Here is a 101,408-nt window from a genome sequence, read left to right as displayed (position 1 = left end):
CCACAGGTTTTATCACATGGATAAATATTAATTTTTTTTATAAAAATTAATCATTAATAAAATCATTAGATACTTCATACTAATGACATAATAAAAATAATAATAAGAAAATAAATTCAATCAATTTTTTTTTTTTAAAATATCAAAAGAAAACACAAACAAGATATCACCAAAGTGTAGTAGATCCTAGGACAATACCTTATTAATAATAATAATAATTATATGAAGTGGGTATATAAAAATATATTTAAATATTTGTTTACATATCTATTAACATATATTTATTAAAATTTAAATTAAATAATTAATAATATATAAAAGTTAAAATAATATAAAAATTTATTCATATAAATTATAAAATATGAATTTAATACTGTATAAGTCAGTGGAAACTAAGCCATTAAAAACTAACCGGAGGTTCAAAGCTATAAATGTAAATAAAAAATGTAATGTTTGTAATATTTTTTTATTAATACATATTAACTATTAATATTTTAGGTTAGTAAATAATCTCTTTATCACTATTAATAAACTTTTTTATTAATAAATATTAACTATTAATATTAATAGTTAATATTAACTATTTAAAAAATAATCACACATATTTTAAATATAAATAAATCTCAACTAGTTTTGTTTTTATATTATTTAATGTTATTATTTTTAAAATAATATTTATTTAATTAAATTTTTCTTTTCAGTGATTCTTTCTTTTTTTATATTAATCCATTGAAAGATAATTTAAAAAATAACTTTTAATTTAGATTGATGAAATTAAATATTATTAATTAACCTTTTAAATTAACAATATTTTTTTATTTAAAAATAAAGGAAGTATTTAATAATTTCACGGAGCCATTTAATTCTTCCGACAGTTCATTGTCTTATCAGAGAGTCCTTTCACGCTGGCTGTGGGGGTCGACAAGTGAAAAAGATGGAACAAGTTACTTAGCCCAACTTTACCTGCTAGAATAATTTCTGTTGCAGTATTTCTATCCTCATATTTTCTTACACCATTATTATATCATCAAATTCAAGTAAGTTATTGTAAAAAAAAAATATACGATATATAAATACAAGATACTTTTTTTTCTATAATAAAATAAAACATTTGTTCTTAAGAATAAAGTCGTTTGTCATTATTCTTTCTCAAGATACCTTATTTTATTATTATTGCTTAGTAATTATCTTTTTGTATTTTTAAAAATATTAATTCTTTGAATTCCAACTTTTTAAAATAATATTTAATGTTTTATGTTAAAAAATTTTTTCAATCTAATTCAACTAGCAAATTATTGTTTTAATTTGTTTTAACTTTATATTAATCATTCATATTCATTCATTAAAGTTACTAATTTGAGTTCAATTCCTTAAATAAAATTTCGGATTTAATATGAAAAAAATATGAATGAAAGTTAAGATTTTATTAAAAGTGATTAGTTAAATCTTTTCAATAAAAATTAGTCACTAATAAGACTGATGCATAATTCATACAAATGTGATTGTAAAGAAAGAAATTCATTCATTTACTTAAATTATAAAACACTTACAAAGCATGGAAAACTTTGTTGCTTAACTATTTTATCCTATTAGAAATTATATAAAGTGAGTTAAATTAAATTAAAATATCTTTTATTTTCACATTTGTTTTCTATGGAATAAATTACTCATAAAATTATTATTTATGAAAAATATTAGAGAGAAAAAATTATGCCCAAACAATTATCTAATCACAATTCATTATATATAATAAATTTATTAACTTTTAAAATAATTATTTTTAAATAATATAAAAGAGAATTTGTGATTATATAACATTTTAACTCTCAGTGCATATATATTAAACTAAAAGTATAAATGTACAATAAATTATGAAATTATAAAAAAAAAAGTTACACTAACATTATGTTGGAGTTCAAATATAAAGATAAAATTGAACACAGTGTATGAATAAAAAAGTTCATTAACATAGTAAAAAAAAAGCTCACGATTAATGCCTTAAAATTTTGAATTAAAATGTGATTTTAAGCTTATTTGTGTGATTAGTTAGAAACTTAGGTGAAGATTTTGCAAGTATTTTCTGCTCCTTGGTTGCACAACGTACACATTAGTTTCTCATTAATTAATTGATACTGTAAAAATTTTATAACTAATATAATTTCTATATATATATATGTGTGTGTGTGTGTGGCCGTGGATAAAAATGGAAGTGCTGTTAATTTATAATTCTATATTTGTATGTTTGAAAACTAAAATACACCTCTGGTGGTGTTAGTGGATACATATACAAGTTACCAAAACAGTTCTGTTGTGAGAGTGAGAGTCTGATGCTACTTTTGGATGTATCTTGAACTATCGTGATGCATTTTTCTGTGATTGTTGGTTCCCAGCTGTATCTCTGGACACTTGTGGTGTCTTCTCTCGTAGTCTCTTCTCTTCTCTTCCCCTCCTATAATTTTACTTCTCACCTTCCACGAATAATAATCAACCTTTAAAACGATCTCTCTTTCTCTCTCATACACTTTTTTATAATAAAAAAGCTTTTCAACTTATTTTCCCATGAAGTGATCCCAAAGTATATTAGAGCTTACTTTGTTTCTTGTCTCGGATTTCATAATTGATAATTAATTAATTTCACCAACTTGTTGGCTTTTTTAGTTCTATAAATTCCCCGCTTGAATCACACAGAGTCCTCTCTTCCACTCTCTCCCTCTTTCCTATCACACTTTCTAGATAGCTAGCCTGTAAGATATATATATAGATATTTCATATATATCCTATGGTCCGTGAGTGCCCTTGTTCTGTACCAACCCTTTCTTCCACATGTTGAGTTTCAGCATCGTCCTCTCTTGAGTCCCCATATCAAATACCCACCGAATTCAACCCCCCATATAACAAATCTCCTCCCATCCCATTTTTCAGCACCAAAGTTTGAAACTTTTCTCAATTGGGTTGAGGAGAGTTTGACTCAAATTTTTATTTTTCTAACGAAGCAGTAGCTATTAGAAGTGCAAAAATTAAATGTCCAACATCTTCTTGTTGATGTTTGAGATTCATGTATCCGATTCTCAGTGAAATCTTCTTTTCCGGGTGTATGATCAATTCCACTGTTAGGCGCAGGACCCATTTAGTTCAATCCTTCTCAGTTGCTTTCCTCTATTGGTTGTACTACGTTTCATGATTTCTAAACCTTCCTTAGTCTAATAATCATCTACTACTAGCTATTATTATTATTATTATTATTATCATCATCATCATATATAATAAAATCTATCTGCAATATTATTTTTCTGAGTTTGTGTCTAGTTAGTGTCTGGGTCCTGGTCCTGCCAATTGTGTCAATTAATTGTATTGAATCATAAAAGATGGCTTCCTCAAGTGGAACATCTTCAGGGTCATCTCTGCTTCAGAACTCTGGTTCTGAGGAGGATTTGCAGGCGGTGATGGATCAGAGAAAGAGGAAGAGAATGATATCAAACCGCGAATCTGCACGGCGATCTCGCATGAGGAAGCAGAAGCACTTGGACGATCTTGTTTCCCAAGTGGCTCAGCTCAGAAAAGAGAACCAACAAATACTCACAAGCGTCAACATCACCACGCAACAGTACCTGAGCGTTGAGGCTGAGAACTCGGTGCTTAGGGCTCAGGTGGGTGAGCTTAGTCACAGGTTAGAGTCTCTGAATGAGATCGTTGACGTGTTGAATGCCACCACTGTGGCGGGTTTTGGAGCAGCAGCAACATCGAGCACCTTCGTTGAGCCAATTAATAATAATAGCTTCTTCAACCCGTTGAATATGGGGTATCTGAACCACCCTATTATGGCTTCTGCGGATATATTGCAGTATTGAGATCCATGGTCTCTGAGTCTGAGATTTGATGAGGATTTCTTCTTCTTCTTCTAGGTTTGAGTCTGTTGAGAAATTGTAATCACTACCATATGGTGATAAGGAATAATAATAATGAATGTGTATCGTAAAACGGATGGGATTGTTGGGTGCTGGTTCTGTAAATGTGGCATGGGCCATTACTGTAATTTGTCACCCTCCTTTCCTATATTATTATAATAATAATATTGACCTACTTCTCTGTCTTGATATTCTTTTTATTTTTTGTTTTTTTATGAATAAATATTAATTTTTATTAGAAAGATTATTTGAAGAGATTTTAACTTGCATTTTTTCTCTTTTTTTTCTCTCTTTGTCATTTTTCAACTATAGGTTAATCTTACATTCTGGGTATGGTACAATCTTATTTACTTTAATTAGGATTATTCTGGATAATTAAATTTTTTAGTCTAACTTTTAATGTAGTTATTGAATTTAGGATTATTGATTGTTAATCTGATGTAATTAGTATGTTTTTTTTTTTTGACAAAATGTAATTAGTATGTTGAAATGGGTGTTTATTTGACTAAACTTTTTTGAGATGGTAGACAATTTTGCAATTGCTGTTGCATGGTTGTGGAAGTGGACAAAGTTGAATTCATTGCCAATAGTAATTTTTCCATTGAACCTGGACATATATGATTGGTGAAATCGTCTAATCACGGTTATGTCTCTTGGTATTGTGGTATTTTCCGAAGATGTTGTCTTTCGTCCCACTATAAGGTGCAAAACTAAACCGCTTCTGGAAGAGACTGATGATAATAAGCTGGCCAAGTTGAAACGCAACTTTCCGATGAAGTTGATTGTTATGTGAATTATTTGGTATTAGCATTAGGCCAACTTTACTCTTTCAGATACTTTACTCGGCAAACTTTTTATATAAAAAAATCAACTTCCAACTATTGGTTTAATTTTAATAATTATTATATTATTTTATAACGTGATTTTTATTTATCTAATTATTGAATTATATTTATATATTACTAAAATATTCTATATCAAATTTTATCAAAATTAAATAATAAAAAGTAATCAAATAATTCATATTTTAAAATATTTATATTACGTGGATTTTATGATTTTGAATTAATATAAAATTTTACAAATACATAATCTATGAAAGAAATTTTAAATCCAATAATAATTTTTTTAAAAAATATTATCTTATTGAAAGTTATATAATAATATAATAGTTATTAAAGTTAAACTAAATGTCCGGTAGGGATTCAATTTTTTTTTATTCAAACAATTGATCTTACGTATATTACTTTTGCAATAGTCGAGATAAGAAACTTTGAATTTTGATTCTCTTGGTATTGGGAGTGATTAGGATTGCTTGCATATATTTATAAAAGTGATTCATGATTTTATTATGAGAACTTTTTAAGTTATTAAAATAAATTCTTGTGAACAGTATAAATAACACATTTCTCTTTTCTAAAGAACTTAATTTCATTAAATCTTATAAATAAAGAAAAATATAATTAAAAAAGAAATTTTCATTAAAAATATCAATTAATTTTTTTAATTAAATTAAAAATCAAGTGAAATCTTGTATCAATGACATGTTTAAGGAAAAAAAAGGACATTTCTCAAAGAAAAGAAATTATTCATCCCTCTTGGGTAATCTAAAGAAAGAGAATAAAATAATTAATATGATTAATAATTATTATAAATATATATCTACTTTCTTTTTCATCTTACTTCCTTTCTAATTTTTTTATCTTTATCTTTTTTTCACTTATTTTATCTATCACTTTCTTTTTTATCTTATTTTTTCTATTTCTCTTTTCCTTTGTCTCAATTCATTCTAACCCCGACTAATTATTTTTAAAATATTTTTTCCTTCTAATTATGTTTTTTTCACTGATAAAATTTGAATTGAGACCTTATTAATTAAGATAACTAAGTTCAATTTTACTCAAATGAACACATTGGCTATCAAAATAGTCTCTACTCAAGTCAAGTTAATAATCTTTATTTACAATTAATTTGCTTTTTAGTTAACGAATTTAAGATAATAGTAAAAGCCGTAAATATAAACTCATAAAGATCACGCTAGTGTGAAGGGTTTAAGAGTGTAGGTGTCGTCATAATACTAGTACAACACAGGAAAAATAAAAGCTGTCAATACTAAGTAACATATTTTATGATTTCAAAAAGAGATTAATAGAAATGTGTTAGCATTTTCTAGAGGCCTCGTGTAATCTCCGGAAATACGTATCTTAATTGAAGAAAAAGTCCAAAAATTTCCAGCAAAAGAAAAGGACATGAATAGCATATTAAAGAGTTGGGCGATCGAGGTGCCCCTTGGTCACTTTTCTCCTCGTAATAGTAGCTGCAGTTTGGAAGGAATTCCTTTAAAACAGAAATGTACACAAAAACATTTTCGATCGGATATGGATAGTGAGTCTGCTCTATGTCTGGCTCCAACTGAGAGCCATTATTATTGTCCTAGCCACTGCTCTTAGGTTAAGTTTCATACACAAGACATTTCAGCTCTACCATTCTCAATATTTTCCTTTCGGTTTGTCTAAGGAAAGAAACACATATCAACTTAATATTAAAGAGGTAAAGTGACAACAAAAAATTAAAGTAATTAAAAGCTGGAACTTTGGTTTAAAAAGTTGCTCGGCCAAGCTATTGGAAGGTTATAAAGATGCATGTTTTGAGGAGAGAGCAAGATGGGTGCGCCCATGTTGCGAGGGTACAAGATCCACGTGCAAGGAGCAAAGTTTTCTGAGAAACTGATCAAGGAAGAATCTAAGGACATGGAGTTAATTGGAACCTCAGAATTTTGATCCTCCCAAAAATATGGCTCAGAACTGAAGACATGGTTTGCATATGTGTGACCCTTACCTGAATCTTATTAAGTTAATAGAAAGTGACATCAAGCATGTGACTACTCATATGCAGATTGCCAAAATTCAGTTCATACTTTCCGACATAACATCATAATATATCTTAAGATTTTTATACTATAAATTTGTTTATATATTATTAATCAAAAGTATTTTTGAATGTATAATTACTTTAAGAGTTTAATGATGACATATTAATCGTAACTATACACTACTTATTTAATCACACATTATTATTGATATTATTTTAAAATTAATTATTATAAAAATTAATAAATTTATTATATGTGATAGTTTCTAATTGAATGATAATTTAAAATCATTTTATATTTCATAACTTTTTTTCTTACTTAAAAGAAAAAATAGTTTAAACATTGATGATTGTAAGATTAGTTTTATATTATTATCTAATCATAATCTAACATGTGTAATAAATTTGTTAATTTTTATGATAATTATCTTAAAAATCATATAATTAATAGTAGTTTGTAGTTGATCACAATGTAAATTTACACTAATAATGTATAATTAATAAATTATAAATTTTAAATATACGGGAGTAAGACAAAATACATAGTGAGTAAAAAAAAGGAAGTAATGTAATATTGATGACATTTAATATTTTTCATTACATTTTCTTAACTTAAAACTGAACTTTTTAAAAGCAACCTATATGTTTGCTTTGAACTGAAAGTCAATTTAGTATCCAACATAGGTGAAAAAATTATTTGAGAGACAACCAAACTTATTAATAATCTAAGTTCACTAAAGTAAAAGTATGTTGGAGAAGGCCAAACAATTACCCAACCATAGCCTTAATTAGTTTTTAGTAGTTTCTTCATCTTAAAAGTGGGAAAAATTTGTAGCTGCAAAAAGTATTTTCGACATTTTGTTTCTTTGTTATAAATTTGATGATTTTTCTTTTTCCAAGTTTGCAACAGCTATGGTAATCTAGCAACCAACCAAAGTATTTATAATTTTGTATTGATATTTTTTTATGATTTTTACACACCGCAGAAAAAATGATGATCTTTAATTATGAAAACAACCTTTGAGACTAATTTATCTTGCAGAAATAAATCCTCTCGTACGTATTAAATTTTACATAACAGTATCATATGAAAAAGTATTTTGAATATTTCTCTCCTATAGAAATATTTACAAATTTTGATAAAACACATGTACGTTGCATATATAAATTTAAAATAAATAGCAGCAACATTTTAATTTTAGTCAATATTCATTGGATCATTACCATGTAATTGCAAGATGTAAATTGTAAGTAGACAATTTTGACTTTCCACAATGTATTTTGCCCAATTTTCATTTTCTTATTTTCTCTCTCCTCCTCTTTGTATACCATAGTTATTATGAGTGTCTCTTTTTAAAAATAGAGAGAGAGAGAGAGAGAGCTTCATGCAAAACATAGCAAAGGCTGCTTAGTGCTGGAGATTGGAGTTAATGCCTAGCTAAGAAAGGAAAAGTTAGCACGCCATCTTCTAGTTATGAAGTCGTTTTTGTTCAAAGCATATGAGAAATGTTTATCACACCTAGATATATCAATATAAAGCTTCTTGTTGTTGTTCTTTTTTAATTTTTTGGATACAGACTGAAGTTTTTATATACTTAAACTTGCTTTTACGTACACAAACTGTTTCTTATTTTCATATTGGCTCATAGTCATAGAAGATCACCTTTTTATAAGGAAAAGGTTGTAACAATTTTATAATTTTTGTTAAATTTCTGACAAAGATGGGATCCATATCCATTTTTTTTCTTCTTCTAAGAACGTACATAGAAATCATTAGAAATTAGAAAACTTCGTTAACTAAACCAGGTAGCCGAAAGACACTCTAATACGGAAAGGAAGAAATTAAGAGTGTGAAATGAGGGGCAAAAAATGCTTACACGCACACACACAAACAACACACATATGCATGACTGTTTTGTTTTCACAGATTTCATGTGCATGGTGATAGTCTCGTGTAAAGATCGAATTAACTTCCGTATGAAATTAAAAATGGTATGAAATTCATTTAAAAACAACGCAATTATCAGTTAAAACAGAAATTCTTAAGACGTATTCCATTTGCTTCTTAAAGGTTGAATTGTATTTTTATACTTCTATAATGATCAATACGTGATCCTTTAATATATATATATATATATATATATATATATATATATAGCTTCTTTTTTTTAGCCATTACAATAAATTCTATCATTTTTTTCTGCATAAAACTTTAGAATCTTTAGTTTTATTTTTAAATATTTGCGAGTTTAAGAAATATTAAAAGTATAAATTATTTGAAAGATTTAAAAATAAAAGTTAATATCTGAAGAATTTTTTAAACCATTAAACTTAACATATGTATTTGTTTCTTATAGTATTCTCGTATCCGAGATTAGTTAGATGGGTTAGACATTAAAATAATAAGTCTTTTACAAAGTTTTTTTTCCCATACATATAAAATCTCATGATTGAACTTAAGACTACATGGTCAAGGGTTCCAAACCTTTTTTCATTTGTATTCGCATACGCATATATATAGATTTAAAGAGAGAATATTACTTTAATTGTTTATGTTAAATTTTATCCCTATTCAACAAACATAAGTATATAATTAAAGAATTTTTATTTTATATATTTTTTAAAATATGTCAATTATATATATAATATTGAGTATTAAATAGTTTTAAAATAAAATAAATTATTAAATGATATAACACTTGATATATATTCCTATTTTTTGTTGGTCGGATGTGAAATTAATGTTCAGAGAGAGAGAGAATATTTGGATTTTTTATTTTAATAATTTAATTAGTAGATTTTTAGTGAAGTAGAATTTTAAAACAGTATTTACGGCGCTTAAGGATTAACTTGTAGTTATGATTATTTAATAATTTTTTGTAATTAAAAAGTATAGCTTCAATTTTGTAGTCAAACTAAACCACTAAAATAGAATTAATAAGAGAGAGTATTTTAATTTTTAATTTGTTGTAAACTAAACTAAATTGGATGTGAAATTAATGTTTGGGGAGAGATAATATTTGAATTTTTATTTTAATATTTTTAATAGTAGTCTAGTTTACATCAAATTAAAAATTATTAATTGTATTTTACTGCGCTTAGAACAAAAGAAGCGGGTAAGTAACATGCCAAAATGGCTCCAATTTGATTTTTAATACTTAAAAAATTGAGGCTCTAGTTTCCATAAGATTCCAATGCACTTCTCCGTCTTAAACAATGAAAAGAAACAAAACACAATAATTAAGAGATCTTTTTAAAAAAATTCAATCACTATCTTTGTCTTTGAATGCCCACATTTTTCTTCCACTAAAAACAAAAACATTGTAAGGGGTCGACTAGAGAGTTGTCAATGTTTTAGTCACCGATCATTGATAATTAAAAACTATGGTCTCGTGGCCACCTACACAAGTTTCCTTATTTATATAATCTTCTTTTAGAGAGTAACAATTACAGATTGTTCATTGTTGTCAACCCTCACGACTTCGAAACAGACCAAAGCATTACCCGCAATTAAGCATTTCTTTTGAAAATAGAAATGACAAATTGGCCATTGGAGGAATTTGAATGCCCTAATAAAACTAAAATAATTACACATGCGAACCAAGAAACAAACAATTAAGTTGTTCCTAGCATGCTTGAGTTCACACTTCTAACTCTACTTTCACTTTGTTCTGTCGAAGTATAGAAGTTGGTGGTCCGGATTTTTTGTGCCTGGTCCCGAAACTGTTTAGGTGTTTCCAAAAGTCTCATATTAATTGCATAAGAGTTGATATCAATGACAATTTATAAATACCTTTCTCATTTAACGGTGAGGCTCAAATTAATATCAAAGTGAGCAATACCTAGATGCAGTGATCCTAATGTTATAGAGTACTTGAGGTTAGAACATGAGTGATAATGTGATTACTTATAGAGGTATTTGGTTACTTAAGTAAGGAAAAACAAACTCCATAGAAAAACTCACAATAATAAATGTGTGTATGTGTAAGTGTAACATTTAATAGTAGCAGGTCTTAGATTAATTTGAGTTGGGCATTAGGCATAATCTATTCAAAAACCAGAAGGTGAGATGGGAAAGAATTTCGCTTGCTTGTAATAAAAAAAAATGTCAACAATGGAATTGGTGTTAGTTGGAGTGAAAAGGCATGCAAATTGCAAAGGAGTGCCAAGAAGTCACATTTTGCTAATAAAGGTCGGTTAAAGTGGTAGAATCTAAAAACGTGTGACAAAATTATACTATTAACTGTTTTTATTTTTTGTTATGAAGAATGGTGTAGCCTTGGATTGACTATCATGGTTGAGTGGCGGCCAAAGAATAGCAGTAGCCACCACTGAAGAAAGAAAAACAGTAATTATATCAAGGCAAAAAGTTTTTTTTTTTTTTTTTTGTAAAAAAAAGGAGACATTCCACACAGTAATTATCCACAATAGTTTAAAGGAGACATTCCACACAGTAATTATATCAAGGCAATTTTTTATTTTTTATTTGTAAAAAAAAGGTATGAGATATTTTTCTATTGTGGTTAGAGGAAGCTGCATATCTCTTAAGTTGCTTTTTTTTTCTCCAATGATCCATAAAGTTATCGAGCTAGAAGCTTAAGATATGTAGAAGGGACCCATAGTGTCTATAGTTAGATTGGCATATATTTCTCTGAATACAACAAGATTTCCAATGGAGGGTTGACAACAGATTTGGGAGAATAATTCGAAACTTTCAAAAGAAACATGGAACTATAATCTGTTGTTTGGAATTATCTGAAATTTTCAATTTGTAATAAAGAATAAAATCTCTTATCCATATTTCTTTTATAAGTGAGGATCCGTATATCTTTTTCTTTCTTTGATCGATTGAGAACTTGTACTCCTCCTCTTAACTGCATGCATTCAAATGGAAAGAATAATTCCCAAGATGCAAAAGGAAAATGAAAAGAATGGTGGGCATCAATTTCTTTTTGCGATGCTCTATGGTACTATATTAATTATTATGTGGGGGAGATGCAAGCTAGATTGCTCTCTAAGGAACGAAATGGAAACTACATACATGAAAGTGCTTGCAAAATAATACCTCATTAGATTTATAAAGCTTCTCTAGTTCTCAACTATCCAGCATTTGGAACCGTTCATATAAAAGAAAATATGAAGGCACTATGGTGAAAAATACATGATAATTAAGTTATGTTATTTTGCCACTTGTTTTTTATTTGTCTAGGTATTATTCCTTTCTAGAAGCGTAGACCTTAAGTTGTAAATCTGGAGAAAAATGATTGGCACATCTGCTTCTTTGTTTTTAAGTAAAAAAACGTAACCAATAAGAATCCCACACATGCAATATTTAGGCTAAGCACAAAAGTATCATGGGTCTAGCCGATTCTCATAATTTTCTCGACTGTAAACAACATATAAAAAGAAGACGTGAGATTGAGATCCCATGTTTATATTTCAAAATTTTGTCATGCTTAACAAGTTCAAAAGAACACAGATGAAATAACATTGAAAAAAGAGAGAGAAAATAATTTATGTATTAATAATGCAGGAAAATTTTATGTTGACATTTAATCATAACTTATTATTTATGATATGATAAATTTATTTACTTTTATAATAAATAGTTTAAAAATCGTACTTACCAGAATTTTTATGGATTGATAATATTTTTTTTACATTATTAGTGTATAAAAATTGAAATCTTAAAAATAATAAGGTTGGAAGTTGATTTATATTTTTCCCAAGTCTGGAAGAAAAAGTAAGTATGGAGCTTATATTATTAATATAGGTCGTCCAACATGTGAATAGAGGGGACAAGTATGAGGAAATCTCCCACGATGCCTTCTTCTTTTTGGTTTTCATTGCATGTTACAAAAGTTAATTTAGTACACTTATTTATGTCAAAGAGGGAGAGCATGTGGCCAGCCAGCATGTGATGATGGCCAACCATGTCAAAGAGTTTATTTTGTGGGAGATTCGTTTTTTGTTGGGAACAGATTGAAGTATGTTATACGGGTGGCATTAGCTAGAGTGATCTAGAATAGTTAATTTCTTAAAGATGAATGAGGTGCACTATTCCCCAAATAAAAAATGAAGAATAAAAGGAGACAAGAGTTATTATAAACAATGTATGATATATAGGTTAAATGAAAATGTTGTCGTGATATGTAATCAAATTAACACCTAACATTTCTAGAAGTGGGAGAGGGGACATCTGGAGTAGATAAATGGATGGCAAGTTTTCTAATTTAAAAATTATTAAAGAGCACGGGTGGCTTTGCGACCAAGTTTGGCCCACGTGGTTTGGTCTTTATAGCAACTATCTTTTTTTTATTTTGAGAAACTTGTTAAATTCTATTCATATATTTAAGTTTATTACCTAACCCATGAAAATGGAGAATATATGGGGAAGTAGGAACAATTTGCACTGAAACTAACATAAATCACAATAATCCCTAGCCCCGGAAGGCTCCAATTAAATTTAAAAACATTATTCTTTACCTCTGAAAAATTCTTCTGAATTTTGCATATTCATGATCACATACCATTATAACACTAAAGAGATAAAATAAACTTCTTATTGTTATATAAAGAAACATAGTATGTTTGGCATGATATTTTATTTTTCGTTTACTTTATTTTATGCTTTTAGATATTTACTTCTTTTTCTTTTTACAAAATGTTTCTAGATATTTACATAGGAAACACTTTTTTATACATGCTATAAATATCTTCTGCAACAAATAGTTACACTCAAAACTGACAAAATTCTTTCTTTTGATTATTTAACACAATCACACTCCCTCTCAAAACTTGAATTTGAGATAATATTAAAATAATTTTATTTCAATTGATCCACATCAGTAGAAATAATGAAACAAAAAAGAAAAATACTATTTTTATATTCCATATATAAATATTTTAAAACATAAAATAAAGAAGAAAAAAGTAACATTTTTGTTATTTATGAAAGTTTAATTTTTATACTCTTAATGTAAATAAATTATATTGCCAACTTATCATGCACATTAATATATGATTAGATGACAATGTATTTAACCTGCTGATTCATCTTAATTTTTTTTTATTTTATAAAAATAAAGGCATTTGATCAAATCAAAAGAGTAAATTGTTGTCACCTCCTATTCTACACCACGATGTTAAAATATAAACACTAACTTCTAATGGTATGTTTGTTTTGGGGTTTCGTCAAGATGATCTGTGTCCTTTAAATGTGTATTATTTTAACTTTTGTGTTATTTTGATGAATTTGACGTGATTATTATGTTAAACATGGTTACATGATGTTGTTCCAAACATGCACTAAGAGGTTTAAGGGGGTTATTTGTTTTTCTCGAAAAGAAAATCATTGGAAAAATTTTAATAAGGAAAAAAAACTTTTTTGAAGTGAGTTTATTTTTTTATGTAACAATATATTTACTCTAATTTTCAGTGAAATAAAATTATGATATGCTTTATCTAAAAAAATTATGATATACTTTAAACTAAATTAAGAATAAATATAGTCTTTATAGTTCACTTTTTTTAAGTCTTTATAGTTCATTTTAAACACCCTTATTTTATAAGGGTTTTATCCTTAATTATATCATTATGGCAGTCTCACCAGTTGTTCTCTCTCATCTTTTCTTAATTAACATGCTGGATTACATTAAAGCTATTAGAGATTATAATGTTTCACTTTTCTTACTCATGAAAGAGGGCAGATTTAAAAGCATTTTGATGTCATTGGTCGTCAATAAAGTTAACTTTTGGAGTGGATGCACATAGCGCGCGCAATAAAATGGGGATACAAATATGGAAATATGCATGTATCACGAAGTGAATTGAAGAATGGAAACCCAAAAATGGTTTCAGTTCCTAAGCAGGGTGCTTCAAAAGAAATAAGGAAAAATCCTAAGGAGAAAAAAAGGGTATCTTTTATTGCGAGTTGATTGAGTGTGAAATGAGGTTGTCCAAGTTTGTTCGTGGTTAAATTAGAAAAGAAAAAGCCTATAACCTTGTAGTCTAGTAGCGTCTCTTCTGGTTACTAGGAAGTTGTAGTGTCCAAATTCCAAAATAGGGTGTTTGATTTTGATCTCTCCACATTCTACTTTGTTCCACTTAGAGTTAGAGGACTCGTGCCATTAGAAAACAAACAGAGAAGATTATTTATAAAGTTGTTATAACCAGTGTCTTAATAACATTGGTTAATAAATTAATAAATGTTTTTATTAGAAATAACGTTAAAGTATATTAGAAACTATGCTAGAAATATATTAATAATTCTTTTTGATAAAAACTTTTTACTTTTATTCTTTAATCAGTATTTTTCAATATCTAACCAAAGAATTTAGGAAATTAGTAGAGGATTCCACTGTATGTGATCTATTCTACTTTTCTCTAATCTCCTTTTTCTTTAACTGTGCTTTTCTAGTTTTAGATGGTAGTTCTAATATGAGGATACGATACTTGAATAAAATTGTCAAAATAAATGCTAGTGACATACTGTACTATTTATTATCAAGTAAAATTTACATATACTTCATTAAATGAGGAATAAGACTTAAATGATTTAATTAAATTTTATATACATTTCATTCAATAAATAAAATGTGTTGCTACAAATTTCTATTGTTAAAAAAAAAAGAGAAAGAGAGAAAAGGATAATACCAATACTTAAGTTGAATTGCTCCATTTGGCGATTTATGTTTGGTGAGCTCCACCTATATTTCATAAATTTTCTTGTATTTCCGTTGTGTATAGTTCTTTCAAATAATAATTAAAAAAAAATACAACATAATGAACAAAAAATAAAAAACTAATATTAAATTTAAAATGTTAACTCCAAGAGAGTAAGTGTTACAAAATAAATAAATAAAATCAGTTTCCATACAATTGTTCTACTCAACCACCCATATAGTAAGTGTAAACATAATTTACGTGCACCCTGTTGTGTAGGAGTAACAAAGTAAGTTAAACCCAACAAATTCACTCATTTAACCCATAAAATAGTATAATTGAGTGGCTCAACACACTGATCCATTTTAACTCCTCATTTAACCTATCGGCCGATCGGTCATACAAATCTAAGGTAGGTTAAATTGACCCCTTTTTTTTCTTTTACTATAATTTTTTACTATAAATGAAAATCCTTAAATTAATCATTAGATAAATAATACTAATAAAAACTATGTTAATCCCTCTTCACTTAGTCTAACATCATTAAACATCAATATTTAATTTGAAAAGATGAATTAAATTTACAAGTGACTATCACATCATCCTAGTTGATGACATACCAAGTCACGGACTATCAATATAGCTACCACATTATTTGACTGTAAAAACTAAAACAAAAAAAGTAAAGAATAAAAACATTAAAATTTATATTTAGAGAATAAAAGTAAATTTTGTAAAATGTTGAGGGAGAGCATTAGATTTGCCTCGGTGATGCAGGAAAAGAGAACTTTTGTCTTCTTCAAGACTAGGCATAAAACATCACAATATCCATTCGGGGCTCTATACCTCCAAGCCACGAAACCCACGGTTCCCTTCTATTTCACTCACCCTTCGCATCAACTGTATCTTTAACTGTAGCGCCTTATTACTACACACAGTCGGTGGTGCAATAATCCTATTTGCGGTGTCGTATTCAGTTCATTTAATCATCATTAATCCCAATTCCCTTCCAAATAACAGCAACTAATATTCCAATCCCCAATTCAGCGAACGTGGATATGGGAAAGGCATATCCATCTATATGCTATGGAGTAAAAAGACAATTTAAGTTTCGCATTATGAAAAATCATACTTTGTACCGTGGTTGAAATGTAAAACCAAATTATGAATTCACGAATTTAATAAATGATGCAACATGGCAAAGAAAAGCCCTTTGATAAAAGAATCACAAATGTAAAGGCAAAACTGTCATAAAAGCTCAGTGTCAAGAGGAAAATCGATCACACAATTTGGTAGTTTTCTGTGATCAACTGTGTTCTCTGAGAATACTTGGGAGGATTACCACCATTTAGCGGTATGACATTGGTGACCTACAAAGAGAAGTGAAAATATAAGTTTAAGCTCCCATTAAATCAATTTTCAGATATGTCAATTATAATCTATATTATAGAAGATGATAGTAAACGAATTGAATGAAATGATACTCTATTTAGATATAAGATTTCTCAACCATAAAAGCTTCAGGCAAATAAAAGTGTCAGTTTTAAGTAGATCATTTTGACATATCATTTAAATAATAGCACTGTACATCCATGACCATAACTCTAAGCTGAATGCAGAGCAAGAAAATCCAAACATACCTTCAGGTCACTAAATGTTTCAGTTGCTATAAAACGAACTGAAATGGGGAAGAATGCTGATGGTTCGGCTTGTGGAACAACAAATTCCATTGACCCACTGGCAAATATATTTAGTCAGGCAAAACAAGTTCAAAAATACCATGACAATAATACTGCACATGTTAGCTCTTAAAAGCATCACACTATCACCCCAAATTTAGCATACCTGCGGTTTGAATTATCAATCAGAAGGACAGACCACTCCAAAAAGGAATTCCTTGAGTCATACCTGCAAAGCCAAATTATAGGAGATTATAAAGAGAGAAAGAAAGAAATGTGAAATAAAATGATTTCAAAATATATATGATAAAAGTCATCAAATGATGATCTTGGGAGTGGAGGGGAGGAAGGATTGGGGGAAGGGGAGCGGCATTAGTTTTGTAGAGCTTTCTAATTCATCCAAATCCAATCAGTATTTCAAAGATTGTTAACCATTAACATGCGTAACAAAGATCAATTTTAAGATAAACCAGATCACGTACAGCAAATTCCAACCCAAAAAAATCATGGCTGTCACTAACATTTATTGAAAGAAAAATAAAGGAACAAATCCCACACCTCCATTCCCCATCAATCTGCTTAACAGATGGTGCATCTCGAAGAGCAGGAAGAGGTACGGAGATCACAACATTCTGCAAATCAAACAATGACAAAGCCTCATACTCAATGCTGACGTAAGTTTCATTTCCAGAAGAAGAGGGCCAGCAGTTGACTGCAATAAGAGTTGTAAGTTATTAATGCATGAATACAAATACAAAGTAGCAGACCATATCAATTATACTTATAGACCCACTTGTCAGAGGCACCATTGACTCGTCAGTGCTTTGCATTCGCCACTTTAAAAGACCAACACCTTCAGAACCACCAGCTTGACCCGTGGGGAAAGGCCTATTGGGATCCTTTAGGCCTAGTATATTTTCATTGGCAAATAAATCTTTATTCATGTTAGGGTGTGTCTTGAAAATGATGGCTTGATTCTCCCCTGTCTGGACCTGCAAAAAGAAGGCACAATATGCAAGTGCCAATATTTTTAATTGTCCTCCTGAATTGATATTAGAATTCAAAACCAGTCTTAAGAAACAAAACCTAAGAGCACTTAAGAAAGATAGATGGTAGGAGTAAGAGTAAGAAACAAAACCTAAGAGCACTAAAGAATGATGAATGGTAGGAGTAGACACATATAGATGCAATGTTATTTACCGTAGAAAATATTTGAAAAACTGTAGGAAAAAACAAAACAAATAAAACTAAGCAATCAGAAAATAAATCAATTGAATATTGAAAGTTGAGAGACAAATATAAAAATAACTCTTTATTGATAATAGAAAATAATTATTCAGGCTAACCAAAATGATTATTTCAGTAAAACCATAACAACATATCAAAAGCACCAGAATACTTCATGGTCAATCAAACTAAAACCAGCCTTCCTTTTTTCTTCCTCCCCTTTATTTTCGTCCTTGTTGTCATGATGTCATCATGCTTCGTTTAGAACTCTCAGCTTTATTATGCAAGAAGACTAAAACTGACGCACACTCACACGCGCGCGCGCACACCCCCACACACATATTAACACAACTGTATTAGTTGATGGTTGTTCATGAAAAGATCTTGAGAGACTAAGGCACACCAAAAGCTGCTAAGTTCTAACATCTATGCCACAGCCCTCAAATAAAATGTCCGGCTAAAACATATAATTGACTTATTTGAGCCTTGAATCTTGAACACAAGCTGCTTTTTAAACATTATCCATTTGAAAATTAGTCCACAATATCACTAACGAGGATGCAAACTGTGACAAAGTGTAGGAGGAGAAAATAAAGAAAACATTAGGAAAAAAAATAAGTAGAGAAAAAAATCTGTTTATAGATCTAAATGGCCCCTCTAAGAAATTATTTTTAACATAACACAATGACGTCATTTAATCTATGCTACTGATTCCGCCTAGTGGGAAAGGCTTAGGTCATCGTTCTTGTAGGGAAATTTTTTTTTTCATACAAACCTCTTTCACCTAATGCTGCTGAGATTTAATGCAACAAGTATCATTGTTTTAAAAAAAGAAAAACCAATTATTCAAAAAACTACTCAGGTTATGCAAACCAGAAGCTCAGTGGACACACACATCAAGGTAGAGAGAGATAATGTGATACCTGAACTTGAATATGTCCATCCTCTTTGTCAAGAATTTGGAGAGACAATGTGCCTTGAACATCAAAATTACTGACTCCACCATCTCGTTTTAGTGTCACATTTAGTTTCTCTTCAACAGTTAAAGAAATGGGATCTGTTGATGGTAGGGCAGCTGCCTGAGGCAGGCCAAGTTTTGGCTGAACATGTTCAAGAATGACCTCACCTTCTGCTTTCAATGATTCCAAAAACTGATTTGTCCTTTGAGATTTACCAAGCTTCATTCCAATACCTTTTGGTGGAGCAGTGGCAGATGAAGTTGGACGACCTAGGGAAGAGAATACAGGAGTACATAAATGAAAAGGCCACTCTTCATTTAGCAATGGATTAATTTGGACATAGAATAAACCACAGCCAGGATACAGCACGTTTCAATGCCCTTTTAAGTTATTACATTTAGAAGCATTCTAGAAGAATTCACAAAAATCCATGAAAACCAACCTTTAGACTTGGTAGAAAAGGAATCAACATCAGAATTCAATCCAAAACCAGAGCCACTTGCAAAACCAGTTCCGCTGCTAGATATGCTCAAATCACTAAAGCTATTTTCAATTTTTCCAGAGCCTAGTGACTGTAAAGGACCAAATCCCCCTTTATCACCTCTGTTCTTTTCAATCTGTAGAACACATGCATTAATTTGAATAAATAATGCACACTCCCAGAATTTTGAATATAAAACAATGAAACACATAGTCCCTCCATTCATACCTTGCTTTTATCAATCTCACTAGCTTTCCGCTTCATAACATCCTTAGTATCATTGATTTTGCTCTGCATAACCAGCTTGTGCAGTTTCTCTTCATGACTTTCCATCTCACAGTATTGCTTAACTTGTGCAACAGTCACATTTTCCGTGTGCCCAAGAGAGATGACTTCATCAAATGCAAAAATCAACTCAAATGCATTTTGGCAAATATCCTCTTCATCAAGGGAGTAAGAATATTCGGGAACCTAAATGTATTAAGGAATGAACTAATTATAAATATAAGCACGGTATTTTAGTAAAAATTTTATTAAATGGCTCTAAAACTGACCAATAAAGCTAAAATAAGTTCCCAGTACAAACCAATTGATCAATCCTAAATCATCCTGAACCTTCCAATAAAAATCAATATATTAAATGCCATGTTTAAGAGAAACCTACATAGAATGATTGTATCGTTAAAACTCGGAAAAACCAAAATGACAGCAAAGTGAGTAGACAAAGGCACAGAACAAAATCTAGATTCAGGCCAGCAAGTCTCACCGAGTTAAAGACAAAACCAAGTAATTGAAAAGAAATTGAGTTAATAACATAATACATTAAACATAAAGCATAAAAAAAAGGATACAAGTTTGGAGAGAAGTCTCAGAGTTGCCAAGTCTTCCAGTATGTTGCTATGTTTGTTTGTTACAAGAAGCAGGTATAGAGCTTCCATTGGCTGGTAAACATAGCGCACATTCTCCATCTCAACATATGTGTGTTGCTTTCCAGTGCCTATTAACTTGGGAAATGCTGCTAGAAGTCCCTCAATTCTGATACGAGACATGTCCACAAACTGTCTAGAAACTAGAACTGGAAACAACACATAAGGTTTGTTGGTATAAGAGCATAGGTGTTGAATCCATTTGGCTTAGGTACCACCAAATTCAACATTAAGCGATTCAAGATTAAGCTTTTCTGTACAAACTAAAAATGAATTTTGAATTTAACAAAATTAAGTAATGGCAATTAATAAGATATCATATTAAGAATCATGCACAGCTAACAGATTGAGTTATTGAAGTAGGAAAAGGATTTCATAATTCTATAATTTATGTTTCTGGCAGAGAGTGATCAGAAGATAGATTGTACAGATAAAGAAAACATCGAGAAAAAAATACACATCATGTATCCCAATTTTAGCCATGCTAGCAGTAGTATACGGCATATTTAGTTACTTGGTTATCTCAACATCAGGAGCCACAAACAAATCTAAAGATATAACTTTGACAGTAGATTCCCCACATGTCAAACTAATGTATATGCTGCTGGAAAGCAGCTACCCTTCTTGGAATTTATATCTAATATTTCCTAAAACCATATAGCCTGTGTTTCAGGCTCAGATTACTGAAAAGGAAGAATACAACTGTTCTTTCAAATGAAAAAAGGTCATGGAGAGAACTCACCTTTGCCAGATTTGCTCACAATGGAAGCAGCAAGGACAACCTGTTCAACAAGTAAAACAAAAATTTAATGGAACATAGAGGAAGTCAAGAACAGATAGAAAGAGAGCATACCATTCTCATTCCCAAGTGAATTCTTCCTTTTCCTTAGTCAAAAAGGCTATATTTTTCTCATTTTACAAAAGGGACTGAGCCTGTGACCTCTGTGTCTAAACCCAATCCCACCCCCACGATCTAAGCAACACCCAACTAGCATCTGACGAGCAAATTGCTTAGACAAACCAGGCCGCCACTAATTTAGGATTACATTAAAAATTCAAAGTTATGTAGCTAAAATTTAGGTAAACAAAAACATAGAAGATCCAAAATTACCAGTAATCTTGAAGCAAATTCAAGCTAGAATGTTACCACAAGCAAGAAGGAAAATATTATACAAGATTGCAATTTTAAAGCAGATCAAAATATATTAGGAGGTTCCTTCAGGCTGCAATTCTAGATCATGGTTTAAAAGTACATATGTATAACAAAATTGGAGTAGCTACAATATGAATATAGTATAAAAACTATGAAAAAAAAGTGATAAGTAAAATAAATTAGTTAAAAAAAATCAAATAATAATGTTAAATAGTCAAGCAAATCAAACAATTCCTTAAATATGTAACTAGGGGACTGTAAGGAGACAAGAAGTGTTACCATGTTTTCACTTAATCTTTGAAATGAAAAGTTGCTTCCAGTGTCAAATTGAATCTGCCAAAACAACAAAGTCCATGGTGTTGTTACGAGCCACAGATCCAGATATCAAGCATACAATTAGAGCTGTCAATGTGAGCCGCTCTAGCTTATATCAGTCATGGCCAAAAATCCTGTAGGGCCAAAAAGGCCAAAGGGCTAGGGCTAACCCATTGGTCAAGTCATAAATTAAAAAATAAAATAAAGATGGATGATAGGTCCAAAAGGCCCACAGGGGTAGAATCAACCCTTGTATGTCTTTGGGCTTTTGATATCAGATACATTAAGTTTTTTACCAAAAATTAAAACCATATAGCCTGTGGACCAAGTAGAACTAGAACCTCATATAATGTTGATTTCACCTAAACTCCTTTTGTGTCATCTGTGGGTGGTCTATGTCTTTGCATGCATTAACAGCACGGAATAATTAATTTAACTTGTTCTTTAAATTAAGCTCTTAAAAAAATGAAATTAGGATTAACAGCTGTTAGCTCTTTTTTTCATAGTTTAAAAGATCACCTAGATCTAACTAACACAAAGTATCACAACTATATGGATAAAAATTAAAAAACACTATAACTATCAGATTTTAAAAAAAAATGAAAAAGAAAGGCCAAATTGCTGATGCATCATGGTAACAATAACAAATATTTGAAGATTCTTTCTGTTCTCTTAACAAATATCACATAGCAATATCTGTCCTCCTCCATTTTTACCATCAAACTTACGTTACTCATCTGTTTCAATCACTCAAGCAATTTGGGAGAGACTTTGAAGCTCTTTGCATTTAAATGGTTTTAATAACTATAAAACAAAAACCTAGAATACATGAAAAGAAAGATCCTGGTAACACCAAATGAGACTAACTGGTTTGGATTAATTTGAAATGAGAAGTTCATATGCATTACATTGAAAGGCTTTTCGTCACAAAAGACACGAAATAGAATCACACAATTCACAGCAAGAACACCTTTGGCAGAGAACCTTGAGAATTCATTGTTTATCACCCCAAGCCAACAAAAGTAGCAAACAACACAACCACATATAAAGGGACTCGCCCTGTCTATACTACCTCATGGCATTTTAAATTAACTCAGTCAGATCTCATTAACAAAGAACCTAAATCAGAACAAGCAAGCACGTGATGATTCTAATCAACTACGACTCAGATTTCATGTAATCCTGACATTTACGATAAAGGCGTCATGATCCAATTGAGTTAGCTCCATTCAGAAGCACGCATTATTAGAATCAAAATCATACAACACCAGAATAATGCAGATCAATCAAAGAAAAATAAATGGTTAAGCGAAGATTATTCTCTTATAACGAAGCAAAACACAAACGAGCACACTCACGAGAACTAAAGCGAGAGAAAATCGATAGGAACGAATGCAAATTGCAAGAAATAAGAACAATCTAACCTGCTGGCGCTGGATCTATAAGCACCGACCAGCTGAGAGTGATGACAAAAAACTGAAACCAAAGCTTTCTTCCAATACGTAGTAGTTATGATCTATAAACGTTTTGGGTTTACCTCATAAATTTCGTCTTTCGGTCCCTTCTCTGGATTGTAAAACTAAAAGGGTTATTTCCGTCTTTTAATATTTCTTCATAATATACTAGTAGAAAGTTAGGTAGTTCGTGCGTGCCTCTATTTTTTGTAAGAAAAAAAAAAACAGTTAAAGAAAGTAATAGCTGTAGTTATATTTTGAAAATTCATCAAAGAAATACAAGCAGTTATCTAGTTATCTCAGAAATAGAAGATGTGTATAATAAAAGAAGTAATTGTTTTTTATGAATAGTTATAGATATTTCTTTTTAAAAAAAATAAGTATTACCATTAATCTCTTTGTTGCTTTTTTTATATACAAAACATTAAATTCTTATTTTTTACTCAAATAACAATTTAAATTTTATAACGTATCTAAGGTGTGAAATGATTTATAAAAAGCTCCAAAAATTAAAAAATGATTTTTAAAAAGCTCCAAAAATAAAATTGTTTAATATTTCAATAGATTCTCGATTATTTTTTTAAAAAGTTATTTAGGTTCCTAAATTAATGTATATATGGTATCAAAAGTGGAGAATTCAATTGTCAAAGGATGCAAATGTAAAACATGATCTCCTATACAGCTCACGACATTTGTTGATAACTACACATGCAGTTTTGTATTGAGTTGTGAAGTTTTAAAGCTAACAGATCAATAAATGAAGTACTCTTACGAAACAAAGTCGAGAAAATAAAGGCTTGTTGAAGAATGCGCCAAAGATTAAAAAACAAGAGTAAATATTTTGATAATATATGTAAACTTTCTAGATTTCAATCGCGTTTGACTTACTTGATCCACCAAGGTGTGAAATAAAACTGATTTTTTTTATAAAAAAAAATATCAATTATTTTTCAAGTCACACAACTTAAAATAATATTAGGAATTTTTTATTATATTTTTTATCTTTTAATCTATCTTTTGGATAATAAGGATTACCAAGATATTGATTTTCTACCTTTTTAATCCTAAAATAAAAAAAATAAAATTAAAGAATATCTTTTATCCTCGTATTCCCTATAAAAAATAATGAATTTTCATTAAATATTAAGACCAATAACCAAATCAATTAAGATCTTTGATTCAAATTTTAGATATGTAACTGTGTTAAATACTTGTAAAAAATGTTTTATAACTTTTGTTGCTCATAGAAGTCTTATATGACTCAAACAAGAGGTATAAGATTACCTACACGAGATGATACAAGTAGTCTAGACAAAAAAACCAAAAGTATGAGTACAAAGAATGGATATAACATCGTTATATTAACATCGATTTTGTAAAACTCAATGTTAACAAAAACGTGGTAACATATTTGTAAATAATATGCATTCGTTAATGTCGATTTTTGGAAAAATTGATATTGTGTTAATTAAATTAAATTTGTCTCTTCCTCTTCTTGCACTCATTCTGAACGATCTCTCACTCTTGCATTCTTGTTCTCACTATCATTCATCTCTCATCTCTCGCGCTTTCCTTCTCACTTTGCCTCTCATGCACTTTCTACAACGGCGCGTCCACACCATTCTCGCTCTCGCTATCATCTCGTTCTCACACTCGCACTCTCGTTCTCGCAATCACTCTTGCGCTGTCGTTCTCATTCTCTCACTCTCGCGCTCTCACTCACTCACAAAAGGTTAGTCTTCTATAAATGCTTGTTTCTGTGTTTGGTTTTGATGGTGATGGTAAGCGAGAAGCTAGGACTCATTCTTGGTTTTGATGATTTTCAGTTCTCATTTTCATATGCGTATTGCTTCTTGTTAATGTACGTATTACTAACTTGAAAATGCTTGTTTCTGTGTATGTTGCTAAAAACATGTGTTATTTTCTCGATATACAAATACTCATATTGAGACTTTGAATGTATTACTAATATGAAAATGGTTGTTAATGAGACTTTGTGCTAGTGTGAGAATTTTGTCATAACCTTAGGCCCCCAAAATAGGAATATCATTGTTGCTTTTCAAAATAGGAATATCATTCTACCATGGACTTTGTGCTGGTGTGAGAATTCTTGGTTTTGCAAATTTATTGGTATCATATTGTTATGTCAAATGTATCATATTATATTAGTTGCATGGAATAAGCTCCTAGATAAGCATGGAGCATAGTTAATTTGTGCATGGATCAGTTAGTGGATTTAGTTGGTTTGACAAAATCTACTTAATGTCATGTTTATATTGTAAATAACGTTTAGAAACGATGGATGAAGATCAACAAAACTGGAAGAAAATGTTTAACATAATGAGTAAGATTAACAAAAAAGCAGAGGAAATTTTCAACATTGTTCATGTTATGGATCAGGTTAGTAATTTCAATACTATTCCCAAATAAATATGACATGATATAACACATTTGTTTATATTACTTTGCTTGTTAAATGTAGCCTTATGATGAAGTTAGTAAGTTATTTTTTGTAAGATGGAATGATGAACTAGGACATACTTGGCATCTGTTACACTCTAGTGACAACATGCACTCTGTTACATACAACTAAGATATGGTGAATCCAACTCTACTAGCTGGATGGACAGAACTTAGAGAGTTCTATGGGCTCATTGAAAATCATCAAGTGACCTTCATCCAGTTTGGATAGAGTGTTTTCTCCTCACCATTTTCAAAAGCAGTTATAAACCAAAAGCTTACCCTAAATGACACTTATTGTACCACTAAGTTTCTAACTCAATCACTTTTAAAGTCATGCTGACTAAGTACAAAGTAACTTGTAGCAACTTGGTGAGTAATTAAGCACTCCTCTATATGTCAAGTTTTAAAATCATATACATATCTAATATGAATTTTATGTTAATTTCAAGATGTGCTGAGTACCATGTACTTATTTATGAAAGTTGCTAGATTCACCCATCTAAACTTGGAAGGGATCACAGAGTGTAGGATAATTTATAATCATTGGAGGAAGACTGCAAAAATTAGAAATGTATAGAGGAATTTTGCATAATCACAAAATTTGCAAGTTGAAACTCGAATTATATTTGAGTTCCCAGATGCAACTTCTAACTTTGTGTTTATTTTGGATTTGTTTGTAATTAAAGTACATTACTACTCTACTATTATCAATATGTAATTTTTTGTTTATAAGTCTTGGTGATATATTTTATGAGAAATATTATAACTTTTGGTATATTTTATTTATAAATGTTTATAACTACTCTTGGTGCATGATATACTTTGTTTATAACTTTTGGTGCATGACTTATTTTATTAGTTTTTTTAGAACTTTGAATGATAAGTTGTGATATGAATAATTATAGGTTAGTAATTAAAAAAAACATATATGATATTAAAAAAAAATCCAAAAATAACATCAATTTTCTAAAAACTGATGTTGTTAGTAAACAATATCTATTTTTGAAAAAACCGATGTTGTTTTTTGGTAAAACAACATCTGTTTTTAAATAATCAATATTAACGTTGATATTTTAGCGTCGGTAGTTTTAACATCGATTAATAATCGATGTTAAAAGTCCTTAATAACCGATGTAAAAAATATATTTTTCTAGTAATAAAACAAAGATAACTAGTGTTGGATCTTCAAGTAATTGTTGGTTAAAATATAATTTGTCTAAAGCTTCAAATTATGCTATTATCATTATAAGAGTGAAGATAGACTTTGATTTCCCTGTGAATCTAAGGGTGGTTTCCCTTTGAGGTTAATCTAAAAGATATTGGTACAATTGTACAAGTGTTCCCAAGTTGGATTGTCAAGGTGGATTTCCTTAAGTGTAAAAGATCTACTACTATATTCTGATGTTTACTAGGATGGATGATCCCTAGAGCCTAGAGCCGAGAGGCCAGCCAAGAGTGTTCAAATAAAATGGGCAATTTTGTTTAATTTTTTTTGTTAAAATAAGCAACTATTTTAATAAAATAAACAACTTTTATTTTTTAGTGTGTTTGTCTAATATGTTTCTGTTTAAAAAAATAATTTTATGCTTATTTTAATAAATAAATTTTATTTACTTCTTAAAAAAACACTTGTTTTAAAATTATTTTTTTAAACTTTAAAAAAATTCACCCTCTATATCACTTGAATGCGTGGGAACAAAAAATACACACATATTTTTACCATAAATAGTATAGTATTATAAAATCAAACTAATAATAATGCATGCTCTTTAATAACGTTATGTTTCTTAATTATAACTCAATTACTTCGTAATAAATATCTTTTATTTTGTAAAAGACTTAAATAACTTCATTGTCCTTATAAAATAGAATGTTTTTTATTTTAGTATTTATGGTCAAGTAAAATTTTTTTGACTGATAACCTAACAACAACATTAATGACCCATTTATTTGACTTGAAACTATAAAAAAGTTTGAAAAAACAATGATGTGTAATAATTTTTGACAAACTGTACTTTTAAATTCCTCATTAATTAGTTTTACATTGACAACTATTTTGAGTATAAGAGATTTTAAGGAGAGTTTCTAGGATTAGGGTTCTCAGTATAAAATGCTTGTTGTTTTCTAATACTTTGACATAGTAGAAAATCTAAGCTGAACCAATATAAAATCTTGATGCACTTTCTTTTGTTCCTAAACTCCTTTATTGCTTTATATGTTTACGCTCGTGCTTTAATTTGTGGATTGTGGTTAGGATTTTTATTTATTTTTCTCAAGTAATGCTAAATCCTCCTGGAATATCTCCTACTAATAAATATTGAATGAAAAGTAAAATTATCTATTGCCTTAAAAGTAAGAAACATATTTAAAATTTATCAAAAAATATAATAGGAAGATTTATAGAAGGATATAGCAAGAGGATTAAGAATTATTCATTCTGTCATAACGTAAATAGATGTGGAGCCGCTTCTTGGCACTTGGGCGACAAGCTGTATAAAAATACGTGGCTAACGATTTTTTGGCAGAGGAAGGACAAAGAAAATGGCTGCAAATAGGAACTGAAATCAAGGATAAGGACGTCCAAGCAAATGGACAAGAAATTAACAAAGACGGAGACTAGTAGAGAGAGAGAGAGAGAGAGAGTGGAGCAGCACTGTATAATGCAATCCGTGGGCAGAAAAGTTAGTTGATTTTGAATTTTTGACTTGGTCTTTCTTTTCATCCGTGAAGAGCAAAGCATGATAATTGATAACCATATAATTATATAACAATCTTTTTTATTTTAATGTGCCGTGCCCATCTGAGAATGACTCCTCCTTACTATATTCCAAACTTCAATTTCGAGACTCTTACCTTTCCAGACCAACCGTTAGAAAAAAGAATAAGTTGGTTGGTCTTACTCTTTTTTATCGTCAAATGTTAGTGATTAGTAGGGGGATTTGAAGTTGCGACCTTTTCTCATTCTTTTCTACCTTCACCACTAGATCAAACTTATATTTCCCTTAGTCTTTGCTTCTTGGTTTGGATTTCTGAAACTTCTTATCTTCAAACATGTGGGGTCTAAGATAATAGTAAGACAATCATTTTTCTTAGCCATCGTTGTGTTTGCTCTGCAGGTTCTATTCACTTTCTTTCTTGTACTGCTTCTAATATGCTTTTTCTTTATGTTTCTAATCAACAATCATCTCTTATCTGTTATTTATATATTAATTGTAGTTTAGTTTTGTTCTCTTTTATAACTAAAAAGTTTTTTCTCTAAAGCTACAGGTCTCATATATAAATATGAAGGAAAAGAGAGACTTTTCTGAATTTGTGTCAGAATTAATAGTTCTGGCTGATGAGGTTGCCTCATTTGCTAAGAATCCTGAAATTGAGATAGTAGAGGATGCTTTTACTGAGTTTGCCATGTTGGTTGAGAAATTTGCTCCAATCTTCAATGATTTGAGAGACAAAAGCAAAATTATGGACAAGTCAGCTATCAGAAAGTCGTTGGAATCTCTTATGAATGAGCTTACCCGGGCTAAAGCTTTGATCAGAAGCTCCTCTTTGAAAGAGCGCATCAAACGAATTGAGGACATAGCACATGATCTCGGTCGATCATTAGGCATGCTGCGTGTGGCAAGCCTTGAAGTGTCCATAGATTTTAGAGAAAAGATTGGTACATTACAAAAAAAGCTGATGAATGTGAGATTTGGTGGGAATACGAGTCTAACTTCAAGTTCAATATCAACATTTGTCAATGAAGAAAAGGTGGGAGGGGAAATAGAAGAGGAGATAAATAATGTTACTGGAGATGATGTTTTACTACACCTCAAGAATGGTGATGCTGAAGAATTTGCAGTTGCACTCTTAAGGCTAAAAAAGTTCATCAGGGGTGGAAAACTGGATAGCGGTTTAATTAACGTGGAAGCTGCTGTTTCCATTCTTTTTAACCGTCTATTTTCATGTAAGACAGGCAATAGATTGACAATCATTCAATTGCTAAGAAGTGTTGCTTTGCAAAATGATGAGATGAAGGTAAAGTCCTGCAAGTAAGGTGGTGTTTCTTATACTTGTTGGTCTAAAATCACAGAACTTCTAGTTGTTGGTTATCTTACGATATGAAATAGTACTATGCAGGAGAAGATGACAAAGAATGAGTTATTATCAGCAGTGGTGAAATCTCTAACAAGAGACACTGAAGAGAGGAGGGAATCAGTGGGACTGTTGCTAGAACTCTCTGACCTTCCTGCAGTTAGACGGAAGATTGGAAGAATTCAGGGGTGTATTGTTATGTTAGTTTCTATCCTTAATGGAGTTGATCCTGTTGCTTCACGTGATGCAGCAAAGTTGTTGGATATATTATCAAATAATACTCAGAATGCACTTCTTATGGCTGAGGCTGGTTACTTTGGGCCACTAGTGCAGTATTTGAATAAAGGTGATGCATAATTTTCCAACATTTTGCTCTTTATGACATGAAGCATCTATTAATAATGTTAATACAAGTGATTTGAGTAGCATAGTTGGTAGATTTTATAGAAACTGCAAACTTAGCTCCCGTTTTTACCTAAGCAGTCCACTAAAAGTTCTTTAGTTTGTTATGTGTGTAGTCTATAGATGAGACAGTAGCCAGAACAGAAGTAAATTTCTTTGCATTCCCTTAACTTGAAAATTTCAACCCGTGTTATAGCAGGTTCTGACATGACCAAGATCCTCATGGCAACAACACTTTCTAGGCTGGTGCTCACTGATCATAGCAAACTTACCCTTGGACAAGATGGGGCAATTGAGCCCCTTGTGAGAATGTTCAATTCTGGAAAACTTGAGTCCAAGTTATCAGCTCTAAATGCACTGCAAAATCTTTCCAGCTTGACAGAAAATGTGGAACGCTTGGTCAAAACTGGAATTGTAGGATCTTTGCTACAACTTCTTTTCTCGGTAACATCTGTGCTCATGACTCTACGGGAGCCTGCATCAGTTATCCTTGCAAGAATTGCTGAGTCAGAAACTGTTCTTGTCAATAAAGGTGTCGCTCAGCAGATGCTCTCACTTTTGAATCTTTCCAGCCCTGTGATTCAAGGTCATCTATTAGAAGCTCTAAATAGCATTGCTTCCCATCCTTGTGCCTCCAAAGTGAGAAGCAAAATGAAGGACAAAGGTGCACTTCAGCTAATTTTACCCCTTCTGAAGGAAACAAAAATGAAAATAAGGAGCAAGGCATTGAATTTGCTATATACTCTCTCCGAAGATCTAACAGATGAGTTGACAGCACATTTTGATGAAACGCATCTTTTTGACATTGTTAACATTGTCTTATCATCAACATCAGATAGCGAAAAGGCTGCTGCTGTTGGCATACTGAGTAATCTTCCTGTTAGTGATAAAAAAGTGACAGATGTACTGAAGAGAGCGAATTTGTTGCCCGTTTTGGTATCCATTATGGATTCAGGCACGAGAAGTAACTCACCAGCAAAAAGTATCTTAATGGAGAGTATTGCAGGCGTTGCAATCCGGTTCACAAGCTCCTCCGACAAGAAATTGCAACTTCTTTCAGCACAACATGGGGTGATTCCTTTGCTTGTAAAACTGCTCTCAAGTGGTTCAGCAATCACAAAATTCAAAGCCGCAACCGCTCTTGCTCAACTATCACAGAATTCTCCGTCTCTTAGGCGGTCTAGGAAGTCGAGGTGGTTGTGTGTTGCTCCCTCAGTGAATGCATATTGTGAAGTTCATGATGGTTATTGCTTTGTTAGCAGCACATTTTGTCTGATCAAGGCAGGAGCTGTTTCTCCCCTTATCCAAATATTGGAAGATAAGGATTGGGAAGCAGTGGAAGCTGCTCTGAATGCCCTTTCAACTCTATTGCAAGATGAAATCTGGGAAGGTGGTGCCAATTACATAGCCAAATTGTCAGGTGTAGAAGCTATTGTAAATGTATTAGAAGCAGGTGATGTGAAGGTTCAAGAAAAAGCGCTATGGATGTTGGAGAGAATATTCAGGATTGAAGAACACAGAATGAAATATGCAGAATTCGCCCAGATGGTTCTTATTGATATGGCACAGAGGAGTGATTCTAGATTGAAGTCTACAGTTGCAAAAGTCTTAGCAGTGCTGGAGCTGCTACTAGTTCAATCAAGTTATTTCTGATACAAAGTGTATCACTATGATTCATGTTATGGCAGTGAACTTATTTTGGGTTCCATTCATTTATATTTTTTTGTGTACATGCGTGTATTTAATCTTATTTTATTTGAACCACACAGTGCCATAATGGTATTAGTACATGTATTTTTTTTCTAAACTCTCCGGTTTATTAGGAAAAATAAATCCCGACTAATCCGAAATTCAATCAAGAGGTAAGTAAAGATTGACCAAAAATTATTTTCACAAAGGATCAAACATAGTGATCCAAACGATTCAATTTTAACTTTAACACATGTATTTATAGGGAGAGAAATAGAAAAGTTTTTATCCTATGTATATTATCAAGTTGATCCATCACCTTTTTTTTTATTAGGTTTTATATTCGTTGATGAAGGTAATGTATATTCTATGATGAACATATTTCTCATTCAAAATCATGCGAGCTTATTAGTAACATTTTATAAAAGGGATTTTATTTTATTTTATTTGATAATCACCGTAATTAGGGTATTAGACTCCTTAGTGATACCCAAGGTATTCCCTTAAATCTTTAGATTGATCATGAGATTAATCTTTGATTGAGACTTAATCACACTTAAAATTTCAAGTCATCTTTTCACAAACTCAGCATGTGTTATATACTAACTGAGTTTAAGGAAGTGGACTTTGACAGCAAAGTTGTTGGAGTTGAATAATTCGCGCCACCATTAATAAAATTGGTAAGCCCATCCCGTTTAGGAAAGTATGGACTAAGAAGGAGGTAATGAAAGACAATAAAATTAAGGTAAAATTACAAAAAAAATGCCTAATAAAATTGATGTGGCAACTCATGTAGCCCTGTAATTAATTTGCAGCTTTATTGTGGAGGAAAAAAAGTACATATCAGGATAATTATATGATAGGTGGATCTTGTCTTGAGTTAATTACTTTTCTCTTCAATCTCTCTTGTCCTTGTTTTGCTTGTTCAAATTTCCAAAAATAGGATGTGTTAGTTGAAGATCCAATGCCTTAACAGACCGAAATCAATGCTCTGATGATATTATCTCAACTGACTAAATCAGCGGATGAAGGCTAATTATTAACTTTGTAGGTGTTTTTTCTCTCATTTGAAAATTTCCACTAATTATTTATTATAACACGTACATTAAACTAAAACATAGTTACATACGTAAAAAAACTTGCAATTGTTTTATAAGGAATCAGATTAGTTACACTTCCATTCCCTTCCAGCAGCTGGGTTTGAGAAGACAATTGATTATATAGGTGACAAAGATGCCACATTTTCTTTTCTGTCTCATTTTTATTATTATTATTGTCTGAGAAATTATCAATAAAATAAAACAGAGATTGTATTTGCATATCTTTGTAGGTTTTGTTAGTAAACAAAAGAAAAGGAAACATGAAGGACGCAGATGTGTCAAGGCAGATCCAGCAGATGATCAGGTTCATCCGTCAAGAGGCTGAAGAGAAAGCTAATGAAATATCTGTTGCTGCTGAAGAGGTATGAATATTTAATCTATATCTTTTTAACATTTTCTAGCTTCGGTTGTTATCAAATATCCACGTAAATAGTAATACCAACGGTGAGATGATGATTTATTCTTAGGAAAAAATTGATTTGTTATATTGCTCTGATTCGTTATAGGAATTCAATATTGAGAAACTGCAATTGCTTGAAGCTGAAAAAAGAAAGATCAGGCAAGAGTACGAACGAAAAGCCAAACAAATTGACGTTCGAAGAAAGATGTAAGGTTATGTGTTTCGTTTTCATACTAATTGATCACAATGCACAAATGAACGAATTAACAATATAAACTATAAAGATATTTCACGTATAAATTTAGAAATGTTAAACGAAACTCGTTTGTTTCGTGAGCAGTGAATACTCAACACAACTGAATGCAGCCCGAATAAAAGTGCTTCAAGCACAAGATGATGCGGTGGGTGCTATGAAGGACGCTGCTAAAAAGGGGCTTTTACGTATCTCAAATGATAAGAAAGTATACAGGAAACTCGTCAAAGACATGATTGTTCAGGTATTTGATACATAACGATAACGCTATTATCATTTGTGCATCCAAATTTAATTTTTGCACAGCACAATTTGAAGGAAGTTATTAAGGGAGATTTTATGATAAATAATATCCATGAAGATATGGTCTATTACCAAAAGTCTGAACCAATTGATGTCGTGTGATTCATGTAACGACCTCACCTAATGAGATAACCCTTATGTTGTTGTTATGTCCTATTCTAAATTTCAGTTTTGGTCTCGAAGCATACGGGAATTGAGAATGATGATTGACATGCAATTATTTATTTGAAAAACAGACACTTGATTTTCTTGCACATGTTGTAGGGTTTACTACGCCTGAGGGAACCATCAGTGCTATTAAGATGCAGAGAGAGTGACCGTAAGCTTGTTGAGTCATTGATAGAGGAAGCCAAAAAAGAATACTCGGAGAAAGCCAATATGCAAGCCCCTAAGATTGCCCTTGATGATCGTGTTTACCTCCCACCGTCGCCAAAGAACAGTGCCGTGGATTCCCATGAACCTTATTGGTAACTCCTTTTGTTAATTCAACATTTAAACTAGCAGTTATGTGTGTCCTACCTTTGGATAAGCGTTGTTAAATGGCAGAATGGCATGGCGGATTTTTTGCCAACTGCCATAAGCAATTTGTGAAGGGAGGCCCGCCATGGCGGTGTCATAAGGCGCAATGGCATGTTTATATGGCAGAATTTCAGTCTTCCGATAACTCTGCTTTGGATACGTACAATTTCATTACAATGTCATATTTTCATACCGATATGTATGCCATTTTATCTCATGACTTAATTAACATTGTCATGTCTTGAACAAAGGATTATTCTAATCATTACTTATCAAGATCATGACAGTGTCATATTGTACTACTATACTAGCACACAACTAACTCAACTTAAATGACTCGTTTGTTTTTTTTGTGTGTAAATTGTTTCAATAAAGCACCGGAGGAATAGTATTGGCCTCAGAGGATGGGAAGATTGTGTTGGAAAATACCCTTGATGCACGGCTTGATGTCATTTTCCGGCAGAAACTACCTGAGGCATGTTCATATTGCGTTACACTCCTTACTTCTTCCATTCACTTTAATTAGAATTTTGACTTTTACATAAAAAGGTTATTCTGTCAAGACTTATATGTAGTTATTGGTGTTCTTGCAGGTAAGGAAGCGCCTGTTAGGTTGAACAACATACTGCAATTTGAATTCTCGCTTTATGTCAGCAAATGGAAGAGCAAGGATGTTGCCACTTCTTTTCCGCTGAGCCTGATCAAAGCAAATGCACCACCCCTTTTGTTTTTTCTTTTCTCTAAGACCAAGTTTTAAATGTTAAGTCTCTTTATTTTTGTAATTTTTAATTCTAATAAGCTAGACTAGAGGAAGAACATTTCAGTAATGTTTTTCCGGTACATTTTTTTTTCTCAGAAGAGAGTAATAAAATAGACTATTTAAAATTTGACACAAATTTTAAACAAAAAACAAGAGTGGGGGTTCTCGGCTGGAATTTTAAATTGTGGTCAGCAACCCTAATTGCGGCTGCAGCATCAACCATATTTTTATGCAATTGACTGCAGTATAAAGGTTTTTTGTTTCACCTTAACGTGATCGTAACGATAATTTAAAATCATGTGAATCACGCTTCTTTTAGTTCTTGTCTTGCATATAAAAGAAAAAAAATTGGGCCTTGCATGTCTCTTTGGTAAGGGAGTGAATTGGATTGAAATTTTAAAATATTATTTTAAGAATAGAATGACTTACAAATTTTTTTAGAAAAACTTTTAGAATCAATATGTTATGGTTTATATGGTAAGAATTTTAAAGATTCAAAAGGTTTTCATGAATTTTTAGAAAACGTTTCAAATTATAAAATTCGCAACAAAGATAACAAAGAAATAATAACGTTGGGCTAAAAAAAAATCAATATAATTTTTCTAATTTTTGTATAACTAATTGATTTTACCATATATTGTCTTAGAGCAGCATTTCTCCACATATTTAAAGTTATATTAGTCCAATATTAGATTCAAAATTACGAAGATAAAGATTTGCCATTCAAACAAAATGGTAAATGAAAAAAAAAATAGTAGAAGGATCTTTTACCTAATTGTAGAGAAAGTTTGTAAAAAATGAAGAGTTAATGTATCTTTTAGTTCATTATGTTCATAGTTTTTTTTTATATATTGAATTTTGAAAGTTTTATTTTGGTTCTTTATATTTTTAAAATATATCGTTTTAGTCCTTTTTCAATTTTTCATTAAAATATTAGTATTTTGTTAACTTTTAAATTTTAAAAATGATCACAATGATATATTAAAAACACAAATGACTAGAATGAAACTTTTAAAATTGAATCTACCGAAACAAAAGGGTATTTGTGATAAATTTTACATTTATTCTTTTGAAATAATGAAAAACCCATGGGTTGCTACATAAAAAATTGTTTATTGTTTTTTTAGACAAGGGATCTGAGTTGATAAGAAATATTTCTTTTTTAAATATAAGTTTGTTATTTTTCTTTTTCTTTAAGCCTGAAATAATAAAATTCTGTTGGTACGAAATATAATGAACCCAAAATGACATTAAATTATTTTTAAATTATGGTAGAGACAAAAGCGGGGGTGAGGAAGTAATTTTTTTGGGTTCACAAATAGAGGTGAAGTTACAAAGGAGAATGAACCCCTATCCATTGTGATTAAAAATAATTGGTGAATTAAATTATTATCGCTATTAAATGTTTAAATTGAATAGTAATAATAATATGAGAATGAAAGTTATTATTGTTAGTTTGAAATTCATCTTTTCTTCATTTACTTAACGATTTTTAATTTTTTAAATAAAAAGAGATAATGACAATTTGTAGTTGTTACTATGTTAACTTAACTGTTAAGGGAGTCAAGCTCAATTGGTTAAGTAATGACAAGTGAGTTATTACAAACCCTTTAACACCATATTTGATTCATACCGATAAAAAAATGTTAACTATTTTAAAATTAAAAAAATGACCAAAATAATATATTTTGAAAACATAAATGACCAAAACGAAATTTTTAAAACATGACATACAAAAGCGAAACAATTGAGAAACCTAATGAACCAAAAGTAATATTAAACCATTTAAAAATTTAAAAATTAACAAAATACTAACTTTTTCAGTAGAAAATTGAAAGATTATCAAAATGATATATTTTGAAAACATAAAAGATCATACTAATTAATCTTTTTAAAATTTAATGTACTAAAGAGAAACAAGTATAAAATATAATACATAAAAAATGACATTAAAACAAAACTAAAAGAAATAAATGATTGTATTGTATCTATGTCTGACTGTCAATATAAAAAAAAGAGTATAAGAGTCTACCAATATAAAAATAATTTATAAAAAATCTGTATGTTTTTGAATATCCATATTTTTTTATGTTATAAAAAATATATGATTGGATATCACTATTTTTGTTGCCCTCCTAAAAAAATTCAAATAATCCTAATTAAACATCACAAGACTTATTTAATTATAAAAAAATAAAATCCAAACATCAAAAGACAAAAACTACAGTCATCCAAAATTATTAAAGAAGAAACCTAATCTCATCTTCCGATATATATATCTGTATAAATTTTTTGCTGTGTTAGTATATTTTTTGAACGAGGAAGACGTTATTGGGTCGGGCCCCATTGATACGTGAAGTAAAACAGGCTTTATGACAATGATCGAGGCCCATTAATAATAACATTCTTCCCCCATTATATATCGTTCTTGCCTCAAACAAAATAGTTTCGCTGCCGCCTCTTCTTCGAGTTGTAACCTCTCTCTTCAACCCTAACTTAGGGTTTATGTTCTAAAACCCTTTTCAGGTTTCTCTCTTTTCTTTTTCGCCTCTCTCTCTTTTCATGCTACACCATAGTACTAGTCTCATCATTAGGTTTATCATTTTACGTTTCTGGATTTTTTTTATAGTTATTAACTTATTTTTTGCTGGTCACTTGTGCTTGTTGTGATGATCAATGCGTTAGTGTAGTGTCTCTTTTAGAAAAGGTGTGTCTGCTTTGTTGGGGTTAACGTTTACACGTTTTCTGTGCTTATTCTTCTTTGGTGTTTGTGAGTTCATTTACGGGATGTTTTGGTGCTTGTTTTTTATTTTTTATTTTTTATTTTTTCAGGTTGATTGGAGGAGATAAAAATGCTCGTGTTGTTTGAAACCCCTGCGGGTTTTGCCCTGTTTAAAGTGCTGGATGAAGGCAAGCTTTCTAAAGTTGAGGTAATAATCTTTCTTCACGCGTTTCTTCGTTTTGTTGAAAATGGAAAACTACCATGGTTGGATTTTTCTTGTAGAAAGTTTTCAGTTAACCTTTTCTTTTGCTTAGGTCGCTTTTTTTATGAGGACTGGGTTTTTCTTATTTTTAATTGTTGAAAGGTTTGCATCTTCAGAAATCTCTGATTATTTCCTGGATCTTAGTATGACGTGTTGCATTGCACTATTACTTCAAAAAATGTACTACTTGTAAATATTTGGTATGATCCACAATTTTTTTTAACTATTTCGGGGTCTTATATCTCATTATTTGAATTTTGTAATTAAATAAGTTTCGTGTTTGAATTTTTGGAATTAAACGAGTTTGTATTATAACTAAGCATGTTTGGATATGTGTCGTGGATCAGATGACGTGTGTCCTCTTGAAGCACCCAGTAGTTGCTTCTCCTTATTTCTCCCAGAATGATGCCATTTTATATATTTATGCGAGTCTTCTGAAAGAAACATGCTAATAATGTTCTGTGTTTCGTTCCTACTTCCTCAAGCTTAGTTTAATTTATACGTGCTTCTTTACACAGGACTTGTGGAAGAACTTTTCCAGTGCAGATACTGCTAGACAGGTTCTCTTTTTTGCTCTTCTTCCCACCCATTCTTCCCTGTTTATTGTAGGTTTGCTGATGTCAGCAATATGATATTGGGGAAACTGTACTTAATCTATTTATATGCATCCATTTTCTAGTATTTAGTAAATTTTCTAATTGCCAGTGAAGCTAACCCCAATTTATGCAAACTTAGGTGGTCAAGTTGAAAGCATTTTCTAAATTTGAGAACACTTCAGAAGCTCTAGAGGCAGCTACTTTACTTATTGATGGAAAAGCTAGCAAGGGTCTGCGCAAGTTCCTGCGTGTTCATTGTGAAAATGAAACACTAGGTGTGGCAGATTCAAAGCTTGGGAATGTGATCAAGGAGAAATTGGTGGGTCACCTAAGTTTCCCTTAGAAACCTATGAAATGACAGGCTACATTCCACTTATCTAATAGCTAACTTGATTATTTATTTTGTTGATCCTTTCAGAAAATTGACTGTATTCACAACAATGCAGTTATGGAGTTGATGAGAGGCGTTAGAAATCAGTTAACTGAACTTATATCTGGTCTAGCTGTTCAAGACATGGCCCCAATGAGCTTGGGTTTATCTCACAGCTTATCCAGATACAAATTGAAGTTTAGTGCAGAGAAGGTGTGTTTTCTGTTGACTTTATGGTTATATGGAATTGATGTTATCATTGTACTCGCTGTACCATTTTATATTCTGTTTTCCTAGTTAAGTATATTGATATCACTGTAGAATTTTATATTATGTTGAGGTCTATATCCTACTCTGCTATTCACTAAAGAAATTCTCCACAAATTTGGTTATTAGTTGATATGGATAAAGATATCAGGGTATTATTCCAAAGATGGTGTAGTAAGTTTTATTTTTGTAAAACACATCATGGGAGGAAAGTAACATAGTTAGAATAAGAGTAATTAGTTGTTCTAACTTCTTAGTAGTTGTCATTTTTTATCTTGTATGTGAATTCCATCCGATATGCCCTTTTTATTTCAATTTAAACTCTTTTAGATCATGCTTTTTATGAGGAAAGTATGTCCCATATGGGGCTTTTGTCATTGCCACAATAATTATATTAAAAGATGTTTTATATGCATATGCCAGATCAGTTATCTAGATTCATAGTTTGCATGTTGTCTCATACCTGTGTTGTTTCCCATTGAGGACCTGTATTTTTTGGGTGATCATATCTTTTTGAGGTTTATCTGGCTATTTTTTTTGCATGTCTGAATAACTGACACCAAAGTAATAGCTTAAGCATTTAACAGTACACAATTGTTTAGAATGGGAATAGGTACGGATGGCAAAACGGGCCAGGCTAGGTGGTCCGACCTGTCAGCCCACTATCAATTTGGCAGAGCAGGATGGAGAACCCAACCCGTCAACCTGCTGTGGCTTGCCCTGCCACCCCAGCGGGCCAATGGCGGGGCAGGGCAGGTTGGCCTGCTGGCCCACCATACATTTATTTATTTTTTTTAAATGTAAATACTAGTAGGTGTTTAGGATTTGGGTTGTCACATTGTATTTTTTAAGTTTATAGTGTTGTTCAAAAATCAAAATATATATTTTTTGTTTTTATATTATTTTATAAATTCAATTTCTCTAATACTTACAAGAAAATTTATATTAAAATCAAATTTAGAATAAACAATTGATATAGTTTACATTTTTAACTAAACTTGTTCATTTAGGTTAGTTTTATGAAATATTTTTTCTGGTGGGCCAGCCCACCCTGTCCCGTTTTTGATGGGCTAGTGGTGATGCGGGCCGGCCTGCTTTGCCACCCCTAGGAATAGGATGAATCTTTGAACCTTCAGAGGTGGACCTTACAAGCAAGATTGTGTCCATTATTCACATTTCTAAATCACTGAGTTTGATATGATCTAGTTTTGTAATGGCAGTTTTGACCAATGAAATGATTGTTCAGTGTTTTTTCTCTCCCAGTTTTCGCCTTATATTTTTGAACCAACTATTTCTGACTTTAAAATGTTTTTTTTAGGTGGATACCATGATTGTCCAGGCTATTGGTTTACTAGATGATCTTGATAAAGAGTTGAATACCTATGCCATGAGGGTTCGAGAATGGTATGGTTGGCATTTTCCCGAGCTTACTAAAATAATACAGGACAACATCCTATATGCCAGGGCAGTCAAGTTGATGGGTGATCGTGTTAATGCAGCTAACCTGGATTTCTCTGAGGTAGAATTTTTATGATTTGTCAATAACATGCTGCTAATGGTTTTTGCATTTTAGCTAACATGGTTCACAATCAGATATAATGTTGATTTTTTACTCTAATTCTGGACAATTTAGACAACCTTTATATTTACTAATAGCAAATCTATAATGCTTATTGAGGCAAAAGACATTTTTATGTTTGAATATGCTTCTATCTAGTTTTTTTAATAATTTTCTTTCATCCAAAATCATCTCACAGATTTTGCCAGAGGAAGTTGAGGCAGAGCTGAAGGAGGCATCTGTAATATCTATGGGAACTGAAATTGGTGAGCTTGATTTGGCAAATATTAGAGAACTCTGTGACCAGGTTTTGTCTCTCTCGGAATACAGGGCACAACTCTATGATTATTTGAAGAGTAGAATGAACACCATTGCACCCAATTTGACTGCAATGGTTGGGGAGCTTGTTGGTGCTCGCCTCATTGCCCATGGTGGTAGCTTATTAAATCTTGCAAAGCAGCCTGGCAGTACTGTGCAAATTCTTGGTGCTGAGAAGGCTCTCTTTAGGGCACTAAAGACTAAGCATGCTACTCCCAAGTATGGTCTTATATACCATGCTTCCTTGATTGGTCAGGCAGCTCCAAAGTTCAAGGGGAAAATTTCCCGGTCACTTGCAGCAAAGACGGCATTGGCTATTAGGTGTGATGCTCTTGGAGATAGCCAAGATAACACCATGGGATTGGAGAACAGAGCCAAGGTACTTGTTATATCTTGTATGGTTATATTGCTTTTTTCTTTCAGACTTTTAACAAGTTTTAGTTGCAGCTTGAAGCACGATTGAGGAACCTTGAAGGCAAAGAGTTAGGTCGTTTTGCTGGTTCTGCCAAGGGAAAGCCCAAGATAGAAGCATACGACAAGGACCGAAAGAAAGGAGCTGGAGGACTGATAACCCCGGCCAAGGTTTGTTTCTTGCACCTTTTTGGTTTTGTTAATTTAATTTTACCTTCTGTTTGTGCTGATTGTTATTTTCCTTGTAGACATATAATCCTTCAGCTGATTCAGTTATTGGGCAAATGGTCAATTCTGCTATGGATGAAGATGCACAAGAGCCTTCTGTTGCTGATAAAAAGAAAGAAAAGAAAGAAAAGAAGGAAAAGAAGAAAAAGGAGAAAAATGAAGGGGATGAAACTGTGCAAGCTGATGGTGACGTTGGTGAGGAACCAGAACCAGAAGTTGTGAAAAAGGAAAAGAAGAAGAAAAGGAAGGAAACTGAGAGTGCTGAGTTGCAGAATGGGAATGACGATAATGCAGGAGAAAAGAAGAAAAAGAGAAAGAAGCATGCCGAGAAGGAAGAATCTCCTGAAATGCCAAGCAAGAAGAAAGGCAAAAAAAAGAAAAGTGGGGACTAAGGTGAAGTCATCTGCTAATCAATCTGGTGAATGACAACCATTTTTGTATACTCCGGGCAGCTCAGTAGTTTGTTTGGTATAATTTTTGTTTTCATTTTTATGCAATTTGTAGCTTTATACATCCTTTATTATTATTTAATGGGCTTGAGTGGATAATTTGATGCAATCATGTTTATGAATGGAAGATGGTGGTGCGCTACCCTTTGTAATGCTATTTTTTTACGCTTCTTTTCTGATTCACCTTCGCATAAGTAACGTGAGTTTAGTTAAGTCGAGCTAGTCGCTTTTTCTATGGTTTGGTTATGTGCGGAGTAGTGAATGTTGTGTTTGGTATGTTGCTAGGCCATGTTCGACAAGCCTGAGGGAAAAAAGCTAGCTTTTGTCCAAACATTGGTTCAGGGTTGCATATGAAGATTTTGATGTCAAAAGGTTAAAATTATTCAACGTTGATTCAAGTCAAAAGTCAAGATCAAGAGAAATGATTTCCAATAGTCTTTTATATGTTAAAAGAATTTTTTAAAAATATTACAAATATTTGGCCTTAAAAGACTTAAGTTTTTTAAATCTCTTATGAAGTTTGATCAAGAGAAATGATTCCCAATGGTCTTTTATATGTTAAAAGAATTTTTTAAAAATATTGCAAATATTTGGCCTTAAAAGACTAAGTTTTTTAAATCTCTTATGAAGTTTTTAAGTAATTTTACATCTTTGAAAGATATGTATTTTTCTTTGGTAATGTATTTCAGAAAGTTTTAATTTCAAAAATTAATTGTGTAATTGATTATTACAAATACCAGTGACCTATAAATACGAGACTTGTGTTCGAAATTCTTTAGAGATTTTTTAGGACATTCATTTTTCTATTTTCTCACAAGAAAACTTTTGGTCAAACACTTATAAAATTATTAAGGATTCTTATAAGTTTTTCAAGTAATGTTCTGTACTTCAAAAAATAATTTGTTGTTGTAATCAAGAGACAGTGGATCTCTTGAAGGGTAATCGTGGTTCAGAAGTTATAGACAGGGCGTAGTCGAACTAGTATAAAATTGAATTTGTAATTCTCTCTTCTCTAAACTCTTTTACTTTATTGCAGTTTAATTTTTTTTATTTTACATATTTAAAGAAACATTAAGTAAATTGTTCATTATTTCTTTTTCTGCATATTATGTCAGGAATTTTTTTTTAAATTTAATTCACCCCTCTTAAATTATTGAGAACATTTATTTAACTTACTTCTCTAGTCATGGCAACTCTGATTAATAATTCAAGTGATCATAATATTAAGTTTAAAAATGATCAAATCTTTACTACTCGAACTAACAGTCATTAGTACATTCTTTTGACCTTTAATAATCGTATATGATGAAACAGTTCATACATCACCTCCAAAGAAAGGTGTAATGCAAGCAAGTTGCAACATGGTTTTAAATTTTGACAATATGAATCATGCATGTTAATTAGTCTCTAGTCAGAGTTTTCTTGTTAGCCATTAGTGGTCTAATAGTGGTCAATTGCCTGGATGACCATGATTCACACTTACGAGATGTTTCCACCATGTCAAGATAGTGGGATAACTAAAAAAACAAAACAGTGCATGGGGTATAATTGATTAGAAACGTTCGTACGAATTTACTTGAATTTATAAAAACAATTTATGATCTTTTTATTTTCTTTTATTAAATTTCATAATTAAGTTCGTAAATTAGTTTTATTAAATAAGTGTCTAATAAAGTTGTTATTTTTATGTCTTTAACAATGTTGGTTATCCAAATATGTTAAATAACTTGTGTGTGAGTTTTACACATTGCATACGGATGATTTTTTCATTTAATTAAAACATCCACACAAGCATATGGAGTTTGTGTATAAAGTGTGTAATTTGAGAGTATAAAAACATAAGAGTTAACAACAGCGTTACTATTTAATTTTATATTAATAGCCCAAGGTAAACTCAAAAAAAAAAATATCAATAGTCAACGTTAATTTTAAGTAAAATTAATCTTAATTATTCATGAACTGTACGTATTATTTCTTCATCCGTCTTATTTTGATCCTTCTCATGTATAATTACTTATTATTAAGTGGATCTATCTCGTTTTTATAGAATATTTGTTTATATATTTATATATGAGGAAAACTACATAAATATACAGTCAACAATTTTCAAGTAATTAAAACAATACGTGAGTTATTTATAGGCTGCATGCACGATCAATGTTTTTAAAAAACTATTAAAAATAAAATAAAAATATAATTATTTATTTAAAATAGACTAATCTTGACAGGTCTAAACTTATATATATAGATTGTATCTGCACTAGATAACTATATAATCTCTCTCTCTCTCTCTCGATGTGTTGGATTCAACTTCTTATTAGCTTAATCAGAATGAAGTTAGGCTTAGAGAATAAAATCTGTCTGCCATGTAAAAGACGAAGTAAAGAAATTGCCAAATTGGCCAATTACAGAAGATTTTTATGGATGGACACTAACTCTCTGTCACTATCATTAGAGGGGTTGACAAAGACAAACGACAGAATTGAACACTTTTGAGAAGCATGTACCACTCATCCATTTATGATTTATCAGTGGCTCCTAATTCCCAAACTATGAAAGAATTGTTGAACGCTCGGGCATGATTGCATGAAACCATTCTTGAAGCATCATTGTGTGTGAGAATATCTTGACCTTGTAACAATTTTTTAAGCCTTAAATTAAAAAAAAAAAAAATCTTGTCTTTATATACTTTCTTTTAGCAATTATTCCTACGGGTTGAGAAACTGTTAAATACACTCTCCTTTATATTGTATAGTTGCATTGTATCAGTTGTCCAAATTTGTCACAGTATATTAATAATAAAATTAATAACATTAATTTTATTGTTAAAATTTAATTAAATACTGATAATTCACATTACTCGTGACTTAATCTAATTATATGTAGAAGATTATATTAGTATGTTACCTTTTTAAAAATGAAAAAAGAAGAATCTGTTACAGGCACCCACTGGGTAAGTTGGTAACTACTATGTATCTATATATCGTCAGGTCATTGTCTGTTTCATTCTCTTCTCACAAGAACAAAATGGTAATTTACATTTAACTTAGAAATGTTTGGGACAGAACCTCTAGCTTGCGATGATTCTCTTCTCACAAGAACAAAATGGTAATTTACATTTAACTTTAGAAATGTTTGGGACCGAACCTCTAGCTTGCGATGATTCTCTTCTCACAAGAACAAAATGGTAATTTACATTTAACTTTAGAAATGTTTGGGACCGAACCACTAGCTTGCGATGATTCCCTTCTCACAAGAACAAAATGGTAATTTACATTTAACTTAGAAATGTTTGGGACAGAACCACTGGCTTGCGATGATTCTCTTCTCACAAGAACAAAATGGTAATTTGCATTTAACTTAGAAATGATTGGGACAGAACCACTAGCTTCGATGAATAATTTGCTTTAATTTTTATTAATGCATAATACCCTTTTATTGTCACACATAGAATCCGATTCTGCAATAACTAGTGCTTGATCCTAATTGACAGAACAAATTAAAACAGAGAATTGATGCTTTGGCTTTTCCATGGGCAATAATTATCCCAATGATATACTAAAGCATAGTAACTAGGAAGACTTCCATGTAAAGAAACTTTCTTTTATTCTCCTTTTAAAATTTGGTGAATCACTTAAAACCACTTTTGTTTCATTCCAAGGTTAGGCTCATGGAAAGCTTAAACCTACTTAACTGGTCACGAAGAGATTGCATCTTTGTTTTCACAAAAGTCTAACTCCAAGTTCGTGTAGCTAGTATTGCATGCTACCATGGTGCAAGTGATGTACATGCATATATGATATTCAATTTAATTTGCTACTATAATATAAAGGTGTATATATAAATAGAGAGTGCATGAGGTGTGTGGTGTCAACATATAAGGACGCAGCAAAGGTATAATAGCGACTACTGCGAAGCAAGATCAGAGACTAGAGAGACATGATAAGAAGTTGTTAATTTGTTTTCTTCATATGGCTGCGCGTGGCAACGTGCTCTTCGTTCACTGACATGGATGCGCTGCTGAAGCTGAAGGACTCCATGACTGGAAGTTTTCCACGTCGCTTTCTGCACACTGTTTCTTTTCAGGCGTAAACTGCGACCAAGAACTTCGAGTCGTTGCTATCAATGTCTCGTTTGTTCCTCTTTTCGGCTACCTTCCGCCGGAGATCGGACAATTGGACAAACTCGAGAACCTCACTTCCCTCAAGCTCCTCGACATCTCTCACAACGTCTTCTCCGGCCAAATTATTCTTCCGATGACGAAACTGGAGGTCCTCGACGTCTACGACAACAACTTCCGGCAGCATACCGGAGATTTACTCGGAGTTTAAGAGCTTGGAGTTTTTAAGCTTAAGCACCAATAACTTATCGGGGAAGATTCCGAAGAGTTTGTCTAAGTTGAAGACGCTGAGGTATCTCAAACTCGGATACAACAACGCTTACGAAGGTGAAATTCCACCGGAGTTTGGCAGCATAAAATCTGAGATACCTTGACCTCATCGGCGAGATTCCACCTACTCTAAACAATAATAAGAAAAACTTATCACATTTCTTGAAACTTTAAAAGACCGATAAAAATAAAAGGAGGAAATGCCACTACAATATTTTTAATTTATTTTTTTTACTTATTTTATTTGAATCTTTAATACATATGCTATTTTAGCATTATAAAAATACCTGGGCTATACAAAATATACTTGCTAGTAGTATTATGTGTGTGTGAAAGTTAAATGAGTCTTTAAGTATTTGTAAATGTTTAATAAGTTTCGAGGTTTATCTTGATTCCAACAATGAATTCCTGAAATCTAATTTATCTAACTTTTTTTTAACCAAAATGTTAAATGGTCTAGTTAAGAGAACAAATCCTTATGTGTTCATTTTTTCACAAGACCTAAAATCTAAAATTTCACTTTAAAAGAAACAAAATACTTGCTACTTGAACTAACAATCATTAGTACATTTTTTTAGTAATGATATACAAACATCTAAAACTCCTATACAACACAACACATAGAAGACAATAAAAAATATCAATATGATAAATAAAAATGAGAAATAGATGAATTATTTAAAATAATGAAATGTTTATTTATCATTACTTTTTTTTACTTTAACAGTTCATACATCTCCTACAAGGTAAGATGTGTAATGCAAGTAAGTTGCAACATGGTTTTAAATTTTGACAATAAGAACCATGCATGTTAATTAGTCTAATCACAGAGCGTTCGGGATACGCCATTAGTGGTCTATAGTAGTCAACTGCCGGGATAAATCACGATCCACATTTCATAGGTGTTTCCACCATGTCAACATCGAACTAAAAGGAAAAATATGTGAATGGGTAAAAATGATTAAAAATATTTGTAAAAAATTATTTGAATTTATTTAAAACAATATGCAAGTTGTTTATAGGTTGAGTATATTTCAATGGTTTTTGAAAAATCTATGTAAATAAAAAAAATACAATTATTTATATAAAATAAAATAATCTTTTTTTTATTATTATGACATTGATGAGAGTATCTAATAATTTGACCCATAACTAATTTGGATAAAAAAAAATCTGATTGACCACTTTTAATTTAATGTATCACTAAACTAAATACCCTTTTTTAAAATAGTCTAAACATGAATTAAATATTCAAAAGAAATATTTTACTTGAGATTATTACCTAATATTAATGATAATTTCATTCAACTCCAATAAAATTAATTTTCATGTAAGATATATCTAAAAGAAAAGATATATATAAATTTTATTTTCACTAGTAAAAAAAAGTTGATCTAGTTAGTGAAAAACCAACTCATATCCTATAAGAATATGAATTTGATTTTTTTTGTTAAGGTGAGAATTTTATTGATCAATAATTTATAAATATCTATATAAATAATCTTTAGCCTTATGAGTCCTTAGGTCAATTCAACTCACCTAAATTTTTTATTATGAAAAAAAAAATTGTATCTTCACAAGATAAATGTGTTGGATTCAATCACTCCTTATTAGCTTAATTAGATTATAATTGTAGTCCCCTATATATATATATGTATCATCTTGTCAAATAATAATGAAATATAGAATTTATTTAGACTTAGAGAATAAAATTAAAAACTGTCTGCCATGAAAAAAGACGAAGTTAAGAAAAGGGCCAATCATAGAAGATTTTTATGGGCACTTCACGGACACTAACTCACTGTCACAATCATCACTGGGGTTGACAAAAGGACAATATGAAACACTTTTGAGAAGCATGTACCACTCATCCATTTATCAGTGGCTCCCAATTCCCAGAGGCCAGAACTATATATGAAAGAATTGTTGAACGCACGGGCATGAACCCATTCTTGAAGCATCATTGTGTGAGAATATCTTGACCTTGTAAGATGCAACACCTTTTTAAGCCTTAAATTTAAAAAAGGAAAAAAGAAAAATCTTGTCTCTACTTTCTTTTAGCACAAGTGTATAGAAATTCTTAAATATATACACTCTCCTTTATATTGTAGTATCAGTGGCGCAAATCATTATATTTCATTTTTAATAATAAAATTAAGAGCATTAATTTTATAGTTAAAATTGAAAATAAAGATAATTTACAGAACTCATTTGACTTAAACTGACAAAATATATATATATATATATATATATATATATATATATATTGTGAGATGAACATGTTACTTTTTTAACATGCAAAAAGGAGAATATATTTTACATGCATGCACCCATGATAACTTCTATGTATATATCCATACAATACATCGTTCGTATATCGTCTCGTTTGTCTTTATTCTCCTCTCAAAATACGACAATAGCAATTTACATTTTTTTTTATAAGCAAATAGTAATTTACATTTAACTTAGTAATGTAGGGATCGAACATAACCACTTGCGATGAATAATTTGCTTTAAATTTTTGTTGATGCGTACCCTTTAACTGTCACTCATGGAATACGATTCTTCAATATCTAGTGCTTGATCGTTGACAGAACAACTTAAAACAGAGAATTGATGTTTTGGCTTTTCCATGGATAATAATTATCCCAGTGACATACCAAAGCATAGTAGCTAAGAAGACTTTCACGTAAAAAAAAGTTTCTTTTATTCCCTTTTTTAATTTGGTGAATCACAAAAAACCACTTTTGTTTGGTTCCAAAGTTAGGCTCATGGAAAGTTTAAACCTCCATAGAATGGTCACGAAGAGATTGCATCTTTGTCTTCACAAAAGCTAACTCCACGTTGAGTAGACTTAACAGCCAGTGGCGAATAGCAAGGATATTTCATTAATTATACGCCACCGGCCAAATGTTAACCAATCGTATTATAATTAAGTTCCATCATCATCAAACAATTTAGTAAAGTGCATGACCCAAATTTCTACGATACATATTTATTTATTAAAAATGTAAGAATATTTCAGTCATATTTAAAAATATATATATCAAGAATAATTAACTTTGTACACACGCACTGAATAAAAGATTTGTGACAGACAAGGCTTGCATAAAAATTTCTCCTCTAAACTAATTGCTTGTAGGACCTCTCCCACCACTATAGAATCAATATAATTAATCCGCATTAGAAAGTTATATTGTATACAATTTTCTTGAAACATAATTATACTTCATGTTTCACAGACTTATAGTGGATCTTGTGTGGCTAGCTACTGATGAATATTGTTTTTTTTTTTTCCTAAGCATCCACTTTGAACAACTTTTCCCATTTCATACAAACAGAATTAATTAGTATTGCGTGCCACCATATGGTACAGTGTTGTACATGCATATAAGCTATTTAATTTAATAATATACAAACATAACGGTGTATATAAATAGAGGCAGCATGTGGTGTGTGGTGTAAAAATAAGGACGCAGGCAAATGTATGCATTTGGCATAAGTATATAAGAGAGAGGGAGTAGTACTACTGCAAAGCAAAATCAGAGAGACATGAGAAGCTGTGTGTGCTACACGCTATTATTGTTTATTTTCTTCATATGGCTGCGCGTGGCAACGTGCTCTTCGTTCACTGACATGGAATCGCTTCTGAAGCTGAAGGACTCCATGAAAGGAGATAAAGCCAAAGACGACGCTCTCCATGACTGGAAGTTTTTCCCCTCGCTTTCTGCACACTGTTTCTTTTCAGGCGTAAAATGCGACCGAGAACTTCGAGTCGTTGCTATCAACGTCTCGTTTGTTCCTCTCTTCGGTCACCTTCCGCCGGAGATCGGACAATTGGACAAACTCGAGAACCTCACCGTCTCGCAGAACAACCTCACCGGCGTACTTCCCAAGGAGCTCGCCGCCCTCACTTCCCTCAAGCACCTCAACATCTCTCACAACGTCTTCTCCGGCCATTTCCCCGGCCAAATTATCCTTCCGATGACGAAACTGGAGGTCCTCGACGTCTACGACAACAACTTCACCGGACCGCTTCCCGTAGAGTTGGTGAAACTGGAGAAATTAAAATACCTGAAGCTCGACGGAAACTATTTCTCCGGCAGCATACCGGAGAGTTACTCGGAGTTTAAGAGCTTGGAGTTTTTAAGCTTAAGCACCAATAGCTTATCGGGGAAGATTCCCAAGAGTTTGTCGAAGTTGAAGACGCTGAGGTACCTAAAACTCGGATACAACAACGCTTACGAAGGTGGAATTCCACCGGAGTTTGGCAGCATGAAATCTCTGAGATACCTTGACCTCTCTAGCTGCAACCTCAGCGGCGAGATTCCACCGAGCCTTGCAAATCTGACAAACCTTGACACGTTGTTCCTGCAAATTAACAACCTCACCGGAACCATTCCGTCGGAGCTCTCCGCTATGGTGAGCCTCATGTCACTTGATCTCTCCATCAACGACCTCACCGGTGAGATACCGATGAGCTTCTCACAGCTTAGAAACCTCACTCTCATGAACTTCTTCCAAAACAATCTTCGCGGCTCAGTTCCGTCCTTCGTCGGCGAGCTTCCGAATCTGGAAACGCTGCAGCTCTGGGATAACAACTTCTCCTTCGTGCTACCTCCGAACCTTGGGCAAAACGGCAAGTTAAAGTTCTTCGACGTCATCAAGAATCACTTCACCGGGTTGATCCCTCGAGATTTGTGTAAGAGTGGGAGGTTACAAACGATCATGATCACAGATAACTTCTTCCGCGGTCCAATCCCTAACGAGATTGGTAACTGCAAGTCTCTCACCAAGATCCGAGCCTCCAATAACTACCTTAACGGCGTGGTTCCGTCAGGGATTTTCAAACTACCTTCTGTCACGATAATCGAGCTGGCCAATAACCGTTTTAACGGCGAACTGCCTCCTGAGATTTCCGGCGAATCCCTGGGGATTCTCACTCTTTCCAACAACTTATTCAGTGGGAAAATTCCCCCAGCGTTGAAGAACTTGAGGGCACTGCAGACTCTCTCACTTGACGCAAACGAGTTCGTTGGAGAAATACCGGGAGAGGTTTTTGACCTACCGATGCTGACTGTGGTCAACATAAGCGGCAACAATCTAACCGGACCAATCCCAACGACGTTGACTCGCTGCGTTTCACTCACCGCCGTGGACCTCAGCCGGAACATGCTTGAAGGGAAGATTCCGAAGGGAATCAAAAACCTCACGGACTTGAGCATTTTCAATGTGTCGATAAACCAAATTTCAGGGCCAGTCCCTGAGGAGATTCGCTTCATGTTGAGTCTCACCACATTGGATCTATCCAACAACAATTTCATCGGCAAGGTCCCAACCGGGGGTCAGTTCGCGGTCTTCAGCGAGAAATCCTTTGCAGGGAACCCCAACCTCTGTACCTCCCACTCTTGCCCGAATTCCTCGTTGTACCCTGACGACGCCTTGAAGAAGAGGCGCGGCCCTTGGAGTTTGAAATCCACGAGGGTGATAGTCATCGTGATTGCACTGGGCACAGCCGCGCTGCTGGTGGCGGTGACGGTGTACATGATGAGGAGGAGGAAGATGAACCTTGCGAAGACGTGGAAGCTGACGGCGTTCCAGCGGCTGAACTTCAAAGCCGAGGACGTGGTGGAGTGTCTGAAGGAGGAGAACATAATAGGAAAAGGAGGGGCAGGGATCGTGTACCGCGGGTCCATGCCAAACGGAACAGACGTGGCGATAAAGCGGTTGGTTGGGGCGGGGAGTGGAAGGAACGATTACGGATTCAAAGCGGAGATAGAAACGCTGGGGAAGATAAGGCACAGGAACATAATGAGGCTTTTAGGTTACGTGTCGAACAAGGAGACGAACTTGCTGCTGTATGAGTACATGCCAAATGGGAGCTTAGGGGAATGGCTGCATGGTGCCAAAGGAGGGCACTTGAAGTGGGAAATGAGGTACAAGATTGCGGTGGAAGCTGCTAAGGGACTGTGCTATTTGCACCATGATTGTTCCCCTCTTATCATTCACAGGGATGTCAAGTCTAATAATATATTGCTGGATGGGGACTTGGAGGCCCATGTTGCTGATTTTGGCCTTGCCAAGTTCTTGTACGACCCTGGCGCCTCTCAGTCCATGTCCTCCATTGCTGGCTCCTACGGCTACATTGCTCCAGGTTCCATTCATTATTATTTTCTCTTTTCCTTCTTCATAATCTTAATATACCATGCAGATAACGTACAACATGCATACTTATACATATAATTTTATCCTTTCAACATATAATCAAATATTTCATATCTAATAATACCAACTTCATATTATAAACATCACCTAATATAATCAACATGACTTGATAAATAAGACATATAAGTTCAATATTTAAACTCATGTGTCTGAAAAAACATTAATTGGAAAAGTCACTCTTAAAAATATTTGATAATATATCAATATGACCATATGATTCCAATTACGATCACAAACTCTGTTAAAAATTCTTGCTGAAGATATTAGTCCTTGAATACTAATATAAGAATATCTTGGGTTAGAAAAGTTACTATTTTACTGTTAATTCCCGTTTACTTTAGATGGGTTGGAAGTTGAAAAGTTGAGTGATTTAATTTGTTTCTGGTGGTTGCGCAGAGTATGCATACACTTTGAAAGTGGACGAGAAAAGTGATGTGTACAGCTTTGGCGTTGTGCTGCTGGAGCTGATAATAGGGAGGAAGCCAGTGGGAGAGTTTGGAGACGGGGTGGACATCGTTGGATGGGTCAACAAAACGAGATTGGAGCTCGCTCAGCCGTCGGATGCAGCGTTGGTGTTGGCAGTGGTGGACCCAAGGTTGAGTGGGTATCCATTGACAAGTGTCATTTACATGTTCAACATAGCTATGATGTGTGTTAAAGAAATGGGGCCCGCTAGGCCTACCATGAGGGAAGTCGTTCATATGCTCTCAGAGCCTCCTCACTCTGCTACTCACACTCACAACCTAATTAATCTCTAGTTAATTAAGTTATTTGCTCATCGATCCAGAATCACTTCTTTTCAAAATAAATTAACACAGACGAAAACTGTAGGAATAACTTTCATCTGTTGTTTGTCGGAAGTGAAACAACGAATCAAATGTGAACTATGTATCAAATGTAAGATAGGTTTTAATTAATTTTGTAATATTGGTGTCAACTGTCAAGTAATTCGAAGGATTTTCCCCATTGTGCATGTATCAAGAATTTTTGTAGAAAAGACTTGTTGTTTATAAAATATTTGTGACTGCTACTGTTTCTTCTCCCCCAGAGTCCATAATTTATAATTGTGTCTGTAATGTCGTTTTGCCAAAAAAGTTGATTTATCCTTGTTCCTGTCTAGGATTTATCTACTATTTACCGTCACATAATCGGAGAGTACAATCTTAAATAAAATTATTCTAAATTCATGTTTTTGTGAGTGAAAAATAAATGTTGAAATTAAGAACTTTACCTTTTAAATGAAATATTTAAATTAACTCAACTCAAATTAGCTGCATCTAATATACTTTTTGAATAATGAAGATTTAAGGAAAGAGACACACGAAGTTTTTGATGAAGGTATCAATTTTATTTGAAATTATTTAAAATACAAGGTTTTTTTTTTAATATCTAGTATATAACTATACATTTTTAGCATAAGTATGAACTACTTTGTCTTAAAGACATAAAAGAGACTAAATTCGAATATATATGAAGCGTAAAGTACTACAAATCTTGTGTGACAATATTTGGTCATTGTTGATATATCCATATTATTCGGCGCCTTACCTTTTAAGAAAAAAGGAGATGCAAAGTTACTTAAATTAAATAATTAGTTTTCCTCATTTGGAGATGGATTTTTTTAAATGCCAATAGTTTTGATATCTAAAAACAAGTTATGATTTTAAATGTTTGGTGTCCAAACTCCGAATCACTTGTAATTAAAACAAAATTTAGAGTAAAAATATTATTTAATTTTTTAAGAAAATCATTCTATTTTAGTTTTTAACGATTTTTTTTTAAAAATAAAATCTTAAGATTACAAATGTGAGACATTTTTATTCTCCCTCCATTTCAATTAATAATTTTTGGAATTAAAATTAGTACACATTCATTTTTTTTAAGAATTATTCTTTACTTAAAATATAAAAAATTAAAATATTTCATATTTCTAATTTTGAGAAAAATTTTAATAATTTTTTTATAAATTAGAAAATAGTGTTGAGTGTTTGCTCTAAATTCTACTTCAAGATTTTCTCGATACCAAATAATCTTTAATTACATGCAGAAACGAATATGTTCGGTAATTTTTAGTGGAATTTAGTTGACGAAAACTTACGAAAAAAGAATAAGTAAATGATCAATTTGGTATTGAATTTATTACTTACTATCAATTTAGTTCTCAAAATTATCAAAATGTTAAAAAAAAATAAAAATTAATAAACTATAATATAGCACTCATTTTGATCTCTATGTGAAGTTAATTTTAATGGAAGTGTCTACATAGAACAATCAAAATAAATCATTGATAGTAACTTCCCCATTCACATCCGTACTTCGATTCAGATAAAGCATTTTAATAATAACAAACAAGAAGTTTTTAATTTATTTAAATTCAGAAACTAACATGAAACCGTGTACATTTCAGGGACTAAATTGCAACTTCAAACTAGGTTATGATGACCCAAATCATAACCAACTCGTACCAAAAACACGTTGGTTTAGAACTCAAATCCATCAAAACTAACTTCAAATCAAGCCAGATTAGTGAGACGGGACAGGAATTGAATACCCCTTACATTAACTACCGAACCACGAATAATGCTGATAAACTGAAACGGTGTTGAGGATGACAGGTGCAGTCAAAAACTGAATACCTAGTTAGATGAAGGAAAGCAGATTTAATAGAGTATTTGAACTGTTTAAAGTATATGACAGGAGAACCAAACACCTGAAATACTTAAAATGGAAAATCAAGAAGAAGAAAAAATTAAAACACAGGAGATATTTAGCGATGGCACAATCTAAGAAGCAGCCTTGGTCTCCTCAGCAGCTGTCTCAAAATCCTGGCCTGGAACAAGCTCTGGGACGTCGTCATCATTCTCCTCTTGAGCTGTGGTTGAACCAGCGGCCCCTTCAGGAGCCTGCTTCTGGAATTGCTCGGCTAGCTTCTTCAGGTTTTCCAAGTTATCTGGTCCTGCATTTTAATAATCGAAATTTTTAGTTGAGAGGGCACAAGAAACACCAAAGATGACTTTGATAAAATTCAAAATACATACCTAATTGGTGGATAATGCTAGGGAGTATATCCTGCAACTCTGTAAAACAGAAAAATTTATGTCAATTATCAATACTAATTCAGTCATAAATCATTTAACTAATTGCTTATTTTTCAAAAGCTTTCTTCGAATGTTGACATAAACTCTAGAAATTGGGGGAAGCAATGCCATGGTATAGTCCGAAATATGAAAAACTCCAGATATTCCAACTTGACATACTAAACAAAGGTTATCAATTTATCATGTCCTTAATGCATTAAAGCCTAACTAATAAAACCTGAAGATTGACACAGCCAAAGTTATTATTTAAATATATTCTTTTGCAACATGTACAAACAAATTAGCAATGCTCTGAGAGAGAAAAAATTAGAGCAAGGCATATGACAACGAAGAAGAAAGATATAGTTGCTTACTCTTTGTTTGCGGTGAACCACTGACAACCCAAGTATTAGCAGCAATGGATGCTTGAACTGGAAAGAAAATTTCCAACTTAATACAATTGAAGAAATATATATAGCCTATTATATTAAAAAATATAAATATAAATGTTCTAAATATCATGGACCTGATATTACCTTTGGGATTTAGAAACTGGATAACTACGTCATCCTTAAAGATATTGACCTCTTCAATAGCAGGGATGGCATTCACCCCTATTCTCTTCAGGGTGCTCTGAAGCCTTTTGTCATCTGTGGTTGTTGTCTTGTGGACAGCCTTCTTCTTTCTAGAACAAACATAAGACAAAACATAAAGAGAGCATTCAACACAACAGATGCATTTTGTGTTCAATTCCAAAAAAACTAAAAAGCCAACAAATTGAGTGAAAACCCACAACCGAGTGCATAGTGGAAGAGCGGGGAGGGGGAGAAAAGCTAAAATATTCATATGTCCATATGAGACTGATACATCCAATGAAACAAGATTTATCAAAGCAATTTGAAGAACATAGCAAATTAAAATCTAATATTGGCAATACTAAGAGAACTGATTTTTCATTGAAATCCCTGATTAAATGCATAGATATACCTTCTCACAGTACCCTTTCCTCCAGTTCTAACCGAACCGGCCATCTTCATTAACTTTTCCCGATTCATCTGGGTAAAGGCAAATAAGAAAAACATAAATTTCACCCTAACCAACTAGGACCTTACAAAGATCCAAAAATTAATGGTAATAAAACTAGAGAGGAAATGTACAACGGAAAAGCAAGACAACAGACAAACAGGCTACATAGTATTATTGAAGCATACATGGCACAAATGATTCTGACAAAGCAGAAGATAACTACGACATCTTACAACAGACAAACAATCCTAGATGCATTCAGAATAGAAAATCACAACATGCAATCTGAAGAAAGACCAGCAAAGTAGCATATATATAGAACACAGAAGGATCTTTTCCAAAGCCTCCTCAGTTCAGGTCTCCAATATTTTTCCGCATGGAAACAGCTAAGAAGAACGAAAGTTTTATTTTTGTTCATCCTCGGAGGCAATGTGAACAGTTAACTGAAAATACCTTTTGCGACATAGTAACCCTAAATTGAATTGGTAACTCTAACTCCATGTCATAATATTACATAATATCTAAAAACTTTCATCAAAAGCAACCATCATAATTTTACATAATATCTAAAAAAATTCATCAAATGCAACCATCATAATTTTATTCCAACACTTTCCACCAAGCTGCACTATGCAACAGGGAAAAAAATCCATGATTCGACAAAATAGAAGCCCTAAAATCAATTGATGAAAAAAAACAATTAGAACTAAAAATCGGTCGTCTCCAAAAACCCATCTATAAAGAAAAAGAGAAACAATATATTAATCCCAATGAAAGGACCCCAATTCAGAAGACGAAAAAATCAAATAGAACTCGAAATCATCACATCACAAAAACATTACATGAAGGTCTAAACCAAATGGTCGAGAAACCGATGTAACCAATAATTAACATAAACCCAAACAAGGTACAACGAAAAGGAGATGAAATTTGGTGATTGAATGGTAGAGCAATAAAGATGGTACCTTTGCGAAGCTCGGTTAAGCTCAGTGTTGGTAGCAAGGGGTAAGTCTGACTAAGAAAACCTAAACAATATGAGAAGATAAGGACTCCCTTTTATATCAACGAGCCTTCAAAAACCCTAACCTTTTTATTTTTTTCATTTTTATAGTAAAAACCCTATATTGTTGGGCTGGCCCTAGTCATTATTCTGACCCAATAATAAAAGCCCATTTCCAAATAGGAGATTGTGGGTGTGAAATGAGATGCAAGCCCTTATATCCCTGCGATATACGGAATGAGTTGTAAATACTAATATAATAGTTTATCGAATTAAAATTTATAACTAATAGATATAAATAAAAAAATACAATAAAATTAAAAGATTGAAAACATCTTTAAATAAGAATATAAGGTAATAAAAATATATTGAAAGAAAAAAAATAATGAGCTTAATCATTAAAATAAATAAATTTAAAATGTCTTCAAGAACTTATATAATGCCTTAAGAAAACAATAGAAACAAAATAGAAAATATATATTTTTAAGTTTATAGAGAAAGAAAAAAATAGATACAGTGTAAAATTCGTGAAAAAACTCGTTAATATCTTTTGTGTGAATAGGACTTCATGTCCAAGTTGAATATAGTAACCTAAATGTTAGTTAAGAATCTTAAATGTGATGTCAATATTTTTTTATTATGTATATTATAAAATAACAATGAAATATAATTAAGTTAAGTCATATTACAGTATCACATGTTTAAAATATAAGTATAATTTTTTATTAGCATTGTGATATTTAAAGATTTGCACATTAATAATATTACAACATGACATATTTTAAAAAATATAACTTTCTAAAAACCTAAAGGACCTACATCACACTCAAATACCCCACTTAGTTCACTTGTGAAAGAAGTTAGGCCTAAACTCCTTAAAAATGTTTATTTAAGTAAAATCAGGAGAATATTTCAACTTAATTGATGATCTCGAACTTGAGCTTTTAATATCTAAATATATTAAATATTTAAAAATAAAGTTTTATCACTTATAATAATGTTACCTAATTTAATCAAAATTGTCTAAGTAAATGTTATATTTTTTTATTATATAAAAGATGTATTATGATGTGTGAAGTTATACATAAGTTTCACACTTTATTTATAATTGTATTTTTTTATTTTAAACTATGAAATAAATCAAGGGTCTGGTCCCTTTTTTAATTTAATTTATTAATGTTAGTTGTTAGTTTATTATTATTTTTTACTGAGAAAATTTGAATTCACAATCTCTTTTATCTTTTTTATCTCTTCAATTATCAAGTCAAACTTATACATTCACCAAAGATCTAATTTAATTTGTTAAACAATATATATGAATTGTTATAAACTCTTGAGATCAATTATGGATAAAAAACCTAAAATATAAATATTTATTTTGTTGAATAAAAGTGTAGAACAGAAAGATAACCCCAATACTATCCTAAGGGTGCCTATGACACGTTAAGAGTATCCATAAAAACCCACTCAAATAATTACTGACTCAAATTATAAGCAATTTCACCTATTTACAACTACTCCATTACCCTTTGGGCGTTAGTAGATATTCGTAAGAAAAATTGTCCACCAAACATTATTCTTATAATTTTATATTAATTAATATTTAAGTTAAATACGAATAAATAAGAGAGATTAATAAATATATAACAAAGTTTTTACATTATCGACAGATAAAAAATCGTGGTCTGTATAACTTATAATATTTTTTAAAAAAGTGTTTATATTATTATTATTATTATTATTATTATTATTATAAATAAAAATATTACTAGTATTAAATAATATGTATTTTGTAATCGTGAAAAGTGCTTTAAAATGAGGGAGCAATAAACTTGATAAAATAATAATAAAAAATTAAAAATGTTAGAAAAATTGTTGGTTTGCTTTGCCTAATCTAACCAACAAGTAACGACAGAATACGAACCAGAAGAAACCAAATGGCTCGGTAACGGTTCCTCAAAGTTGCAAACACTGCGACACGTATAACTCGGTGGTGATCCGTGATCGTTTCCTCTCTCTCTCACACACATGGCTTGTTTACAGCCTCCATGGTTCTCTTCGTTGCGCGTCGTGTCCCCGGCAAAACTCAAAGCAGGCCCGCCTTCACCAACGAACAAACCCGCCAAGCCGCTGTGTTGGGCCGTGGGCCCTGACAATGCTGAATCTTCTGAGCCCGACGCTCCAAAGCCCGTACCCGATGGTCCCGTTGATCCTGTGAAGCTGGCGTTTAGCAAGGCTGAAGCATATAAAGAGTCCATAAAACCGAACTCTGGTCTGGGAACTACGCAAAGCGCAGCTGATAATAATGATGACAATGAGGCCCAAAAGGATTTGCCAGATTCTGTCAAGATCGCAACGGAGAAGGCCAAAAAGTACAAGCAGAATAAAGGAGTTGCAGCTGTTAGTGAAACAACTCAAGGTAGTAGTAATAAGTAATTGTTGTTGTTGTTGCGATTGCGAGTAAATTCATTCGTGCGCTTGATTCATGTAATAGAACTCTCTCTAATTAACTGATGCTTGCCACCTCCATTCTTTTATATAAAACGTTGAACTTAGGTTTGTATAAACTTCTTCATAAGCACCAATTGGAGAATAAATTAAGAAGGAAGAATGATCTGAGTTAATTTGTTGAAATCTTTCATCTCACTTGGACTTACATTGATGTTTCTTTAGTATGTAATGTATAACGAGAAGGTATGTGTGTGTCCTTCAATATGCATTTTGTGCTAAAATGGATTTTTTTTTGTCTTAACCTTCTAGTTTATCAGGGAAAAGAGACCCTTACTAATCCGGAGTTTGGCTGGGAGGAAAGTTGAGTCTGATCAATAATTGTTTCCACCACGAACTAGATACTACCTGAACGATTCAATCTTAACTTCATGACATTAACTACTTGTGTCCAATTACCTGGTTTGCTAAAATGAATATCTAAATTCAATTTTAGGATACCTGGGAGTGAGTGATAGGAGTTCAGGAAAAAATGTTATGGACAATAAGGCTGGTAAGAAGGGAGAACTTTCAGTTTCAAGGATGGATTTTGCGGGGCTTGGCTTTGTAGAGAAGAAGACGACTAGGGGATTGCCACCTTGATTGGTTCCTATTTTGGAACCCTTCTTTGATGGTGACTTGCCTGAGGTGGAGCTTATTGTTGGAGACACTAGCAAGTTTGATGATGCAACGACTCCAGAACCTGAACAGACTAATAAGGAGGACGAGGCTGAACTTTACAAGCCAAAAGTTTCTACCTGGGGTGTCTTTCCTAGACCTGGCAATATTTCAAAAACAGTATGGTATTTAGTGTTTGTCAAATGCTCCTGCTCCTGCCTAATGAAACCAACTTAGTCCACTCTTTTCATTTTCTTTTCGGTTGGGCCTTTTCAGTTTGGTGGTGGAAGAGTTATACGTCCGGGAGAGGTTCTAGAGACTGAAGAAGAAAAAGCTGTTAAAGAAGCACGCACAGAGCAGCTACTTGCTGCTGACAAGAAGAAAGTTGGATTAAATGTTGATCCAAAGCTAAAATATGAGTGCGAGGAGGTAAGCATATCTAGCGTTATCCAAATACTACTGGCATTCTTTCCCTTTATGCATGACTTTTCTTTTTTTGGTAATATGTTGTTGCTCATTGTTGGGTGTTTTTTCTATCATAGTTATTGATTGTTGAGTATATTTTTCATTAACATTGATGGCTATGACCAATAGGAAAAAAAATGACAGCTCAAGTTGCTATACTTTTTTGGTTTACTCAAATGAAGGAAATGACTTGGTTTGATAGAATATGATATACTGACATTCAACTTACCTGTTCTTCCTAAAATGTTCAAGATGCATTAAGTGGTCATAAACTAAATTTGGAGCCTAGAGCCTTTTAACGGATTTCATCTCAAGCAATTGTTTTTACAAGAAAATTGTAAATTTCAAAGCTGACACTTTTAAGTAAACAAACTTTTTTTTCCTTTTTGCCTGTCAATATCAAATCAATTTATCAAGCAACATCTAAATGCCAATTTGAAATTGAATTGATTTAACCTTAACTTTATGGACACAGTAATAGTCTCTTAGATTTGTAATAGAACTGCAATTTTCCTCCTGGTTAATAAATTCAATCTTCATTGGTTATAGCAAAAAGCCGTCAGTTCAGAGCTGCAATTGACAATTTGGAGCAGGAGGGTGGGTGGAAATGAGACAAAAATGAAATGTATGAAAATTAGCTAGGACATCTTAACTTCCAAATGCTTTTACTTTAGATTTTTTTATTATTTTTAATTTAATTAGTTGTGTGCCTCTTCTTTAGTTGTTGTGTGTTGCTTCAAAATCCCAGCACTTCATAATCTCTAAATTGCATATGATATTTATAGGCATCGAAGGATGGTGACTTATTAATGAATGTGGGAAAGCTGAAGGAAGCATTGCCCAACTATGAGAAGGTCATGGATAAATTAACCTTCCAGGGAAATGTTTTAAATAAAAATATTTACCAGATGTGGGGGAAAAAACATATCTTTTCCATAAAAAGCTAATATCATGTCTCTGAAAGCCAACTAAAGTCATGCTTCATGAATTGAAGGTGAATACAGGGACCAGCGAAAGATGACCTTTTTTTCTACTTCAATTGAACTTAGCATTGCATCTAGTTTTTTAACTTTTAAATGTAATGACATATACTCTAGCAGGGAAACTAGAGAGAGAAAAAAATATTTGGAGGAATATGTGCATGAGATTAATCATGTCTGTGCAGAGTGAGCTCCATGGATTAGCTGCTTTGCAGTGGTCGATTTGTCAAGACTCCCTCAGTAGGTATTGTCAGAAACTTCATGACATATCTAAAGTTCTCAAGGAAACTACCAGATTGTGTTCTACACAGAATTGATGACACATCCTAGTACTAAGTATGCATAAGCTTGGTTGTTCATTCAGCTGTGTTGTGATCATGTTGATAACTGTTTTTTATTCAAAATTATGTGTTTTGTATAATGCTGTTAGTTTAACTTAAAAGGATAAACAATCAAGTTGGGTATCTTGTATTGCCTAGCTGTGTCTAATATTGTTATGAATATCCTTATAGGGGCCAATTCAGAAATCTGGGTCCTTAACAGAAATTTGTTTTCATTTCTTGATGTCATCACCCAATCATATTGTATAATTGAGGTTTTTGATTGAAAATGATGATATTGGACCTCTCACCTCCCCCTCCCAAAATAGATTATGTTGGGAATACAGGATTTGACTCCAGAATTCAACTCTAATTGAAGCATTGATTTCCCCTCGCTAAGATGGCTCAGGCTTTGTTGAAGCTCATTCTGTAGTTGGGTATCTTTGCCATTGAAGCGGCCAATTTTAAGCCACAGTCACCATCAACACGTTATTGTCAATTATTTTGCCTGATACAAAGGACAAGATATAACTAGCTCAAAGTGAAGTTGCAATTTAATTTTTTAGACGGCCTTTAACTAATTTAACTGTTCAAAAGTGGTGACATTGCAATCTGTGGGGAAAATATGGGAATGAAATCCTTGTCACCGTGGTATGCTGAAACTCGGATAGTTTTGATGATGAGACCTTGTTTTCTTTCTGTTGAAAATAAGTTGTAGGTTTTTATTGCCGTGCCCAGCAGTCTTGGTGAACATTTAGATTCTACATTTGTTAGTCTGCTACAACTGGGACTTTGTCTAACAACTACAGCATGAGACTGGAAAGTGCTGGTGCTTATTATTAATTGGCCTGTTTTTCTTTTTTCAAGATTTCAAAACATATTGTGATGATTGACAGGTCCAATGAGACTCGAGGTATGTATGAGAAGCTTAAATCTCATCCAAATCCTAAAGTAAGCAAGAAAGCAAGACAGTTCATGTACAGCTTTCAGGTAATTTCTGGTGGGCAATGTTTTTAGGTCTTACTGCGAAATGATTTGCTAAATAACAGTGCAAGTTGAATTTAAAAGAACTGTACTTTGTCTAGTGTTTAAAACACTCTACTGTATGATGTTTCCCACGCATGACGCATGTAGAATTGTTAGCAATCATTCGTAAATTTATTTTATGCCCACCTTACTTATCTGTCCCAGCTGGTAATGGAAAAGAAGGCCTATATGTTTTTTTTATTTGCATTCATGGCTAATTACAAACTCTGGCAGGCTATGGAAATGATGAAGGAGACAACAGGATCTCAATTTTATTTAAAGAACTCAGACTACCAGAATTATTTTGATGCATTTGTTGAAAATAAATCTAACTACCCCAAAGATGGCCTGGTTCAAGAAAGTGCAATGAATCAGGTTTTGCCGTATATTCTTTTTCTTGTTTCTCCTATTTTTGTCGTACTACTTATTGCTGTTCGGAAAGGAACATAAATCTCTTTCTTTTGTATACAATTTCCATTTGTTTTATTTCATATTGTCAAATGTCAATGATCAAGTCCTCTAAGCAGGAGAGAATTCTTCCAGTTTGGACTTTGGACAACTTCATTAGATCTTGATACAAAAGCTAACCTCTACGATTGTATGTATGCATATGTATAGGATAGGATTGTAAATGTAAGAATTGTGCAAGTACCTTGCTCTCTCTCCGAAATATTGTCAGTATCCTGGCCCTCCTAGTTTTATGCAGAGAGCTTTTTTGCGTGAGTATTATTTATTTTTATTGAGGAAAATGACAAAAAGAAAAAAGGAGCCCTCCAAGATGGACTTGAATCCTCAGTGAGAATTTAGAAGACAAAGTGCAATAATAACTGTTGATTAAAAAATTAACTGTTGAAATTGTAATAATTCTAGAGTTTGTTACATATGTATTTGATTTTTTCGTAATTCCAATCATTAATTTTCTAATTAGTTATTATGGGTGTACTTGTTCTCTAAAGGCATCTCTTCATTTCAGAGGAGCCAAATCCTTCCATGATACATGTGTTTGGTCCCATGATTATCACTTAATCTTATCTAATTTATTGGAATTAGTATTAATTTGTTTTAATACTATTTTTATAGAGGAAATGTTCTATTTTGGTGTACAATCTCTCTGTTTTCTAGAACTACTACAGTTAATATTTGATAATTTTATACATATGATAAAATTGTGAGCACTTTTTTCTGCGCTTAATTTGTAAGCATGTAACAAAAAAAAAAAAGAGATGTAACCAAAATGTTACTGTTGTAAAAAAAATACTAAGAAAGAAACATTTACTACTTTTGAAAGAAAAAATTGAAAAATAAGTATTTCTATTTTTTTAATAAATGATTTAAGGAACCACCAAATATGTGGATTAATTGACATGAGTTATACCAACTTAATTAGTCTTGCCTTCAAATCTTGATATATAATTATGTTAAATATTTAAAAGGAAAATTTTATCACCTAATTTGGATTGAGATTGTCTTTTGTGGAGTATATTTGCTGTCTATAAAAATAATGCTTTAAGGAAATAGTTAAAGAATTAAAATATTTTTTTTATTAAAAATGGGGTATTTAAGTAGATTGAAGGAGTTTGAATATTAGTTAAAGAATTAAAGAGGTGCTTACCACAAATTGGAAGGACTCTGATTCTTTGCTGCAGAATACTAAAAACATCACTTCTCTTCTAACTCTGGAGATGTGAGGTGTTTGGAAGTTTAAGGAAAAGGAAGCAGCATATTTTGAGCAGATTGGGAGGCATTCAGAAAGACAACATGCGGGGAAATCTAATAAAAATATTTAACGTTGTTTTGGTTAATTAATATTCAAACTCCTTCGATCTACTGACATGTGTATATGAGCATCGTAGATGGTGATAATTAATAGGAAAATTATTTTCTGAAGAAACTATGACTTCAAGGTGCTTTCAGTTTATTTATTTTAAAATGTTCAAAACAAATAATACAAGTATATAACAAACTGATTATTGTTAAAAAGAGAATGATTGGTGATGAAAATTTTTATACTAGTAATTTATTACTAGTTACTACTATAGCATTTTAACAATTCAAAAATGTTCGAAAAAAAGGATAAATACTTGGAATTTCATAAATTTAGACATCTAAAAGGAACAGGGAAGACCAAAAGGTAATGACCCAAAATAATTTTTCTTGAACAGAAAACATTTCGGTTCTACAATAATCAAGACTTCTGTATTTTTCTAGAAGTTTAATACCTATTCCTTAACTGCAATCTCTGTTTACGGCGTGAAAATTTTGTTATTTTATTAATTAACGGGAAAAGGCTTCAGCAACCCTTTCATACCAAAATATCAAATCAATTCTAACTGTAACCTTTTTCACAAATAGCAATTATACATCAAAAAATATTCCTAGCATATATACGTGGAGTTACAAATGGGTAAATAATATAAAACAGTTTTTTTTTTTTTTGAGAATCATCTAGAACAGTTGTTAAGTACGGCACCAAGAATATATAGTTATACTTTTTAAGAATAGTGTAGCAGCACGTCTCATGACAATTTAAACATGAGCTGTGTTTTTTTCTTTTATTTTCCTTCGCAACTACATCTTGTATTCATGTAGTACCTTTGATCATGCCCTTCACAAACTGATTTAAACGATTTTCGAATACTACACAAAAACATCTTCATTGACCTTATTTCTGATAGCTACTTTTCAATTTAAGATCATTATCAATACTTAAGAGCAAACATTGGTCGGTGGCGTTTCGTTACCTCAAATTATCATAAAAGATAAAATGACCATATCCTAATGAGGCATTACCCTTTTTGTTTAGGGTGATAACTTACCATTTGATTTAAGTCTCAACTTTTTTCTTATTGGGGTCCATAGCATAATTACCATTTTATCATTCTTTGAATCTTTGGGGGGATCGGAGAGATTAGTTTGAGATGGGCCCATGGCCCATGTCCATTTAGGGCCCACAGGCAGCCCATTTTTGCCGACTACAGACTTGTCTTCCTGACTTCATAAAGGCCAAAATTTCCACCTCCCTTCCATGCACCATGCTTCCTGCTCATTGCTTATGCTTCCAACTATGTTTCTTAAACGGACAAACTTGCATTACACCTAATTTAAATTATTACAAATTTCGCAGTATTAAATTACACGATTACTTGTATTCGTTTAGTATAAACAACTATACGCACTTCTAAACTTTGAAATCACTGTTATTGGTTATCATGAAATCTAAAATCTATTAATTAATTGTTGAATTATAAAAAAAAATGTTCTATTCATTAATTATCAACTACTGACATTGCATGTGATGTGAGTTGCACATTTATTTAAACATAAGGAAGGTCCAAAACCTAATGCGAGAAGGAAGTAGGTATACTAAAGTTGAAGAAAACGGGTCTTGGTAGAACATAAACAAGATCTTAAGAGACTAAATTTATTGATACAATTTGTTACATGGCATATTTTCATTGCAAAAACATTTTTTGTTTTAAGATAGCACCTAATTGTATTATATTTTCCCTCATTCTTCCATCCCATCCTATTACCATACTTTGGCTAGTTAGCTGCGCTATCAAATTAATAATAGTAGCACATGTGTTAGTTAATATAAGTTATATTACTAATTTGTTGTGCATACATTTTGTTATATTATTAACAAGGACCTCATGGCATGCATTATTTTCTCGTGAGAAGTGCTAACAATATACTTTTCCTAACACACACTCTTTGGTGAAAATTTATTAAAAATTATAAAATCAAGAAAGAAAATCATTAGAATTATTAGATGAGAGATGTGATCCATACAAAATTGTGATTTTTAATAAATTTCAATCAATAATAAAAAATATGTTCAAAAGAATATGTTAGAAAGTATATTGTTAGTGTTTCTCTTTTTTCGTCTATGTGAATTTTTTGTCAAAATTGATGACAAATTGATAAGAAAAAATATCCATGGGAATGCACGCGTCCTCCATAACTTTTCCAATTTATGTACATTTGTCTTTCGGTTCATATAGACCCAAAAAAGTCTTTCCATTCATTGTTATTTTTATTGAGCAAAATTTCGCCACTTCGAACTTCCAACTGCAATTTTCCTCAATAAAAGACTAACCCAACACTGTACGAACCGAAGACTACTAAGCATGAAAATTGAAAGAGCTATTCATAATCCATCCATTCCATTTGATATAAAATACCTACCATTTTAATAACACAATACTTATAAATCTATTTATGCAACACCATTAACAAGCAATTGATTGAAAGCCAAAAACAGTTGAGGCAATTTCGTGAACCAAAGGGCTGTCTTAAGAAAACTTAATTGTCATTGAACAAAAGTATGACAAAGTAGAAAAAAATGTAATGTCTTTATCTGTCACCTAGAAAATGCCACAACGTTTTCCTTATCAGATTCAAAGAGAGGGTAATTTAGTCATTTGAAGGGAGATAAGATGATGAATCAAATCAACAACGATTTTATGCTTTAAATATAAGAAACAAGTCACTAGCAAATGGAGAGTTCTGGTGCTACAAGTACTAATAATGCTCAAGCACAAAGGGTCCCTTAACCCTGTGTTAGTACGCATCAGAATGAAACAATTGTATCAGCCTTGTTCAAATTCCATTACCTGCCCAACAACAACTGAGAAAAAGCAAGAAGGAAAGGTTCTGCAAATTAAGCAAATTAAACCAAGAGGGGAGAATCTTTCTGGTTGTTCGGGATGCAGTCCCTCCTTTTTCCTTGCAATGTGAACTTCCTTTTTTGGAAAACAACACAAGAGGATTTATTTTCTTCTTGTGCTTGAACTCCACCACTGAAAGGAAGATTAGTTTTGATTCTAAATTCCCTCTTATTATGTATGTTATTTTCTTTTGAATATGGTTCAAAGAATGGTTCTAAGCAAGCTTGGTATCCAAGCTGATCATGTCAAATCTGACAAGTGCTTAGCAAACCTGAAGCCATATTCTTCTCAGTACCAAGATGGCAAAACCAAAGGAACTGATAAGGTGAAGAAAATGATGAAGTCAAGGTCATTTCAGCTTTCAGATTTCGAGCCTCCTCAATCACCACCTTCGGTCAGGAGCTTGTCCCAGCCAAGAAAGCCATCACCTCTTCATGTTCCAACTACTGCAGCATCCCCACAACAGCAGAAGGCTATGGTCAGAAGGTCACCCAATTACATGAAGCCTACCAGCAGTTCAGATGCAAAAAAGGAGCTTTTGCCGGTTAGTCATCGGAATACCCAATCTAGTTCAGATGGTAAGAGTCTACCACAAAAATGTATGAGAAATTCAAAAGCTAGCTATGTTTCTTGCAAAGAGCCTGCAAAAACTTTGTCAAGATCATCTAGTGTGAATTCAATGAGAACATTAACAAAGACTCCTAGTTTCAAGCCTTGTAAAGCTTGTTCAAGAGAATTCACATCAGCAGTTCTGTTTGAAGATGTGAATGCACCAGAGAGAGCTACCTGCTCTTCAACTTTGAAAGACTGCAAGTTTCCCGAGTACCTCATGCTTGACCCTGGGGGAACTGAGTCTGAGGGAGTTTCACTTATGAAGGTTTGCCCATATACATATTGTTCTCTTAATGGCCATGGTCATGGTCATTCTCCTTTGCCTCCATTGAAGAGCTTCATGTCAGCAAGGAGGCATCTTTTGGAGACTCAGAAGAATATAAAGGCGGAAGTTGCGAGCCCTCAAAGATGGAAGGTGCCCCCCTGTGATACAAAAAAAGACTCTTATAGTGAGCAGATTGTCTTTCATGGAAAACCTGCATGTGATGAAGCTGATACAGGTAATCCAACAATCACTCCCTTGGCACAAGAAATTGGTATGGATTTCTTCTTTGAAATCTATGCTAAGGAAAGGGAAGGAGATGGAAAAATGGGAAAATTCAACTCTTTCAAAGACCTTGAGGAGCAAGAAGATATCAATTTTGCAAATGACGAGAATGACATTGCAGCAGAAGAGGATGGAGTCAAGCAAGTTACTCCCGGAGTGACTCGTGACCTCCCGAAGTCTCAGATCAATTTCGAGGAGGATTTCAAAAACTATTTTGCTGATACTGCTGCAATTGAAGCAAATAGCAAGGGGAGCTTTCATCTAGGACAAAATGCTGAAGATGCAGATGAAAACCAGCCACCTAGCTGGTTTCATGAAGAAACCTGTTCAGGAAGCTGCTGCAATGAGACTAGCTATGATGGGGAACAGATGGAGAATATTGACTTGGATGAGTCTGATTCCCAATATAGTGATATGGACTGGGAGGAGGAACACTTCTGTGAATTCAACCATGAGGACGATACTGATTCTTCCATCTGCTCAATGGAGGAAACTGACTCAAAACTCGAGTCCTTATCAGAGAGTTCACATGATATATCTGAAATGCGGTTACACGACATCGTTAGCAGTCAATATGCAGACATTCTGGTTGAAGAAGCACTCCAAGAAGTTGAAGAAGAGAAAAGTACCTGTTTTGATGCACAACCTCATTGCACTAATTCTGTCCTGGAAGACACAAGTGAAAGCATCGAGTTTGTGACTCAAGAAACAGATTATCCATCCAATGATACAAGTTCTGAGAATGACCAATCTACTTCGACTGAGGAAGTATTTCAGCATCTGATAAATGCAGAAGATAACAGCAGAGAAAATGAAAAACATGTGGATTATGAGGTCAGTTGTGTTTCAATGGTACTTGATGAAGTTGAAAATAGTGAAGGCCACAAAACTAGTGAAATTTGTGAGATTGATGAGAGCAGTGAAGACAGAAATGCAAGCCTAGAGAATGATGATGATAATGGAATTAGCCAGGAGAACCAAATTCACTCGTCTGAAGTGCCAGAAGAAAGCACCATTGTTGTTCAGGAGCAGAAATTATCGGAGGAAAATCAAGTTAAAGGTAGTAAGTTGCCGAGCACAGGTGGTAGTGAAGAGCAGCACACGGGCAATAATAGGCAATGGGGAACTAAGCGGAAGAGACCTATGGAAGAGGATGAGGAAATGAGAAAGATCAACCCACGAAAGCCAAATTTCCTGCCCTTGGTTATTGAGCCAGAACCAGAGAAAGTTGAACTGAAGCACCAAATGATAGATGAAAGAAAAGATGCAGAGGAATGGATGCTTGATTTCGCTCTCAGACAAGCTGTCACGAGACTTGCTCCAGCAGGGAAAAGGAAGGTGTCATTGCTGGTTGAAGCTTTTGAAACAGTAATGTCAATGCCCAAATGTGAAGCCCGTATGAAAAATGATTCACCCTTTGCTCATGCAAGGCCTATTCAAGCGTGTAGCTGATGTATGCATGTAACTAAGGTAGAAACAGAGAGGTCTTCTCTGAGTCCTTTTAGCAAGTGCTATCTTGCACTGGAATCAAAGGAGGAAGACACCAAGAAAAAGCCAATCTCCATGACCAGGAGTAATCTGAAAGCAACCATTACAATGAGTGACTTGCTATGCATCTCCTTTTTGAAGCGTGGAGAAAATTCAACTTGCAGGGTCGTGTGGCTTTTTACATGGAAACTGAAACACTAGAATAGGTTGTGGATTTGCTCCACAAACTTGTTCAGTGTAATTTGGCATTTACTTTCTTTAAGTTGTGTTTGATGCACTAATATAATACTTATGTTAATAATAAATGGCAATGATGCTCCAGATTTGTTATGATGTAGAAGCATAGCTAACAATATGTGCTTTATATAATTTTGTTTTTATTTTCCTCTATATTTCATGATCAGGAATTATAGAAATACAGCTAGTGAAAGGTTGTGTTCAAGGAATAATTCCAATGAACTGTTTGAGGTTTGGTTGCCAATGGAAGAGTCTATGGCAAGTGAAATATTGTGTTCAATGAATAATTCCAGTTAACTGTTTTGAGGTTAATGCTAACTTGCCGAGGTTTTGTAATTCTGATAGTTTATATACATGTGCACCTCGAAAATATAAACTGCAGTGAACTCATTTGTAGAGATTAATTTTTTTTCTTTCTTCTGTCTTAAATGAAGATAAAGAGCAAGAGGTTCTGATGTGAAGTAAACAACACAAACAATGTTGTATGTAACTCAAGCCATATATACTTGACAAATAAACAAACAACAGTTATATCTAGAGGGGGGAAAACTTAAGCTAAAATGCTATGTTGGGTTCAATTTGGTATAAACAGTTTAATAACCATGACAGTTCTGGAAAACAGATACAATTGCAATTCCCTTTCAACTTTTTTTGTTGGGTTCAACTGTATTTGATTAGGCAGAAGTAGTAAGTGCAACATTATCTATTTATGTATTGCCAACTGAGGATTTGGTGAAAAGTAAGAGCTAACAATACAAATTCTGCTTCTACCATTAAGTTTAATTACCTAGTATATTTATGATAACTAATGCTAAGAAAAAGGTAAAAGAACATCAGATGAAACTATAATTTTTTTTATAGAAAATTTAGTTTTCATTACAAAAAAGCAATTTTTCAATAAAACTAAACAATTACATCAATTGATCTGTTTTTACAATCATAGAAATGGAAGATGAGTGCTGCAAGAAGCTATTATCATTCTATGCTAAAGTATATTACATAAAATATAGATCATCATTTATTTTGGTTTGGGTAAATGAATATCAATGGCAGGAGAATCACGAATTAGAGATTCAAGTTGTTCACGATAATTTCTCAGTTCAGAGCCATGGGACGGCTGCTCTTGCAAACCAGCTGTATGATGGCTAACTTCTGAGTGTTCACTCTGTTCCAAAGCTTCCTGTGCTTTGATTTCTTCACTAAACAATCTAAGGCAATCTGTTGTTGACAAGGAATGCACAGATTCATACAGCCCTAGCAATTCATTCCTTTTCTTTTGTGTTTCAATCAGCCTCTCTTTTAATTGATGTGGAAGATGAGAAAAAGCACTTCACAGCAAGCAAATAGCCAAAAAGAAAATTTTAAAAAATCATTAGTGAACCAGTAACTGTAACAGTACCAAAATTCAAACAAACTGCATATCTTCCCTCTCAGAATACCTGGTAACACCTCTTACAACACCCCAACTGTGACCATCAAGGACCGATTGTTTAAAACCGAAATTGAAACCTTCCTGTGCAGCAGCCTCCTTCCCCGCTATAAGACCATCACGATACCCAATCTAAAATAAAACAGAGAATGAAAATGAATAGCTAATCACATTGTAGAAGTAAAAAAATTAGAAACTAAAATAAGGAAAATTAATTCTAGAATGTCAAAACACCGTATGGAATTGGTCGTGCCTCCTCTGCCACTCCCTGTCCAAATCCGACGAGCTCTCCAACTTGTCATCAGATTCATCCCACAAACTCAAATCATCACCATCACAAACTAAAATCAATATATAAAATTAGAAGCCTTAAAGCAAGAGACTGAAAATTCAATAACATAGATGCATTTAGAAGACCAAATTCAATAGTTTAATAATACTGAAAAATCTAGTGTTAGTATATTTTAGATTATTTGACTAACTGGCAATATCTTTAAATCTTCATGATAGCATCTATATAGTATAACTATAGACTAATTTTAAAAGTAAACCATTTGTGGCATTTAGTAATAGTATTAGTAAAAAGTTTTTCCATATCAATTGACTCACACTGCATCTTACCGTTTGCCTTGTTTTCTTGATCATCAGCACTGGTGGATGTGAGTTCTAATTTTGACAGTTGTAAACTTTCAGCATAAAGTTCTTCAGCAAACCTACCTTCCATCTGCAACGCACACAAACTGTAAGAGATTAGTAGTATTTATAACATAGAGGAAAAATTAAACAGAAAATAACACTTATATGAATTACAATTACCCTGAAATGAAATGAAGGTGTAAGGGATCAGAAGAAGAAGAAGAACGATTAATGAGGTTTTAGCCGTCGGTCTTCGGTTATCGAATTCCAAGTGGGGAGCTGAATTTCAGAGAGCATTTTTGTTTTTTGTTTTAGGGTCCAAAAAAGGCCCAATTAGCTTGACTGGTTCGGCCCATTGGGCCTATGGATTATTAGCAACAGCAATTACCTGTCTCCTAAGCAATCGTGCGTTCTGTTGTTCTTATTCTTAGCCTGACCGTTACGTTATAAAAACACCAACTCCACACTTTCCACACTCAATTTTTTCATCATGAACAATCCAACTCTTTTCTTATTGCTTGTTGCGTTCTCCCTCGTTTTCGCGGCCGTGTCGGCCTCTTCGGACGGCGGCAACGAGGAACCGCTGATCATGCAGGTGGTCGATGGCGGTGACGTCCGGCTGGGAGCAGAGCACCACTTTTTGGAGTTCAAGCGCAGGTTCGGGAAGGCGTACGATTCCGAGGACGAGCACGATTACAGGTACAAGGTGTTCAAGGCTAACATGCGCCGCGCCCGCCGCCACCAGAGTCTGGACCCTTCGGCGGCTCACGGCGTTACGCGCTTCTCCGATCTTACGCCGTCGGAGTTCCGGAACAAGGTGTTGGGTCTGAGAGGTGTGAGGTTGCCTTTGGACGCGAACAAGGCTCCCATTCTCCCCACTGATAATCTTCCGAGTGATTTTGATTGGAGAGATCACGGAGCAGTTACCCCTGTCAAGAATCAGGTACCAATAAATAATAATTATAATAATAATATGCCTTAATTATCATTCCTTAAATTATTTTAAATGATTTAATTTTATCCCAATTTTTTTTAAAGCTCAATTATTTTTCAAATTTTAACAAATAAATCAATTCAACTTCATCATCAAATTCTTGTACATAAAAATGAATTAATTTCATCATCAAATTCTTAAGAAATTAAGAATTAATTTGGATCATTTAAAATAAATTAAAAATTAAATTGATTTATTTTTTAAGAAATTAAGAATTAAATTAATTTTTAAAAAAATTTAAAGACTAAATTGATTTATCTGTAAGTAAATTAAATCTTTTAAAAATTTAGAAACTAAATTAAACCCTTAAAAATAATCTGACACCAAATTGATAATTAAGTCTTGTTTGTTATTTGTTTTGTGGTTAGAATGTTTGGTTTTGATTTGATTTGTGGGGAATTAGGGTTCGTGCGGTTCGTGTTGGAGCTTCAGCACCACTGGGGCTCTCGAAGGTGCTCACTTTCTGTCTACAGGGGAACTTGTCAGTCTTAGCGAGCAGCAGCTTGTTGATTGTGATCACGAGGTTTGTTTCCTTTCTTTCTTTTTTTGGCCCTTTCTCTTGCCAACAACTCTTTTTTTTCACATGGCATCATTGCTTATTATGTCCTCTGTATTTTAGAAATGAATGGGTCTGGAAAATTAGATAAGGTTTAGCACATGAAGATGAAGCATACATGTTCTTACTTCTTACTGTAAGCTTGTGTTTAGATTATTGTTTGCAATAGTTAGTGCCTTTGAGGGATTATTATTTATCAAGGGTATTTCACTTGTATTGCGCTGAGATTGAGAAGTGGAATTTGGTAAAGGAATAATGACTACTTTCGGTGTAAGTGTCACGAGGAGTTGTAATATAATTTAGCTTTAGCATTAAGGTGTTTCCTCAGAATTTAGTTCTCTTATTCTTATTGATGGCAAAGTCTTAGTTTACCTTATTTCTTTCATGGACTGCTAAGAGAATATATGGGGAATATTTTAGATAATGAAGTCCACTTAATCTCCATGAATTAAAAAATAATTATTTAAGATTTTAAATTTTTTTATATATGTACTTGTATTTCATATACGTTCACATCAACTGTTATAAGTGTATTTTGTTTTCTATTGTGTACCTTCCACTTTGAAAGAGTTAAATACAAAAATGTTTACATCATTATATGGTTTTTTCATTGCTGGGTGCCTGGGTGTACCATGTTCCTTACCCTATGTTTGGAATGACAAAGTGTATTTGAAATTAAATAGTTTTTTCAGCTTCTCTTTCTGAATGATAAACTTGTAAATCATTAGCTATTTCACACAATAATTTCTAAATGAACAGAAATCTTAAATAAATCACTACAAATACGTTCCATTTCCATACAAGTTAAACCAATTCTTTTGATTCAAACACGGGAAGGGTGAAAAGTTATTAATTAGCTATTGTTTCTTGCTTATCTTGTCTAAATTCGACCTATTCCTATGTGCAGTGTGATCCAGAAGAACCAGGATCTTGCGACTCCGGATGCAATGGTGGATTGATGAATAGTGCTTTTGAGTACATCCTTAAATCTGGTGGGGTCATGCGCGAGGAAGACTACCCTTATTCTGGTGCTGATAGCGGAACCTGCAAATTCGACAAAACGAAAATTGCAGCATCAGTGGCAAACTTCAGTGTCGTCTCACTAGATGAAGACCAGATTGCTGCCAATCTTGTGAAAAATGGCCCTCTTGCAGGTGAGTATACTACTACTACTGCTACTCTGAACTATTTACTCTGTTTGAATCAATTTCATTTAATCATTAGTATCACATGTCTAATATCTTGTAACTTTCAATTGGCACAAACACAGTGGCCATCAATGCAGCATATATGCAGACATATATCGGTGGAGTATCATGCCCATACGTATGTTCAAGAAGGCTTAATCATGGGGTCTTATTGGTGGGATATGGTTCTGGTGCCTATGCACCCATTCGTATGAAGGAGAAGCCATTTTGGATCATTAAGAACTCCTGGGGAGAGAACTGGGGAGAAAATGGATACTACAAGATTTGCCGGGGACGAAATATTTGTGGGGTGGACTCCATGGTTTCAACTGTGGCTTCTGTTCATACAACTACTCAGTAGGATGTTAGTTGACATAAACATAGTATTTGCTATCTGTTTTTTTTACTGTAAAACATTAATAGCTGCTCTTTTTTAAAAGCGGTGCCAAAACAATTAACCTATTCAATTTAAACAGTTTTAGACCCTCTTTATGTTATGAAAGAGGAATTGCTCTTCATTCACAAAATATCTCGTAAACTGTTCAAATTCAAACCTTTGACGTACAGTGCCATGTCCCCGATCAAAGTAACATTGTAAAGGAACTTCCTTTTTTCACCTTAATTTATTTACCTATTTCTAAGTAATAAATTCAAGTCTTAAAAATATGATAACTTATACGTAATTATTTATATAATAATATATTCCTAATTTTGTGACAAATATAAACTTTATATTAAATCAAATAAATATTTATTTCTTTAATTATTTATTAAAATTTTAAAATCATTATAAATATACTTTTAAAATTATCATTTTACCTCCTATCAATTTAATTTACTTTTAAAATTTTCAAAAACTAAAAAATTAATATATCTTATATTTTTCATTTTTATTTTACATTATTATTTTTATAAAAAAAATTAATCTTTTAAAACATTTTAAATTTATATTTTTATGTATCATTTATATTCATCAGAGCTATATGCAATGTACAACACAAGTTGTTTTCATTCACTTTTGTTTGGATTGGAGTGCTTTAGTTTGGATTGGAGTGAACATGGGTTGGGTGAACTCAAATAATTCGACCAACTTAACCTGAATCAAACAACAACAAAAAAAACAGATTGAATTGAATTCACAAATGTGATTAAATTAAATTTTTAAGAACCAAAAGTGTTTAAAGTTGTAAAGTTTAGAACTGATTCAACCCCAACATATTTATTTTATTATACTCTTATTAAAAAAATATGTATTGGTTGGCGGGTGGAGAAATTAAAGTGGAAAAATGGTTGGATAATGCATATATTAGTATTATAATGTAAATGAATTGTATCACTAATAGTTTTTATTTATAACAATAGATAGATCAAGTACTCAAGTTTACCATATTTTGTTATGAATATATATGCTAATAGATTATTCACTTTTTGATCTTTTATGTTTTAAACAAATTAATTTAGTTATTTATGTATTTAAAGTGAGTCAAAATAATTATTTTGAAACAATGACCATTTTTTATTCTCGAATGCAACTTTGAATTCTTTTCTGACTAATTTGAGATGTTAAATTTGTTTTCTTACATTCATTTACATGAAAACTATAAAATACAGTGTTTGAATAAATAGAGTCAAACATGATAAAAATCACTTGAAAGAAATTTAATATTAGATTTTTTAATTTTTTTATTACTCGTTGATCCCTTTTTTATACATTTTTCACTATGTTTATCATCTTTTTGGATTCAAACACCAGTTGAGTTTTATAGTTTTCAGATACGCTATTCTAATTAAAGAAGTTTCATATCTTGAATTAATCACAACAATATTTAAAATCGTGTTCCAAAAATAAAAAATGATCATTCTTTTGAAAAAAATCAGTTTGCCTGATTTTAAAAACATAAAGGATTACATTAAACCTTTTAAAACATAAAAGATTAAACGTATATTTTAGCCAATCCGATAAAATAACCCAATTATTGTCAAGTTAATTCGAGTTGGGTTCTAATATTAAAAATCCTGACCCAAACTAACCATTTCTTGTTAGTTTAGATTTAAAATCTCCCCAAACCCTGCCCACCCTTAATGTGAAGGTGAAAGTGATTTTTTTTGCCAAAAAATAAGTGACTTCATTTTAGATTTTAGTATAAGTCCCAAAACTCAGCAGGATAAAATCAAGTATCAAGATTAGAAGAAAACTTACGAAAATACATAAAAATAACTTACCATCAATATCCTCACATTAGTAACAAAATTCAATTTCAGTTCCTTATAATGAGTCTTATTCTTGCTAACTAAACTAATCATTGTTGGCATACTTCATAATGCCAAGTGGGAGAAAAATGTCAAGGAATAAGTCCACGTTGATACTAGCAAATGTACTTTTATTTTTAAATACTACTCATTTATGCAAATTAAGACATCAAAATAAGGATTTTTTTTGTAAATTAAAACAAATAAAGATATGAATATTAAGTTTATCTTGGAAGTTATAATTATTACACATAGACACGCCTGCCTTGCCCATACAAAGTTACTCCCCTAATTGGGAATATTTATTCCCTCAATGGATAAATAAACAAAACGGCACGTTTGATGAAAATGCTCCAAGGATTCCACCACATACAATGCCCCACAGATACCAATTACTGACTAGTTACATCAAATGAAAGAATCAATACAGGTCCAAAGCTATATAACTCTTCGTTCTTATTAATGCGAGTTTAGAGCATATCATTCCTCATCATCCAGCCAGGAGAACGAGAAAGGGTGGAACTTGTATCCATCACCCTCATAAAACTTGTTTTGAAACTCCACCCAGTGAAGACGTAACGCATGCAAAAAGGCACTGAGAGTTTCCATGACAAGTAACACTCCCACGGTAGCAAAAATGAAGACAATGAGACCAACTATCAGGATAATCACGTTATTGTACCTGTAACATCAAGCAGGGCAATTATCAGTCATTCTCCATGTCAAAATTATCCAGACAAACTATTGTTGAATTTAAGAGGGGAGAACTCATGGATTCTAGAAAATGAACAATGAACAACAAGAACCAAGCTCATGAGAGAGAGGATTCATTAAGCCAAGTGCAAACCATTTTCATAAATCCTTGACTTTTAAAAACATAAAATTCCATAATAAAAATAACTGCATTTTGACGGTAAGTTACTAAAGTTTGCAGTTGTATATATTGTGCAATAGCCGAGTCATGGTGAATAATTTCCATTGGTTTATAATGTGCGAACACCCGCCACTCTTACATTCCACAATCAACATCATGAGTCACAAGTCGCCACTCTTACATTCCACAATTAACATCATGAGTCACAAGTAAGAAAACGTAACATAAATTTATAAATTTAACATACCCCCATGCCATCATCAGAACCTTCTCATAGAATACACTTGATAACTCTGAATGAGCGAGACTGGGTACAGAAAAGGAAAACATCAGTAAATGCGTAAAGCAGTTCAATACATGCATCAAACATATCTATAGACGAATAGATAAACAAAAGTAATAAACTGCATGATGTAAGGTTTCAACCTTGTTTCTAGTGGGACTCAAGAATTACTATTAGAATAGAACGTCTGGGACTTATAGACATACCTAAGGGCCCATAGACGGAGGTAAGAAGCTGTATTAGAGACTGCTCCTAGTACAAATTCTATGGTATGTATAAGTTGATGTACAAATACTTCGCTGAACTCAAATTCCTCATGACCATGGGAATCATGGTTTGACTCCACTTGCAAGCTCTCATCTGTACTTTGAAGTGGTTCATAGGATTCAACCCCATGCCTCTGTAGTGGCATAAATATTAGAACTAGAACAGAGATAAAAGTCCCATGTAAACAAAGAGAAAACATCAAAAGTACAAAAGTAAGCATACAGCTTCATGTTGCTTCTTCAAAATAAAAGGTTTTGGCAATAGCATCCAGGGCACAGAGATAACAGCCAGAAGTAAAAGCACAAGCTGGTTAAAAACAGAACAGAGCATATAAGTATTATTCATATAGAAATACAAAATTAAAAAGATGCCAAGGGAGTGTTGAAAGTTAACCAACCTGCAGATTTTTCTGACCAGCAAAGAGTTGGTTCTCACCCAAATCATCTGTTGGGCTCAGGAACATGTAGATCAGAATATGGTACAAATCAGCTTGAGAACCAGTGGCCCACTTGACAATAATAAGAAGGGATAGGTAACCAAATAAACTGTTAAGAAATATCATCTGGGGAATGAACTGGAACCTGAGAGGGAAACATTGAAATTAAAAAAGTACATTAATGTTGAATTAGTAAGGGAGTTTAACTGATAGAAAGAATCAGTGATTTGATTGTTGATTGCAGATGCAAATAACTGCACAAAACTACAAAGTAGTTTTTTTTCTCCCCTCCCCCCCGCCCCCCCTTCTATTTTCTATCCTCATACCATAAATATCGATTAACTTACCACACATTTACGCTATTTCTAAAGAATATGGCATTGAAATAGCTCATCACAATTCCAAGGTTCATTTGAGCAACTCCAAGAAGAATAGACATTTTCATTTTCAATGAGTTTAGGAATGGTAGTTCACTTCGTGTGCCGTGCCACACAGGATCCACTCCAAAAGGATAAGTGTCACGCACTTTTATCAGGCCCACTGTTGTAGCATCCCTGCATCAAAAAGGAAGTATACAAAAAAAAAAAAAAAAACAGAAAAGACAGTGACTAGATTTTTAAATACATAAAGTACAATATTAAATGTTACCAATCAAGGGTTTAATTTACCTGCAAGAAAGGTCACGACATTCATAAGCAGAGGGAGCGAAGATTGCAAATGGGACAGAAAAGAACTCATTATAGATAAAGCCAGTGTAGATTGAGAATATAGCCATCAACAAAATAACATAACGACCTCCAAAAGTCATCTCCGTGATGTCATCAAGCTTCTGTTTTTTACACGAAGATTCTATGTTAGAAAACTGGTTGAAAACACACACACTTTCTACTAAGGTGGAGAAAATCTACTTAATTTCTCCCATTAAAATATAAAAGCTTGCCTTTTATACTCTTAAAGGATATTTTTTCAAGGCAAACTAAAAGGATACCTGGCTAGAAAGTTTCTTCTCCCTGATTATGAAATATAGAGCTGCCAGTAGTAAACATATTCCATGACCCCAATCACCAAACATTACAGCAAAAAGAAATGGAAAGGTAACTACAGTATACACAGTCGGATTTGCCTCCTGATACTTAGCAACCCTGAAATATTAGTATAAAAGTTAAAGTATAAGATTGATATATTTCAAAAATAAAAGTAAAAAAAAAATAGCAAAACAAGTTCTTAAATTGTTAAGAATAATACTGCAGCATTCTCTCTTTCACATTCTAATATAAGTTTTGATCAATATGTTCAGAAATTAAGGCACTTCCATGGTTTAGAAATCATTGAATTTTAACCTTTACATTTGAATTGTTTAGAAGATATGGACTTTACAATTCACATTTCTAAACAATAAATCAATGAATTTCCATATAGGTTTCAAATCTTGTCTGTGTGATCTCCCTATTTTAAGTTTTACCTTGCAATGGGTTAGAAATCGTTGAATTTTAACCTTTACATTTGAATTGTATAGATGATACGGACTTTAGAATTCACATTTCTTAATAATAAATCAGTGAATTTCCATTCAGGTTTCAAATCTTGTCTACGTGATCTCCCTATTTGAAGTTTTACCTTGTGGCGGCTAATCTAATTATTTCAGTTTGCCTCTGACATATTCAACTCAACCTAGTACTTTATTGTTATAAAAAGCTGGACAAATACCAATGGAGCCAAAATATGCCAACTTATGTAAAATTGATAGTTATATTCAAGACATGAAATATCCATCAACATTTCAATTTAAACAAGTTCATTTATAAGTTAAATTTTTCTGAGAGTGGACTATAAACCAAGTCTAATGAACCACAAATTGGAGATGGTATACTAATATATATTGAGAAAACAAAAATAACTTGAAGTGAGCCAACATTGGTAGAGCTAGTGTAAGGTTCCACTTCTTGTAGGAGAACAACAAAAATTTCATATATTGTGAGAATGACTGATCTAGTTATACAACATAAACAATATTATTTTGGTACATCCGAATTCTAATGGTATATTGCACATTAAACTTACAGGGCAAACTTATACCAAACACATGATCTTGCAAACAAGATGAATGTTGCACTTATTCTGCACATATTATTGAGAACTGCGAAATTTGAGTTAATTTGATAGTCAATTTTGGTTAAGAATGATTGCAATTTGTTTACTTTACTGTTGTTTTTAATGAAATAATAAAAAATAATATCTTTGTAGTTTTTTATTACCAGAAGATAAAAGAAGATTTGAAGTGCTTTGGAGGAAAATTTATGCAAAAACTTGAAGAAAAAGCCTTGAAGAAAAAGTTGAAGATTGGCACAGCTCACTTAGCGCGCAAAACAGGTTCAACACGTCTCCTTGCTTAGCGACCACCTCACGCTTAGCGTAAAGAAGACCCACGAAAAAGCACAAAGACACACTAAGTGCGAAAACCCACGCTAAGCGCGAGGTCGCGTGAAAATTAAGCTACCTTAGGCCTATAAAAGGAGTAGGAAGCAAATGAGAAATACACACTGGAATACCAATCCCTACACATCGAAACACAGAGATTCAAAGATCTCTAACGAATACATCCTAAGCCTGAGCATCTCTAATAGGGAAAACCCTCTTTCTATGTCCATTATCCCTTTCTCCTTTTCTATCCATCCCTCTTCTTCAGCCCTTAAAGTGTAAAGTCTCTCATGACAATGAGAGGCTAAAACTCCATTGTTGGGAGCCTAACAGCCAAATTTTCTTGTAATGTAATCTTTCTTTACTATCTATTTAATGCAATATCAATTTTGATTGTTTCTTTCATGTGCTTTATTGTTATTGTATGGCCTGATCATCCATGCATTTGTTTTATGGGTCTGATCATCCATTGTTAGGGATAGAATGACTTTGTTTTGCCTCTGCATGCATTCATACTTCAAGCAATTTACTATTCTATTTTTGCAAAAGGATTTGGGAGAAAGAATAGATAAATTAGGTTCTTCATCACGAGGGATCAGGATTGAGTATCTTAGTAGATGTGGGTGAAAATTGGAAAAGCATTAGATAGAGAAAAATCATCAACATTGCATCACAAGTAGTTTTGGCATGCTAGGCCCCAACATATTTGCATTCTGAATTTATCTTTTTATCATCATCTTTATCTTTTATTTTTCTAATCTTTTACATTAAAATTTCTTATCTATTTTATCTTCTACTTTTTTATCTTTATCATCTTTTAATTTAAATCTTTATCTTATCTTTTATCTTCTATTTTAAATTCATTATTTATTGCTTGTAAATTGGGTTTGCATCAATCTAAGTACAAACAAAGTCCTTATGGATTCGACACTTAGACTTTCGAGTACTTTACTACTTGAGACAATTTGGTGCACTTGTCAATGAGTTAATAATTATCAATAACTAAACCTCATCTTTACACACACAACTACAAATAAAGGGATAAAATAGGGAAAAGGAAAACAGTATGATGCTCACCCATATGAATCAATAATTCCTTGAAAAGAAGAAGTAAATTTGTTTGTGCGAAAATATGTAGGTGGCAACTCCCTAGTTTGCAAAACTTGGAAAATGGCATTGACTTGAGAATTAGAGTCCAATGCTGCCCGCTGTAATGCATCCTGGATCTGAAAATTCGAGATAACATGTTCCATTAAATCAATTATAAATAAAGGCGAAATGAAAATTCATTATAAATAAAGGATCACAATAACAATAAATACCTGCTTAGTTGCAAAAACAGGACTCCACCCCTCAGCCACAAGACATTTTTTTGTTACATCAAGGCTCAGCATGTTCAGGGTATGATGAATAGATTTCTCCTTCCTCACCTTCATGAATTTAAAGAATATAGTCAAGAAAAATTAAACATTAAGACCAATAGAAAAATAAATTAATCTACAAGTAAATTGTATACTTGAGAATGATAATTTATAATTAATCAAATCAAAAGCTGAAAAGCATGATAAAGTAGGTGATCGGGCATATAAATCCATCTTCATCACATGCATAATACAGAACATTGTTAGCTTTTATTTTTGACATACCAAAGCATCCCATTGCTCAAATTGAGCCCCAATAGTATTTAGCAAGTTATCCCGATGCAGTAATCCAGCGTCTATAGTGGTCTTCAATTCTAAAAGTCTTCCAGAAACCTGTGGGCGAATTTTTTAAAACTGTTTAGAGAATCAGAGATAGATCCAAAAAATTATAACTTCACACAAACATATAATGATGAAGCTTCTTCTAAATAAAAAATACAAAAAAAAAAACTTAGCTAGATAGATGCTGTTGTTTCACATGAAAAGGAAAAATTATGCTATCCAGTAGCAACTATAACGATTAATTTTATTATTCAATAATATTTTTTCACCATTAACAAAATCATTTAAGAGCACAAAGAGTGATCCAACTATAAAGGAAGAATATCTAAGTTACACCATCAATCAATCATAAACAGCACTGACTAATCTGTGCTTTCAAATAACATGTACTCAGTACTCACACTAAGTGAGTATGGTTAAGGAAGACATATTTGAGGAAATATTTCTTAATTACCTTTTTGGCTATTGTACATACACTCACTCAATGCCTGATGGTTACAGGAGACATCTAAGAAAAACTTAGAAATTGAGCCAATCGTCTCCTGTCCACTCTATGGCCACAATAAAGGTTAGTGTTCACTGCTACAAGGGTACATTTTCATTGAGGGTGGTACACTTCATTTTCAAGTAATTTGGGCAAGGGAAGACCACCTGACTCTTATCTCAAGGTCAATACTAGTATTACTACAACATATCTCCCACACCCGCAATTAAAATGTAAAGACAGGCTCGTGCATACTTCACCTAGGAATTTACTATCCAATTGTTTCCGGCAATCAATTTGCATGTATTGCATTAAAGCAGTATAGCAGCAAAAAAGTTGGGGTGTGTGGGAGGAAGAACAGAAGATTTTCCTTAGGAAAATTAAGAACCAATACACAAACCTCTGTAATCATTTGAGCTTGCTTTCCAAGTTCCTCAGCAAAAGGGTAACGATTAGCACCAAAGGCTTCACATATTTTCAGAATCTTAGCTTTTGCTTTTTCACCAGCATAGAAGACCACAAAAACATTTTTCTCAGTCTGCAGGTGAACATCAGTAAATCGTCATAGAATAGAATATAAAACAGAAAAATAAATGTCAACAGGCAGAAATTTATTTCAATCAAAAATGAAGAATCTAATTTATTATATGTTCACTAGCTACCATGGATTTATAGGTACAGCAGAGATCAATATTAGAAGTATAATACAAAGAAGCAGGTAACCAGTCTTATCATTAAAATAGAAGACTACGAGCTTATCATTCAATAATCACCTCCATTTTTCAATTTTCCAATCCAACCAAGCCCAACACACGGGTACAATATTACGTATTAACATAACAGTCAAATAAAGTTAGAAAACCCAAGATACAATACAATTAAAGAGCTTGATCTCTTATTCATGTTTCAAATGAAAATTCACTATTAATGAGACGAATCAGTCAATACATCTTTTTTGGTGGGCATGGCAGGCTGTGATATGTGGGTGGACAATATATCATTTACAAGAATCAATAGCCAACAAACTCCCTTTTATCTAATAGGGTTTATGTAATAATGTACAATAGCACCCATTATGCGTACAAACACTAAAAAGAGACAATGAATGCATCCAGACTAACATGCATCAGCCCAAGATTTCAGTATGGTCTATCTATCAGCTATAATGAAAGCAATACAAAAACATTAACTCATTATTTTGTTTCATACATTCTCTGTAGATTGGGGGAGGGGGCATTCACCTTTTCTCCAGAAACAGGGTCTGTGACGGGATCCTCAACAGTAGCCTGCCTCAAAAATACATTTCCTCTAGTAGCACGAAATAAAATTCTCTCAAATACCATGGACTTTTCCCTGGGAACAAGACCTGCTAAAAACCCCAACTTAACTTGCTTTGATGAATCAATAGACAATTCCTTCACAACAAAACAAACAGCAGGGACCAATTCATTAAAAGGTTATTGTCAATAGTATAAATGAAAGTTAGCAATGAGCAGGTAAGAAGCTTACTTGGTCCTGTAATAAAGGTGTTTCCATAGATTCACCACTCAGATGGCATGATTCCTGTTCTCTCTGCTGCTCTAAGGCTCGACTTTGAGCTGAGTGGAAAAACTCACCAGCCTGAAAAACAGCAATAACTATTTAGTCATTGGCCAGTAATATCTTTAGATTTATACATCTAAAATTTCAATAATCAATCCTACAAAATAACAAGAATACAGCATAGATAAAAGCAGATATACCTCTCATTTACAGATTTAGCTAAATTGCACTATACTATAAGCATTTTACAAATCTTAGTCTGTATCTCTCTTTAACTTGTACAAATACATGTCTTGGCACATTTTTGCATTATATCAAGCACAGCCTATTTTCAGACCACATGTTAGGATAGAAGGATAGAGAATAGTAGTTAGGGACAGTTAGAGAGGATAACAATTAGATTGGTATGGAGAAATAACAATGAAGGGATCCATTAGGAGAAATAGAGGGTGTGAAAAAGGGCACCCTTTGTGAAAGGGGAACCCATGGAGGAAAATTCTTTCACTTAATCTCAGTTGTTCAATAAAACTGTTCATTTCTATCAATTCCTCATTTTTCTTTCCTTAAACACCATGCAATAATTACTTATGCTAAATTTATCCTTAATGCATCAATTGGACAAGGGAGTGGAATAATACAAGTCAAGAAACCCCCAACACAAGCATATGGAAATAAATTGAGTTTGGCTTAGGATTCCACATATTTGATTTTAATTAAGTTCCACAAAAACAGCTTTTCAGCTAAAAACTGTATTTGCATCATTTTGTTTATATGCTATTTTGAAAACAAAATGAGATTATCCAAACAGACAATGGGTAAAAGTGATACTTTCATGTATTCTAGTTCTAGTACAACAGACCTAATTTAACCACAAAAAACTACCTCAGGGAGGGTGAATTGCCCAAGTCTTGTAAGGAGTATTTTAACCATATTCCTAACCAATTTGGGATATCTCATTCTTAACACACCCCTCACGCCCAAAACTGGACATATGAAGCTTGAAGTTTGTGTGGCTGAAAATCTGCAGGTGGCCCAACGTTAAGACTGGATAGGCTCTAGTACTATACTAGAAATGGACTGAGCCAAACTCAACCCCTAAAGCTAACTCAAGGGGGGAGGATTGCCCAATTCTAATAAGAGTATTTTGACCATATTCCTAGCCAATGTAGGACATATTAACACAAAAATATTTTTTATTTTCATTTTTCCAATATAATTAAGGAAAAGCATTAATTTACCCTTTTCTAGCTATTCTTATAATCATACATCATGAAAGGGCACAGTAATCCTTATAGGCAGTGTACCTTCTGCAGAACAAGCTTATACTCCACAAGCTCGTTGTATGACCGTTGCAACTTTTCACCATTTGCATTCATCTCAGTTAACTCTGACTCAATTTCTGTAAGCTTTACCTATCACAAGACATACCAGATGTCAACTTATGAAATAAAATAGAAAGTGAAAACCAAATTTGCCCACAAGGATGCTCACATACCTCAAGGTCATCAATGTTCAAATCAACTGGTGTTGTGGAATATTTTGGTGAAACACCAGCTTTCAACATTTGGTCCTTGAAAAAACGCAATCCACGAGCCATCTCTCCACATCTTTTTATCTTCACAAGGACCAATATAAAACCCCAAACAAATTTAAAAACATAATATCAATACTTTTGTTTATGATAAAACAAAAAAATTACTGAAACAAAGAAGAAAATACAATGAGTTAGGAGGACAACAAATCCCCCTTAATGTTAGAGCAAAATCACAAAACCACAGAGAGAAAAAGAAAACATCAATGGAGAAGAGTTGTCCAATCCATCAGTAAATCTGTAATTAAAATGATATATGACACAAGGTGTGCAATGTAAAGACAAAATGAATGTCATTTAAATAACAAAAATCATGCTAAAAAACAACAGCTCTCAAAGACAAAGTCAACATTTCCACATAAATGGTTGGCTTGGGCCATCAGCTGATTACTAATTCACTTGCAAAATGTTTTGTGCAGCAGCTAGATTGCATGCAATATAGACAAGGCCAGCAATAACCATCATTCAGAACAATTAAGAGCGTTATGTCCAGGTTCCAGAAACAAAGAAGTGGCTTATTTTAGCAGAAAACAATCGCACCTGAGCTGCATAGGTCCGCTGAAAAGGACTCTTGTCTGCATTGAGCTGGAAACAACATAAACATTGTGATTAGAAAGACCTCGCAAAGCTGCACATCATCGTGGTTCAATTTATAAAAACTAGGCAACAGGCTTGCTTAATTCATTGTTAGGATAATCATTTTCCCCAATCTGTTCCACACAGTCCTTTTTAACTTGATTATGATGCAGCGAGATTATCACCTCCGCTGCCAAAACGCTGTTATCAAACACTACTTTCACCGTCCATTCAACAGCGATTTAAGAAGCACTGAGATAATAAAGCTCAATTAACAAAACAATTATCGTGAAAATAATGAAAATAAGTTTAATCATATACTCGGAAATAAGTGAATTAAATACGACAGTGCACTTCCACTCCTCCTGGGCAAAAAACAAATCGCAGTATCTTTTCAGATCAATAAGCAGATAAATTGTGCGAAGAGAGAGAGAGAGAGAGAGAGAGAGAGAGAGAAAGCGAAAACCTAATTACGAAATAGAAACGAAAGAGGAGAGAAGTGAGGAAAGGTTTATCGGAGCGGAAAGGAGAGAAGAATACAGACATCTTTGAACTGAAGGAGGCCAAGGTCGCCGAGGTAGGAGACAGTGCGGTGAGCGGATTCGATGGGGATGATGAGCTGAACCAGTTGCATCGGCTCCGAACGGAACAGATCCATCGGAGGGCAACAACCTCCACGCGCTACCTCTCCCATTCTCTCTCTGCTACGAAATCTAACTAAGACAGATGATCGATCTCAGTCTCAACTACGGCTTCAGAAAGACCTTCTCCGTCTCTCTCTCTCTCTCAATAATCTTCTCCAATTCCTTCACGTTCCTAGTTTAATTTTTCATTTTTTCCAGCTATTTTTTCCTGGCACTAACAATTAACATCCTCATGTTTTTAACCTTTTAGGTTAAGTCACATATATTTACACAATAGGTAGTTGGCGCGCTTAGTCTATAGGAAAATTTCCACAAAATATATTTTTCAAGAGACGTGAGCAGGTGTTAAGTGTGACTAAATTTGTATGGAACGATGTTATTAATTAAAAAGTTAGATACATTTTTTCAATTATTAATGTATTATTATTACTACTATTTTAAAATAACTACTATTAGAAATTATTATTTTTCATTTGTTTATTATGCTAACAATTTATTCACATTTTTCTCCAGATTTTTAATGGATGGAATAATTGACAATAGATAAAAATAAAGGCATGTTTAAGAGAGAAAGAAACATTTATTATTATCTTGAATTTAAAAAATAAAAATAAAAAAATGTTTTTCTAAAAGTAAAAATAAAAAGCATCAAAAGAAATCATCAATTTTATCGAATTATCCAAATGAGGGAATGAATCAGTTTCACCATTTTTCTATAAATGGTTGAAAATTAAAAAAAAAATAGAGTGAAAATAAGGTAATGTTTTTATAATTATTTATAGAATTGTAAAATGAAAATGGAAAGGTAAGTTTGATCACTAATGGTTTCAAATTATTGTATTATAAAATTATCTCACTTCAAATTGAAGTTAGACGCATAAATACATTCTTACTTTATACTAATACTGTACTTTCATTTTAGAGAAACTCTCTGCCTTGGGGGGAAAAAAGGAACATTTGCTCCCTCATTTAATGTATGATTCAACCAGGTCTTTGTGCTAGTAGATTAAGACACTTATCTTTCTTAGGCCCTACCTTTATTTATAAGAAACTATTCAATTCAATTATTGAAAATGTCACGCACATATAAATCATTTATCCTTTTCGAATTCAGATAAAAAAAATCAATGGATATGCAAGTGACACAAATTCTAAACATAGCTATGCAAGATAACGTGCGATCAAACAACTAGCAAAAAAAACAGTCAAACTTGGGGTTCGAAGAAGCAGCTACGAAAAGCTATATATAAGTTAGCTTCTCCTTTTAGAGAGAAGAAAAGAAGAAGAAAAAATTGAGTCAAGCATTACTTTAATCTTCAGCCGAACCCAGACTTACTCCCTTTAGTGATTGATTTCTTCCTATAACATTTCTATATTAACAAAGTTCAAATTCAACATCTTAATGAATCTAATCTTAATGAATCCCTTTTGTGAAAATAATTTTTAAAAAAAATTGTGAAGTGTACTAGCAATAAATAATTTGCTTTAAAAATACAATTTCTTAATTGTCAGTGTGGTAGTAGCAACAAAATTTTTTTCTTTAAATAATTTGACAAAATCAAATGCATTGTGTGTGGATTAGTTTAGCCGATAAATTTGAGTTACTCTTAGGAAATGTTACTCCATCCGGACTTAAATTTAAATATAAGTAAAAAAATTTGAATGGGCCTTGGATTAAAATATATGCAAATTTTAACTAATTATCTCCTATTTAATGATAGTATCTAAGAATATTCTTCATTTAATTGGAATTTTATTTTCAATAACTTTCTCTTTTTTTTCCTATGTAATTAATGTAAGAAATGAATTAATTTTTCTATTGAGACTATTGAATTTATTGGTGGCTCATAAAATTACTACAATATATATTAATCAATCATCCTTAGAGGCCATGTTTTAAACCATTGACAATAAGGAAGTTGACGTATGCATTCCTCTTTTTGTTGAGTTTTCCTTTACACCACATAAAGATATTAAAGAGGACTAATAACAGGCTCTTCTTAACACATATTTTATTATTGATTAAAATTTATTTAAAACTATAAAATAATGAGAAAACAAGAGAGTCCTTTAATAAAATGTGAGATTCATTTCTTTCTATAATTTCTAATAAATTTTAATCAATAAGAAATAATTTATTTAAAAGAGTGTGTTGTCATCATTTATTAAATATATTTTGGAAACAAGTTAGAAGGTTCATACTTAGTTTGTAAAATTACAAATAATAATTTTTTATTAACAATATTTTTGTTTATATTAAATTTGATATCAATTTTTTTGTCTATGGATGAAAAAATTTGATATCAAATTTAATATAAGAAATAAAAATTGATATTTTTGTTTACTTTTTATATGAAATAAAAATCATTTATAGGAAAAAAAAAACTTCACCATTAATTTGACTCTAATAAAATATTATATTTTACTTAAAACTTAAAAAACATCTACAGTAACTTAGTAAAAAAAATCTTGTATCATACTTAAATGCTATGAACTTTCAATTATTTTTAATGAGTTTTAATTTTTGGTTAACACAAAAGCCACTACAATGTCAATAGTAAATTGTTAACTCTTTCTTTCATACTACATGACAAGATTTTTCAGTGGCTGTCACGGAGAAAGAAACTGCCTACATCCAGTATTCGTGGTGCGACATTATGATAAGAGTGTTCGTTTGCTATCATTGGACATAGGATGATTGTATGTACTGATTTGTTTCGGATGCAGTAATGAGGTATAAAAGGCTAAAAATCTTGTTAAAAGCTAATACAAGCAAATTCTGCCCTTAAAAAGTTGAAAATACAACTAGGAACAACATCAAAATCACCCCTCAAAAAAGAAACACCTAGTCCATTAACTTTATAATATACTGAAAATGTGACATTATGCTAATTTATATTATTAAAAATAAAGACATCAATTTCAATACTATGTAAGAAAATATTCCTTCCATTTCAAAATTTTAATCGTTTCTAAACATATTAAAAAAAATTAAAATTCATACAATTTTTTTAGTCAGAAACTATGAATGTTCCCAACTCATTAGATCAAATATTATCCGGTTTACAATTATCACGGATTCAAAAAAAATTTACACACATAAAATCAACAACAATTTTCCGGTTCCTTTGACTAAATTACACTAATTTTTATAATTTCTATAAAAATTCCAACTTTCATTTATACTCGCGAAACAGATGCCTGTGTCTTTCATCTCATGCCTTGGCAGTTACATTTTCGACATACATTACGTGAAGGAAAAGCTTGTGCCAATTTCCTAGCAAAGAAAGGGTCTTCTTCCCAACAAGTTACTATTTTTTCTTGTCCAGATGCCTTAGTTCCTGCTCTTATGCAGATGAACGAGGCACTCTCTTTACTCGTTTGTAATCTTGCCTTTATCTTTCATACTAACAAAAAAAAAAAAGTGAAACAAATTTTTATTACTTCACTATAATTATCTTGTAATATTTTTACTAAGACTAGTCTTAATTATTCAATTATATATACGGGTTTAATTACAAAAAATTGCAAAAATACATATTAAAATTGTAAAACAACTAATGATTTGAAAGGAAAGAAAAAGTTAAAAAAACCTGTTTTTGAAATGGAGAGAAAATTAAAAGTTAACAGATCAATTTCGTCAAAGGCATACATGTTTAATTATAAAATGAATCATGCCAAATTTCATTATAACTTCATTTTAATCAAAGGTTCGGATTTTTTGTTCTTTTCCTTTTTTTCTTTTTTCTCCTCGTTTTCTACATTTGCCCCTAATTCTCTTCTCTCATCACACGAACTAAGTTACCATTCCCGACAAAACCCGTAAGCCATCTTCATCCTTTTCTTCCCTTCATCTTAAAATTCCAAGAGTTAAGACCAAACCATTCAGGCCAAATCGTTAAAGCCGTCAATCAATGGTTTCATAGAAACAACAATGTGTAGAAAACAGAGAACAGGGAAGGCAAAGCACAAAAAATATCCAAAACTATGAAAATAATGTTCAAAGTTTCTCATATGAGAATCGATACAAAATCAAAAACACAAGTCTTCAAGAAACAGATCAGAATCTGAAATAAAAAAATTGAAACTTGAACCACCGTCAAACCTCCCACCAAAGCGACAAAACCAAAAGGCCAACAAACCGAAAGCATCATGAACCACCGCAACATCACCACGATCCACAAAGAAACTCACCGCAATGTGAAGCCACCACGGACCAAAAGGGATTTCGTAGTTAAGAGTTGGGCGGCGAGAAATAGAGAAGAGAGGATGAGGCACAATTTGCGAGGTAAATCGGGAAAGAAAAAATCAACCATCAATTTAAAATTGTAAAAATCCAACGGTTTAAGAATACTTTGGCACGGTGTCAGTTATTTTAGTTGTGCACCGTAACCATCGTCTAAAATGAAAAAGACCTAACTAGTAAAGCTAGTTCGGATAAAGGAAAAGAAAAAACAATAACTACCAAATACCAATAGATGCATTCCCAAGACACCGTATAAATAAATAAATAAATAAAAATATATGTACGAAACATTGAACTCCGGATGCACAAGAATGGGTAAGAAGGTTAAAGAATAAAAACAGTAACCACTATAATTAATACTTATCAGACAGTCCCCTGGTGGCACTGTCTCATGTTATCAAGATCTTTTTACACTGTCACCGTGCATGGTAACAAATCCTTCTGCAGCGAGAGTAGCAATTGCATTCCTTAGCTGCATTAACAAGAATTAGCCCATTAGTTAATTTATCCTTGGAGATAGAGAATGCATAAACACATGTTAACAAAATTCATTTCATAAAAGAGGACACCCTTACATCATTAAGATGAACATCGCTACCAGTATCCTGTTTCTTCAATTCTTCCAATAACTACAAGATAATTTTAACTAGATGAGAAAGTCATAGCAAACTTAAGTAATCTAGTGCATACTTGCATACAAATCGAACTACCATACCTCCAATAACCGCATAGATTGTCCCCCAATCTGCATTTTCTCCATGATTATGTTACGAGTAGCTTGTTGCAAACTTTCTCGTCTCATCCTTTCGCTTGCCGAAACTCCAGTAGTAATAAGATCCATGTCAATAGTTCCTGTGAAAAGAAGAAAAAAGACATTAAGCACATTTTTGTCCAGATGAAATATTAGAATCAGACTTGATTGGAAAACTACCAGTAGAATGATCCGTTGCAGACTGCTGCATCGCAACTTCCAAAAGCCGAAAAGCCTCCATTACATCATGTTTTTCGACCTGTTTGCATCAGGATATTAAATAATTATCCATACAATTTCATATCTGCACTTCATGAAGAAATTGAGTCTAACTAACCCATTCTGAGAAGCGCATCCGAGCCAATGCTTCACTTAGGCGTATCAGACTCTCAATCTGCCTCGGTGTTGCTGTTATCACCTGTTTAATTGATTGACAAGATGAGCAAACACAGCAGAGAAACACGTATGAATAATTGAAAATCAGCACAATTACAACATCAAGGATTAATTCATTCATATCACAGATATGGATACTAATTATACATGATAATGGTGACCTATCACACATTCCTAATTGTGAGAAAAATATTCTACCTGTCTTGGTGAACTTGTTATCTAACTGATGGTGAGCAATTGAGCAATATTTTAAGAAAAAACATTTGAGCTAAACATTAAAAAGAATGGAATCATTTTGAAGTAAAAGATATTACCTTTTTGCTACTCCCAGGAAAATTTCCTCTTTTTCTTATTTCTACGTAACCTCTAGTCAATTCTTCAGCAGCTTCATCAGAAAGCTGTGGGTGTATGTGCCTTCGGGCATAGCTAACATAATCGGTTAATGTAGAAATGTCCAACACATCCTGCTCCACGTTCTATAATTACAGACACAAAACATGTAAGTAAAAGCACTTAAGTTTGGATCTTAACATTGAATGGGATGATTGCAAGTTTTCTAAACCTCGGGATTCTCAAAGTGTAGGGACACAATATGTTTGGCAAGGCGCCTATCAGTCTGTTCATGAGCCTTGTCAAGCATCAAGTAGATTAAATCAAATCTGCAAGATAATTTGGTAACAAACTTTAAGTTATAGCCTACTTCTCACAATATAGTTTGATAAAGAGAATTAACTGATTCAATAGCTTGTTTAATATTTTGCCTTGCTTAGCAATGAATCAAAAATATCAGAGGCGAGACCAACATAAAGCATAGCTAATAGATTTAAGATGGCTGGCAAGAAATTGAAAAAATGTGCTGCCAGACCCATAATCTAGTCATCACAGCTTTTGTGCAATATCAAACCTGGACAAAAGAGTGGGAGGAAGGTGTATGTTGTCAATGACAGACAAGCGAGGATTATATCTTGACCCACTTGGATTTGCACAAGCCAACACCGAAGTCCTAGCATTGAGGGAAGCAATAATACCTGCCTTTGCTATTGAAACGGTTTGTTGTTCCATCACCTGGAATAAACAGAGAAAGGTGCATTAGTAATTGAATAGTAGAGCTGACAGTCTTGGCTTTATAAGAATTGTAGGATAAATTTTAAAGAATTTTGAGAAAACAGATATGACTAAACAAATACTTCATTGGCAAATATGTATACACAAAGAATGTGATTAACCTCATGTAACATGCTCCTTGCATTGTCAGACATTTTGTCAAATTCATCAATACAACATATACCTCGGTCACTCAAAACAAGGGCACCACTCTCTAAAACCTGAAACGTAAGCAAAAATAGTTAGAATTAGGTTTCGTTGTGTTTCTTGTGTAGAAGGTAGTAAGAAATTATGTATTCATGGTCCATACAGTTTCTCCTGTTTCGGGGTCCTTGGTCACATAAGCAGTCAATCCAACGGCTGAACTTCCCCTTCCACTGGTGTAAATGCCACGTGGAGATAGTTTGTGTATGTATTGAAGTAACTGGGACTTGCTTGTCCCAGGATCACCAACGAGAAGAATATTTATATCGCCACGAAAGTTAGCACCAGAAGCTAACTTCAAAGCATTGCCACCAAAAAGCTGCAACCAATTATAAACTAGCATCCTTAGAAAATTCGTCAAGCAATCAATGAATGCATAACTAGAAATATGCCTAACCTGACAAAGAAGACCTTTTTTCACATCATCTAGCTCCCAGATGTTTGGAGCCAATGAATTTGTCAGTATTTCATATATATCAGGCCGTTTTGAGAGCTCCTTCAGTTGAGCCACCTGCATCTCAGACAAGAATGCAATTAGCAAGTGCATAAAGCAAGCAGTGGATTTCATAGAAAATAGAAACAAACTGCACCTTTTCTTCATCAAAGAGAACTTCTGCATTTCTATCTTGACCATCAACATCCATAACATCCTCTACAAACATCCTGGACTTATCAGTCTTCTTTATGTGAAGACAATCAATATATGTCTGCAACATGAAGAGGACAAAATTAAAACATCAATTAGACAACATAACAAATGTAAAAGAGTCAAGAACATATAACACATACCTTGAACAATGACTTAACAGTTCTCTGTGTTGGTCCAACCCTGACACTCATAGCCCTATAAATACCAGTCACCTGATGAAAACAAAACATCTTTATGTGATGATTAAACTAGCTTATGGACACTTATTTATCACAAAGTATGTCTACAGTCTGACCTCAACTCTGTCACCTGGCTTTGCATTATCCACCAACTTGTCATGCATCAGCAAGCTAACTGTGTGAGGTGTTCCTCCTTCAGGAATCTCGTCAGGTGTCTCCTGGACCCTCACAATTTGCTTGTCAGCAAACCTGGTTATAAAAGAAAATATATATGTTAACTATAGTTTTATGGTTACCAGAACCCAAAGCTCAGCTCAAAAATTTAAGCAGAATAGTTACAAATAATAATAAAAAAAGTCTAAATAGGGTCCAATAGCCATGGTCATCATCCCATTTATTATGTGTCACTAAATTCTACCCAGTATGCTTCAATTATATTAATATTTAAAGCACTGTACGTATATGAACCTCTTGACAAAGGAGGTATGGTTCTTAACCTTTGTCACAAATTACCTGGTTTTAGGTTGATATTTGATTGAGTTACACACTGGACTCAACCAAAGGTTAAGTTTAATCTAAATTGACAGCAGGTTGATTTTATTTACTAACATGGAAAGAGTTCAGTACTCTTTCCAACAATAATAGTTCCCAAGGCACTATAGTCTGTAGGGATTCTAGTTAGTTTCACAAGGTATTTAGAGGTAATACAAGGTGAGTTTAGTGGAAAATGACAACTGATTCAGAAGCTTGAGATATTCCCCTATGTTTTACTTTGCCAGAAAATCTACACTCAGCCACAGATTGCTCAAAAGCAAAAATCTAAAGGAACTGAATCAATGAATGAGAAGGAGAAATCAAAGGAGACTCCCTCCAAAATCTGGCTCATTCAATATCATACCACATTATCCCACAGTCAAAATCAAGTGTTCAATTCCAAATTGTTAACTTACAAGTTTTTTCATTGGGGAGTACTATCTTTAAAACACTCCTTCAAACACACTCTTTCTAATTAGTTAAAATTTGTTGAAAACTACAAAATCAAGAAATAGAGAATCAATAAATATGATGTTGATCCCACAAAATTTAATCATTTTCAAAAAAAAAATAACTAATAAGAGAGTGTGTACAAAGGAGTGTGATAAAGAGTGTGTTCCTAGCATTTCTCTTTTTCATTATCACATGAAGATAAGGAGGTGTGCATTACCTGCATCGGTTGTGAACAAGTGCCATGGAGTTTCTGGATTGACACTCTTCCCTCAAACATATAGTGGGTTCAGTTATTCGCCCTAAAAGTGACAGTAGTCAGCAAAACATTACATATCTAAAGATACACTAAAATGACAAGTGAGTACAAGAAATTACCTCTCTCCACAGGAACTGGCTCAGAGCAGAATCCACACACAAGACACCTAAATATAGCTTCCCTAATCTCTGGAATGATTGAGCTGCTTCTTATAACCATTCCCTTCAATGATACCATCCTCTCAATATCTATTAAAAAAATGCCCTTATGTCATTATATGAGCCCAATTATCTACACTAAGACACATAATTCTGAATAATGCACCCAAAACTTACCAGATGGGTTCAAATTTCTCATAGAGGTTGAGGTTCTGAGATTGAAAATACGGGTCTGAATGTGCTTCTCGAACATAGGCTTCAATTCGCTAACCATGTTCATCAAGACCAAATCAAAGATGGCAAGCACCTCAAGAGGGTACCTAACCATCTTAGTGTACAGATCAGGGTCATGATCAAACACATCACGCGCATCAACATCAAGAGAATCTCCTTCAACGTCAATAACCTGTCTGATCAGTTTCTCATACTTCCCTTCGGTGTGCAAGTGCAACCCGTCATCATCGTCACCACCCTGCGACGAAGACGCTTCTCTGAAGTTCCTCACAAACCTTTTAATCGCGTCGTTCACGTCTTCCACGCTTATGTTGGTGCCCCACACGAAGGTGGGCCTGGCATCGTCCATGTCGAAGCCGTCGCCGCCATCCGAAGAGACCGGCACGTCGTCGGTGGTGGAGGTCGGAGTGGCGGGAACGTGCCCTCCGCCGCCTCCACTGCCACCTCTCTGGCGGGAGCGCGGCGCGGTTGGGGTGGCATCGGAGGAGGCGAATCGGGAGCGGCGCTCCGACGGGGTGGCGAATGCGGAGGGGGTGGATGAGCGGCGCCGGCGTCTACTTGCCGGCGAGGAGAAGGTGTTGCCGATAGGGCTGGAAAGGGAGTCGTCGGGGGATGAAGGTCCTGAAAAAAAAGGGGGGGGTCAACAAAATTCAAAATCGGAAAAGGGAACTCGCGAGAAAAACGGGGAGAGAGAGGAGCGATACGAACCGTTGTTGAAATTCAGGGGAGAAGAATCGGAAGCCATGAATTTGGTGCGCCAAGAGAAAATCAAAATCTGAAAGAGAAGAAAGAAAGTGCGTTTGGGCGCGAAGTTGAGTAGTGACTAGGGATGAATAGCCGCAGGATATGGCGGGGCAAGACTTCTGGTTTCCCGCCAAAACTTGTGGGCTTGGATCTGGGCCTTTAAGTTGCCGTGTAAATTATAAGAGAGTGTTGTTAGATGCACCCAGCATTATTGCTGGTGCACCCAACAAAGCTCTTAAATGGCAAATTATGGATCAACATACGGATCACCTTGATCCGTAAGAGACTTCCGGATCAACTTGATCCGTAAGGATGTTACGGATCAACTTGATTTGTAGCTTACGGATCAACTTGATCTGTAACATCCTTCCGGATCAACGTACGGATCAAGTTGATCCGGAAGCCTCTTACGGATCAAGTTGATCTGGAAGAGTTGATCTGTAAGACACTTACGGATCAACTTGATCCGTAACATCCTTCTGGATCAACGTACGGATCAAGTTGATCCGGAAGCCTCTTACAGATCAACTTGATCTGGAAGAGTATTAACAAGCTTACGGATCAAGTTGATCCGTAAAAAGCTTACGGATCAACTTGATCCGGAAGCCATCCGTACGTCCGCGACGAACAAACGTCATCTACGTACCTTGTTTGCTGCCACCGACCACCGCAAAGCTTGACACCGGAAACTTCACCTTCACTGTTGCACTCAACCTTGCTACCCCCACGAACCAGAGACAATGCCGCAGGAAAAAGTGAAAAACGAGAAAAAAGCTTTTTAAAAATGGAGTAAGAAGTTGTTCCGGAAAAGAAATGTCATTTTTAAGGAAGAAAGGTGATAGAGGCAATTTTGGCATTTCAAATTTTTGCTGGGTGCACCTAGCAACACTCATTATAAGAAGCCTGATCTTCTTACTAATTAGTAATCAGAGGACTATTACTTCATACACTCCCTTTTGTCTTCTAGAATGTAAAATAATTATATTCTCGAATGCATTTCCTTTTTATTTTCAAAATGACTAATCTAGAAAGTAAAAAAAAAAAAACATTTTAAAAAATGCCAGAAGTATCTTGGAAAGTACACGAAACAACAATCTAATTAGACCCTATTTCATAACAATCGAAATATAATAAGATAATTATTTCAAAATATTGTAATCAATTATTTGATGCATTAATGTAATACAAATTTCTTGTTACTATTTATCTTATCTAATTTATCAATAAAGATAGTTCCTGTTCAAGAAAAATGGGATTAGCAAACAATATGATAAGACAAATTTCTCTTTCTCTATTTCATATATTTCCTCTCTTTTTGTTTCTCTTTATCTCTATATAATTATATTATATACACTATACAAAATATATTACATAATGATTGGCGTATTGTAAATATAACATATATATATATATATATATATATATATATATATATATATATATATATATATATATAACATATTCGCTTCCTAATATATAACATAAAATATCTTAATGAATTTCATTGATTTTTTATCTTTCAAATAAAAATGTAGCTAATAATTTTGAGCCTAAAAATCACGCATATTTTTTATACACCATATCACCCACATGAATCCATGTCACATGTATTAGAGATGGACTTGGTGATTAAAAGGGAGTCCATATTTTCATTACCACTTTTTGAAAAGTAATGAGAAAAGAT

At 32.8% G+C, this 101,408-nt stretch overlaps 12 protein-coding genes, 1 non-coding gene and 1 pseudogene across 22 annotated transcripts; 8 read left to right on the top strand and 6 right to left on the bottom strand.

Annotated features, from left to right (window-relative positions):
• Positions 1-2,650: 2,650 nt before the first annotated feature.
• Positions 2,651-4,096, top strand: BZIP124 (bZIP transcription factor bZIP124). The gene has a single exon (NM_001251415.2). It carries the CDS (start codon positions 3,366-3,368, stop codon positions 3,846-3,848), a length of 483 nt encoding a protein of 160 aa, NP_001238344.1. The 5' UTR covers positions 2,651-3,365; the 3' UTR covers positions 3,849-4,096.
• Positions 4,097-16,532: 12,436 nt separating this feature from the next.
• Positions 16,533-23,774, bottom strand: LOC100780122 (coatomer subunit delta). Its single transcript, XM_003540951.4, has 12 exons — positions 23,605-23,774; positions 22,145-22,198; positions 21,455-21,494; positions 20,638-20,861; positions 20,015-20,257; positions 19,748-19,922; positions 19,270-19,574; positions 17,913-18,111; positions 17,678-17,831; positions 17,286-17,348; positions 17,081-17,177; positions 16,533-16,810 (listed from the first exon to the last, which is right to left on the bottom strand). The coding sequence occupies exons 2-12, from the start codon at positions 22,145-22,147 to the stop codon at positions 16,721-16,723; spliced, it is 1,593 nt and encodes a 530-aa protein (XP_003540999.1). The 5' UTR covers positions 22,148-22,198; positions 23,605-23,774; the 3' UTR covers positions 16,533-16,720.
• Positions 23,775-28,785: 5,011 nt separating this feature from the next.
• Positions 28,786-32,380, top strand: LOC102659538 (U-box domain-containing protein 44). Of its 9 annotated transcripts, none has more exons than XM_006592036.4 (4): positions 28,786-29,168; positions 29,365-30,128; positions 30,207-30,517; positions 30,770-32,380. In XM_006592036.4, the coding sequence occupies exons 2-4, from the start codon at positions 29,380-29,382 to the stop codon at positions 32,224-32,226; spliced, it is 2,517 nt and encodes an 838-aa protein (XP_006592099.1). In that variant the 5' UTR covers positions 28,786-29,168; positions 29,365-29,379; the 3' UTR covers positions 32,227-32,380. The 9 variants fall into 9 exon arrangements, with proteins under 9 accessions (XP_006592099.1, XP_006592098.1, XP_006592096.1 ...); XM_006592035.4 differs by having other exon boundaries at positions 29,359-30,128; XM_006592033.4 differs by having other exon boundaries at positions 28,786-29,213.
• Positions 32,381-33,334: 954 nt separating this feature from the next.
• On the top strand, positions 33,335-35,733 carry LOC100779392 (V-type proton ATPase subunit E2). Its single transcript, XM_003540623.4, has 7 exons — positions 33,335-33,486; positions 33,593-33,724; positions 33,869-33,969; positions 34,103-34,259; positions 34,583-34,785; positions 35,213-35,312; positions 35,431-35,733. Exons 2-7 carry the CDS (start codon positions 33,623-33,625, stop codon positions 35,452-35,454), a joined length of 687 nt encoding a protein of 228 aa, XP_003540671.1. The 5' UTR covers positions 33,335-33,486; positions 33,593-33,622; the 3' UTR covers positions 35,455-35,733.
• A 2,272-nt stretch (positions 35,734-38,005) lies between these two features.
• Positions 38,006-42,930, top strand: LOC100775301 (probable nucleolar protein 5-2). The gene is made up of 9 exons (XM_003540948.5): positions 38,006-38,123; positions 38,430-38,527; positions 39,100-39,141; positions 39,317-39,496; positions 39,596-39,760; positions 41,133-41,333; positions 41,572-42,069; positions 42,138-42,272; positions 42,350-42,930. Exons 2-9 carry the CDS (start codon positions 38,450-38,452, stop codon positions 42,719-42,721), a joined length of 1,671 nt encoding a protein of 556 aa, XP_003540996.1. The 5' UTR covers positions 38,006-38,123; positions 38,430-38,449; the 3' UTR covers positions 42,722-42,930.
• A 7,700-nt stretch (positions 42,931-50,630) lies between these two features.
• Positions 50,631-54,393, top strand: NARK (nodule autoregulation receptor kinase). Its single transcript, NM_001251075.2, has 2 exons — positions 50,631-53,322; positions 53,790-54,393. The coding sequence occupies exons 1-2, from the start codon at positions 50,721-50,723 to the stop codon at positions 54,149-54,151; spliced, it is 2,964 nt and encodes a 987-aa protein (NP_001238004.1). The 5' UTR covers positions 50,631-50,720; the 3' UTR covers positions 54,152-54,393.
• A 1,339-nt stretch (positions 54,394-55,732) lies between these two features.
• LOC100500153 (basic transcription factor 3) lies at positions 55,733-58,570 on the bottom strand. Its single transcript, NM_001250678.2, has 6 exons — positions 58,462-58,570; positions 57,458-57,525; positions 57,007-57,155; positions 56,845-56,901; positions 56,432-56,470; positions 55,733-56,349 (listed from the first exon to the last, which is right to left on the bottom strand). Exons 2-6 carry the CDS (start codon positions 57,523-57,525, stop codon positions 56,177-56,179), a joined length of 486 nt encoding a protein of 161 aa, NP_001237607.2. The 5' UTR covers positions 58,462-58,570; the 3' UTR covers positions 55,733-56,176.
• LOC112998603 (small nucleolar RNA Z159/U59) lies at positions 57,839-57,924 on the bottom strand. Its single transcript, XR_003263697.1, has one exon. It is a non-coding gene; the product is annotated as a small nucleolar RNA Z159/U59 (small nucleolar RNA).
• Positions 58,571-60,402: 1,832 nt separating the features above from the next.
• LOC100778864 (uncharacterized) lies at positions 60,403-64,878 on the top strand (annotated as a pseudogene).
• Positions 64,879-68,812: 3,934 nt separating this feature from the next.
• LOC102670203 (uncharacterized) lies at positions 68,813-72,093 on the top strand. Its single transcript, XM_006592028.4, has one exon. The coding sequence runs from the start codon at positions 69,259-69,261 to the stop codon at positions 71,671-71,673; it is 2,415 nt and encodes an 804-aa protein (XP_006592091.1). The 5' UTR covers positions 68,813-69,258; the 3' UTR covers positions 71,674-72,093.
• A 743-nt stretch (positions 72,094-72,836) lies between these two features.
• Positions 72,837-74,315, bottom strand: LOC100814352 (uncharacterized). 2 transcript variants are annotated; one of them, XM_006592026.4, is made up of 5 exons: positions 74,192-74,315; positions 73,997-74,115; positions 73,610-73,716; positions 73,386-73,507; positions 72,837-73,274 (listed from the first exon to the last, which is right to left on the bottom strand). In XM_006592026.4, the coding sequence occupies exons 2-5, from the start codon at positions 74,097-74,099 to the stop codon at positions 72,965-72,967; spliced, it is 642 nt and encodes a 213-aa protein (XP_006592089.1). In that variant the 5' UTR covers positions 74,100-74,115; positions 74,192-74,315; the 3' UTR covers positions 72,837-72,964. The 2 variants fall into 2 exon arrangements, with proteins under 2 accessions (XP_006592089.1, XP_006592090.1); XM_006592027.4 differs by having other exon boundaries at positions 73,997-74,099.
• LOC100812198 (cysteine protease RD19A) lies at positions 74,313-77,187 on the top strand. The gene is made up of 4 exons (XM_003540939.5): positions 74,313-74,954; positions 75,409-75,528; positions 76,469-76,715; positions 76,832-77,187. The coding sequence occupies exons 1-4, from the start codon at positions 74,502-74,504 to the stop codon at positions 77,107-77,109; spliced, it is 1,098 nt and encodes a 365-aa protein (XP_003540987.1). The 5' UTR covers positions 74,313-74,501; the 3' UTR covers positions 77,110-77,187.
• A 1,980-nt stretch (positions 77,188-79,167) lies between these two features.
• Positions 79,168-90,135, bottom strand: LOC100810062 (V-type proton ATPase subunit a3). The gene is made up of 18 exons (XM_003540938.5): positions 89,717-90,135; positions 89,137-89,181; positions 88,501-88,620; positions 88,310-88,417; positions 86,973-87,083; positions 86,705-86,878; positions 85,864-86,001; positions 84,923-85,030; positions 84,599-84,706; positions 84,354-84,502; positions 81,847-82,000; positions 81,527-81,687; positions 81,206-81,412; positions 80,820-81,003; positions 80,645-80,728; positions 80,362-80,555; positions 80,120-80,179; positions 79,168-79,680 (listed from the first exon to the last, which is right to left on the bottom strand). The coding sequence occupies exons 1-18, from the start codon at positions 89,864-89,866 to the stop codon at positions 79,479-79,481; spliced, it is 2,457 nt and encodes an 818-aa protein (XP_003540986.1). The 5' UTR covers positions 89,867-90,135; the 3' UTR covers positions 79,168-79,478.
• Positions 90,136-93,783: 3,648 nt separating this feature from the next.
• Positions 93,784-99,814, bottom strand: LOC100805788 (DNA replication licensing factor MCM4). Its single transcript, XM_003540934.5, has 18 exons — positions 99,689-99,814; positions 98,924-99,601; positions 98,708-98,836; positions 98,550-98,631; positions 97,462-97,594; positions 97,307-97,378; positions 97,108-97,224; positions 96,915-97,028; positions 96,624-96,836; positions 96,436-96,534; positions 96,114-96,274; positions 95,772-95,868; positions 95,524-95,685; positions 95,151-95,231; positions 94,994-95,072; positions 94,778-94,914; positions 94,638-94,691; positions 93,784-94,534 (listed from the first exon to the last, which is right to left on the bottom strand). Exons 1-18 carry the CDS (start codon positions 99,723-99,725, stop codon positions 94,460-94,462), a joined length of 2,520 nt encoding a protein of 839 aa, XP_003540982.1. The 5' UTR covers positions 99,726-99,814; the 3' UTR covers positions 93,784-94,459.
• Positions 99,815-101,408: the final 1,594 nt, after the last annotated feature.

This window comes from Glycine max, chromosome 12 (genome assembly GCF_000004515.6).
Source record: "Glycine max cultivar Williams 82 chromosome 12, Glycine_max_v4.0, whole genome shotgun sequence".
Taxonomy (NCBI): Eukaryota; Viridiplantae; Streptophyta; class Magnoliopsida; order Fabales; family Fabaceae; genus Glycine; species Glycine max.
Note: the sequence above shows the minus strand (reverse complement) of the source record. Positions and strands in the feature narration are given on the sequence as shown.

What these genes read in the sequence shown, in the direction of transcription:
- LOC100779392 (XM_003540623.4), top strand. Translation starts at nt 33,623, where the DNA reads ATGAAGGACGCAGATGTGTCAAGGCAGATCCAGCAGATGATCAGGTTC. An exon ending in TATCTGTTGCTGCTGAAGAG is followed by an intron (nt 33,725 to 33,868) that starts GTATGAATATTT and finishes GATTCGTTATAG; the next exon opens with GAATTCAATATTGAGAAACT. An exon ending in TCAAAGACATGATTGTTCAG is followed by an intron (nt 34,260 to 34,582) that starts GTATTTGATACA and finishes CACATGTTGTAG; the next exon opens with GGTTTACTACGCCTGAGGGA.
- LOC102659538 (XM_006592036.4), top strand. Translation starts at nt 29,380, where the DNA reads ATGAAGGAAAAGAGAGACTTTTCTGAATTTGTGTCAGAATTAATAGTT. An exon ending in ATGAAGGTAAAGTCCTGCAA is followed by an intron (nt 30,129 to 30,206) that starts GTAAGGTGGTGT and finishes GATATGAAATAG; the next exon opens with TACTATGCAGGAGAAGATGA. An exon ending in AGTGCAGTATTTGAATAAAG is followed by an intron (nt 30,518 to 30,769) that starts GTGATGCATAAT and finishes CCCGTGTTATAG; the next exon opens with CAGGTTCTGACATGACCAAG.
- NARK (NM_001251075.2), top strand. Translation starts at nt 50,721, where the DNA reads ATGAGAAGCTGTGTGTGCTACACGCTATTATTGTTTATTTTCTTCATA. An exon ending in CTACGGCTACATTGCTCCAG is followed by an intron (nt 53,323 to 53,789) that starts GTTCCATTCATT and finishes GTGGTTGCGCAG; the next exon opens with AGTATGCATACACTTTGAAA.
- LOC100810062 (XM_003540938.5), bottom strand. Translation starts at nt 89,866, where the DNA reads ATGGGAGAGGTAGCGCGTGGAGGTTGTTGCCCTCCGATGGATCTGTTC. An exon ending in GCCTCCTTCAGTTCAAAGAT is followed by an intron (nt 89,182 to 89,716) that starts GTCTGTATTCTT and finishes TGTTGTTTCCAG; the next exon opens with CTCAATGCAGACAAGAGTCC. An exon ending in CTGGTCAGAAAAATCTGCAG is followed by an intron (nt 80,729 to 80,819) that starts GTTGGTTAACTT and finishes GTTTTTAACCAG; the next exon opens with CTTGTGCTTTTACTTCTGGC.
- BZIP124 (NM_001251415.2), top strand. Translation starts at nt 3,366, where the DNA reads ATGGCTTCCTCAAGTGGAACATCTTCAGGGTCATCTCTGCTTCAGAAC.
- LOC102670203 (XM_006592028.4), top strand. Translation starts at nt 69,259, where the DNA reads ATGGTTCAAAGAATGGTTCTAAGCAAGCTTGGTATCCAAGCTGATCAT.
- LOC100775301 (XM_003540948.5), top strand. Translation starts at nt 38,450, where the DNA reads ATGCTCGTGTTGTTTGAAACCCCTGCGGGTTTTGCCCTGTTTAAAGTG. An exon ending in GCAAGCTTTCTAAAGTTGAG is followed by an intron (nt 38,528 to 39,099) that starts GTAATAATCTTT and finishes TTCTTTACACAG; the next exon opens with GACTTGTGGAAGAACTTTTC. An exon ending in GACTGATAACCCCGGCCAAG is followed by an intron (nt 42,273 to 42,349) that starts GTTTGTTTCTTG and finishes TTTTCCTTGTAG; the next exon opens with ACATATAATCCTTCAGCTGA.
- LOC100805788 (XM_003540934.5), bottom strand. Translation starts at nt 99,725, where the DNA reads ATGGCTTCCGATTCTTCTCCCCTGAATTTCAACAACG. An exon ending in ACCCCGAAACAGGAGAAACT is followed by an intron (nt 96,535 to 96,623) that starts GTATGGACCATG and finishes CTTACGTTTCAG; the next exon opens with GTTTTAGAGAGTGGTGCCCT. An exon ending in TTCCTGGGAGTAGCAAAAAG is followed by an intron (nt 95,232 to 95,523) that starts GTAATATCTTTT and finishes TCAATTAAACAG; the next exon opens with GTGATAACAGCAACACCGAG.
- LOC100814352 (XM_006592026.4), bottom strand. Translation starts at nt 74,099, where the DNA reads ATGGAAGGTAGGTTTGCTGAAGAACTTTATGCTGAAAGTTTACAACTG. An exon ending in GGCACGACCAATTCCATACG is followed by an intron (nt 73,508 to 73,609) that starts GTGTTTTGACAT and finishes GTTTTATTTTAG; the next exon opens with ATTGGGTATCGTGATGGTCT. An exon ending in GTTGTAAGAGGTGTTACCAG is followed by an intron (nt 73,275 to 73,385) that starts GTATTCTGAGAG and finishes CTTGCTGTGAAG; the next exon opens with TGCTTTTTCTCATCTTCCAC.
- LOC100812198 (XM_003540939.5), top strand. Translation starts at nt 74,502, where the DNA reads ATGAACAATCCAACTCTTTTCTTATTGCTTGTTGCGTTCTCCCTCGTT. An exon ending in TTGTTGATTGTGATCACGAG is followed by an intron (nt 75,529 to 76,468) that starts GTTTGTTTCCTT and finishes TCCTATGTGCAG; the next exon opens with TGTGATCCAGAAGAACCAGG. An exon ending in GAAAAATGGCCCTCTTGCAG is followed by an intron (nt 76,716 to 76,831) that starts GTGAGTATACTA and finishes GCACAAACACAG; the next exon opens with TGGCCATCAATGCAGCATAT.
- LOC100780122 (XM_003540951.4), bottom strand. An exon ending in ATTGATAATTCAAACCGCAG is followed by an intron (nt 17,178 to 17,285) that starts GTATGCTAAATT and finishes TATATTTGCCAG; the next exon opens with TGGGTCAATGGAATTTGTTG. An exon ending in AAACATTTAGTGACCTGAAG is followed by an intron (nt 16,811 to 17,080) that starts GTATGTTTGGAT and finishes TTCTCTTTGTAG; the next exon opens with GTCACCAATGTCATACCGCT.
- LOC100500153 (NM_001250678.2), bottom strand. Translation starts at nt 57,525, where the DNA reads ATGAATCGGGAAAAGTTAATGAAGATGGCCGGTTCGGTTAGAACTGGA. An exon ending in CCAGTTTCTAAATCCCAAAG is followed by an intron (nt 56,902 to 57,006) that starts GTAATATCAGGT and finishes TTTTCTTTCCAG; the next exon opens with TTCAAGCATCCATTGCTGCT. An exon ending in TAGCATTATCCACCAATTAG is followed by an intron (nt 56,350 to 56,431) that starts GTATGTATTTTG and finishes ATTAAAATGCAG; the next exon opens with GACCAGATAACTTGGAAAAC.